At 44.4% G+C, this 144179-nt stretch overlaps 3 protein-coding genes across 8 annotated transcripts in view; 1 reads left to right on the forward strand and 2 right to left on the reverse strand.

Moving 5' to 3' along the window:
* Positions 1-20040: 20040 nt before the first annotated feature.
* Positions 20041-87985, reverse strand: MACO1 (macoilin 1). Of its 2 annotated transcripts, none has more exons than XM_027965497.3 (11): positions 87814-87985; positions 73264-73405; positions 71566-71692; positions 67744-67867; positions 65835-66013; positions 64130-64628; positions 38618-38776; positions 36940-37122; positions 34654-34774; positions 26933-27107; positions 20041-21937 (listed from the first exon to the last, which is right to left on the reverse strand). In XM_027965497.3, exons 1-11 carry the CDS (start codon positions 87891-87893, stop codon positions 21735-21737), a joined length of 1992 nt encoding a protein of 663 aa, XP_027821298.1. In that variant the 5' UTR covers positions 87894-87985; the 3' UTR covers positions 20041-21734. The 2 variants fall into 2 exon arrangements, with proteins under 2 accessions (XP_027821298.1, XP_014949166.2); XM_015093680.4 differs by having other exon boundaries at positions 64130-64631.
* A 9945-nt stretch (positions 87986-97930) lies between these two features.
* Positions 97931-139627, forward strand: LOC101114847 (RH-like protein). Of its 4 annotated transcripts, XM_012151837.5 has the most exons (10): positions 97931-98143; positions 109275-109461; positions 114286-114436; positions 117756-117903; positions 118838-119004; positions 119739-119876; positions 122721-122854; positions 129177-129256; positions 133947-134020; positions 137615-139627. In XM_012151837.5, exons 1-10 carry the CDS (start codon positions 97996-97998, stop codon positions 137639-137641), a joined length of 1254 nt encoding a protein of 417 aa, XP_012007227.1. In that variant the 5' UTR covers positions 97931-97995; the 3' UTR covers positions 137642-139627. The 4 variants fall into 4 exon arrangements, with proteins under 4 accessions (XP_012007227.1, XP_060266639.1, XP_042100485.1 ...); XM_060410656.1 differs by lacking the exon at positions 129177-129256 and having other exon boundaries at positions 137615-137698; XM_042244551.2 differs by lacking the exon at positions 122721-122854 and having other exon boundaries at positions 137615-137698.
* The window catches only part of TMEM50A (transmembrane protein 50A), a 15342-nt gene continuing 10578 nt past the window's right edge, over positions 139416-144179 (reverse strand). For both annotated transcript variants that reach the window (XM_004005109.5, XM_004005108.5), the window contains exon 7: positions 139416-139919. In XM_004005109.5, coding sequence (XP_004005158.1) covers positions 139874-139919 — 46 coding nt within the window. In that variant the 3' untranslated portion in view covers positions 139416-139873. The remainder of the gene's footprint in view (positions 139920-144179) is intronic.

Genomic DNA, 144179 nt, shown 5'->3' on the forward strand with positions numbered 1-144179 from the left:
ACTGAACTGAGGAAGTACTTCCCTGGTGGCTCTGAGGGTAAAGAATCTGCCCACAGTGCAGAAAACTTAAGAAACATGGGTTGGGAAGATCCCCTGCAGAAGGAAATGGCTACCTACTCCAGTATTCTTGCTTGGAGAATCCCATGGACAGAGGAACCTAGTGGGCTACGGCGGGTCCATGGGGTCATAAGGAGTCGGACACACCTGAGCGACTAAGCCTTAGGAAGTACTGAAAGGAACCCCCACCAGTGGGCAAAGTACAGAAAGGTGCCCCCTGCTCCAGGCTGACGCAGCCCCTGTGCTCAGACACACAGAGTGGGGACAGGCTGGATTTCAGCCACACTTGCCCCTTGGTCACACCCTTGTGCATTGCACACCACACACAAGTGTGTTCAGGCAGCGACCTTGCCCATCAGCTTCCCTGGGACACGCTCAGCAAGAGTGACTCAACTCCAGTAATTCCCCAAACAGCCTTCCAACCAGCAGGCTTTCTGTCCCTCGTGTTCTGCAGCCTGGCTGGGACTAACGGAGAGGAGTGAGGTCTCTAGGGAGCGCAGGAGGCACTCATTTTCAGGGTGACCATTGAGAATGGGCGCCTCCATGAACTCTGTGCCCGAGGTACCTCACCAGCCTCCCCTAGTCCTGACTCTGCCCCACATGATTCCCGCAGACATCAGTGGTGGTGTTTTAAAGGAAGGTGCCTGGAGACTACCTCAGACTCCCTGAGGGCAGCTTCTTAGTGGTAGGGAATGACACCCAGGAGTCATGGAGGGGCTGAACCTGGAAGGGGAGGACACAGCTTGATTAACATCTTACTTATGCCATTGCTTAGCTTCTATTTATGGCAATCAGGAAGTTTTTCATTTATTAATACAGTTTCCTTGAAAATAAATTATTTAAGTAAAGATGGCACAGGGTGGAAGGACCATGGTCCAGAGAATGGGTGCCAGGAGAGGCTCTGTGCCAGGAACCCCAGATTCACCTGGAGAGATAGGGAAGGAAGGGGAGGGCCAGGTAGTCAAACCCCTTGCTTGTCATCTGAGGGCTTTGTAGGAGAGCTGTGTGCGGGAGGGTCAGGAGAGAGGAGGACCTGGTTTGGCTCCTGAGGCATATGTGACACTGCAGCCCCAGGCCAGGGTGGCTGAGCTGATGCAGGTAGGAGAGAGGGCGGTCTCCACCCAGGAGGGCCACCAGCGCCCTCCCCACTGTTGCCCTGGAGACAAGGAGCTTGACACCCAGATGCTCCGAAGACAAGGACTCTGGCCACCGGGAGTCCAGTGATGACATGTCCAGGGCAGGGTCCTTCCGGCAGGAGGAAACCAGGGTTAAACTACCCCACCTCCCAGATCCGTGAAACCCTGGACTGTTTCCCAAACCACCCAAACATTCAAAACTACTTTCCCTCCTGCCAGTCCTAACAGTTCTTTGGTGTCTTAAAACTCAACTCATCTTTACTTAAATAATTTATTTTCAAGGAAACTGTATTAATAAATGAAAAACTTCTTGATTGCCATAAATAGAAGCTAAGCCACGGCATGAGTAAGATGTCAATCAAGCTGTGTCCTGACGGGTTCCCTGGTGTCCCCGGGGTTCTGGATTTGAAGGCCAGTCTCTATGCTCAAGGAGGGGCTTCCCAGGTGGCGCAGAATCCGCCTGCCAATGCAGGAGACATGGGTTTGATTCCTGGGTCAGCAAGATCCCCTAGAGTAGGAAATGGCAATCCACTCCAGTATTCTTGCTTGGAAAATTCTGTTCAAAGGGAGGGCAGTGGAGGTCAGAAAAGTGTTAAAGGTGGAACGCACCCACCCAAGACTCTCCTTCCTCCTCAGAAATGGAATCACTTTCTCCCTCCGTGAGGCCATATTTCATGTGCCCACATACTCCATCTCACGCATGTGTCCCTCCCTTGTGATAAACTGTCCCCAGGAGTCCTGAACATAAGCCAGCAAGCGTGACCTCTCGTAGTTGGGGTTGGGGAGCTGAGGTCCCTGGCTCTGGGGACAGGCTGGGCCCTGAGCTGTACCCCTAGTCTCAGCCAGGCTACTAATGTCTCAAGTGAGTCTTAGACAAGCTGGTGTTGATGGCCTTTAACCTCAGCATGTGGTGTAGGAGCTGGCATGGCACACAGTAGGTGCTCAATAAATGCACAAACACAGAGCCCTTGGAAGAGAGGATGGGTCCAACGTCAGTGAGCCTGTGGGTCCAACTTCAGTGAGCCTGTGGGCCCAACTGCAGCCCTGCGGGCTGGTTCGTCCCAGGGTCCAGTCTCATCCCTGCATGGTGGGCCCACCTCTGCAGGCCTGAAGGAGACACAGTGCCAGAAAGAGGTCGCTGGGATGGAGGGGCACAGGCGAAGGGAAGCCAGTGGGTTTGCTGCTGCGGTTTTGTGGCGGCAACTGTCTCTCATGACTAGCGCAATGATAAAAACAGGAAGTACTGAGCGACCGGGCCCTTCTCCGCCTGACTTCAGCCTTCCCTAACCCCACCAGCCCGCTGGCCCCTCCATATCCTTGTACAACAGGCTGGTCACTTGTCCGGTGGGAGGGGCTCCGAGAAGGCCCAGGATCTCTCAGCACTTGCCCGGCCCGCAGCCTGCCCTCTGACCCGCCTCCATAGCCGGGGGTCGGGGTGGGGGACACTGGGCCGGCTGTGGGGTGCCTGGAGGCTTGGTCCAGCTCTGCCGCCACATCAGCCTGTGACACTGGGCAAGGCTTCCTCCTGTGGACCATCTTCCTTGTGACAAATAGAAGGGGCTGGAAGGCTGCCTGATGGCGCTTCCCTCCCAGGCAGGCACCCCTCCAGGATACTGGGGGCAGCGGGAGAAGGGCCTGGGTGGATTGGAGACGGGAAGTAGCCCCTGCCGCAGGAGCTGGTGTAAGAACAGTTCCAGGACCACGCTCACACACACGTGCACGTGCACACACGCACACACGTGTGCACACACAGGGCATGAGCACAGCTTTGTGAGTGAGAGCAGTCTCTACGCCCGGGCCTACCTGCCTGGAGCAGGGGCCGCCGAGAGGAACAGAAATAGCCAGGCTCCACCACGGCTTTGAAGGATTCCTGGACAGGGGGAGACCGGCCAGTCCACAGAAATGACAGCGTAAAGATAAGGGTTACAAGGGTGGTGCTCCCGGTTTGGGGGGGGTGAACAATGCCGCTCTGCAGGGGGACGGGAGTACTTCCTATCCTTCACTTATTGTTATGATTAGTTACTTATTTGCATGTTTTATACATATTTTACATTATCATATTATTCATGTTTTATATTATTTCATTTTGTATAGTTTTTCTATTTCATTTTTTATGTATAATTCACATGGCATAAACTTCATTTTCAAGTGGGTTGCAGTACAGTCACATTGTTGTGCAACCACCTCCACTGTCTAATTCCAGAACATTCCCAACTGCCCAAAATGAAAGCTTGCACCCATTGGCAGTTGCTCCTAATTCCTTCCTACCCCCAGCCCCTGGCAACCACTTTTGGTCTCTATGAATCTGCCTATTCTGGACACTTCATATCAATAGAATCATATACTAGAAGGCCTTTTATGACTGTCTTTTTCACTTTGCCTAAGTGTTTTTTGTTTGCTGTTAGGGGTTTTTTTTTGGCGGCGGGTGTGGGGGGCATGCCACACAGGATGTGGGATCTTAGTTTCCGACAAGGGACTGAAACTGTGCGCCTTGCAGTGGGAGCATGGAGTATTCCCTGGACCGCCAGGGAAGTCCCGAGCCTAAGTGTTTCGTTTTGTTTTTAGCCTAAGTGTTTTTAAGGTTCCTCTGTGTTGTAACGTGTATCAGGACTTCATTCCTTTTTATGACCGAATAGCATCCCATTGTAAATGCTTGCTTGTCCATTCATCTGTTGATGGACAGGTGGGCTGTTTCCACTATTTGGCTATTATAACCCATCATTTACTGAGCTCTGTCTCCATCCTATTCTAACAATTCCTCAGTATTATATCAGGTAGCCCCTCTCACCAATGATCTAAGTACTGTTATTCTCTTTATGCAAATGGAGAAAGAGACAGGTTGTTGGGTTTGCCTCAGTGAGGAGCACTTTATTGCCTGAATAAAACTTTGCAGCGTCCTCTGCTTTCTGGGCACAGGGAACAGCAGCAGCTGGGTTGGCGGCTGCTCCTTCAGCCACGTGCCTGAGTGCCTACCAGGGGGAGAGTCCCAGCCGAGCCCGCACACGCAGAATGACCGAAAGCAGGCTCTGTAGTTCTAAGCTGTGGGGTGTCCGTTACTGCCCTGACTGACATGGTCCTCCCGTGGCCTGAGACCACGCAGCCTCAGTGCACAGAAGCACGGCCCACGCTCGCACAGGCACACACACACAGCTTGCATATATTTCCAAAGCAAATAGCTATGCACCCAACTGGATAAAAACCAAGATCAAGTTGTACTGCTTGAGTTCCCGACGGCTCTGCAGGTACACTTTGGGAGCTGATTTTCATGAAAGAGCTGCACATGACTGAAACTTAAGCTGGTGGAGGCTCTCTTGGGGATTAGCCTCAGCCTTGAGGTTGCTTCCAGATGCCCCTCATGCTCCTTGAGAACAACCACTCGCCTCAGCAGATAACCAGAGCCAACAACAAGTATTTACTGAGAATTTATCAGCTGCTGCGCTGAGCATTTTTCATACCTTTTTCTCCCCCTAACCTGTGGGATGGACATTTTTATTATCCCCATTTTCCAGGGGAGGAGACCAAAGCTCAGAGAGGTAGAAAGACTTGTCCAAGATCCCAAAACAAGCAGGTGGAAGGGGTAGAATTTGAACTGAGGTCTGCTTACCTCTACAGAGTTCACGTTGAACTCAAAGGTCATCTTGATAGCCCATGACAGATTCAGCATCAACCAGTGTCTTGCACTGGAGTTTATGGTCAGGCTTTCTTGATGAGTAACAGCATGGTGTGTAGACAGCCCAGGGTTAAAAGTCAGGGGCTCTGGGTTTGAGTTTCAGATCCAGCTCTAACTTACTCCATGGCTTAGGGCAAATTCCCATTCCTGCTATCTGGGCCCCGGTGTCCACATCCATGAAATGGGACCTTTGGACTAGATCAGTGGTAGCAATGTTAGTTGCACCTCTGGACTACCTAACAGTCTGGTTAAAAATACTGATTGCTGGGCTCTTCCTCAGACCTGTAATATCAGGCCTGGGAACCCTGAATCTACAGGTGATTCATACCTGAAGCAAGCATTGGGAAGCCTGCTGCCAGGACCCTTCCACAGCTCGGCCTCTGTGAGTCTGTGGAGTCACAGAAGACCAACCCAGTAACCGTGCCTACAAGTCTGAGTCAAAGACCAAAGAAAACAGTTCTGCAAGAATCTAGAAAAGAAAGAAGCTGGTTGGACTGTGGGAGCTGGGGAAGTAGAAGCAGAAGCTGGCTGGATTCTGTTTCCGTGGCTTCATTTTCTCCTTGGAAGAAAATCCCATTTCCAGTTAAGCCATGCTTCTTGGGCTCCTTGCAGTCCAGAGGGACAGTTCTGGCCAACAAAATGCGTAGAAATGATAAGCACCAGTTCCACTGCTGGACATAAAACTCTTGTGGGATCCTTTCTGCTCTCTCCCTGTTCTGTGGTGAATTTGGACACAAAGTGTTGATGATGGTAGCGTTTTAAAATGGAAGGAATCTGGGGTCCAGGCTGAGAAGAAACTCTCCTGGCCTATAGGACAAGGGGGCAATACGTTTAGAGTGTGTAAAATTAGTGATTTGACACACTAAAATCACACACTACGATTCTGGGGCTGTTTGTTACAGTAGCTAATGGTACTTATCCTGACTAATACAAACTAGAGGAAGTGGGATCAGAGCAGGCTCTTAAAAGATGAATAAGATTTGGAAACAGAGAGAAAGAAAAAGGCCTTCCAGAGGGAAGGGTAGTAGGAACAGAGAGGGAGCTAGAACAGGCGTGATGTGTTTGTGCCCTTGAAAGGAACTCCGTTTGCTCAGTACCGAGAGCTGTGCTGGTTGGAGATGAGACCAAAAATATTCCAACAGTGATGTGCTGGAGCTAGCTCATACCAGCTTTCAAGAGCCAATTGTTAGCATCTTTTCCCAGCTCTGTGTTCAGTGACAGACATCACTTTGGTAGCTTGAAATTGGGCATGGTGGGTGTATTTATACCATGGCAACCAGTAAACACTATAAGCCAGGGCTTTTTTCTCCCATGTTTAAACATTTAGCAGCACACTGCTGGCTGCAACCCACATACAAAAGAGTCCTGCCAGTTTGAGAGGCAGCAGAAAGACCAAAGGCCCTGAAGCCCATTCTAATCCTTACTTCACTCCTTCTGAGCTGTGTGTTCTTGGGCAAGTGAACGTTACCTCCCTGAGCCTCATATCTGCAAAATGGGGCTAATAATAGAACCTCCCCTCCATGGCTGACGGATAAACAAATGAGATGGTGCATGTGGAGCCCTGTCTACATCTCATCAGCATCACCATTCCTAGCATATGACAGCCTCCGACGTAAGTACCTGCAACTCTCCCAGGATTCTCTCTGCCCAGAGGGCCTGCTTGGCCCCCTTACAGGGTGGTCTGGAAGTGCTTGGAAGCAATGAAGTGTCTTAGGGAGCAATCCTCAACCAAAGGTGGATGAGAGCTGGTGGAAAATAACCCAGCTCCTCACCTCTCAATTAGGACAAATCTGAGGCCCATATTGCCCTATCTTGCAGAAGTCTTTAGAAGTGCTAATCCCCTGTAGCCGGTTCCCCTGTAGCCTGCCGATTAGCACAGCCTGAACTGGACTCTGCCTTCCCTACCTCTCTTCCCCGCTTCACCACCAGGGCATCACTGCCCAAGAAGTTCCAAGGGAACTTCCCTCATCCTTGACTCAGGGTCTGCTTCTAGGGGGACCCAACCCAGATAGCAGCCAAAGATGATCAATAACCAGAATCATTTTAAGTGTGCACGGAGATTCACAAAGCAAGAACACGTCTGCTACTGGCTCAGGCCCCACGGCAACCCCGGGGATTACCCGAGGCATTTTGTAGACGGAGAAAGTGAGGGTCTGAGAATAGCAATGATTTGCTCCAGGTCATCCCACCAATAGGAAGAAGGGCTAAAACTGGAGGATCCAAACCCCAGGTTTTCAGCTTTGAGCTGCTCTGGGCTCCTGGAGAGCCCTGAACAGGCTGGGAGGATGGTCTCCATTCCTCCGACTTCTCTCCCCTGACGGATGAGGCTGACTCCGGCCCCTGTTGTGGGCCTGGGACAGTGGAGGGCAAATGGGCTGGAGGTGGGAATAGCTGGTTATTAAATCCATCTATCATCCAGCAGGTCTGACCCCATTCTGTCCCGGGAAAGCTGGGCTTTGCCTGGGGGTGGCCGGGAGGGGAGAGTGGGGTGGGAGGCTGACCCAGCAGGAAGGGGTAGGTGGGGGCCATGAAGTCCAGAGAGTAACCAGGGCAGGGTGAGGTTAGAGGTAGCTCCTGGCTGTCTGTGTCCCCACAGTGTGAGGACAGCCAGGGCCCCGGGGACAGGCAGGGCCATTATGACGCAGTGACCTAAAGAGGGGCCTGCCCATTCGCCCATCACCGCCTGAGCCATGTTTGTTCTGAACCCACCAGACCTGGTACCCGAGCTCCAGAAGACGGGTCAGGGGCAGCGCAGTGCCTATGACACGAAACCTGGATGCGCCTATGACTGCCCACTATCTAATGAGGACCAACCACGTGCCACACACTAATAAGCTTGGGTACTCAATTCATGTTTCATTTCACCATCCTCAGGCTGTATAGGGAGTGGTTTTAGGAGCTCGAGTTCAGACTCAAGACTGACAGACCTGGCTCGCCATCCAGGCCCCCCTCCACGGGTGCTCTGTGTGCCTCAGTGAGTTGTTTCACCTTGCTAACCTCAGTCTCCACATCTGTAAAATGGGCTTAACGATAGCACCCATTCTCATGGAAGGAACATAGTGAAGATCCACTGCAAGATCACTTGTAACTTGCTCAACTCAGGGCCGGTCCACAGGGCACAGAGGCAGGATGATGTCAGACCTATTACGTGCAGGCGCCATGCTAAGCACTTTCCATGGGTTATCTTGTTTAAACTTCACAACCACCCCGAAGGGAAGAGACTACTGGTAGCCCCCTCTCTTATAGGTAGGGAAGCCAAAGCTCAGAGGGGTGAAGACCCAGGCCCAAGGTCTCCATAGCTGCTGGCAGTGGAGGGGGGCATCAGAATCCAGGTGTTCTCTCTGCCTTGGAGGCCTGATCAGCCAAAAACTCCCTTCCCCATCACCCTCCACCCCACAGGTGGGCTTAACAACCCACTGGCTCATCTATCTGTTTGATCTTTTTCTTTTTTTAGCTGGATTTTAGATTGTTTATTTATTTGTTATTTTTGGTCTTTGTTGCTGCGCAGGGGCTTTGAAGTGGGGGCTACTTGCAGCAAACGGGGGTTCCTCTCTCGTTGCAGTGTGCAGTCTCCTCACTGCGGGGCCCTCTCCTGCTGCGAGGCGTGGGCTCTAGAGCACGCAGGCCTCAGCTGTGACGCACCGGCTTTGCTGCCCCGCAGCATGTGGGATCTTCCTGGGCCAGGGGGTCGAACCTGTGTGCCCTGCATTGGCAAGTGGACTCTCCGCCACTGGACCACCGAGGAAGTCCCATCTGTTTGCTCCTGGAAGAGTTACTGCTGAGTGAAGGGTGACTGAAGGCCCAGGGCGGGCAAGGCACCCGCCGGGAGCCGCAGGCAAGACAGTGCTAGAGCCGGGACTGAGCCCAGAGCCTCTGGCTCTGGGCAGGCCCGCTGCGGGACCCGGGTGTCGTTGCCGCTTGGGCCTCTCCTTTGCTCTGCCCAGCCCCTGGCTCACCCTCTCTTGGTGAGGGAGAGCTCCCAGGCTCCCCAGGCCACTGGGGTGTGCCACTGATGCCCCAATCTTTTCTTTTCCACTGAGAGGTGATTTGCCCAGAACATGTTGAACGCTTTAAAAATTTGGTCACATTGTAACCATTTGGGTTACCATGGTGACCTCATTTTGAATTCACTTCCCAAGGGGGAGTTGGTAATAATTAATACAGCTCTTAATGCTGGCTGCCCGCCCACAGTGAGCATGGGGAGGATCACAGAGTCCCCTGGGTCCAACTTCCCCAGGGGAGGCAGGGCTTCTTCCCTCCTCTGAGCAGGGTCCTGGGGTTCCCTGAGGAGGTAGGGGAAGGGAGAGGATGCCTCCACCCTACCCCCACTTTTGCACCCCCAACAGCCATGTTGTTGGGGCTGAGCTAGATTGGGGAGCTCCCTTTTACGGATGGGGAATATGAGGTTCAAATGAGTAAGTGACTTATACAGGGCCACACAACAAGATCCAGGCAGCATCACCATTGTGCCAGAAGGCGGGTTTCCCGGGCTTCAGGACAGGGCTTTGGGGATTGCCAAGGTTGGGGGAAGCCCAGGTCTGAAACTCTCCCCTTCTTAAGTGCCTGCAAGAGCTAGGGAGGAGGAGCTGGTTGGCTTGTCTGCTGGGAGACTGGAGTAGGCATGGCTCGGGCAAAAAGCTGGAACTTGGGAACATCAACTATAGAAGCTGGGTTTTAGTAAAGGGGTGGGGAGAAGGGGAGCTGGGGGAATGGCTTTGATTATCTCTGGTCATATCCCCAAACTGAGCTTGCTGTCTTGTTCATCTCAAGCAAAACAAAACAAACCCGTGACTTTAGTGAGCTGCCATCAGGCGGCGGTGTGATGGGGTTGTTCCTATCAGACAGGAAACCACTAAAAAAAATTCACTCATTTTTCAAAGCAGACAGAAGTCTAAAGAATTAGATTTTTAAAAACTGAGATAGTGTTTTAGAAGAAAGATGCCTGTGATACAAGTTGGCAAGTCCTTCCCTGACTCTTAATTGTATCTATCTTCCAGCTCTAAACTTTGGGTTCTTCGGTAGTCTGATGCTGGGGATGATTGAAGGCAGGAGGAGAAGGGGACGACAGAGGTTGAGATGGTTGGATGGCATCACTGACTCAATGGACATGAGTTTGAGTAAATTCCGGGAGTTGGTGATGGACAGGGAGGCCTGGCGTGCTGCAGTCCATGGGGCCACAAAGAGTCGGACACGACTGAGCAACTGAACTGAGCTGAACTGAACTGGTAGTCTAACTTCATTTTCTGTCTGGTTCATGACTGGAGCCTATCCTAAATGTTTTCAAGCCAACTCAGCATCCTGGAAAGAGCAGGGGGTGCAGATTCAGTGCCATCTCTCACCTCAGTTAGTCCAGTTTTGCAGGTAGCTTCTCATTACCCCAGGTCACCCCACATCTGTACAGTAGACTTTCCAAATGCCCTGACATTACCCCCACTGGGTTTTAACTCTGACTGCCTGCCACACCAGAAGGTTAATTCCTCCAGACACAGACTTTGGCCCATTCATCTCTGTAACTGCCCCAGATCCTAACAACAATGCCTGGCACATGGATGATGATCAGTAGTTTGTTGAATGAACAGATGAGTTCCCATTTCACAGATGAGAAAACTGAAGATCCTAGAGGGAAATGATAATGCTAATCTTAACAATAACTGACATTTGTAATGTGCCTACTAGCGCTTCCCAGGTGGTGCTAGTGATAAACAATCTGCCTGCCAATAAAGAGATGTAAGAAATGCAGGCTCAATCCCTGGGATGGGAAGATCCCCTGGTAGGAAATGGCAACCTACTCCAGTATTCTTGCCTGGAAAATCCCATGGACAGAGGAGTCTGGTAAGCTACAGTCCACGGGGCCACAAAGAGTCAGACAGGACTGAGCACACCCACATATGTCTACTGTGTGCCATATATATTAAATTCATTTAGTTCCCACAATCATTCCAGGAAGTAGATACTCTTATTACACTCATTATACAGATTAGGGAGCGGAGCCTGGAGACGTTTGGGATGGGAGAACAACTGAAGGAGAGATTTTTTTAAAAGTCCAGTTCAGCAGTTCCTTTGGGAAGAGGGAGCTGAGGGCAGGCATCATCCATCCATCCATTCATTTATTCAGGAAAAGTTTATTATTGCCAATTGCCTGGTATCCAGGGGATCCCTAGGGCATGGTGGGCCCTGTGGTCTGTGGGAGAGTGCTGCCTGGTCTCCCTTTTTCACCCAAATCAGTCTGTGAATGAGGTTTTTCACCCGGCGCCTCATGGACAGCCCACGACAGGCCACCTTGAAGGCCACATTCTCACACTGCCTGGCAGCTTGGGTGGGAGAGGAGGGAAGCCCTCTTGCGGAAGGCAAGTGAGGTCTCCTTGCATCTCATTGGTCCTCATGGGGTTGAGGTTTCATTCCTGAGCCAATCAGAGTGTCTGACTCCACCCCCAAAAGAGAGTGTCATCAATTCCAGCCAAGTCCAAGTTAGGAAGATGAGATAACTGGATCCGCTAAAGAAAAAAGCAGGGTTGGGGTGGAAAAAGGGGCGGTGCCCTAACGTGGCCACACTTCCTGTTGCCGCCTGAAACTGGGAGGGCACAGACAGACCCCGACCGCACCGGAGGAGCTGCTGGCCGCCCCCCCCCACCCCCCCAAATCAAGGAGGCCAGCCTCCTCGCCACCCTTGGTCCGGCTGACTGCGAGCTTGGACAGGGCCTGTCTGCTCACCCACACAGAGCCCTGGGCCTGACCCGGGCAGGGCCCATGAAAGCGCTTGCCCTCTAGACCTTCTTTGACTCTGTGTGATGTCCCGACTGGGCTGAATTCCTGTCTCTCTCTCTCTCTGCAAACCCCAGCCACAAAGCTCCTCCCTCAAAGCCTCACACACTGTTGGTGGAAATGTAAGTTGGTCCAGCCACTATGGAGAACGTCATGGAGGTTCCTCAAAAAACTAAAAATAGAGTTGTCTATGATCCAGCAGTCCCACTCTTGGGCGTATATCCCAAGAACGCTGTCACTTGAAATGATTCACGCACCCCTAGATTCATAGCAGCGCTACTGACAACAGGCAAGGAATGGAAGCCACCTGAATGTCCACGGATAGATGAATGGATAAAGAGGATGCGAGCATACATACAATGGAATACTACTCAGCCATAAAAAGAATGAAATCGCGCCATCTGCAGCAACATGGGTGGGCCTGGAGGTTATCAGGATAGGAGAAGCAAGGAAGAGAAAGACAAATACCATATAACGCACACGTGGAATCTAAAATAGGACACAAATGAACTTATCTACAAAACGGAAAAACGGGCACAGACAGGCAGAGAGAGCACCCTTGCAGTTGCCGAGGGGGAGGGGGAGGGGAGGGATGGATCCGGAGTTGGGGATTAGCAGGCGCAATCTTCTTATCCATTATATATAGGACGGATAAACAAGGTCCTCCTGGACAGCACAGGGAACCATGTTCAGTATCCCGCGATAAGCCATCGTGGGGAGAAGAGCCCTCCCTCTAACTGCTGGAGGAATCCCAGGCTGCAGGAGACGTGTGTCTCAGGGAGGCTGGTCTTGGGCAGGCCAAAAAGTTCGTTTGGTTTTCAGTAACACTAGAAGGCACTTTTTTTCCCCCCCCCCCATTTCACCAAGAACTTTATTGAACACCTTATTCATTGACCAGATGAAACTTTGGCCAACCCAATAGACTAGAGGCGGCCAGAGGCTTCATTCCCCGCCCCTGTGACTGACTCTCTGAGCCTGAGTTTTCTCACCTCTGAGTACACCAACCAACCCCTTGAGGTTGTTGGAACTCATGAGGGTAGGTGGCCCCAGGGCCCATAGCAGGGAAGCACTCAGAGAATTTTTCTCCTGTTTCCTGGGGCAGGGGTGGAGAGGGGGTAAGGGAATGCAGAATATGGATGGCTCACAGTCGGATTCCAGTGCTCATTCTCTCATCCAGCAGACACTTACGGAGCATCTTCTACTACGTGCCAGGCATGCTACTGAGTGCCAGGGATACAGCAGTGAGCCAAACAGACAAAATTCCCTGGCTTCACGGAACTGACATTTTCCATCAGGGGAGACAGACAAACCACAAGGTAAAGAAAAACTTTTAAATGTGAAAGATAGTAATTAATACTGAGAAGAAGAAAGCAGAGGCGAGGCATAGAGACTATTTGGTTTTAGCTGGTGAGAATGAATCAGACATTTGAAAAAGAAGGAACAGAACTGTCACAGCCAAGAGGAGCCTAAGAGATACGATGACTAAATGTAATGCAATGTCCTGATGGGTCCTCAAACAGAAAAGGGACGTTAGGTAGAAACTGACGAAGTCTGAATGCAGTGCTGCTAAGTCGCTTCAGTCGTGTCCAACTCTGCGTGACCCCACAGATGGCAGCCCACCAGGCTCCCCCATCCCTGGGATTCTCCAGGCAAGAACAATCGAGTGGGTTGCCATTTCCTTCTCCAATGCATGAAAGTGAAAAATGAAAGTGAAGTTGCCCAGTCGTGTCAGACTCTTAACGACCCCATGGACTGCAGCCTACCAGGCTCCTTCATCCATGGGATTCTCCAGGCAAGAGTACTGGAGTGGGTTGCCATTGCCTTCTGAATGAAGTGTGGAGTCTAGTAAATAACAGTGTATCAATATTGGTTCATTAATTATAACAAAGGTACCAAGTTAAGGTAAGATGCTAATAATACGGGGAAGTTGGGTGATGAGTACAGGAATTTCTGTACTATCTTATCATTTTTTTTTCTAAAATTGATTTACACCTAAAACTGTTCTAAAATAAAATGCTTATCAACAGTAAGGGAGACAGCAAGTGCAAAGGCCCTGAGGCAGGAGCATGCCTGGCAGGATTAGCAATTCCTGGCGATGCTTGATGGAGATTGGGAGGAGAGGCGATCAGAGAGATAGGTGGAAGATGAATTGTGTACAGGCTGGCAGGATGTTATAAGGACCCTTTTCTTTGCTCCAAGGATTATGTAGATTCACTGGCAGTCTGACATCACCTGATTTGTGGTCTAACAGCAGCTCTCTGGTTGCTTTGTTGGAACCAGACCATGTGGGGCAAGGGCTGAAGCAGGAAGGCCAGTGAGGAGGCTCCTGCAGATGTCCGGGTGACAGAGGATGGTCGGTCAGACCAGAATGGTAGCAGTGGAGGAGGGCAGCACGGGTCAAGTTCTGGAAATACGTTGTATTTCCAGGGGTAGAGCTGACCAGATCTGCGGACGGATGAGACGTGCAGTGTGAGAGAAGGGGAGGATCCAGGGGCCGCCCGAGCCGCTGGAAGGATGGAGGAAGACAGGTTTGGGAGGAAATTAGGTACTCAGTTTAAAAAGACTGAGTCAGAGGGCCCGTGAGACACCCCAGAGGAGTTGTCAAGTGGCATCTGGAAATACAAGTCTGGAGTTGAGGAGCGAGGACCTAAACTGAAGACTATGAACGTGGGAGTCAGCAGCAAAGAAAGAAAATTGCAAATTCTCAAAGCTGGGGAGGCAAGATCCCCTTGGGGGAGGGAGGGTGAATGCTGAGGTGTGGAGACACACACATACACACACACACACGATTTATGAGCACAGCCATTTAAATGAGCTTATGTAAAGTGATTATCCTTCAGTTAAAAAAAAAAAAAAAAAGAGCTTAGAGGGACTTCTCTAGTCCAGTGGCTAAGATTCTGTGCTCCTAATGCAGGGGCACAGGTGGACCCCTGGTCAGGGGACTAGATCCCACATGCTATGACTCAGACCCAACACAGCCAAGTAACTTTTTAAAAAATACTTATAATAATAAATCAAATAAATGAATTTAGAGGCTTCCATGCCTTAGCTCATATCATCCTGGCAACAAACTCTCCAGTCCACTTCTTGTATGTTCCTCCTGAAACAGCCGAGAGGAATAGTGACCTGATGGGTGAGGTGAAGTGCAAATAAGCCCAGTGCCTGGCCGGTGCTGACTCACTGAATTCTCACAGCACCAGTGTGACCTGGGGACCCTTTTCATCATCCCCATCTGACAGATGCGGAAAGTGAGGCACAGAGTTCAGGGGACTTGTTGCAAGCTGTGTCTGACAGTGAAAACCATCCTGGGAAGTGGGGGTCCGATTCCTCTCTGCCTTCCCAAGGGGTTCAGTTGATTCCGAGTCAGGCAGACAGACAGGGCCCCCTCCGACAAAGGCCCGGGGTATCTGCTACAGTTCACGGGGGTCGCAGAGAGACTGAGCGCAGTGTAACTGCTGTCCCACCTGCCACGAGCGCCGCCTGCTGGGCAAATTCCTCTGGTTCTCAGGACACTTTGGGCTTCTGGTGCAGCTGCTGGGATGACAACACTCTCAGGACAATGAGCACGTCAAGCTGTCAGTTCCCCCGGGGCCCCAGCTTTATAGATGCCTGGGAAGCTGTAACATGTGCTCTCAAAGCTACTTTTGATGTCTCAGAAAGGCTGCACAGGTGACTTGAAAGGTAGAATTTTCTGGCTTTTCAGCTCCACTGGCCCTGCGGTGGATCAGAAGTTCTCTGAGCAGTTACCTCCTGGACTGATACGATACTGGTGCCGTGCCATGCCGGGCCAAGTCACTTCAGTTGTGTTCAACTCTGTGCGACCCCATGGACTGTAGCCCCCACCAGGCTCCTGTGTCCATGGGATTCTCCAGGCAAGAATACTGGAGTGGGTTGCCATGCCCTCCTCCAGGGCATCTTCCCGACCCAGGGATTGAACCCAAGTCTTCTTCGTCTCCTGCACTGGCAGGCAGACTCCTTACCACTGAGCCACCTGGGGAGCCCCGGACAGCTGTTTGGCCAGGTAAAAGTCCCTTCGGTCCTGGCCCAACCCCAGACCCACAAATGCCCATGAGACCTGTCTGAGGCCCCAGGCCCCAGCCATTACCGTCTAGTCCTCAGCCCTGGTTGTACATTAGAAACCCCTGTGGAGTTAAAACAAAACAAAGCCCAGGTTCCTCCCAGCCTGGTGAGATCCGGCTCTTTGGGGGCAGGCCCTGGGGATGAGAATTTTAAAGAGCTCCCCCCGTGGTGCTAACAAGTGAGGGACGGACTCCTGAGGCCTGCTTCCCACCACCCCCACCCCCTGCCACCAGACTCTGCAGTGCCTGGAGAGGAACGCCAGCCCCCCGGGATGCCAGATCTGTAGATTTTCGAAAAAAAAAACAAAAATCTGGATAGTGTGAAATCTCTCAATTCTCAAATGTTGAGTTGTTGTTTTGGCTTTTAATTCCATTGAAAGTGTGTTTTAAAAAACATCTTATTATAAAAGTAATATTAGTTTATTGTGGAAAATTGGGAATATATATAGTGAGATACAAAGAAGGACAGGCTTCCCAGGCAGGACTGTGGTAAAGAAACCCCCTCTTCCAGTGCAGGAGACATGAGATGCGGGCTCGATCCCTGGTTTGGGAAGATTCCCCTGGAGAAGGGAATGGCTACCTATTCCAGTATTCTTGCCTGGGAAATCCCATGGACAGAGGAGCCTGGCGGGCTATGGTCCATGGGTCGCCAAGAGTCGGACAAGACTGAAGCAACTTCACACACACACGTAAAGATGAAAATGAAAGTCACTTCTAATCTTAAGTGCCTCTTAGGTTCTGAATAGGCAGCGATTCAGACCATTCTGAAAGAGTGTGCTGGGTGAGCGGGGCCCCTAGAGGTCTTCCTATGGAGACGGAGCTCCACATCTTGAAAGCCTGGCCATGCACCGCCTTAAAAAGCTGGCCCCTCAGGCCATTGATGCTTGTCAGAGACAGGCTTGGAGAACCTCCCCTGCTCTTCAGATCAATATTCCTTCTTCTTTATACATAATAACAAAAATTACATTTAGAAAGAAAGAAATCTTTAGGGCAGAACTTCTGCTATCCAGTGGCGCTGGCTCTGGAGGGGAAGCTCTCTCGCTAGGCTCGCTTGTGCCCCCTGGTGGCAGCTGGAGGGATGGCGTCACAGGGCTGGGCTCCAGGGCCCGCCCTGGCTGCTCTCCAGTCAGTGGTTCTCAAAGTGGGGTCCTGGGACCCAGGGTCACCTGGTAACCTGTTAGAAACAAAAATTTTCAGGCCCTAAACCTCAGTTCTTCTGCATAGAAACTCTTGAGGGTGGGGCCCAGCAATCTCTGTTTTAACAAGCCATTTAGGCACTTCTGATGAAACTTTCAAGTTTGAGAACTACGGTTCTAGATAAATTCAGGCCTGGTACCAGATACTGTGTCAAAATGGCCCAGGCTCTGAGGGCAAAAGGCAATGACTGTGCCGAAGGGGCTGGTGCTTGGTTAACGCACCTCCTCAGCCCCATCTCCCTCTCGGCCCTCAGGTGTCTGGAGGCTGCAGAGCTGGGGAACGGGCGGAATGGACCACTGCCCAGAGTAAACCCATCCTGGCTTCTTGGACACAGCTCAAAAGACCACACCATGTTGTGTGATGCTAAACCTGGGATTCTTAGGACAAAGATCAGAGGTATAAGGGCAGGATGATTCCAGAACTCTCTAGCAAGCCCTTCCTGAGGGCAAGACTAAAACGTCAGCAGAGGAATGAAAAGAAACACTGAGGTAGGAATAAAGCAGAGACGAGGGAAGCCCAAGGGAGGAGACCAAGGAAAGTGCGGTCCCCTTGGGCAGATGGATCCGTCTTTAACCAGATACCTTCCAGGAACAAATGCTTCATAATTCGATTACTGTCAAAATGAAAAAGCCCCACATTGACTCAAGATGTAGCTGAACTGGCACCTGGGGAAATTTGATCTGGGTAAAAAACACCTAGGTCCCCAGCAGGTTCCCTGCAACAAGGCTTCCCTGACAGAGAAGTGGCTTTGCAGGGCATCGAGCAGTTAAGGAAATCTTGGCACCTGGAAAATTCAAGGAGTTCGTAGAGAAAATCTGACAAGAAAAACAAGGTTTGAGCAAAAACCAGAGACAGGGAGATGGAAGAAGTCACAGTAAATATGCTACTTCAAATTTTCCCCTCTCCTAGAAACAGTTGTTTATACTGTCATTCTAACAGTAAATACTATTACAGAGATGTTCTGATTTAGTTAAGACATCATATTTCAGGTTACATGTCTCATCCAATAGTTAGCTTTATTCATTTAATAAGGATTCATTGAGCACCCGCTACGTGGCACTCATTGTTCTAGGTGCTGGGGTTACAGGGTTAACAGATGAAAATCCCTGCCCTCACAGAGTTTGCATTCTAATGAAGAGCGGGGAAAGGTAATACACACAATAAGCGAAAGGTGTAACACTCTGGGTTCTTCCTCTCCAGCTTGCCCCTCATCGATTAAGTTCTCATTCTGAATTTTCAGGGATGGACAGTGTTGAGGCTTTGGGTTGGGAAAACCGGCTCAGGTAGGGCAACAATTCACAAGCAACGGAATCACCTGGAGACGTTCGAGTGCGGGTTTAACTGGAGGCCTGGAGCAGAGCTCCCGGGTGCTGATGCTGCAAGCCCTGGGTGCAGACCATGTGCTAAGGAGCTCCCTTGGAAGTCAGGCTGTGGGGACAGAGTCCCCAGAGTGCCCAGTCAGCCCAGGATGCCAATTCCCAGCCAGGCTGGCCTCACGGCTACTCCCTGCGGCAGCTCCAGCTCCGGGCCTCGTTGGAGGCCCTGGCTAGTTCACGGAGCTCTCTTCTTCCTGATTCCCACAGTGTCTTCTTCTGGGCGGCTGGGCAGTCAGGAACAATGCTGCTGCTGTTTAGTCGACCTTCTTAAAGGTGAAGGAACAGCACCCACCGAGAGGCTGTGCTGGTGGCAAAGCTGAGAGCAGACTGCCCTCCCCAGAGCAGATGAGGGCTTCAGAGAGGGAGACGCTGCAGGCCTGTGAAGCCAGCTCAGCGCCAACCACCACTGAGTCACAGAAAACCAGGTGTTTATGGGGCTCAAGGGCCTTTAACCTAAACAGGTCTAGTTGCTGTGGGCCACAGTTGCCTAGTTTCCGCCTTCATTGAATTGGCTCTGGGGTGGGTTTCCAGTTTCCAGTTTTGTCTTCCTCTGGGATGATGTGAGTTTCGCAGGAAGCAATCTGAGAGCAGCTGTTAGAAATGTTCAGCATTCCAGGTGGCTTGCCACAGCTTTGTGGAAACAAACATGTGAGCCTGGGCAACTGGGATGGCAGGAGAAAGAACTATCCCCTTCCTTTTAGGCTGGGAGCCATGAGGAACTGTTCATTCTCGTTTTGTAGGGGGTCTTAGAAAGATGATCAGAGGGAATGGGCACACAACAGCTATTTCCTGATGTCACATTGGGAGACGTCAATAAAGACAGGTTATTCAGCCAATCAAAAGGCATGCAGGCCGCTTTTTCTGTAAATCATCATCCAGAATGGCAAACGTTATTTTTTGGCCTGTAACAAATGATACTGTACTAACATGGAACCATTTCATGATGGCCCTAGAATAACAAAGACCACTGGAGATATCCTTGGTGGAAAAGAACACGACAGTGAGAGGCTGTGGGCAGACACATTCCTTCAGGGAGGGTGAAGGCAAAAGCCAAGTGGAGGGGTCTCCCCTGGGGAACCTGGCTCGCGGAGTTAAGTGTGGTATGTTTGCAGCAGCCTAAGTGGCCGAGACTCAGGAAGGCTGTCCAGCCATAGGGCCAGGGCCGAGGTGCCAAGAGCAGAATTTTCCAAAACTGGAGCCAAGGTCAATTGTAACAATGGCCAAGAGAGGAAAGGAGCGGCCCAGAGGGGCAGGCAGCTGGCTACTCAGAGGATGAAAACAGGCGAAGCCCCTAGAAACAAGGCAGGACTACAGACGTGGTTACCCTGGAGATCAGCTCAGGATGCGCAGCAGAAAGGAAACCCCCACACAGCGGCCAACAAAACCCTGGAACATGGAGAGGCAACGTGCTCTTAAGTTTCTCACCAACTACCTACCTTCCGACTCCACCCCTAACTTGCTTTTTGTACCAGAAAACAAGTCAACTTTGTTTCTAATGCCACAGAGAAAGGAAAAGGCGGGGAGGGAGAAGGAGGGAAGGAAGAGGGAGGGTGAGGGGGTAAGAATGGATGCATCCTAAGTAAGACTAGAAGGGAAACCGCCTGAGAGCTGGGGTGGACTCGTCCCATTTCCTGCACCTGAGCCCCGCTACACTTGCCACGGTCAGGGCGCAGAACCGAGGACAGGAGAGTGACAATCCAAGGCCCATTCAGAACAATCTACTTTGTGTGCCCTCCTGAAAAGTTAAAAAGGCAGAAAACTAGTTTTTATCTGTAAGAAAATGTTTATTCTTTTGAACCCCACAGGAAAAAAAATAAGAATGCAGCCAAGACCAAGTATTTAACCAAAGTAGTGTCCCAAAAGGCAGCAAAATGGGGGAAACCTCAACACAAAGTCAGCAACAATTTTCCATGTTTTCGCACAAAGATGAAAAAAATCTATGACAATTCCAAGTAACACTTTCATGGTGACAGTTACACAAGATGATTCAAAAATGCAAAATGGCAGCAACATGCACACCTGGCTAAAGCTAGAAGTTTTTAATCCCAAAATAAGATCTGTGATTAAAAGGATGATTCTTTTTAATACTTCTATTTTGCTGACTTGCTTGTCCTACTTAATTTGCTTTAAATGAGACGTACATGCCAATTAACAGGAAATTGTAGAACTATGTCCTTCCAGAATCCACGGCAAGGAAGCCAAGCCAATCTGTTTGGTTTCTGAATTTTCCTAGTTTCCAAATACAGTTTTGCTTTGCCCCTCCCTCTCCCAGACCCTCCCTCCACCCCCACCCTGATTCTTAAAACACTTCCAAAGGTTGCCAGTGCAAACACTTTTCTACCAATGTATAATACACACTTGAAATCGAAATCTTTGTGCAGAATTTTGAGTTTTAAACTCTTTAAAAAAAAAAAACCCTCCTTGGCACAAGAGCTGAGGAATTGTCAAGTTTCTTTTAAATCGTCAAACACAAGATGACGAAGACTGGAAAGCACAGTTAAAGGAAATTAAAACAAAAACCAAACCTAGAACTGCAGCTTTTATTAGCCGGCATTGCAGTCTCTCGAACACAACCACCACCCAGCTCCCCCTCCCAGGGTGCCTGCCTGGAGACCAGTTCAGAACACTGTGGTGCTTTCTATGAAAGGAAACAGAAGGTGTGGCTTGGCGGTAACAAACAGCCCAGCTACCCACCAGTTTCACAGCAGGATCCGTAGTGAGCTTGATAGAGAGAGAAGACAGATGATGGTAAAGGGGGAAATCGTTTAAAATCAAGTTTCCTCTTGAATGTCTTTTCCCAAGGCACTGTGAACAAGACTGCTGCTAGCTAGTTTCCAGGAGTAGACACACCGATGGGAATATACACATTTGAGACACGAACCCTGTGACAGTCTCACAGCTGGTCTCATCACCTGAGTCTCTCCCCTCGGCTGAAATGATACTCCTTGAATTTGTTTGGTCCTTGGAGGGGTCATCAATTTTTGTTTTCTGTAATATCTTCAATGCAGCTATGGGAACCTTTTCACACTAAAAACTAAAATTTTTCATTATCATCCCATGTGAACCCAATGTGCAGGTTTTGCTTGCTAATTTAAGAACAAAACAAAATTAAAGGGCTGAGAAGCAAAAACTCTTTTTTTTTTCTTTTTCTTCAAGAGGAAACTGTAAGAATACATAAAAGGCAAAATTGGCTACTTGAAATCCAAGAATGGTTTTAATGTATTGGCCGAGAAAAATAAACTGCAAAGTTCTGTGAGGTCTTCTAAAAATTTACAAGAAAAACTGATGGGCAGTTCTAATCAGACTTGGATGTTATCTTTCCCCCCCTTTTTAAAAACGACAACATATACAGTCCCACAAAATACAATATCAACTTTTTTTAATCTTGACTGCCAGAGACGCTCCTTTGTGATGCCTTCTGATAACCAAATGGCTGAACAAAACACACTGTTGGCCTTCATTTCTTCAGGGGCTGGTAAACAGAGGCATTGGGGTCGAGTCCAGAGGGGCTGGTCTCCACGAATTTGGAAGAGTAGTGGGGGGAGACAGGGCTCAGGGGGCTGGCGGCAGCGCTGTATGCTATGCTGGGCATGACGGCCATGACTTCAGCTATCTTCTGTTTTAGGTCCTTGATTTCCTGGTCTTTCTGAAGAATTTGTCCTGGAAGATCAAAGACCCACCATTAGTGAGAAGGAAGGGCTCACCCAACACAGTGGCCTTTTGGGCCCATCAATCCCAAGTGGGTTCAACTCCAGCTTTGATGGTTTGCAAGGGGAGACACTTTTCCTGTAATGGGCCAGTAAATATTTTAAAAACTGTGAGCCACATACTGTTCCTGTCTTTTTTTTTCAAGACCATAGTAAAATGTAAAAACTATCTGCAGCCCACCAGTGGTACAAGAAAAGCTGGCAGGCCAGACGTGGCCCATGGGCCGTGGTGTGCGAGTAGAAAGCAACTGTGTCTAGGCAGGTGTGATGAAGCACAGAGCTCGGGCACCAGGAGCCACGTGCTGAGCTCGGCAGCAGCAGGGTGGCCTAAGAGGGGGCTGCTCTTGACTTACGGCTCTGCTTCGCGAGCCGAAACACTGCTCTGGGAGGACAGAGCATCTCTGAGCCAGGGCAAGCAAGGCAACCAGCTCCCGCCTGCCGCACGGCCGCTTCCCTTCTGTGCTCTGTGTTGCTAACTCCGGAGGTTTCTGTTTCCACTGTATCACAAAGCGGTCCCTGCCCCTTCCATCTAAATCAGACCCTCGCCCCAGCCCCCAACTCCTCGACTCTCAACACACCATAACTTCCCTTTCTGTCACTTTCTTCTTTGTAATAATGCTAATAATCACTATAGCTAACACATATGTGCCAGACACTGTTCTAAGCGCTTGCACAGACAAATTCATTTACTTATCAAAACAACCCTCTAAGGTGGGAATTATCATCATCATCCATTTTATAGATGAGGAAACTGGAGCACGGAGAGGTGAAGTGACAGATCTGGGATTGAACACGACGCAGTCTGGCTCCAGAGTCTGCATTCTGTCTCCTATGAGTGTTGAAATGGGCGATGGTTAGTGCCCCATCGGAGAAGGCAATGGCACCCCACTCCAGTACTCTTGCCTGGAAAATCCCACGGACGGAGGAGCCTGGTGGGCTGCAGTCCATGGGGTCACTAAGAGTCGGACACGACTAAGTGCCTTCACTTTCACTTTTCACTGTCATGCACTGGAGAAGGAAATGGCAACCCCCTCCAGTGTTCTTGCCTGGAGAATCCCAGGGACGGGGGAGCCTGGTGGGCTGCCGTCTATGGGGTCGCACAGAGTCGGACACGACTGAAGCGACTTAGCAGCAGCAGCAGTAGTGCCCCATATCTCTCCCCTGGCCCACGAGCTCTGTGAGGGCCAAGACTGTTCCCCCTTTTTCGTCTTTGCCAAAACCTTAGTGTCTGGGTCAGTGCAGAGCTGAGACCCTGCAAGGTATACATCCTACCAAAGTCATTCAGTTATCAATGGCTGAGCAGGATTTAAACCCAGGATCACTTGGTTCCAAAGCCCACACAATCTCCATCATGCTTTTGGTCCACTAGGGGAAGAACACTTAGGAGGAGCCCTTTTGAAATTTAAATGCTGAAAAAAGTAAGAGGTTGCATTTGAGTTGCACTCATTTTGAGTCCTACAGAAGATGGTAATGTATTCAAAATGTAAGAGAGTGTGCTGGCAGATTTTAAAAAATGATATAGTAGAGATAAAAGCCATTTTGGAACCAGGATGAATCAAATGATAGAGAAAGCAGGAGAAAGGCAACCAGGGGTTTGATTTAAATTACAAAGTTGGGTTCCTATTAGAATATTCCGAGCATGACAGAAGAGAGAGGTAGTGGGGAAGGCAGAGGCAAAGAGCCGCAGACAGGAACTGCTCCCTCCGGCTTCCTTCACGTCCCCTCAGCTTCAAGTGAGCATCAAATACCCTCCTTCTCTTTGAACAAAGAAAACCTCAGATGAATAAAATACCTAATGGCATCTGATATATGAGCCACTGTATCTTCTTTTCCATGCAGATTTAAGCTTGGTTTCTTTAATCAGTAACGTACAAACATTCCCAGAGCTTTGGCAAAGACAGCTCTCTGCTTCTCTGTGGCTTTACAGGAATTTCCGGGCCAACAAGGAAGTATAATCCGTGTTGAGAAGCCAAGCTCCCCTTGGCTACTCTGAGACCAGGTGCTGCTTCCCTCCAGGAGGTAACCTCTTTCGAGTCTGTAATTCCAAGCAAACGGGAGGAGGCAGAGAGAGGGTGGCCACCTCTCAGGGAGCTGAGCCAGGCAGGCAGAAAAATACAGTGTGCGCTGAGAAGTCTGGCTCTAAAGCAGGATTCCCAGGAAGCTTCTTTTCAAATGTCTTTCCTTGAATCCGCAGATTCCTAAGTCTGATTCCCAACCCTCTTCTCTTCCTGCTCCGTCGCTGCCATCCCAAGCCTCTCCTATGGCTTCACTGACCCCGCAACCCCAAGGGGCCCCAAATTCCCACGGACTGATGAGGACCTTCAGCTCGGTGTCTGGGAGGCAACTTCAGATCAAAGCATCCCAAAGCAAACTCACTTTTTCTTCTCGTTCCTTAAATCTGTCCCGCTCTTCTTCCAAGGTTTTAGCAGCCCTGTTGGAACATGTCACCCTCTTCCCTCCTGAAAATCCAGGAGTTACATCCTCTAGTACTGTTTCATTCACGGTCCCCCTAATCCACTCTCTTCTTCCACATCCCTCAGCTAGAGGTCACTGGACTGCTCCCTTGGACGTTCTCAGCACTTTCTTTCCTTCGCTTACACTGTTCCCTCAGGTACAATGGTCTTCCCTGCTATTCTCTTCTTTCAGAATTCACCCTTCAAGGTCATGTACCTACTGCTATATTCAAAATGGGTAATTAACAAGGAGGCCCTATTGTATAGCACGTGGAGCTCTACTCAATTTTATGTGTCAGCCTGGATGGGAGGAGGGTTCGGGGGAGAATGGATATATGTATATGTATGGCTGAGTCCCTTCACTGTTCACCTGAAACTTCCACAACATTCAGTTCAGTTCAGTCGCTCAGTTGTGTCCGACTCTTTGCGACCCCATGAACCTCAGCACGCCAGGCCTCCCTGTCCATCGCCAACTCCTGGAGTCCACCCAAACCCAGGTCCACTGTGTGGATGAAGCTATCCAACCATCTCATCCTCTGTTGTCCCCTTCTCCTCCTGCCCCCAATCTTTCCCAGCATCAGGGTCTCTTCAAATGCGTCAGGTCTTCACATCAGGTGGCCAAAGTACTGGAGTTTCAGCTTCAACATCAGTCCCTCCAATGAACACCTAGGACTGATCTCCTTTAGGATGGACTGGCTGGGTCTCCTTGCAGTCCAAGGGACTCTCAAGAGTCTTCTCCAACATCACAGTTCAAAAGCATCAATTCTTCGGTGGTCAGCTTTCTTTATAGTCCAACTCTCACATCCATACATGACTACTGGTATTAATTGGCTATATCTCAATACAAGATAAAAAATTTGAAGTATGAAAAAAAAAAGAATTCACCCTTCAAAGTCCATTCAACGGCCCCTCCCTTAGGAAGTTGCCTTGACCCCTCCTCTGGCCTTTCAAGCCGCCTGCCTCTACCGTGTGGTGGCAGGCCTTATGCGTGGCTTTCCCTGGTATGGCACTTCTCATAGCATCCATGCTATCCTCGCCCTCGTACTAAGACATTATCTGCCTTCTTCATGTGCATTTCCTCATGAAACTAAGTGAAATCTTCCAGAAACAACATGGAAAATGAAAGTACAACATACTGAATGTAGAAACACACTTGAAATACGCCTCCCTGGGACACTCAGTTTTAACACTTTATTGACTGGAGACAGTAACACCACAGGCATTAGTTCCTGCAGAAATCCCCTGGTCAATAATGTGTCAAGAGTGTAAAGAGGTCCCTAAGACCAAAAAGTCTGAGTGCCACTACCTGAGTGGAACCTCAACTAGAGTATGTCTTGTTTATCTTGTCTCCTTTTCACCTTCTAGTAAATGGTTCACGTAGAGCAAGTGTGAATGCTCTGCAGGTACCTGTTGAGATATTCTTTTCCTTCCACTAAGTCAACTGCTTGAAAAAACTTTTCTTTAGTCATCTATTTGTGGCTTATCAACTTCTGGAACAAAATCTAAATTTCTTTTCATTAGGTCATGTCAGGTCTCTATTCCCAAGCCTTCCAAAGCTTCCCATGGCATTTGGAATAAAGTCCTTTCCATAGGCGGCAAAGCTTGGCAGAATGTGGCTCCTGCTACTTTTGATCCTAAAAACTCTCCCCGTCACTCAGGCTGCAGCCCCACTGGCCACGACGCAAGTTCCCTCTAGACACTTACCTGCTCCCTCTCTCTCTCCTCCCAGTCTCTGCTCAAACGCTACCTACTCAAAGGCTCTTCCACGTCCCCCATGTCAAACTGGCAGCGCCCCCTCCACCCCAGCACAGGCTCCCTTGCCACTGCTTTCTTTCCTTCACTGCACCCCGCCATGTTATACGTCTGCCTGTTACCATCGGTCCCCTTGGGGATGCTCACAGTGTTTGGTACACAGCGAGTTTCAGTAACATCTGCTGAGGAAGAGCCTGCCCTCCAGGCCCTCCTCCCTCCTGCCCTTATCTGCAACCTTTGCTCCGGTCAAACAGAGCCAGCAGCGCCTCACTCAAGCTGCTTCTTCCCTTTAGACGGCTCTCTTCCCTTTCCGCTCACTACACCGTTTCTTCACTGGGCTAACCCCTTCTCATCACTCAAGACCCAGGGGAGACATGAGTTCCCCTGAGAAATGGCCCTCTCTAACTCTAGACCGGCTGAGTACCTGCCGATGTTCCCAGAGAGCCCGTGCACCCCGTTCCACTGGCAGCTTCTGGTGACCCCGCAGTTCTCTACACACTTCTACAGCACTCTGAGCCCCTTGAGCACAGAAACTCGTACTTTTCCCTGTGTGCCCTGCTGGACATGTTCTCATCTCAAAATACGTCTGCAAAATGAATTAATGTGATGATTCCCAGATGCTCATGATGGGCACTTATCAAGCGACTGGAACTGCAAGCGCAAATGCCCTTGGTTAGAGCTCTAAGGAAGCTCTGCTCTGTGTGTCCCCAGGCCTCCCTGACCTGGGCCTGCTGCTCGCCTACCTTGGGCAATCTCGAGCTGTCGCTTTGCGTCCCCCAGTGCAGAAAACAGGTCCAGCTTGATTCTTGTCTCTGCACTCAGGCTGTTCTCCAGGTGCTGTGTTTTATCTTGCATGGCCGAGAGGGCTGACATTAACACCTCAGTATCCTTCTCATTTTCCTTATACTTCCGAAGCTCCTATCAATATCATCAAAGCAGCAATGTTACAAGACAGTTTTGGCATCGATGTCTACAAATTAGCCTGAAGTCACAAATAAAATCCCACCATTACCGACCTGGCCCCTAGAACACAACATGCTGCTTCATAGGTTTAGACCTTACCCCTTAGAGGGAGTGCAAAATGTATTTACGCAGTGATGTGCACACACAGAAACAGTGACTGTGTTGGGGTATTTCGAGGTAACAGTGGACTCTGTCTCCACATAAAACACTTTCTTAAAATCCTAACTCAGAACCACAAAGACCCTGCTGCCAGTTGCAAATGGTGCTATAATGCTCCAGTTAAATTAGCCAAAACTATATTCTCAACTTAAAACTAAAAACTGTAAAAACCTTAAATTATTTTGATTGGGTATATTCCAAAATAAACCCACTTAAAACATCAGATGAACACACCCACACACATATACACTGATATTTTAATATTTTCATTTTAAGAGAAACTGAAACTTATTATAGTGAATTAAAAAATATTTAACAGTTCAAAGAAGAAAATAAAAGTCACCCAAAATCCCAATGCTGCAAAAAATTTGACATATCTTCTTCTAGTCTTTTTTAAGCCTATGTATCTTTTAGCATAATTGAAATCACACTAAATGTACAATTTTCTAAAAACTTATATGATCTACAGTTCTTTAAAAATACAATTTTTATTGACTAGATAATATTCCTAAATGTATCAGTTCAGTTCAGCCACTCAGTCGTGTCTGACTCTTTGCAACCCTGTGGACTGCAGCACACCAGGCTTCCCTGTCCATCACCAACTCCCGGAGCTTGCTCAAACTCATGTCCATTGAGTCAGTGATACCATCCAACCATCTCATCTCTGTCATTCCCTTCTCCTGCCTCAATGTTTCCTAGCATCATGGTCTTTTCCAATGAGTTAGTTCTTCGTATCAGGTGGCCAAAGTATTGGAGCTTCAGCTTCAGCATCAGTCCTTCCAATGAATATTCAGGACTGATTTCCTTTAGGATGGACTGGTTGGATCTCCTTGCAGTTCAAGGGACTCTAAAGAGCCTTCTCCAACACCACAGTTCACAAGCATCAGTTCTTTGGCTCTCAGCTTTCTTTATGGTCCAACTCTCACATCCATACATGATTACTGGAAAAACCATAGCTCTGACTAGACGGACCTTTGTTGGCAAAGTAATGTCTCTGCCTCTTAATATGCTATCTAGGTTGGTCATAGCTTTTCTTCCAAGGAGCAAGGATCTTTTAATTTCACGGCTGTAGCCACCACCTGCAGTGATTTTGGAGCCCAAGAAAATAAAGTCTGTCACAGTTTCCATTGTTTTCCCATCTATTTGCCATGAACTGTTGGGACCAGATGCCATGATCTTCGTTTTTCGAATGTTGAGTTTTAAGGCAGCTTTTTCATTCTCCTCTTTCAAGCAAAAGGCTCTTCAGTTCCTCTATGCTTTCTGCCATAAGGGTTGTGTCATCTGCGTATCAGAGGTTATTGATATTTCTCCCAGCAATCTTGATTCCAGCTTATGCTTTACCCAGCCCGGCATTTTGCAAAATGTGACAATATACCCAGCCCGGACGTACTCCTTTCCCAATTTGGAACCAGTCTGTTGTTCAATGTCTGCTTCTAACTGCTGCTTCTTGACCTGCATACAGATTTCTCAGGAGACAGGTAAGGTGATTTGGTATTCCCATCTCTTTAAGAATTTCCCACAGTTTGCTATGATCCACAAACAACTGAGACTTGCCTGGGGGTGTCCAGGAGTCTCTGGCGGAGGTGTGGGTCGACAGTGGCCTGCTGCAGGGTCAGGGCACTGAATACAACAGTGCCTGCACAAGTCCTTTCAAAGGAAGCCGCCATTACCCCTACCATAGTTTGGCCTCAGGCCAAACAACAGGGAGGGAACACAGCCCCTTCCATCAACAGAAAAACTGGATTAAAGATTTACTGAGCATGGTAACAGGCAAATTTGGCCTTGGAATGCGGAATGAAGCAGGGCAAAGACTAATAGAGTTTTGCCAAGAAAATGCACTGGTCATAGCAAACACCCTCCTCCAACAACACAAGAGAAGAGTCTACACATGGACATCACCAGATGGTCAACACTGAAATCAGATTGATTATATTCTATGCAGCCAAAGATGGAGAAGTTCTATACAGTCAGCAAAAACAAGACCAGGAGGTGACTGTGGCTCAGATCATGAACTCCTTATTGCCAAATTCAGACTTAAATTGAAGAAAGTAGGGAAAACCGCTAGACCATTCAGGTATGACCTAAATCAAATCCCTTATGATTATACAGTGGAAGTGAGAAATAGATTTAAGGGCCTAGATCTGATAGAGTGCCTGATGAACTATGGAATGAGGTTCGTGACATTGTACAGGAGACAGGGATCAAGACCATCCCCATGGAAAATAAATGCAAAAAAGCAAAATGGCTGTCTGGGGAGGCCTTACAAATAGCTGTGAAAAGAAGAGAGGTGAAAAGCAAATGAGAAAAGGAAAGATATAAGCATCTGAATGCAGAGTTCCAAAGAATAGCAAGGAGAGATAAGAAAGCCTTCCTCAGTGATCAATGCAAAGAAATAGAGGAAAACAACAGAATTAGAAAGACTAGAGATCTCTTCAAGAAAATTAGAGATACCAAGGGAACATTTCATGCAAAGATGGGCTCGATAAAGGACAGAAATGGTCTGGACCTAACAGAAGCAGAAGATATTAAGAAGAGGTGGCAAGAATACACGGAAGAACTGTACAAAAAAGATCTTCACGACCAAGATAATCATGATGATGTGATCACTAATCTAGAGCCAGACATCTTGGAAAGTGAAGTCAGGTGGGCCTTGGAAAGCATCACTACGAACAAAGCTAGTGGAGGTGATGGAATTCCAGTTGAGCTGTTTCAAATCCTGAAAGATGATGCTGTGAAAGTGCTGCACTCAATATGCCAGAAAATTTGGAAAACTCAGCAGTGGCCACAGGACTGGAAAAGGTCCGTTTTCATTCCAATCCCAAAGAAAGGCAATGCCAAAGAATGCTCAAACTACCGCACAACTGCACTCATCTCACATGCTAGTAAAGTAATGCTCAAAATTCTCCCAGCCAGGCTTCAGCAATACGTGAACCGTGAAATGCCTGATGTTCAAGCTGGTTTTAGAAAAGGCAGAGGAACCAGAGATCAAATTGCCAACATCCGCTGGATTATGGAAAAGCAAGAGAGTTCCAGAAAAACATCTCTTTCTGCTTTATCGACTATGCCAAAGCCTTTGACTGTGTGGATCACAATAAACTGTGGACAATTCTGAAAGAGATGGGCATACCAGACCACCTGACCTGCCTCTTGAGTAATCTGTATGTAGGTCAGGAAGCAACAGTTAGAACTGGACATGGAACAACAGACTGGTTCCAAATAGGAAAAGGAGTGCATCAAGGCTGTATATTGTCACCCTGCTTATTTAACTTATATGTAGGGTACATCATGAGAAACGCTGGGCTGGAAGAAACACAAGCTGGAATCAAGATTGCCGGGAGAAATATCAATAACCTCAGCTATGCAGATAACACCACCCTTATGGCAGAAAGTGAAAAGGAACTAAAAAGCCTCTTGATGAAAGTGAAAGAGGAGAGCAAAAAAGTTGTCTTAAAGCTCAACATTCAGAAAACGAAGATCATGGCATCTGGTCCCATCACTCCCATGGGAAATAGATGGGAAAACAGTGGAAACAGTGTCAGACTTTAGTTTTTGGGGCTCCAAAATCACTGCAGATGGTGATTGCAGCCATGAAATTAAAAGACACTTACTCCTTGGAAGAAAAGTTATGACCAACCTAGATAGCATATTCAAAAGCAGAGACATTACTTTGCCGACTAAGGTCCGTCTAGTCAAGGCTATGGTTTTTCCTGTGGTCATGTATGGATGTGAGAGTTGGGACTGTGAAGAAGGCGCCGAAGAATTGATGCTTTTGAACTGTGGTGTTGGAGAAGACTCTTGAGAGTCCCTTGGACTGCAAGGAGATCCAACCAGTCCATTCTGAAGGAGATCAACCCTGGGATTTCTTTGGAAGGAAGGATGCTAAAGCTGAAACTCCAGTACTTTGGCCACCTCATGCGAAGAGTTGACTCAATGGAAAATACTCTGATGCTGGGAGGGACTGGGGGCAGGAGGAGAAGGGGACGACCGAGGATGAGATGGCTGGATGGCATCACAGATTCGATGGACATGAGTCTGAGTGAACTCTGGGAGATGGTGGTTAACAGGGAGGCCTGGCGTGCTGTGATTCATGGGGTCGCAAAGAGTTGGACACGACTGAGCAACTGAACTGAACTGAGCATGGTCCCACCCTTCAGAACAAGACCCAGCTTCGCCACCCCCTCCCCGCTCCGTCCCACCCCAACCAGTCAGTCTCTCCCATCAGGAAGCTTCCATAAGCCTCTTATCCTTATCCATCAAAGGGCAGACAGAATGGAAACCACAATCACAGAAAACTAACCAAACTGACCACATGGACCAGAGCCTTGTCTAACTCAATGAAACTATGAGCCATGTCATGTAGGGCCACTCAAGATGAACGGGTCATGGTGGAGTTCTGACCAAACGTGGTCCACTGGAGAAGGGAATGGCAAACCACTTCAATATTCTTACCTTGAGAACCCCATGAACGGTATGAGAAGGCAAAAAGATACGACACTGAAAGATGAACTCCCCAGGTGCCCAATATGCTACTGGAGAAGAGCAGAGAAGTAACTCCAGAAAGAATGAAGAGACAGAGCCAAAGCAAAAACAATGTCCAGTTGTGGATGTGACTGGTGATATAAAGTCAGATGCTGTAAAGAACAATATTGCATGGGAACCTGGAATGTTAGGTCTATGAATCAAGGTAAGTTGGAAGTAGTGAAAGAGGAGGCAAGAATGAACATTGACATTTTTAGGAATCAGTGAACTACAATGGACCGGAATGGGTGAATTTAATTCAGATGACCATTATATCTACTACTGTGGGCAAGAACTCTTTAGAAGAAATGGAGGAGCCCTCATAGTCAACAAAAGAGTCTGAAATGCAGTATTTAGGTACAGTCTCAAAAATGACAGAATTATCTCTGTTCATTTCCAAGGCAAACCATTCAATATCACAGTAATCCAAGTCTATGCCCCAACCACTAACGCTGAAGAAGCTGAAGTTGAATGGTTCTATGAAGACCTAAAAGACCTTCTAGAACTAACACCAAAAAATGATGTCCTTTTCATCACAGGTGACTGGAATGCAAAAGTAGGAAGTCGCGAAATATCTGGAGTAACAGGGAAGTTTGGCCTTGGAGTACAAAAATGAAGCAGGGCAAAGACTAACAGAGTTTTTCCAAGAGAATGCACTGGTCATAGCAAACATCCTCTTTCAACAACACAAGAGATGACTCTGCACATGGACATCACCAGATGGCCAAAACCAAAATCAGACTGATTATATTCTTTGCAGGCAAAGATGGAGACGCTCTATACAGTCAGCAGAAACAAGACCAGGAGCTGACTGTGGCTCAGATCATGAACTCCTTATTGCAAAATTCAGACTGAACGATTATACAGTGGAAGTGACAAATAGATTCAAGGTATTACATTTGATAGACGGAATGCCTTAAGAATTATGGATGGAGCTTCGTGACATTGTACAGGAGGCAGTGATCAAGACCATCCCCAAGAAAAAGAAATGCAAAAAGGCAAAATGGTTGTCTGAGGAGGCCTTACAAATGGCTGAGAAATGAAGCAAAGCAAAAGGCAAAGGAGAAAAGGAAAGGTATACCCATCTGAATGCAGTTTCAAAGAACAGCAAGGAGAGATAAGACTTCCTCAGTGACAATGCAAAGAAATAGAGGAAAACAATAGAATGGGAAAGACTAGAGATCTCTTCAAGAAAATTAGAGACAACAAGGGAACATTTCATGCAAAGATGGGAACAATAAAGGACAGAAACGGTATGGACCTAAATGTATATGTACCATAATTTATTAAATCTCCACTATTACGATTATTTTCAAATTTTTTGCATTTATTAATATATACCACTGTGATGTACATCTTTGTGTATGAATCATCGGTGAGATTTAAAAATATTTACCTTAGGCTGGAATCTGAGGAAAATATTTTTAGAAAATACCTGGTCTTTCCAGAACATTATCCTTCCACCAGCAACATATAAGGCCTATTTCATTGCACCCTTACCCAGGCTGTTATCACTGTTTAAAAATTGCTTGCTAATTTCACAGACTATAAATGATACCCAATTTTAATCTGTCTTTGGTGATAGATAAGGACATATTCTTACATTGTTATCAGTCATTTGTATTTTTCCTGTGAATTATTTATTCATATCCTTTGCCTATCTTCTGTATATTTGAGCTTTTATTGGCAATATTTATAAGCTATTTACATATTGAGAATATTAATCCCTTATTTATAACATTTGTTGCAATATCTGTATCTGCCCCAGGTGATTTAAAAAAATTTTTTTTCCACTTTGTGATTTATTTATTTATTTTTAACAATTTTTTTACTATTCATTTATTTGGCTGTGCTGGGTCTTCACTGCTATGCATGGGCTTCTGTTATTGCAGTGTCTTCTCTTGTCTTGGAGTTCAGGCTCTAGGGCATATGGAATCAGTAGCTGTGGTGCAAGGGATTCGTTGTCCCAAGACATGTGGGGTCTTCCCGGACCAGGGATCGAACCTGTGTTCCCTGCATTGGCAGGCAGATTCTTAACCTCTGGACCACCAGGGAAGTCCCCACTTTGTGATTTAAAGCAAAACGCATTTCTTTGCCTGTGGAATTTTGACTTTCTTTGGCATTTCTTTTTCTGTGCTATCAGGTGAGTGTCTAATTTTCTTCTTTCCCGTTGTCTAGCTCTTCCACAGCCCTCACTGATTCACCCTCACTGTTTCATCCATTTCTGCACACTTTAGGCTTTGTCTCTGGGTCATCTATTCTATCTGCCACTGATTTTTTATGAGTCCCCTATAACTCAAATTACTGTAACTTTACAACTTAAGACATTAGTTTTAAATGTCCCTTTAAAGACCAACATCAAATACTTTGTCAAGGTATACACAATCCCCAAACTGGCACTGTCCAAAGAACCGGCAGTTTTCCTCCACTCCATGCCTCGACTGACCATCTGTGAGGCTCAGAGCCATCCAGAATGATCAATTCCCTGGCAACTGATACAGAGTTAGGGCTAAGAAGAGGTGTATCAGTTCCATAGCACACTAATGTGGCCTGTAATCTGAAAAAGTGAAATGAATCTCTGGTAAACCAAATTCTGGTATAAAACATGTCAGGGATCAATATTTCTGGCTTGTCTTAGAATCCAGTTAAATTAAATGTAGCTTGAATGAGCTGGACAAGATGATAGCTTCTTCTGGTCACGTGGAGATTTTCAAATGCGATGGGGTTTGGCTTGTATTAGCAGGGACCATCTCCTCATGGCAGCACAGAGAGCACAAATCTAAGAGGAATTCAAGTGCAATGAAGTTGGCTGTTCCTCCCTTACCTGAACTTTCAGCTCTAATTCTCTGATCTGGTCTTCTTTAACCTTCATGTCCATTGTGAGCTTCTTGCCCTCTGCTTCTAATTCTCTGATCCGATTCCGTAAGGTTTCGGTGCATTCTCCCCTTTTAAAAAAGAAGAGAAAGGAAAAAGAATTCAAACAAGTATAGGTTTAATCATACTTCAAGACCGATATTTTTCTTGTACTCACAGACTCAGATTTCGGCTTTTGGCTCAGTCTGCTCATTCTCTCTATACTTTTATAAATTCAAAAATGGCCTAAAATGATTACTAACTGGTAGTCTTAGATGAGCCAGATGCTATGCTAGTACTTTTACCCATACTGCCTTCTTCTCCATTTTCCAGAGAAAAAAACTGAAGCTATTTAGATATAATACTGAAAAAGTGAACACAGTCCCAAGGTTGCCAACTTGTCGGTCACAGAACGAGGTGAGAGCTGAGGTTTTCCCACTTTGCCAATCCACCAAGCTTCCCATCAGGCAACATGACCTGGAACAACGCACACAAGCTGAGCAAGACAGAACCAGATGTCTTCTGTCTCCAGCAGAGGGCAGTGAGCTAGAAACATTTTCACTTTTGAGGAGCTATATACACTGCAAACATCACCTTTCTTTAGGCATGATATTTTGACAAGCCTGAAGTAAATAGAAAGAGAAGGAAGCAGCATTAGAGTTGCTTCTCAGGGCTATAATAAGGAAAAACTTAAAAAGATGATGATAACAGCAAGTTCAAAGCTGATGAACTGTTTAGGCCTGGTGGAGTAGGTATCCTTTGCCCACAAAAAGGAAGGTCCAGAGAGACTCTTTAAGGTTTGAGATTTATTTAAGAATAAAACAGCCTCTACATGAATGAGGGCCTTCCCTACTGGCTCAACTGGTAAAGAATCCGCCTGCAATGTGGGGAGACCTGGGTTTGATCCCTGGGTTGGGAAGATCCCCTGGAGAAGGGCAAGGCTACCCATTCCAGTATTCTGGCCTGGAGAATTCCATGGACTGTATAGTCCATGGGGTTGCAAAGAGTCAGACACAACTGAGCTACTTTCACTTTACTACATGAATGATGGCAAACAAGAACCATCCAAGGGTCAGAGAGCAAAGGCAATAAGCTTAACTGAAAGCAGAAGAGATTAAGGACAGAGACTGAAACCAACATACTGATTCTCAGGCGTAAGAGACACTAAACAATATGGTTAAGAAAATGTCATATCCACCTAAAGGATTTTTTTAAAAAACAGTAACTGTTAGATGAATTAAGGAGAGCGCAAGCCACACCAGACAACTGTTCAGGAAAATCTCCTGCAATGCAAGTGCTTCAGAAATGCTTACAAATCTTTAAATGATGGACAAACAAAACTCGTCACATTCTAGGCAAGTTAGTAACGGGTCTTATGAATCTGTAAAGATGCTGATGGACCAAGTCAGCTCAGCCAGCTGTAGTCCAGAGGCTGCCAGGGTAAGGCAGGATCACACAGGAGAAAGACTTCTCCATCCCACTGATACTTCCTAAAAGATGAAATTATGGTTTACCAAGTATTCTGCAAATGCCAGAACTGAAAAGAAGGCTATTAACGTGCCAAATACAAAAGAGCAAAAAGTAGAACTATATCACATAGACACAAATTTGGGGATAGAAATTTAAATGAAATAAATAATAATTTACCCTTATGCTGCATCTGTAAACCCATAACTGACCCTCACTATGCAGAAGAACTTCACCAGTCATTAAGATGAAGAAGTGAAAAAGTGAAGTAGAAGCTAAAGAGAGACAGAGAGGGAGAAAAAGAGGCTCTTAACTCTTTCCCTATCTTTAAGGTCATTTGACAGTTTGCTGATGTCCAACAAAGACAGGAACAGTCAGGACACAGTGCCTGGGGAAATGAGATTTTATCTTTCTTGCATTTTAAGATAAAAACTCCAGAAACACACAGTTTAGTAATGACAGTTCTGCAGGGAACAAAAGTCCAGATAGGCTCTCTCAAAGTATGTAGTAACTATTAGTCTTACAGAAAGTGACTGGAACCGCTTTTTGAGCAGCATTTTGCCTTCCAGGTGTGGAGGGCACAGAAATTCCCTCATCCTGCTTTATAGAGGAGGTCACGAGGGATGAAGCGGTCATGAGCGCCTGAGCTTGCATAGACGGAGTTTAAACCAGTTAACATAACAGTACTTAACAGCAATCCACCCGTGCATGACTGTATTTCCAGACCTGCCCAAGGCATCCAATTCCCATTCTCAGTCCAAGGAAAGCCCGGCAGGCGGCATGGACCTACCTCGATGCAGCAGCGAATGCGACAGCCCGGGCAGCAGTAGCTTCTTCTAACTTCTTCCTTTTTTTCTCCTCCATTAACTGCTTTTCTACAAAACTTCGGGCTTCCTGCTCAGCTTTTAGCTTTTTCTCCAACTGGCTGATATTCTGCTTATCTTTCTGCTTCATTTGCACAGCATTATGTAATCTATATGGAAATGATTGTCATACAGTTTTACAATTAGAAGTGTTCACCATAAACCCTGGAAAGACATGGCTTCTCTTTATCATTTTAAGGCCAAACAGGAGATTTGAATAGCAGATCACAGATGTCAACTCCCAGAGGGCCCAGGGAAAATACAGTCATTATTATTTAACAATTCCTAAAAACAAATAAATAAGCTACTTTACAAAACACAGAATTGGACCTAGCCTCTGTTTTACTGGGCTTTTCTGGTGGCTCAGACGGTAAAGAATTCGCCTGCAATGCAGGAGACCTAGGTTGGGAAGATACCCTGGAGGAGGGAACGGGTACCCACTTCAGTTTTCTGGCCTGGAGAATTCCATGGATACAGTCCATGGAGTCACAAGAGATGGACATGACTGAGCGACTTTCACTTCACTTCTGCAAGTGATCTACAGAAGGCAATCCAAAAAACAGGATAAAACAAGTTTCTAAGAGAGGAGAAGATAACTGGAGAGCTAATTCTACTGCCTCGTAGAACTTCAGTCTGAGATCAAGGAAGAGCAGACGGAACCAGCCCCACTGAAACGGAGGGGAAGGGTGGGAGGGGCAGGTCTTTCTTTTCGTGAATACAATATGCCACAGCCCACTGCAGCCTTTCCTTCCCAGCTGGGAGGTGTTTTCTCCCAGTATCCCAAAATAGAACTCGTAGTTAGAATCACAGGATGCTTAATTTCAGATAGAAATTTCAGCCACATTCTCTGCCTTGCTACTCCTCCTCCTAGCTTTCTATATCAATATAGTGAGTTTTTCTCACTATATCAACAATGTTAGAGCCATCACACACATACATGGGTCAGAAACAATGGAAAGGCTATTTGTCCATAATGCTCTAGCTTTTGAGTTACATTCCCTGAAAATGAGGAAGGAGTCCTCTTTCAAGGGAAAGCCCAGACAGCTCAGCACCTACAGTAGCAATCACTACCCCAGACACCCAATGCTTAGAGATTAAAAAAAAAAAAAAGATAGACGCACATTGAGTCAGAAGTAATTCCAGAATGAATTAATGGAAAGCATAAAAGAAAAGCAGACTTTTGGTCTGCCTCTTCAAATAAAATCAAAGTTCAATGCCATGTTTAGTTCCAGAAATCAAAGTAGACAGAGTCTAATCCTCTGGAAACTTTCACTCAAAGGAGTAAGAGCTTCAAATTGTGACAGAAATACTTCTGGTCAATTTTACTTAAATTGTCACAAAAGCTCAATGACTATTTTAAACTAAGAGCAGAAGTTATTAAATGAGAGAAGACAAATAGTATTATTAAACTGTTTTGTTAACATTAAATGTTTTTATAGATTTTGTAACACATTAATATCTCATGCTCAATACTTTTAACATTTTATTTTTAAATAACCCCTCTGCTAGATTCTTTTGTCATCAAGAACCTTGTACTCCAATCCCCAAAAACAAACGATACGAGGCTGCTTGGCTCTCTGCCGAAGGCCCACGAGGTGCACGTACTTGTTCTGCAGCAGCTCATTCTCCTGCCGGAGCTGGCCCATTTCTGAGCGGATCCCTCGCTCGGTGCTTGAGAGAGAGCTGATCTGACTGCGGAGCTCCTGTTCCACTTGCCTGCTGGCCTGCAGGTCGGCCTTTAACTTTTTAATGTCTTGTTCCAGCCTAGGAGAAGGAAAAGAGCAGCATCTTCGTCACTGAGGGGGCACCCCTGGGGCTCTGCGGGAGACCCTGGCTGAAGTCCTTGAGGGCTGGCTGGATGGTGGAGCATCCCGCCACCACTGCAACTCCCGTCTGCAATCAGCCTTTGAATGCTTCTGCCTGGGTCCCCATGCCTTCCCACCAGAGGGTAACTTTTGCTTCTCCTCAAACATTTGTGAACTCCGACAGGTGAAGATGGTGACTTGTATCTGAGCTGCTAACAAAGGAAGAGGGGAAAGCAGAGGGAGGGTGGCTGAAGGGGAAGGTCCCCTGCCCACTGGTGAACTCCGCATGCTCCTCAGACAGGAGATATGCTCACAGCAACCAGCTCAGGACCCACCTGCTTTGAGACATCCTGACAGGTCAGAATCTACTCTCTGAGATTCCCTCCCACCCCGGGCCAAGAAGACAAGTGTCTGAGACAAGCTCCTCAAACTGCTATCATCCTTGCTAAATGACGCTCACACTTGTGGTGACTGTGACAGAAGAGCTCATTAGACTCAACAACAATGAAAAAAGGAACAAATCACATGAGCTATGAATCATAAGAAAACTCCATCTGTGAAACGAAGCTTATCGCTTCAATTCTTCACTCCTGTTTCATCTATTTTCTTTAAAACAGTCATAGTTTCATTTTAAGCGACCTGCACTGCGGAACTATTATGTGCACATGCAGGGCTGAAAGGGTCAACAAGAAGTATGATGGCAGGCCCCTTTCTTCAGGAGAGGACTTTCTGACTTCACTAGAGGCCAATAACCAGACATCTGAAATGATTAAACCGTAACACAGGGAGGCCACAGTTAGACGCATGCTAAAAGGAATGGCTAGTATCTCATGAGAACTTATGTGTCAGACGCTGTCCTGTAGATTTTAACGGCACGGATTCATTTAACCTGTCCAACTATGAGGTAAGCTGAATAACCCTGGCAATTATTAGTCCATTTTTAAAGATGAAGAAACCTAGATTCAGAAAAGTCTTCGGCCTAAGGGCACACAGGCAACCTAGCTCCACAGTCCATTCTCTTCTCCCGCTGGCCAAACTGTGGCTCTATCAGCCATAGTATGGTGTGGGGAGAAGTACCACATGAGTTCTGAGCAGAGAAGATGGGAAGTGAGCTGGGCCTTGAAGGTTGGGCAGGATTTGAAGAAGCAGAAGGGGAGGACGAGGCATTCTAAATAAGGGGAAACATGCTCAAAAGCACCACTAGCCGCAGATATCTGGGGATAGAGCAATCAGTCTGGCCTCTGAGGAAGGCATCTACTCTGGGAATAGAGGGAGAAAGGATAGAAGGGGTTTGGAGATTGGACTGTGGAGACCGGCACTGAAGGTCAGGCCAAGGATGACTGCCAGGGGAGACTCAGAAGACACCTGTTCCTACAAACTTACAGGTAGGCAGATGTCAGTTTACCCTGACAAGACTCCTGTGCATTTCACTGATCCAACATAGCAAAAGAACCAAGATTTTTGGAGGGTAACGGTGATTGCTCCTTAGAAATTGCCAGCTCCACAGCCTAGGGCCTTACGGATATGTTTCATGAAACATTAAATCCCCAGGGCCCATCAATCACTGTGATCAACACTTACTAAATACATGTATCTGTTGCCGGGTATTCCTTACAAAACCAAAGGGCAGCTTTATTTACTTGTCTCCCTTCAGCCACCTGAAACCAAACCTCAAAATCAAAAAGTCACGCAACATCTATTGTTATCTCCAGGTGCAGGAGCCGGGAGAGCACCAAGTAGAGAGCTTGTGTTCCAGAGGCACTGCCGGGTCTCCTGACACAGCTCGGTCCCCAGGGAAGGGTCACGAATGGACATCACGCCACACTTTCCCTATTGCCAGGGTTATTCCAGTTGAATGTACTCCCGAAACGGCTCTAAACAATCACCAACTGGCATTTATACCATCCCCACACCATCCCTCGTTCACCCAAAATAACCCAAGGGATATTTTCCAAAATAGGTCAATGCCATCAGGTTACCCCCACTAAGAAGTCTGGGTGAAAAACGTGTTAGGTAATTTATCTTTTTCAGAAGTCAGTTTCACTGCCTGAGGAGTACACTGCTTTAAGAAGAGACTAGGGACTTGGCATGGTTTAGAAATGGGATACAGGATCAGGATTCTAGACTCAGCTATGGTGCCAACTCTGGGACCCTGAGCAAGACATGTCACCTTTCAGGACTCAGTTTCTCCATTTGAGGCAAAATGATCTCTAAAGTTCCTCTCAACTTGGTCTAGGATTTCTAGGCCTGACATACTTAGCACTGGCTGCTGATCTGCTCCTTCTGATTAGCAACCTAAGCTGCATCATATGTAGGGCCCAGGAATCAAGTTCCACACAACCTGTTACTGGGGCAAAGCATGTGCCACAGTTGGGAATGAGAGAAAGATTAAATACACAAACGCTGTGTGTGTGTGTGTGTGTGTGTGTGTGTGTGCGCGCTCTCAGTTCTGTCTTACTCTTCGCGACCCCACAGACTGTAGACCACCAGGCTCATCTATTCATGGAGTTTTCCAGACAAGAACACTGGAGTGGGTTGCCATTTCCTCCTGCACAGGATCTTCCCGACCCAGGGATCAAACCCATGTCTCTTGTGTCTCCTGCACTGGCAGGAATATTCCTTGCCACTGCGCCACCTGGGAAGCCCCTAACGTAAACATCAGATGTCGATAATTTTGAAGTTATTACTTTTTTGCAGTTTTTAATCTACAAAAACCAAACTTTCCCACCATGAACTAAGAATAACAATATTTTGAATGAAACTTTCAGAGTTCCTTGAAAAATGTAAAAAAAACAAGGGAGTTAGTGAAGTTATGAAAGCAAAACAAGCAGAAATATCAAGAGTGTAACTTCTGGAGATCACAGAACGCTAAACAATATCTTCTGCGTGGAGAGCTATGAAAATTTTGTCAAAGACATATAGCAGTACAACACAAGAGATAAAGTGATATGGTTACAAGGTTATGTTTACTTTGTAAAAATTCATAAGCTGTACAATTAAGATTTGTGCATTTTTGTGGATTGTGTTATACTTCAATAAAAGACTTATTTTCAAAAATTAAATAACTTAAGTTCACAAGGTATAGAATTAAAATACTTCAGGATTTTCATAACTGCTGACAGTAGTTCTGTAGAACTATGAATGACTGTTTTCCAAATCTGTTATTTAACACCAGCATCCCCCAGTTTAAGAAACCCTGGTCTACAGGAAACTATAACAACATGTAAGATAACTTAATGTGCTAAATGGTAAATTCTCAGTAGTTTTTTAAATTTATGAGGGGAAATTTTTCATTGTCTCTCTGCAGAAAGCATTAATTTAATGTTGAATATTCACTATATTTTAAATCTTTACTGAGGTAGGTGGTAAAATGATTTATAATCCCTTACTGGATTTATGTTTTTATTGGAAAAGTAATACCCAGTCAAAATAAAAAACTGCATACAACAGAAAAGAATAAAAATGTAAATAACTCATAATTCTTTCATCCAGACAGAACCACTATTTGCATCTGGTTTACTTCATTTTTGTATGCCTCTCTTTTCTTTCTCTTTCTTAACACACATAGATATTAATATTGCTGAAAGAGTACCACATGTATAGTTTATTTATCTTAAGCACCTTTCCACACTATTAGAAACTTTTCACAAACAACTGCTGCATAATATTACATTGCACAGATGTACTGTACAATCCTACTTTTAAAAATATACCTCAATCCCTGCATATACTCAATAAAAAATGTAAACATGAGTTTTTAAAGAATTATGTGCATTAGTAAATTGAACTGAATTGAGCCAGTCAAATGCCAGGGGCATTTATTAGAAAGGTAACTACCTGTTGTAATGGTATATTTAACCCTTTTGTGTTGAAGATCAGTACTTACTAGGTAAAATGCAGATATATAATTTACCGGTGAGAAGCACCAAGAAGTACTAATTAAATGGTGTTAAGAGGTTAATGCAAAAATCTTCGAATGTATTCATGGGACTGTATTAAAATGTCAATAGCTGCAACCTAAATTTGAAGCAAGTGGTCAAGAAGAAAATGAGACAGAAGTTAATAGTTTATAAACCTTAAAACTAATTTCAGTAAATAGGAGTCAAAAGAAAGGAGGATGCATGCTCTGCAGCCCCTGAGCCACAACTGTGGAGGCCCACACTCTAGAGCCTGAGCTCAGCAGAAGCAGCCTCCCCCCACCACCACCGTGAGGGCGCCCAACGAGAGAGCACCCCCCACTTGCCACAGCTAGAGAAAGCCCACGCGCAGCAGCGAAGACCCAGCGCAGCCACAGATAAAGAGAAATAAAGGATCACACAGATCTTAACCACACTTTGGAAAGGCTTAGGCAGCGTATAAATGCACTCCCTCCTTGCCCAACTCCTGTGGCACTAGTCACCCTTACAAAGGCTGCCCAAGAGTGCTGCCACTTGGGATAGAGACAGGGTAGATGGCAAAGCTGGAGTCTATGTGTTCAATAAATACACCCACTTGTGCCCCGTCAGACAAGCCAGGGGTCTAACCAACTCAAAACATTACTTATTAGGTCCAGGCACCTTCCGAGCCAGTTTATTCATAAATTTAAACTCAACTTCTAAACCTGTGAAGCTACCTCTGAACTCCAGCACACCACCTAACTCACAGCCCTTGACTTAAGGGCAAAACTGACACCCCAAACCTCAACTCTAGCTCCTCTTCTCCCTTAGCCCACTCAACTGAGGTAAATTATAATGTAAATGGTTAACAATTATGTAATTTTAAGGGAAGATTTTACAGTTTAATAAGGGGTAATTTCCTAGCCTACCAAAAAATATGAAGCTCAAACCTCAGTCTTTCAAGGCAAGCTAGGTAGAAAAAATATCTGTGAGTATCTTGAAGCACGCTGGCTGGTAAAAGTACAGTATTCAGGTGTCAGCTTTCAGATGAAAGAAGTATTGTTTTTAAGTATATGAAAAGGTAGGGAGATATCTGACTTCGCTGGTGGCTCAGATGGTAAAGCGTCTGCCTACAACGTGGGAGACCTGGGTTCAATCCCTGGGTCAGGAAGATCTCCAGGAGAAGGCAATGGCAACCCACTCCAGTACTCTTGACTGGAAAATCCCATGGACGGGGGAGCCTGGTAGGCTGCAGTCCATGGGGTCATGGAGAATCGGACACGACTGAGATATTTGTGTCTAAATGTTTGTAATCCTCATCTTTTGTGAATTACTTGAATTACAGCCACAGTACGGACTTCACTGAAAGTATAGAAGTCTCCAATGTGTACAGCCAGTACCTTCACATTTTAATAAAGCCTGAGGTGTTGTGAGGCCTGATTGTGAATACACAAGAACTTTAACACTCTGGGGCAGTAAATTTCTCCAGGAAGTGTGCCTACGTACTAACTCACTTCACTTGTGTCCGACTCTTCGCAACCCTGTAAACTGTAGCCCACCAGGCTCCTTTGTCCATGGGATTCTCCAGGCAAAATACTGGAGTGGGTTGTCATGCCCTCCTCTAGGGGATCTTCCTGACTCAGGGATCAAACCTGAGTCTCATGTCTCCTGCATTAGCAGGCAGGTTCTTTACTACTAGCACCACCTGGGAAGCAAGTCCTGCACAAAAGAGGGAGACCTTTTATTAGCCAGGACTTCACCTGGGGAGGACTAGGTTCCCCACATACTCTGAGTCACACTCCACATCCATTCCAGAAAACAACCTAAGTGTACATGTATGCCAGAACGAGGCATGGCCCCATGAGGCCATCAGGAAGACAAGGAGCCTTGGCTCTGATGGTTATCTCTGAATTCTAAGAAGCCTGACAGAGATGCTGTAGGCCCTGCAAGAAAACACAGAATTTACAATGCTGCTCATTCTGTAAGAAAAGGGGCTTCAAAGCTCATCTCCAAATTATGCAGCCAAGTGACAGAAAGATGAGTTTTTCACACATACCCATCAAACCAGCCAAAATGATTCACTCATTTCCAGACATCTCTGGTCTTTAATTATACCATTCCTCCTGGAGGAAAGGCCTCTAATTTTCAAACCTCACTCATTCAAGGCCCAGTTAAAAAATAAAAACAAAAATGGCAACAGAAACATAGACATCAACAATTACTTGAAATGTAAATGGATTAAATGCTCCAACCAGAAGACACAGACTGGCTGAATGGATTAAAAAACAAGGACCATATATATGCTGTCTACAAGAAACCCACTGTAGACCTCAAGACACATACAGACTGAAAGTGAGACAACGGAAAAATATATTCCATGCAAATGGGAAGCAAAAGAAAGCTGGAGCAACAATCCTCATATCAGACAAAACAGACCTTAAAATAAAGAATACTACAAGAGACAAGGAAGGACACTATATAATGATCAAGGGATCAATCCAAGAGGAAGACGTAACAATTGTAAATATCTATGCACCCAACACGGGAACACCTCAATACCTAAGACAAACACTAACAGACATAAAAGGAGAAATTGACAGTAACACAGTAAGAGTAGGAGGTTTTAACATCCCACTCACACCAACAGATCATCAAAACAGAAAATTAATAAGGAAACACAAGTCTTAAGTGATACATTAGATGAGATGGATCTCATTGATATCTTCAGGACATTCCATCCAATGCAGAGGAATACACCTTCTTCTCAAGTGCTTATTCTCCAGTACAGACCACATCTTGGGTCACAAATCAAATCTCACTAAGTATAAGAAAACCAAAATTGTATCAAGCATCTTCTCCAAACACAACGCTATGAGATTAGATATCAATGACAAGAAAAAAACTGTAAGAAATACAAACACACAGAGATTAAACAACACATTTCTATACATCTAACAAGTAATAACCAGTAATATTTATTATTAATAACTGTTGATATTTACACTATTGGTTATATTATTGATAATATTTTAATATTAATTAATATAATTAATTATAATATTAACAACATCAATATTATAATTGATTGGTATAATTAATATTACTACTAGTAATAACTAGTAGTAAATAACTAACTAAAGGTTACTGAAAAACATCAAAAGGGAAATCAAGAAATTTCTAGAAACAAATGACAATGAAAACATGACAACTCAAAACTTATGGGATGCAGCAAAAGCAGTCCTAAGAAGGAAGTTTATAGCTATACAATCCTACCTTAAGAAACAAGAAAAATATCAAATGGACAACCTAACTTTACACTTAAAACAACTGGAAAAAGAAGAACAAAACCCCCCCAAAATTAGCAGAAGAAAAGAATCATAAAGTTCTGAGCAGAAATAAATGAAAAAAACAACAGTAAAGATTAATGAAACTAAAAGCTGGTTTTTTGAGGATAAACAAAATCAACAAACCTTTAGCCAGACTCATCAAGAAAAGAAGAGAGAAGAATCAAATCAACAAAATGAGAAATGAAAAAGGGGAGATAACAATAGTGCAGAAATACAAAGGATTATAACAGACTATTATTAACAAATATACAGCAAAAAAATGGGTAACCTGGAAGAAATGGACATATTGTTAGAAAAATTCAATCTTCCATGATTGAACCAGGAAGAAATAGAAATTATGAACAACCCAATTATAAGCACTGAAATTGAAGCTGTGATCAAAAATTTCCCAAAAAAACAAAAGCCCAGGACCAGACGGCTTCACAGGAGAATTCTATCAAACATTTAGAGAAGAGCTAATGCCTAGCCTTCTAAAACTCTTTCAGACCAATATTACTGATAAACATAGATGCAAAAATCCTCAAAAAAATTTTAGCAAACAGAATTCGTCAACACATCAAAAAGCTCATACACCATGATCAAACTGGGTTTATTCCAGGGATGCGAGGATTCTTCAATACATGCAAATCAATCAATGTGATACACCATATTAACAAATTGAAAAAGAAAACCATATGATAATCTCAATAGATGAAGAAAAAGTCTGTGACAAAATTCAGCACCCAGTTATGATTAAAACTCTTCAAAACATGGGCACAGAAGGAACCTACCTCAACATAGTAAAGGCCGTATATGATAAGCCTACAGCAAACATTATTCTCAATGGCTAAAAACTGAAAGCATTCCCCCTAAGGTCAGGAACAAGACAAGGGTGTCCACTTTCACCACTATTATTCAACATAGTTCTGGAAGTCCTAGCTACAGCAATCAGAGAACAAAAAGAAATAAAAGGAATCCAGATCGGAAGAGAAGAAGTAAAGCTCCCATTGTTTGCAGATGACACGATACTGTAAATAGAAAACCTTAAAGACAGTATCAGAAAATTACTAGAGCTAAGCAGTGAATTTAGCGAAGTTGCATGATACAAAATCAATAAACAGAAACCATCTGCATTTCTATATACTAACAATAAAAAAATCAGAAAGAGAAATTAAGGAATCAATCCCATTCACCACTACAACAAAAAGAATTAAATATCTAGGAATAAACTTACCCAAGGAGACAAATGACACCACCCTTATGGCAGAAAGTGAAGAACTAAAGAGCCTCTTGATGAAAGTGAATGGTGCTGCTACTGCTAAGTCGACTCTGTGCAACCCCACAGACAGCAGCCCACCAGGCTCCCCCGTCCCTGGGATTCTCCAGGCAAGAACACTGGAGTGGGTTGCCATTTCCTTCTCCAATGCATGAACGTGAAAAGGGAAAGTGAAGTTGCTCAGCTGTGTCTGACTCTTAGCGACCCCATGGACTGCAGCCTACCAGGCTCCTCCACCCATGGGATTCTCCAGGCAAGTGTACTGGAGTGGGGTGCCATTGCCTTCTCCAAGAAAGTGAATGACGAGAGTGAAAAGTTGGCTTAAAGCTCAGCATTCAGAAAACTAAGATCATGGCATCCAGTCCCATCACTTCATGGCAAATAGATGGGGAAACAGTGTAAACAGTGTCAGACTTTATTTTTGGGGGCTCCAAAAATCACTGCAGATGGTGACTGCAGCCATGAAATTAAAAGACGCTTACTCCTTGGAAGGAAAGTTACGACCAACCTAGACAGCATATTAAAAAGTAGAGACATTACTATGTCAACAAAGGTCCGTCTAGTCAAGGCTATGGTTTATCCAGTAGTCATGTATGGATGTGAGAGTTGGACTATAAAGAAAGCTGAGCACCAAAGAATTGATGTTTTTGAACTGTGGTGTTGGAGAAGACTCTTGAGAGTCCCTTGGACTGCAAGGAGATCCAAGTCCATCCTAAAGGAGACCAGTCCTGAGTGTTCATTGGAAGGACTGATGTTGAAGCTGAAACTCTAATACTTTGGCCACCTGATGTGAAGAGCTGACTCATTTGAAAAGACCCTGATGCTGGGAAAGATTGAAGGCGGGAAGAGAAGGGGACAGCAGAGGATGAGATGGTTGGATGGTATCACCAACTTAATGCACATGAGTTTGGGTAAACTTCAGGAATTGGTGATGAACAGGGAGGCCTGGAGTGCTGCAGTCCATGGGGTTGCAAAGAGTCAGACATGACTGAGAAACTGAACTGAACTGAACTGAAGGAGACAAAAGAACTGTACACAGAAAATTATAAGACACTAATGAAAGAAATCAAAGATGACATAAACAGATGGAGAGAGAGTCCATGTTCCTGAGTAGGAAGAATCAATATTGTGAAAATACAAAATGCAATCTATAGCTTCAATGTGATCCGTAGAAATTACCAATGGCATTTTTCACAGAACTAGAACAAAAAATTTCACAGTTCATATGGAAACACAAAAGACCCCAAATAGCCAAAGCAGTCTTGAGAAAGTATAGAGCTGGAGGAATCAACCTTCCTGACTTCAGCTTACACTACAAAGCTACCGTCATCAAGACAGTATGGTACTGGCATGAAACAGAAACACAGATCAATGAACAAGATAGAAAGCCCAGAAATAAACCCATGCGCCTATGGGTACCTTATTTTTGACAAAGGAGGCAAGAATATACAATGGGTCAAAGACAGCCTCTTCGATAAATGGTGCTGGGAAAACTGGATAGCTAAATGTAAAAGAATGAAATTAGAACACTTCCTAACACCATACACAAAGATAAACTAAAAATGGATTAAGGACCTAAATATAAGACCATAAACTATAAAACCCTTAGAGGAAAACAGGCAGAACACTCGATGACATAAATCAAAACAAGATCCTCTATGACCCACCTCCAGGACTAATGGAAATAAAAACAAAAGTAAGCAAGGTGAAAAGACAACCCTCAGAATGGGAGAAAATAATAGCAAATAAAACAACTGACAAAGGATTAATTTTCAAAATACACAAGCAGTTCATACAACTGAATACCAGAAAAACAAACACCCCAATCAAAAAACGGGAAAAAGACCTAAACAGACATTTCTCCAAAGAAGACCTACAGACGGCTAACAAACACATGAAAAGATGCTCAATGTTACTCATTATTAGAGAAATGCAAATCAAAACTACAATGATCTATCACCTCATGCTGGTCAGAACGGCCATCATCAAAAAGTCTACAAACAATAAATGCTGGAGAAGGGTGTGGAGAAAAGGGAACGCTTTTGCACTGTTTGTGGGAATGTAAATTGATACAGCCACTATGGAATACAGTATGGAGATTCCTTAAAAAACCAGGAATAAAACCACCATATGACCCAACAATCCTACTCCTAGGCATATACCCTGAGGAAACCAAAACTGAAAGAAACACATGTATCCCAGTGTTCACTGCAGCACTACTTACAACAGCTAGACTGTGGAAGCAACTCAGATGCCCATCGACAGACCAACGGGGAAAGAAGCTGTGGTGCACATGCACGGTGGAATATTACTCAGCCGTAAAAAGGAGCACATCTGAGTCAGCTGTAATGAGGTGGATGAACCTAGAACCTCTTATACAGAGTGAAGTGAGTCAGAAAGAGAAAGATAAACATCATATTCTAACACATATACACGGAAGCTAGAATGGTTCTGAAGAATTTATTTACAGGGCAGCAATGGAGAAACAGACAGAGAATAGACTTATGGACATGGGGAGAGGGGAAGTGAGGGTGAGATGCATGGAAAGAGTAACATGGAAATTTACATTACCATATGTAAAATAGACAGCCAACAGGAACTCACTGTATGGCTCAGGAAACTCAAACAGGGGCTCTGGGTCAACCTACAGGGGTGGGATGGGGAGAGAGATGGGGGAGGTTCAAAAGGGAGAGGATATATGTATACCTATGGCTGACTCATGTTGAGGTTTGACAGAAAACAACAGAATTCTGAAAAGCAGTTATCCTTCAATAAAAAATTAAATAAATTTTTAAAAACTAAAAACAAACAAGCAAACAAAACTCTCCAGGATGAGGTGCTGGCTTCTAAGGGCCCCGTGCTCTCTATCCTTCTCAAGTCTGAAAACCCTCCCTGTTGCTGTTTCCCACCTGGCACTGAACCACTGCCCTGTGCTCTGCTTACACTCGTTTTGGTTTTACTCTTTTCCTGTGCATGTTATCTTATTTCTAAAAAGCGTTTAAGTTCTCTGAAGCCAGGGACTGACAGCACTCTACAATTAGAAGCTGGAAGTGTATTCTCAAGTTTCTTTCAGCCTTTCCAAGACCACGCCTCTAACCCTCACTCTGTGTGCGTCTCCCCAGTGCTTAGAGCAGAACAGGGTCAGTGTCGTGATACACGAGGCTCTGGAAACAACCTATCTGGAGCAGGCTGCCAGATTTTTAGTTTAAACAGTGGCTGATGGAGACAGGGGTAAAGGGGCGTTTGCTTATCAGGAAGGCAGGTGCACATGAAAAGAATGAGTGAAGAGCAACTGCTTCATCTCGGGAAGTACCTAATGCCATTAGGAGATCCCCAGCATACATTAATCATACAAGACAAGACTTGTTTAGGGACCACACAGCTGTCTCTGCAGGAAACTAAGCTCATAAATCAAAGCTCTGTCCCCAGAAGAAATACTGTTTGCCCTCTCCACCAACTCCTTCCTTTCCCCCCTTTCCAGGTCATTCACCCTGACAGGACAGGCCGCACGGGTCATTCACATAAAGACACGAATGTCTCTCAACTTAAATGAGGCCTACACTGAGCAAGTGAAGCTGTTCCAGTATACCCAGTTAACCACAACTTTGGAAATAAGGAAATGAGGCTGCCTCAGGTTTCACTGTGATTACTACAATTGCTTACCAGGCACAAGTATCAAAAATAAGTAACAGCCTGATGACCTGACTGCTAGGTGAAACCATATTATAGAGTACCTTAGGTCTCTGCTCCCTAAGCTGTCCTTTTCATAAAAGAACAAAAAGAGACAGGAAAGGAATAGAAGATTTCACTGGCCACTCAGGGAAATGGGAAAGTGAATTCTTGAAGCCCCTCAAGCATAAAGCTAGGGGTGCCATGAACTAGCGTTTTTAATAAGGTCCTTAAAGGATGTGGTCAGATATGACAGTTTGTATCAAAAGTCTTCAAAATGTTTGTATCTGCTGATACAGCATCCCATTCCCAAACTGGAGATACACACAAAGATTTGTGTAAGAGTGTGTTTGTTGCAATAGTATTTATACTAAGAAAAAATCAGTATTCAACAGAAAATTGACTAAATAAATTGGACATTCATGTGTCTGACTGACACACAACAGGAAGAATATTCAATGACATGGGAGAATACTCATGACAGAATCAGTGGGAAAACATAATTATAAAACAGTATACACAGTATATGAGCTCCGTTTTGTGGAAAGAATAAGTATGTATGCAAAAGAAAAAGTCTGAGAGGACGTATATATAAGACAGTGGTCATCTCTACTCTCAAAGTTGGAAGTAATCAACATTTTTAACTTATTTTTAATATTTTAATTATTATTTTCTGATTGAGAGAAAAGTTTTGGGTTTTTTTTAAAAAGAGGAGGCTGTTTATTTGCTCTGCACGGTTTTTCAGCATTCACTGTTACTCTCAGATTTGCCCACATCACAGGCCAGTTTCAGAATAATCTGAAAGCCTTAGGGAAAACCCAACTGTTTTACTTCTTAAACTTTTTAGGTCATTCCAAAAAAGGGGAACTTGACTTTCTGAAGTAGAAAACGCCTCAGTTCCTAAATCTACATCAGCTATTACTTCCCATCCATCAGTCCCTATCAAAGCAACAGTTTGTCTAAGTCCAGATTCAAATCTAGCTGGTCTGTGAAATCTGTGAATAACCAGTCTCATGTCCCCTGTTTTGGTGTCTGCTCCAAGAATATGGCAGAAAAACACCCTGATGTGGAAGAAGTCACCATCCTTAGGCATAGGAGGCCTCTATACTGTAACATTTGAGGAACACCTCTGATAGCTCAGTTGGTAAAGAATCCTCCTGCAATGCAGGAGACCCCGGTTCGATTCCTGGGTCAGGAAAATCCCCTGGGGAAGGGACAGGCTACCCATTCCAGTATTCTGGCCTAGAGAATTCCATGGACTCCATGGGGTTGCAAAGAGTCAGACATGACTGAGCGACTTGCACAGAGACTCAAACTACCCCTTTGATCACAAGACTGCTCCCTTTCCTGCTAAGTGGCCTGAAAGCCCCCTGGTCAGGTGTCGAGGACTGCAACACAACAGGGAGCAGTCTTCGGACTCTGGAGGGGTGCTGTCAACAGGTGCGTGTTTTCCAGGAGCACAAGGAACTCAAGGACAGGAGAAGGTAAAAAACCCATTAATACATGGCAGTTAGCTCGTGGGACTGCCAGACAGCCCCTAATTCAAAGTCCTTTCTACAGAAGTCCAGTCTTGATTGATGTGATCAGTGGGGGATGGAACAAAATACAAGAATCACAGCAAGGGTCAGGTGCACAGGTTATAAACCGGGGAACCAATCTGGCCCATAAACATGTTTTGTTTGACCTTCTTCTACATGAAATAAAAAAAATATTTAACTGTGACATTTCACATAAAGATATCTACTTTTGGCATCTCTTCTAAATATCAGAATATTTAGCAACATTGGGCCTACAATCCCCCAGAGCAACAACTGGCTGTCCTGTCTGGAAGGGCATGTGCTTTCAAACTCCTGGGTGCCAGATACAGTACTGATTATGAATGATTCCAACCCTGGCCCCCAGCTCATGCCCTGCCTCGTTCCTAAATGTGTCTGTCTGCTCTACCCTCTCTAGAGTCAGGGGAGAGGAAGGACAAGGGCCTTCTCAGTTCGCTGCACTGTATTTCTATTTCAAATCTGCTTCAACACTCTACCAAGAAAGGAGAAAGGCACCTGAGAGCAGGGAGCTGTCATTCTTCTCACAAAAAAGAAACTAAGACTTGTTTTAATTCTGAGAGTCCCAGCTGGCTAGCAAAAAGGTTTCAGAGTTCCCCGAGAGATTTGCACAGACTGAAGTATACGCACACTGGCTGTCAAAGTATTCAAATAGCTAGTTTCTAAATGAGAGCGTGAGTAACATATAAAGACCACAGTTCCTTTCCGTTGGAGTTCCTCGCCTTCAGGGAATCCACCCGTAATCCTTAGCTGGTAATCTCAATTCATTATGTGCCAATGGGGCATACTGACTCAGAATTTAACACAAAATTTTATAGCAGTTCCTTCTGAATTCTAGGGAGCAAACTTTCTAATTGTCTAATCAGAAATTCCTATTGTTGGAATAAAATCTCACTACTCAACATAAAAGTGTTTCTAATGTGGACTCACCCCATCAAAAAATGTATGTGTTATTTCATAATTTTATCTATGCAACACAGACAATTATTTCCTTTGATCACCTGAATATGAAGACACTAAGTAAACCACTGGCTTAAATTCATTAATGCCTGGCTTCTGAAGTGCTGAGTGGTTTTCAAGCTGTAAAATAGGCCTGCTTAAGTTTAAAATTATCATGCTTCTATGACTACATTTATATCCCAGAATATTATAGTTTTAAATCACTGCAATGATTTAAACAAATTCAAACTATATTATGAACTAACATAATAAACAAAGCTAACCAAGTAAAACCTACAGGCGCCTTAAATACTATGAGCAAGGCAGAAAATGAAAACAATCACGTCTGACAACACGTTGGCTCAGAAACAATGCTAGACTAATATAAATCAGAAATGTGTTTCCACAGAGACACTTAACTTACTAAATAGAAATACACCCCACTACTTATTTTTTCCACTTAATCATTTCCAAATAAAATTTAGTAATAGCTCTCTTCAAGAAAATTAGAGATACCAAGGGAACATTTCATGCAAAGATGGGCTTGATAAAGGACAGGAATGGTATGGACCTAACAGAAGCAGAAGATATTAAGAAGAGGTGCCAAGAATACACAGAAGAACTGTACAAAAAAGATCTTCACGACCCAGATAATCACGATGGTGTGCTCACTCACCTAGAGCCAGACATCCTGGAATGTGAAGTCAAGTGGGCCTTAGAAAGCATCACTACGAACAAAGCTAGTGGAGGTGATGGAATTCCAGTTGAGCTATTTCAAATCCTGAAAGATGATGCTGTGAAAGTGCTGCACTCAATATGACAGCAAATTTGGAAAACTCAGCAGTGAAGAATTGATGCTTTTGAACTGTGGTGTTGGAGAAGACTCTTGAGAGGACACTGGACTGCAAGGAGGTCCAAACCAGTCCATCCTAAAGGAGATCAGCCCTGGGTGTTCTTTGGAAGGAATGATGCTAAAGCTGAAACTCCAATACTTTGGCTACCTCATGCGAAGAGTTGACTCACTGGAAGAGACTTTGATGCTGGGAGGGATTGGGGGCAGGAGGAGAAGGGGACGACAGCAGATGAGATGGCTGGATGGCATCACCAACTCGATGGATGTGAGTTTGGGTGGACTCTGGGAACTGGTGATTGACAGGGAGGCCTGCCGTGCTGCAGTTCATGGGGTCACAAAGAGTCGGACACGACTGAGCGACGGAATTGAACTGAACTAAAGTAATAGCTACATACAAAATATTTAATCTAATCTAACTAGAACCTCTAAGTGTCTAGTTAAAATCTTCTTTCTGAAATGTCACGTATTTTACTAATTTTACCTCTAGGCTGGAAATGATACTGTTACGAGTAAATGATCAAATGCACCTGTAGAAATGGGAAGCCCTACTTTGGCAGCCATCACTCACGGGGACAGTGTCAGGCACGTCACTGGGCAGCACAGGCTGTCAGCACAGGCAACAGGCAGCACACGGACGGAGAGTAGCGAGGGTAAAGGCCAAAGCCCCAATCACTGTCTCCCAAGATCAGATTTTCTTTCACAAGCTATTCCGGACAGAGCAAAATGTATTCAAATGAAATGTATTCAGAAGAAAACAAGCCAATGTACCACTTTCTCTCTGGCACCTAAGATGATATACAGGGCAGTCAACACATTTTCTAACCAAGGGGATTTCCTTGGAGGGAAGGTTCTGGAACAGAAATGTGGGATCTGAGTTCTCTCTCTCTAGCTACCACAATGACAAAGAGAACAGCTAGGACTAAGCGGGAAGAGAGAAGGCAAGAGCCAGCAGTAAAGTGGAATAAGACAAGGCAAACAGCCTTTCTCTACGTTCTTGGCTGACATGTGGTTTGTGCCTAGATTCCCTGGCCCTGCAGCATAATCAACCCACTGCCAGAAAAAATGGCTTTTTGACAACTGTCCCTTGGAGTTTTCTTCCCTTGCCCATGTAACTTCCAGAAATTCCTGAATCTCTTGCACAGCAAGGAAGGGGGCTTAAGAGTGGAAACTCTTTTTATTTTTTAGAAATAAAGTCAGTAGCAACTTACTCAAGAACAACAAACAGCTTGACACTAGACAGCAGGTCTCTGGCTTGGTCTAACGTAACACTGAGGTATCCCACCTTCAGAGCCTTTGAGTTACACGGCACTGGCACTGCACTGCAGTTACTGAGGCCCGCCTTTCTTCTCTTGGCCGCCTACCTATTATTTTTCCTGGACAAAGGCTAACATTTGTTCAGCAAGTATTTACTGAGTATCTACCGTGTGCCAATCACCATATATCATGGCAAAGGAAAAAAGAGGAAGACAAGAGCAAAGTGGTCCCTGGCCTCACTGAGCTTCAGTTCAGTTCAGTCGCTCAGTCGCGTCCGACTCTGCAACTCTATGAAGCGCAGCACGCCACGCCTCCCTGTCCATCAGCAACTCCCGGAGTTTACCCAAATTCATGTCCGTTGAGTCAGTGATGCCATCCAACCATCCATCTCATTCTCTGTCATCCCCTTCTCCTCCAGCCCTCAATCTTTCCCAGCATCAGGGTCTTTTCAAATGAGTCAACTCTTCGCATCAGGTGGCCAAAGTATTGGACTCTCAGCTTCAACATCAGTCCTTCCAATGAATACCCAGGACTGATCTCCTTTAGGATGGACTGGTTGGATCTCCTTACAGTCCAAGGGACTCTCAAGAGTCTTCTCAAACATCACAGTTCAAAAGTATCAATTCCTCAGCTCTCAGCTTGCTTTATAGTCCAACTCTCACATCCACACATGACTACTGGAAAAACCACAACCTTAACTAGACGGACCTCTGTTGGCAAAGTAATGCCTCTGCTTTTTAATATGCTATCTAGGTTGGTCATAACTTTCCTTCCAAGGAGTAAGCATCTTTTAATCTCATTGAGCTTACGTTCTACTATGTGCATAATAAGCCTGTGTAAAAATTCAAGGTATGTAGAAACAGACAATGTAGAAAGTAAACATCTACTATAGTCAACTATAACTGACCATTTGGTATAAACTATTTCAAATAATCTTCTGTGTATGTAAAGTACAATACTTACCCATATTTTGTAATGGGGTCATACTATCTGATCAGTTTTTCTACTTCCTCCCCTTTAACAATCCATCTTGAGGTCTTTCCATTACATTCTTTTTAAGATACGTTTCCACCTTTCAGGGCTTCCCTTGTAGCTCAGCTGGTAAAGAATCCGCCTGCAATGCAGGAGACCTGGTTCGATCTCTGGGTTGGGAAGATCCCCTCGAGAAGGGAAAGGCTACCCACTCCAGTATTCTGGCCTGATGAATTCCAAGGACTGTATAGTCCATGGGGTCACAAAAAGTCGGAAACGACTGAGCGACTTTCACTTTTCCACCTTTCAAGAGAATCCTTTGTAACATTCCCCACTTTAACTATTGTGATCCCCCATGTAGGACTCTTTAGGGACTTAAGAGAAGGCTGGAAGAGTCCACATAAGGCCGCCTTCCCCCGGGTACTTACCCCAGTGAATGCACAAAGGCTCTACCTCTGGAACTGACTGAACTGTCTTGTTTCCTCCTCAGAGTTGGGTCTCAGCTTTGGATTCTATCCTTGCTTTGTGCCTACAATCTCTAAGATGACAAAACAGAGGCTTCTTGGACTCTCTCTTTATTATGCTTTTTCTTCACAGCTATTCACACCAAAATCATACTGAATCCACTGATAATTAAAAATCAGTATCTAAAAATATGGCCCTTTCCTTTCAGTGGATATCTAACTTTAAATTGTCTGTAGATGTCCTAAAATGGGGCTTCCCAGGTGGCCTGGGGGTAAAGAATCGCCTGCCAATGCAGGAGACTCAGGAGATATGGATCCCATCCAGGGTCAGAAGGTCCCCCGGAGAAGGACATGGCAACCTGCCCCAGTATTCTTGTCTGGCGGGCTGCGTTCCATGGACTTGCAAAGTTGGGCACAACTGAGTGCGTGCGCACATCTTAAAAGGTGGGGAAATGGAAAACTGGCCCAAACAGCAAGACCACACTAAGGAGTCTTCTATAAGGCAGAGGTTACACAACAATTTAAACCACTGGTATCTGGAGACAAGATTTAGTTCAGACTGAGAACTGCTTAGTCAAACCACCTGGGCCATCTGTGCCACCAGCCGAGTCCCATCAAGGAAGAAAGTTGGCTGCTCTTAGCTTTTGCTATCTTTGTCCCTCATAAGAAAAACATAAAATCACAAAACATAAACATAAGATTTATAATGGCTAGAAAGTGGAATGAAGGCCAGTGACATTCTGCTCGCCCACCAGCTTAAATTAGAAAGAGATGAGTCACCAATGCTCATATCACAGCCTACTAAAACACAATACTAATCAATATAGTCACTGATGGACCAGGACATTATAAAGCCTATTTATCAACTATGTTATCATCAATCTATATGCTCCCAAAATATTTCCCTAAGACCCAGAAGTGGTAATATAAGTTAGTTCCTGGTATGAATGTAAATTAAACACTCCTCTGTGTAAGTGAATGGGTTAGAATTTCTTAGAGAGCTCCTCTACCCCTTCAAACCCCTACCCTCCCCCACCTCCGCGACCCCACCGCCACACCTTTGCTGAGGCAGGGCTACCAAACTTGCTTAGTGATTACTGGAAAAGTCCTAATAAACGTTCTCTACCTCTCCCCCAAGGCTCTTAAGTCTCCAACTATGCGGAACTGTGTGAACAAACTAAGTTATAACATTTTGGTATGCCTGAAATAGCCAAATGAATTTAGAGAAGAAAAAAAGAAAGAGTGACTATTCAATGAATTACAGCATTCCCCAGATTTCCATCTTCCCCTGAAGAAAAGCTACCCCCACTTCTGCCCTCAGAACCTACCACGAAGGCCATGCCCATGCCTCAGACTTCTCACGCAGTCACGGTGGCCTTTCCCCAGGGTTGAGCTTTACATCCCCTATCTTAAGTTCCCCAATTCGAGGCTCTCGGGTCTGCTCTGTCAAGGTAGGCCTAGCCCAGGTTTATTCCTAAAGAGCAAATTCCCTGCTAGGGGGCTCCAGGGTGTCTGAACTAGACTAACTCCCACAGAGTCCTAATGAGAGCTGCATTCTTAGAGATCCTATAAATTTTCAAACGGTGGCGGATGGCCACCATCTGTTCAGAAATAAATATACCCCTGTGTCTTTGGCAAGAGCATGAATTTTTAAAATTCTTAAAACAGCATCTCTCTGGAAAAAAGGAAAATTAAACAAATTCTAAAATTCTAAGCATTTCTTCTATACATTTTAGCCAAAAGAGCACAAAGTTTAGCTCTGGTGCCAACCCTTGTGCCAACTTTAGATGTATATATATTTGAAACAAAAACACAAGAATTTGTAAAAAAAATTTAAAAACCAGAACAATAAAGCAGGTTGATATAACTTTTTTTAAAGCAGCACATTACTAACAGCAAAGGCAGAAGTCATGAAACTTTGGTTCTGGTCCTTGTAACTGTCCCTCCAGCTGGTTACTGCTAAGTCACTTCAGTCGTGTCCGACTCCGTGCAACCCCATAGATGGCAGCCCACCTGGCTCCTCTGTCCCTGGGATTCTCCAGGCAAGAACACTGGAGTGGGCTGCCATGTCCTTCTCCAATGCATGAAAGTGACAAGTGAAAGTGCAGTCGCTCAATCGTGTCCTACTCTTATCGACCCCATGGACTGCAGCCTTCCAGGCTCCTCCATCCATGGGATTTTCCAGGCAAGAGTACTAGAGTGGGGTGCCATTGCCTTCTCCAAGCTGGTTACTAGGACTAGTCATTTAATTTTCCAGGACTTGTTTACCTCACTGATGAAACGATAGGGCTGGGGAGGCTGCTCTAAATATCTCTGCAACATTCTAAATTCTACTCAGTTTCATTAAATGCATCCCTTCTAGGCAAAGTGTGGATACTTTTCCTTTATGACTCTTCACACCAAACATTATTCAACTACGTTAAAGAGTTGATATCTTACTAACAGTAAGTATGAGAAACAAGAAAGATTAATCTGTCTTGAACACAAAAACAAAGAAAGAAAAAGGGGGATGGAAATAAAACAAAGAGACTTCTACTTCAACATTTCTACAGAATATGGATCACTTTACATTTTGGACCCAGTTTTAAATTCTCTCCCTTAACCAGGAAACTGAAACAAGTACCAAATCCCAAACAAGAAACCCCACAGTCTTGGGCTGTGTTTGAGAGGAAGCACTGTGCCAAGCACAAACAAAAGTGCTGGCTCTTCCGCTTGCGGGCCCTGAAACTACAGGAAAGCAGCTCAGGTGTTACGCCCAGACCTACTAGACCTCAGGTCACGGAATGATCACACAGACTGCCACGGAATATGCCACATCAAGTGAAAACCAGGGTTAGGCTATGGGAAAATGATTTCAATATAATTTAGGTGAAAAATCAGGATGAAAAAAACTACACAAACGCTATGGCCACATCTATATAAATTCAGCTGATGAAAACACAACAAAAATTTAAGTGATTTGTGTCATTTATCTCCTTTTTTCCACCTAAATTTTCTATAATTTTTTGCACGCTTAAAATATTTAAAAACTGACCACTGGAGGAAAAAATTGAGCAAACCTCAGTCTAATTTACATGATTCCTTTTTAATCTGCCAGCACGTAGTTAAAATAACTGATCTTTCTCATTGCTTTTTTGTTTATATATAGAATTTTTTCCATGTCAAAATTAAAAATATTTTTGGCTACCAACATTATAAGTCTGTTTCTAAATAACTTGGGTAAAGAATTCAGAAATCAAGCTGGCAGAAATTGGGTCATTTTGTAAGATACTTATTTCTCAAATCAAAAGATGCTTTAGCAAGTTCCCAAACTTTTCCTGGAAAGTGGCCTACAAGCAATGCTTACTGCCAAGTTCCTCACCTTCCCCAACCTGAGCAATCTACCAGCATGCTTTTTAGTTGCTGGCTAGGAAGATCTTTGGCTTGGTAGGCAAGAGAGTTTCTGTCACAACGACTCAACTCTGCCACCATAAACCAGCCACAGACACTACACAAATGGATGAGTGTGGCTACGTTTCAATAAAACTTACTTTACAAAAACAGGCAGTGGGCCAGCTTTGGCCTGTGTGCAGTCATTTGTCAGTCTGTGGTATACAGCACTCTAGAGAACATCCTTGGAGTTTGGAGAGACAATGAAAAGACCCGAAGGACTGCTTGCTCCTTCACAGGGAATGACCATCAGATCTTACTTTGACAGCCATACCAATCTTTAAGACTTCTCTTTGAAAGTGGTATATTAATGAATTCCCCCTGCAAAGACAATGAATTGGTTCCTCAAATATAGCAGTTTTCAACCATGATATTGAGACACACATAGCTATGTGGAATGTGTTGCATTTACTAATACAACAACACTGGTTTTCAAGTGATTTTTAAAAAATTTACAAAAGGGACAATCAGTCTTATCCCTCTTATCCCTCTAGCCAGCCTGGACCTGTACACAGCCCTGGATGTACCTGGAAGAGTGAAGAACTCATGTACAAACTGTTGAAGAGACTTCAAGCCCAGCCTTTTCCATCTGAAGATAACAAATCCACTCTCTGGCTAACAGCTCAAACATGTCAGGTTTGGATCCATTAAGAGTCTTAATATTCATCAAAACATATATGAAGTCAAGCAAGATGTATTTTCCTTTCATAAACTTTCACTGTTATCACCAAAAAAACTTGAAAATGCATGAAAGATGAAATAAAAACTAAAAGACCCAATACTATCAAGGAGAAATTACTATCATCGTTTTGGCTCCTTTCTCGTCAAACCCTTTCTCTGTGTATATCAGAAAAACAATGCTTTCAGTAAGATTCCTCTCTACTTTCTTCATGAAGTATTATATTATAAGCACTATCCTATATTTCTAACTGTCTCAAAATATGATTTTTAACATCTGTATTAAAAATCCATCAAATAGATGGACTATAAGTATTTAAGTTTCTCACCTATTGTTGGATATTTAGATCATCTATTTTTTATAATATTACATGAAAAGTTGAAAATAATCCCATGGAAGCTTATGAAACTATTTAATATTTTATATTTATGTATTTGACAGCAGGTATACTTGGAGGAATTGGGGGCAGGAGGAGAAGGGGACGATAGAGGATGAGATGGCTGGAAGGCATCACTGACTCGATGGACATGAGTTTGAGTGAACTCCGGGAGTTGGTGATGGACAGGGAGGCCTGGTGTGCTGTGATTCATAGGGTCGCAGAGTCGGACACAACTCAGCGACTGAACTGAACTGATTCCTTAAAACAGAGTAATACTCTGGAGCCCTTCAGATCGAGGCACATCAGAATACACATCAGTGACCACAGGAAGAGGTATATACCCCAGGAGCGGGTCAGGAGCACTGGACCCACGACTAGAAAACAGGCCATCTGAGTTCTTGAAATTCCTTATTAAAGGCAGATGAGGTAGTAGAGATCACTGACATGACAAGTGGGGCCCAAGTGAGATGGTATCACAGAACTGAGCCTTGATTGCTCTCTCTGTAACACCCAACAGAGGAAAATTGTTTTGACTTGACTGCTATTATTAAAATTGTGCAGGAGAGAGGATGTTAAAAAGCTGGTGGCAGATGTTTCATTTATAGCATACAGTAAATTTGTGAGATATTCACTTTGACATAGAAGGTCAACTAATTGGTCTTTTTCCCCTGAGCAAATGAAAGACAGCTATCTGCTGAGTATTTTCTCCGCAGGGCACGACGGGGCAGAATGTCAAAAAAAAACCACATGTGAATGTCAGCCTGGTAACAGCAGCAGCATGGTATGTTTCCAATAGTGGCCAAGGGTTATGAAACCTCTAGAGCCTTAAGGAGTAGAATCCACCTGTATTTCCCTTTATCTAGCTGCCAATCAGAAAACTAAAACAAATTATTAATCTAATTCATATAATTTACAATACTAGAAACTTTCCCTTATAAATGATCTGCTCTGAAACAAGCCAAACAGGAACATGAGATAACTTAGAGGAGAGAAGGAGTCACAGCAGCCCTCTTGAGCTATGTACTTTTTGAAAGGTCCATGAAATAATGCCATTTACAGTAATATGGACGGAGATAGAGATTATTACGCTAAGTGAAGTTAGAGAAAGACAAATACCATATGATTTCATTTATATGCGGAATCTAAAATATGGCAAAATGAATTTATTTGCAAAACAGAAAAAGACACACAGACACAGAAAGCAAACTTACAGTAATCAAACAGGAAAGGGGGTAGGGGGATAAATTAGGAGCTTGGGATTAGCAGACACCAACTACTACACATAAAATAGATAAACAACAAAGTTTTACTATATAGCACAGAGGACTATATTCAATATCCTATAATAAACCATAATGGAAAAGAATATGAAAAAAAATTGAGAGATATATGTATAACTAAATCACTTAGCTGTATACCAGAACCTAACACAATACTGTAAATCAATTATACTCCAATTTTAAAAAATACTAAAGAGAGAAAAAAAATATAAAAGCTCCACTTCAGATCTCAGTTTCCAAATTGAAAGATATGAAGTACAAGATTCTTGAGAGTCCCTTGGACTGCAAGGGGATCAAACCAGTCAATACTAAAGGAATCAGTCCTGAATATTCATTGGAAGGACTGAGGCTGAAGCTTCAATATTCTGGCCACCTGATGCAAAAAACTGACTCATTAGAAAAGACCTTGACACTGGGCAAGATTGAGGGCAGAAGGAGAAGGAGATGACAGAGGGTGAGGTGGTTGGATGGCATCACCAACTCGATGGACATGAGTTTGAACAAGCTCCAGGAGTTGGCGATGGACAGGGAAGCCTGGCTTGTTGCAGTCCATGGGGTTGCAAAGAGTTGGACACAACTAAGCAACTGAACTGAACTGATGAAGTAAAAGGAACGTATGTGTATTTTATAAAATATATAAAACACAGCAAAATTAAGTCTGAGCCAATCAAGGTAATACAACAATGTTCATCTTTAACTTAAACATGGGAAAAGGAACATTTCTAATTAAAATCTGTATCTAACACTGAACAGTCGACCCTTGAACAATATGCAGATTAAGCCCAGTATAATTTATAGTTGGCCCTCCATATCCATGGCTCCTCCACATCCACAAACTCAGCCAACTAGGGGCTATGTAGTACTGCCATATTTACTATTGAAAAACACGTATAAGTGTTCCCACACAGTTCAAACCCGTTATTCAAGGATTAACTGCATTTACCTATGGAATTTTTAGAAAGAAGATTTTTTGTACCTGTCTGACAAAGATTTGCACGAACAGGCCACAAACTCTTCTTTTCGTGTCTATGCCACATGATCTTTGGATATGCAAATTGAAAAAAGACTAAAGATACGCCTCTCAAAACCACAAGAAAAATCAAGTCGTGTGTAAATTTGTCAAATGTGGGAAGTAACCACTATCACCTCACACTGAGCACACTGGGAAGAGCTTTAGTCAATGCTTCTGGATGGTGCGGGCGACCAACAGACCCGTGGGAAAGAAACACTCAGTGTCCAGCACCACAGAGTTAACTGTCACAGAATCTGATCACAAACAACCCCTGCAGCCTACTCAGAAATACGCTTCTCAAGACCCAAGCCAAGCTCATGGGAAGTGTTAAGGACACAGCACACACACTTACCTTACCAGTGCGTCCGGTTTGCTTAGCTGGTTATTAGGAATACAGTTTTCCATTAAGTCCTTGTGTGCACTTGGGCTCTTGCTAGTGCATTTCTGCTTCTTCTCATTTTTACTAGATGAGGAAGGGATGCTCCCATTTGTGGCGCTGTGACTTCGAGGTGAGGAGTTCACAACGCCACTGGCATTTTTGTAGTTTTTTGAGGAAGCAGTGCAGGAGTCCTCTTTCAAGAGATTTTCTGTACTTCCCACAAGATCATTATTTAATCTTTTACTATTGATATGGTTTTCCATATACTCAATTTCTTGTATTTTAGAGTCTACAGGTTGTAGAATATTGTTGTTGTTTATTCCAAGGTTGTGTTTTTTGGCATCTTTGTCCTTTTCTTTCCCTTTTTCTCGGTATTCTATCTCTGGCAAAGTTGTGGAGAGTTTTTTGTTGGCTGGGATACCCCCGTTGTGGTGTATGAGGATTGAGGAGTCCATGTCAGGTAATCCTTTGGCTGCTACAACACCAGAAACAAACCAACAAGCAAAAAAAACCCACACTGGACTATTTAGTTGTAAAAAACAAAACGGACTGATTCAACAAACAGTGTCATCTACACTTAGAAGCGTATTACATTAAGCTGCCAACTCAACCAGAAGCAAGAACCACACCTCATTATGCTAACTTCAAGAAGCAAAGCTAAATAAATTTGAGAAGCTGCACATTTAGAATATCACCATCATTTCGAAACACCACGTCATTAAAGTTCTGACCTTGAAAAGAATATGAGGATTTTACAATTAAGTCATACCTCATTTATCAGTCAAATCAAACTTGTCTATCACTGGGGTGACAGGACATAGGCAGATCATAATCTTATAGGCCACATTTAAAAAGATGCTTGGATTAAACAAATTTAGTAACTTTACTGAAAAGATAGATTAAATGAAACAAACAGGTGTGATGTTAGCATACAGGGCACCTATCCTTTGTCTTGCCTCTCTTGTTAAAGTAATAAGAAGTCTGTTATCATTTACTGGGCCGCTTTACAATGAATCTTCTGTATAGGTCTACATATTCAAACTCGACAAAGTGTACCTGAAGAGGTAATTTTGCACCACACCAGAGAACAAGATTTTGTCATGTGTCAACTAAAAACAAAAACCAAAGAAAACTAGTATTGCTGTCTGTTCACTTATTGAATTGGTTACGTATTCATGAAAGAGGCTGTATTAGAAAAGGTCATTCTAAGATCCATGTTGCATTATACAAATCATTTAAAATAAGACCTAGCCATGTTTACTCTATTCAGAAGAATTCTGATTTGTAAAACAATTGTGTTTACATCTCTATCTGGCTTATACTTGGCTTGCTACAATTACAAATGCACATAGTTGCATATACTATTGTCACTGAGAATAAATATTTTAAAACCTTCATAACAAATAAAATATTAAAATAGAAATAAACTGTAAAAGGAAATGAAATAAGTTTTAAAAATAAATATATTTAAAAGCACATGGTCTTAAGACACTAGGCAGAAAGCATCATACATAGTCTGTATTTCATGACCAAGTAAAGCAACAGTCCTAAACAGGAACACCAGAAAACACAAAAAGCCACGGTAATTTCCCAAAGCCCTAGCAACTTTTCTGAAAAAATACTACTGACAAACTAATAACTAACCTATTGAGCCAACAGCTTTAGAGTAAAGACCTACCTTCCTCGGCCTCTTTTTCTTGCTTCTGTAGCATCTGTTGCTCTGGAGGGAGGGCTTGTTGAAGAAGCTGCATGTAAAATTCGTTCTCTTTTTGCACTTCTTTTTGCTTCCTCAACCGCATTTTGTAGCTTACATAACTTTTGAAGCCAAAGCCCAAAGTCACCACTGGGTATCCAATACTAGAAAGAAGACAATTCTGCTAGTAAATGTAAGTTAAGAAAACAAGCAACACACGCATCAGGCGCAGGAGGACCCTATGACCGATTCGTCATTACAGATGATGGCAACAGCTGAGCATCCAGTAAATACAACTCAATATGTCTGTTGTGGAAATCAGGCAGCTAGCATGCAGAACAAACCCTTGCGGAACAGCAGGACCGGTGGACCATAAGAAGCTGCCCACTAGGCCCTGGCAATCTGCAAATACACTCAAGAGGTTACCACAGAGACTGTTGGATACAGTGGCCAAAGTCTTTGATTAACATGGAGCCTGCCTCATGCATAGTTAGGACTTAGGGATCTGTATGTTTTTAAGAACTAAAAAGGTAGAGATTTTATGAGTGATCATAAGTAAACATTGCAAGCATTAAAATCAAACGCATCATTTGGTTTTGAATACTAGAAGGCAGGGTCAAATTCAGGTGACTCATCTTCTCGCTGCCTGAGAAATGCCTGTCACCAGCTATTCCTGGAAAATTAGTTCATAAACACTCTATCAAACATAAATTAAGAATCATTTAACCAAGTATCTGATATTATCAGAGAAAACATTTTGTTTGCACCAACAAATTAAACCAGCTGTACTTACAACTCTAATCCCTGGGACAAAAAGTTGAAATATTTTCATTCAAGCCATCAGTCTAATATTGTTTCAAAGCCTCTGAAAACACTGTCAAAACTTTTCTCAAGCTTCATCAATGCTGTTATTTAGTTGCTAAGTCATGTCCGACTCTTTTGAGACCCCACAAACTATATAGCCTGCCAGGCTCCTCTGTCCATGGGTTTTCCAAGCAAGAATACTGGAGTGGGTTGCCATTTTCTTCTCCAGAGGATCTTCCTAACCCAGAGATTGAACCTGCATCTCCTGCATTGCAAGAGGATTCTTCACGGCCACCAGGGAAGTCTCATTAACATTAAAACTTATAATTTATCAATTATAATTAGTCTAAATGTGATCACATCACAAATTTAGTGTCAAGTTTATTGACCAAGTCTATTTAATTCACTTGTTTGTGAAGATTTTAAACATATTGGTAACTATTTTTTGGTTGTTGATTTCTATTTGTTTTGGTTTCTGCCATAAATATTAGCAAAAATTGGTGTATTTAAAAGAAACATACGTTAAGTGGTGATTTCTATAATAGGTATAAACAAAAATCAAGCTTTTTTAAAAAATGTTTTATGGTTTAAGGTTAAAAATAATAGTCCTTAAAAATTATTAATAATATTATCTTGCTTTTGTAAACATGCAAAGGAAATTTTAAAATCATTTAATCTCCATGAAATAGTCATATACTTCATCAAGGCTTTTTGGAATCATTATCTGATTACAATAAAAACAGATAACAAGTATCAGACACCTATGTACATGGACCTAATTAAACACTTTACATACATCACCTCATTTCATCTTTCCCATGACACCCCATGAGACAGCTTCCCAATATAAACGTAAGAGAACTAAGGCTTAGAGAGAGTGACATGTCCAAAGCACAAAGCTGTTAGGGGGCACAGCTGGGATTCAAACACTCATCTCCCTGACTAGAGGGCTCATGTTCTTTACCACACCATGTTATGCTGTCTTCTGAATTCATATAATATCTCTAAGAAAAAATTTACAATTAAATTTACCATTCTACATTGAAAACACTTAACTGGACTACAGATTAAGAATATACATAATACTCACCAGTGAGCAGCAAATGGGCGACAAAGGTCTACATGAAAATTTTTGAGATCTTTAAATCTAATTGCTGCTTCAATATAAACAAAGAGTATCCAGAGGGATACTGTAGGCAAACACACTCCCCTTTCTGTGGGAAAGCAGCAGAGAGACAAGCATCAATGACACATTAACTAATATAACAGATGGGTTGTTTGGGAGACTGGTTCAACTACAGTAACTTTCATTTAAGATTTTGAACTAATTAAAAAGCAATTTGATCCAAGTTGAAAGCTTTCATATAACAAAACATGCTATGGAATCATAGACAAAAATAAAAACTAGTATTCTGGCAGAAAATATTTACAACATATGTAAAACAAAGAAATCATAGCCCTAGCATACAAAGACCTCCTACAAATCAATAAAAAAGGCAACTGAAGAAAAAAAATTCGAAGTTATAAAAAAAATAGTGTGTGTGTGCGCGCACGCTCAGTGACTCAGTTATAGACAGTTAAAAAACACGTGAAAAGATGTCAACTTCTCTACTGATTAGGGAGATAAAAATTTTTAAATGAGACTCAATTATTTTAACCTATCGGATAAAGCCAAAATTTTAAAGATGGGTAATAGTACAGGGAAGATGTGTGAATGGCTTCCCTCTCATTCTTAGCAAGAATATAAATTGGGGTAACTTTCTTATAAGGCAATTTGGCAGTATAATGAAAAATACTTATACCTTTGACCCAAAAATTCCAATTCCAGGAATGTACCCTATAGACATATAAAAGAGCCCTGGGATCAATGTATAAGAATGTTCAATGTATTATCTGCAATAGCAAAAACTAGAATTTAGAATTAACTTAAGTGCCTATCAATAGGAACTGCTGAATTATAATAAATCTATATAATGAAATATGATGCAACTTTTCAAAAGGATGAAGATCTGTATTATCATACAATGATATGTAAAAAAACACACAATTTTTAAAGAATGAATTACAGCACTAAGAAATGTTTCTGACATTCAAGTATTATTCAAAAAAGTTTTTTTTCTTAACTACAAGCTCATATTCCTTTCGTAATTAAAAGCAATTTTCAACAGAGGAAAAAGCAATTTGCAATAGAATAAACAAGACTCAAATAGTCAGATAATTTTCACTGGGTTTTAGAATCAAAGTCTGTAGGCTAGGTCCATCCATGTCAGGACACGACTAATAATGGGATATTTTATGAAGATGGAACACAAAGACATGAGACCTATAACTCTGGAAAGATCCCCTTTGAGAGTGTATAAAGCAAGCCAGTTACAGAAGAGAAAAATGAAGGGAAAACTCAGTGACCTGAAGAACTAGATGGCTTTTTTCTAAGACTCTTTGGAATGGATGAAACAAAAGAAAAATTAGTCCCAAAGACTAGTCCCACTTAGTCCAACTTCCTCATTTTATGGAAGAGTAAAGTGAGGCCCAGAGTTTATAGAAACTGTGTCCAAATTCACAGAAACAATACTGAATCTGCTTCTAAGGAGAATTCAAGTCCCCACAGACCTAGTCCATAAGATAAGAAGACAGGCAAAGTCCTGTGAAGACAGCTAGTGGTTTCAACCATTCTTATAGATTTAATAAACCCAAAGAGGGTATTTTTGCAAGGTAGGAAAACAAAAGTCAATCCTTAGGATTATCTATTTTCAAATTCATTTTAAAATACATTTAAAAAAATTTACATTCTGTAAATATCTAATTTCTACATTAATTTCTAAAGTTATCATAAACAAAATAAGCATATTACAGGAAAAACAGAAAAATTTGGACAAATTTTTGGACTCATATTTCTACATCTAAATAAATAAAACCACACTGAAAATATTTTTGAACTAGTTTAACAGTTATGTTGTACAGTTTTATATCCTGTTTTCTCCCTCTTAACAACAAGGAAAAAATTAGTGACATAATATTTTCATGCTCTTGTGGCAATATATATAGTTTCATCAACCATTCCTAACATTCTTTTTTAAAATGTTAAATTTTAACAACGAAAGAGAAATTAATCCCAACGTATAAAAATTGCACTCATATTTACAGGGCCTAATAAGAACACAGGGTTTGTTCTGTTTGCTCGCTAACCACTCCAAATTAAAACGCACTTCATAACTTAGGTATTCCAACATGCATTTCTGAGCCTAGAGCTAAAGAGAGACCAATATCATTTATTATATTAGCTTCACTGCTGCCTTGTGGGTCACCCACTGAATTCCAATAAGTTCTAATAATAGTTACATGAGTAGCTTTTTCTCAACTAATAAGACACTATTAAAGCAACTTAGAAAATCATTATAGTTCATCAGAGTCACAGATTATCTGAGCTGGAAGGTTCCCTTAATTATTATCTAGATCACTCCACCCTCATATGACAGAAAAGAAGCTGAGATCTAGAGAGAATAAGTGTAAATGGCAACTCACTCGAAACTGAGGCCCAGGACAAGAAAATACAAGTAAAACCTGGTATATAGAAAAATCACTTTAACTAGAGGAAAGCAGACTAAGGAAGAAGCACGCTAGCTTATAAATTCAGTCAGATACGAGAGAGTGCTAAAGATGGAGAAAACCATGCTCACAGCAGATACTTTAAAAATACAGCTGAGTCGTGCCTCCTAACATGGGACAACATCATCCTTCTAGCATTTAGAGAAGAGGATAAATGCTGCTCCAGACAGCTTTTATTAGTTGGTGCTCTTTCAGTGGTCAAAATGCTACAGGTTACAGCTGGGCCTAGGAATCAAGTTTCATGCTGCTTTTGCAGACAAGTGCGACATCCCCACATGTCTGTGAGCCAGTCCTCACATCCCCATGTGTCCTATGCACAGGCTTCGTAGTGGACTGGAGTTATTAGAACAGCTTATCTCATCTTAGTGTGTAAACAGCATAAGAATAGCTCTAAGAAGGGAGGTGACTATGTAGTTCCACTCAAGCCAGAACACACCTGAAATGTACACCGTGGTTTAGAGAGCCACTAAGAATTAGGGAGACCAAAATGGTGAAAGTGCTTAAAATAACATACAAGGAGAAGCTGATGAGATCAGAGATGCTTTGTCTACAGAAAAGAACATGAGAGGATATGACAGTGTGTTTTAGTCTAAAGAAATGTTAACATGGATGGAACACTACACCTATTCAGTGTGGCTCTAACACAGGGGTCCAATGTTTGGATTAGAGGGGATGGTCTGTAAGCCTGCTGAAACTGAAAAAATATATATTCTCTATATTCCCATATATTTTTCTGGAGAAAGCACTTTATCAACTCAAAGTGATCAGTGCACCCCAAGACAGTCAAGATATCCTGGGTCAAAAGCGTAAGAAGGAAAATTCTGGCTCAGTACGAGGAAGAATTTTCTATTCCAATTGCCCCAAAACAACACTAGTAAGTTCCTTGTCACTGTAGATTTTCAATCAGAGATTAAAACACCATGCGCCAGCAATGCTGTGGGGATTCTTATACTAAGTAAGGGTTCAACTAAATGACTTCTGACATTCCTTTCAATGCAGGAACATTTTTCTTATTTGGCACATGGCTGTCTTCAAGTCTACCTAAATAATAATTGCTTCAATTTTTTAAAAAATATGGATACTTCATAATGAGAGTTGGTAATTGAAATGCCTACAATCAAATCATAAAGGCTTAAACTTTTAATAAAAAAGAAATACACTTTAAAGGTATACTATAATCTATTATGAAAAGGGATCTTTAAAATGTCCACATTAAACTCAATTCTAAATTATTTATTCAAGGAAATCACAGTTTAGAAGTTTGAATCTAAGATTTCAATCCATCTAAGAAACCATTAAGACTTACCTGTGTGCCATACGTACTGAACCCACACATACGTACTAGCAGCAAAAAAAAGCCATTGAATGGGTATAAATAGCAGACATATTATATTTGATGTGAATGCTACACAAACAAAAAATACTGAGAAGGCCTAAAGGGAAAGACAAAATAAAAAGCACATATTAGAACTTGTTCATTTCAAGCAGAGATTATTAAAAGCACATTGAACAAAATCTCTGAAGCTGCTATGCAATAACTATAGAGCAAGTTACAATAGGAAGTTTTAAATATTTAAAATCACCCATATAAAAAGATGTGGTTAATTCAGCACTGAAGAGTAATCCTATTTATGGCCTCAAATCATGAAGAATTGGACCAGAATAAATTGAGGTTGATTCACAGTGAGTTTATTTGGACTCCACAGGTGGGTTACCTAAAAGAAATAGAATTTAACACAGAAAATTCTCCTCTCTCATCACAAAACATTACTAAATAGCCTCATTCTTAAAGGATAGGCTGTTGGAGCACAGATGAGACACAACTATGGTTAAGAATAGCACAGATGTCCAACAATGCCGCCTCCTCTGGACACATCATTGTCTACTGCTAACAGGACACAAGCCCGAAACCATCTTTTCAAGGCAAGGATTTGCTCTGACCAGAGCATCAGGCCTGGGTAGGACAGTTCCAAGTTTAAGATGTGACTGTGGAACACAACAGAACTACAGGTCAATCAAGGGAGCAAGTCCAGGCCTGTGCCCTTGCTCTAATCCAGCAGTTCTCAAAACACGGTCTGGGGATCTCTGGGGATTTCTGAGATCCTTTCAGAAGTCTTCCAAGTAAAATAATTTCATAATAATACTAAGGCATTATCTCTTTCACACTCATTTACTCAGGAGTATGGTGGTGTCTTCTAGAATACATGACATTGATATTCACTGATTAAAATAATTGATTACATGATATTGGTAATAACTGAGTTTAGAAGTAGATATGAAAATCAGCTGTCTTCTATTAAGCCAAACATTAGAGAGGTTTTCAAAAATGTAATCAATCTTTTAATTTCTTTTTTGTTTTAGAAAATACAGCTAGGTTTTCATTTTAAAATTTAATGTGGATTAACATGTAATGGGTTTATTATAGTTATTGTAAGTGATTTAAGTATTAAATTTTCATTTTAAATTTTATTTTAAATAAAAATTTAAATTTTTATTTAAATTAAATAAGCATCAAAATTTTTCCTAGACTTAATTTCTAATATAGTAAATATGGAAAAATGTAACCCACACAAATAAAAGCCTTCTGGAGTCCTCAATAGCTGTTAAGAGTGTAAAGTGTCTTGAGCACAAAAAGTTTGAGATCCACTGTTCTAACTCTAACCCACTCCCTAAGCCAGAGGCTTCAGAGGCACTTCAGAGGAGGGCTGGGTAGGCAACTACTGCTTCCCCTGCTACTCTGCCTCTCCTTCCTGAAAGCCTCCCTCCCTCCCCTTCTTTCCACTGGAATGGGCAAGGAGGAGGGAGTGTAATGATCTGATCAGTGGATTTAGACAAAGTGGCCTGAAAGGGCAGTTTCAGCCCACAGACCCTATTAGCTCAATACAGTCACCTAAGTATTGCTAATAAAATCTACTTTGAACAGTTACACTAGCAGTTATTGAAGACTTTCTTAGAAGGGTAATTAAATCCTTTATACTTGAAAAACATGTATTAATAAACATACCAGTCCCTGGTATCTGAAGGAATCATAGACGCTTCTGATGAAAAGCCAAAATGGCCATAGGTACTCAAATCTGAATTCCAGGACAAAATCTGCCAGGAGGACAAGTGCCCACACCACCAGGAACTTCAGGTATAAGAATGTACTGCAAAATATAAAGAATTCAAGGTCACTGGTGAAGAACTAGAAAACGAAAATGCACTACTTTATTTAAAAGAGGAAAAATATCTTCCTATACTATGAAAACAATGGAGATAAAAGACAAAAAGAGATGCTGCCCTGGCCCATGTAAATTTTAAAAGCTCTGGTGTTCATTCTGAGACCCACAACTATCAAAATAAGATGACGACCCAAAATGCTTAATTCCATTTAAGATGGAAAAAGCTCATTTAAATTTCACCACTATTTTAAAATGTGCTAAGTGTCTGACTTCAAAATACTGCAAGACTCTCAAAATTACAGCTTTCAAGCTGTTCGTCATTAGAAGAAATGTCATGGTTGAGCAGCTTCAAATTTGCTGTTTCCCCACCCCTCTACATCTGTTTGAAGTCTTTGAAATTCTTGATGCGCATCCCTACACGCTTGAAGAATTTTGTATTTTTCCCTCTCGTTCTCCTCTTGCCTCTCTCTATAGCATTCATCTGCATTAACCAAACAAAAACCAAATAACTTCTCCAAATAGGCAGACATTAACTTAGGGAGCAGATGCCAATCACTTCTAAAGGTTATGAGGGTATCAAAATGCACATTAAAGGAAAAACCATGAAGGACCCCAGCACTGCCCTCAGTGAGATACTGATGTGTCCTCCCACCTCCCTTTGGACTTTTGTGAAGTAGGAACACACTCTGATAAGCCAGTCAGAACACCTATCTAACCACTGTAGAATCTCAAAGCAAAGTAAGGGCTTGGATTAAAAAAAACAAAAACACTTTTCATATAATCTAAAATCCCATTCTTTGAATTCATTAGTTGTATTAAAGATAATGAAGCTTTCAAACTATGCCTATTAATAAGTCTCTAAGGTCTTTAAGGTCTTTAGTCTGGTCAGTTCTAGAGCAGGTTAAATACAGGTATTAAAAAAAAGATTTTCCACGATATTCAGGTCGGAAATGCCTAAATTCACTTTGACTTGGGTTATAGCTTTGCAGGGTGTTCTGCAACAGAAACATTCCAATACTGCTGTGATTAAATCAGCTGTTTGAATATACACCACGAAATAATTTTAAAATATATTAAAATAAGGTACATAAAGACTTATACTCTTGGGGGTAAAATTAATAAAGCAGGATCCAGCATAGAGGATTCTTTCGATGCCCTATAAAGCCACACAGGTAAAGAATGTCAGAAACAGACACAAATGACCCTTAATGTTATATAGTGGGGTTCCCTGGTGGCTAAGACAGTAAAGAGTCTGCCTGCAATCTGGGAGATGTGGGTTCGACTCCCAGGTTATAGTATCATGGGGATACATAATTTGCAACTAGAGTCAATTTCTAATACTGATTCTTGGTAGAACTTCTTTAGGCATGACAGTAAGTTCTGATGAAGAGGTTTGCTGTAGAATCAAGGAACCCAAGGTAAACTAGAACACAGGTTTGAATCTTAAGTCCGACTTTACTTTCATTTCACTGGAGTCACATTAGCCAGATGAGAACAGAGCTCTCATTCTCATTCATTAAACCCACTGCTGATCAGTGAAGAGCAAGGCATAGCTTGTCAGAAGGAATAACTGAGTCATGCAGGCATTCGGGAGCACAGATGTAGTCTGAAACTATATTTCCAAGTTTGGCTTTAAAACTAAGTGGCTTTTTCCTTGTAGCTGAATAAGACATGGCGGGCACTTCCTTAGGCTAGTTGTCGCTACTCCCCAAGTGGAGAAGGTAAGAGTTCTACCAACTACTCTCTGCCCCAAATGCTCCCAAGCATGGCAGGAGCCTAGTCTAGCTGGCAACATTCCATTTCACTGTTTAGACAGCTTTATGGAGAAGTAAATGGCTACCACTCCAGTATTCTTGCCTGGAAAATTCCATGGACAGAAGAACCTGGCAGGCCATATAGTCCACAGGGTTACCAAGAGTCAGACATGACTTAGCAACTAAACAACAACAAATCTTAAGAATGGCAACCAACTTTTTAATAACTCAATCATTTAAAGCTATAAGGCATTATGAAAATGATTATCTTTGTTATAGTGACTATTCATTTTCAATCTGTAACTCAAAGGGGTTCCTTTTGATCTATTTCATTTCTTTTCAAACAACTGCTTTCGTAACTCTGATGTTCCCTGACAGATCTTATGGAGTCTCATTTAGAAATATACATATTGAAGGAAACTTGATCTTTCACAAACATGTGCTATACCTTCAGCTTTCCTCAGGCTCCCCCTTCTAGGTGGGCCTACCTCTAAAATCAAGAGGCAATCTTAACAGTTGATTTTACTCTAGGAGTAGTTTCAAACTTTATAGATTCACTTCAATCTAAGAGAGTTTTAGAATGTTTAAGACAGTTGCCTGATTCAGTATTCACTGAGCCTTCTATATCAGTAAATTATGCCTATTAACCTTCTACAGGTACAGGCACAAAAGTTAAAAGAAATTTAAAACGACTGCTCATCAGTGTAGAAAATCTGACTAATTCCTTTCTTTCCATATTTTGAACATCATAAGATCTTGACAAATCCAAAGAGATGACCTTCTAGGGGGGAGAAAATTTTAGAGTTTTAAACCATTATTATAACATTCCAAAATATTTCTATTAAATCATGAAAAAATATGCTATACTTAATCATATTTTTTCATGATTTAATAGTTCATAATATGACTTATGGCTAACTTGTTATTTTAATTCTCCAATCCAAACAAATTTACTAATTACTGTAAACTATCTTGAACAAAAATGTAAAGCATAATTGCAACAAAAAGATATTTTCCATAATAATATCCTGAAATAAGGGCAGACCAATAATATCTTTTGATAGTCTGATAACTTCTACTCTAGGTGCCAGTGAAATACAGAAGAAATATCAAATATTAGGTTTACTGTTGGTGACCTTTTCACAGTGGATATTAACCATAAGATTAATTTTTCTCCCCATTCTATTCCTACCCTTGCCACTTACAACCATTTTTAAAAATTGAATCTATTTAGAAATATGTCCATCTATGGATTAATCACCTATGATTAATGAGCGGTAGTACTGAACATTCTTTTTTTTTTCCCCCAACTAAAAGTGCACTTTCTCTCTAGAATCTCTTGCAGCTTGTCACTTAGATCATTTTCTGGAGTCACACAATTAATTACCATAGGGTGGCCATAAATCCTCAGTACCTGACCTTTTCCCTAGGCAGACTAATGGCCATTTAGTTCACTTGGTCCTCACCACAGAAATGAGTCTGTGAAATATTTCTCTAGCTGTGCTAAAAGTGAAAAGTGAAGTGAAAGTTACTCAGTCATGTCCAACTCTTTGTGACCCTATGGACTGTGGCCTACCAGACTCTTCTGTTCATGGAATTCTCTAGGCCAGAATACAGGGGTGGGTAGCCATTCCCTTCTCCAGTAGATCTTCCCAATCCAGGGATCAAACCCAGGTCTCCTGCATTGCAGGTGGAGTCTTTACCATCTGAGCCCCCAGGGAAGCCCCTCTGGTCATGCTAGTCATCATCTACTGCAATGCCAAGCTTTCCCGTCCTCTCTGTAATGGCAGCTGTGAATCCTCTTGCCTTTCACTATACAGCATGATCGGAGAAGGCGATGGCACCCCACTCCAGTACTCTTGCCTGGAAAACCCCGTGGATGGAGGTGCCTGGTAGGCTGCAGTCCATGGGGTCGCACAGAGTCGGACACGACGGAAGCGCCGCCGCCACAGCAGCAGCAGCAGCAGCAGCATGATGCTTCTTGAACCAAATGGCTTTGTCTTCTACTGTTATCAAATACTTCTTCCTATTGGACATTATCTCTAGAATATTCGCCCAGCCTCTTGTTCAGCTGGTATCCTGCTAAAAGTCTTATTATATGTAACTGTAGTCTTGCTACTCAAAGTGTGGTCCATGGACCAGCAGCATCAGCATCAAGTATGAGCTTTTCAGAAAAGCAGTACTTCTGGGCCCACCCCTTATTCAGTCTAAGCTTATGTTTTAACCAGATGCCTAGACTCTTTAAACTCTAGTGTGCATACATTAAAGTTTGAGAAGAATACTATCTTCTGTATAAACGTCTCATAGCCAAAGAACTTCCACTGAATTCCACAATGTCTCAGAAAGAAGACAACAATCTACTCAGATAATCAGTACTTATCTCCAAACTGTTAGCTGTCCATCCCTCAACAGGGAACATGCAAACTGTTCAGGGTCAATTTTTCTACATTTCTTTCTCAGTCACAGATAAGATCCTTAAAAAAAATACAACTTAAACTAAATGAAACACTTCCACTACTACTCATCCTTCAGCATGCAGCATGAACATTTGTTCAAAAAAGGCCTCCTTGACCCAACAGTAAGACTGGTACCCCATTGTATGCTCAGAGTTTCCTGTACCATAAGAATCATACTATAGTTAAATAACATTTTGTATGACCCTTTAAATGCAAAGTCCATGAGAACAATGGAGGCCCATTTTGTTCCCTGCTTTATTCTCAATGCCCAGCACAGAACCTTGCACACCAGAGAAACTTAACAAATATTTGTTGAATGAATGACCTGCCATGCATAAGAGTGTTGAGGACCAACAGTAGGGCTTTTATCAAAGCACACACTTACAATAACTCGAGAGGGAGAGATGATGCACAGATGACTGTGAAGGGGGTCTGAACAAAGCAACAACAGTGCTGATGACAAATAAAGTCTCTTCCTGAAGGATTACCGCGCACCTGCTCTGAAGCTGTTCTCACCAGTTTCTCCGCAAGGAAAAGAGGCATCTTATCAGCTTTGCTCTGGATGCCAGATCATCACTCCTCCATTTAGCCTACCTGACACTGGCTCTGACTACTATGAGGGCCCTCAAAGTTATCTTCTGTTAAGCCTAATATTAAATAAATCTGTAAAAATGTAAAAGCATACCACTTTTCTCATGGATTTATTATTGCTATTTTTATATGAACTAGTATTTCAAAATCCTTGTCTTAATTTCTAATCCAGCAAAAATTTTAGATATAACCCATATAAACAAAAGCTCTTTGGACTCTCAATCACTTTTAAGAGTGTAAAGAAGTCCTGAGAGAAAATACTTGAGGAATGGTGGTCCACAGAAAGTCGTGCATGAACCTCAAGACTAGAATCACTGCTAGGTTCTGCAAACAATCCTTGTATTAAGTCCAGAGAAGGAGAGCAGCCTGAGAAGACCTAAGCTGTTCTGTACTTTCTTTTCTATTCTGGGCCTCCTGCAAGCTGCAACGAAAACCATGCTGAAGTCACACACACACACAGACACACAGACACAGACACACACACAAAGACACACACACACACAGACACAGGAATGACAAATCATAACAGGATGAAATACATCCAATTTAAAAAGAATGTAAATCACTGAAAAAAGCTTTCCAGAATTGTTTGTACAGCATTTTCCTAAAGTACTTTATGACTCAAGATATCAAAGAGAGGTTTGCTGTAGTTCAGTCACTAAGTTGTGTCTGACTCCTTGCCACCCCCTGGTAACACACCAAGCTCCACCATACTCCACTCTCTCTCAGAGTTTGTTCAAAATCATGTCCATTGAGTCGGCGATGCTATCCAACTATCTCCTCCTCTGCTATTCCCTTCTTTAATGACAGGTACTCTAACCTAATGCAACTGGAAAGTTTAAAGTTTTAGAATTTCTGCTTCAGAAACACTTTCAATAGTGTGGATGGTAGGGATTTGGGATGAAAATGGGTGAAGACATTAGGAGAAAGAAGACAAGCCAGAGGCCCTAAAACCTGTGCTAACATTGTATAAACATTAGAGGTTTATTTCATAAGTGAATCAAGTATTATGCTTCATATCTTCAACAGTAAAGACCATCTACCTAATCACACTTCACATTTACCTTGCCCTTGTGCTCAGCTGAAAAAGAATCTGCCTGCACTGCAGGAGACCCTGGTTTCATTCCTGGGTCAGGAAGATTCGCTGGAGAAGGGAAAGGCTACCCACTCCAGTATTCCTGGGCTTCTCTGGCGGCTCAGCCGGTAAAAAAATCCGCCTGCAGTGCGGGAGACCTGGGTTCGATCCCTGGGTTGGGGAGATCCCCTGGAGAAGGGAAATGCTACCCACTCCAGTATTCTCGCCTGGAGAATTCCATGGACTGTATAGTCCATGGAGTCGCAGAGTCGGACACGACTGAGCAACTTTCACTTTCACCGTGTAACCGTTCCAAAAGCTTTCATATTAAAATTATCTCATTTTTATCCCTACAACTATCACATAAGCAGGGCTGTTATTGCCATTCAATAGAAAAGAAACCTGAGGAACACAGAACAGGCTGCAGGGCACTGTTGAAAGAGCACAGGAATGGAAGCAAGGAGACCAGAGGAAACAGAGTGGATTCTCCATGCATTGTTGTGTTGTTACTCAAAGACAGATAAATTTCTATGTATAAAAAAATACACAGAAATTTTCCTGTGGAGGAAAACCAAGAAACTTGTATATGAGACAGAACTCTATTTCTATTAGGAAATACTTGTTCATCTATATGGATCGAAGAAGAAACCATACTTATAAATCATATCACAGTGCTCATTCCAGAACAGAACTAAGGTTTTTACATTAGACTCACACAGTCATACTGCTTTAGTCTCTCTAACAAGCATGTGTTACTTAACTCCTCATTTTGAAAGTTTTAGATTTACAGAAAAGTTGCCTAAATACTACAAAGAATTCCCTTCTATCTTTCCACTCAGATTTCACAAATGATAAAACATTTTATCAAGTTTCTGTCATCACTCTCTCCCTATATATGTGTACATTTTCCCCTGAACCATCTGAAATAATTTGTAGACATAATGTCCCCTTACTCATTTTTTTAAAAACAAGAATATTTTCGTATAAACCACAACACAATTATCAAAATCAGGAAATCAACATTGATTTAGTACTATTACCTGACCTATAGACATTATTCTAATTTCAGTAATTATCTCACTAATGTCCTTTATAGCAATAGACAGACCCATTGATCAAGTCCAGGATCCAGGTCAGGATTCAGTCCAGGGTCACATTTTGCATTGTTGTCACACCCATACTGGATTATTCAATAGAAAGAGATTTTCATTTTGAGAAGGAAAAAAGATTAATGTCCTTGCACAGGACACTCCTGGTAGCTGCTGCTCCACCTGAAACATGACGATAATGACACTTGTTCCGCATGTAGCGGAGTTTGAGAGGACCAAACCCTGCTGTAAGTCACTGCATGTAAACACCATCCAGAAAGGTAGAAGTAGCACAGCAAGCAAGAGAAGGCAGACTTCAGGGTTAGACAGACAGAGGCCTCTATCAGGTGGTGAAACCTCCTACAATCTCAGTTTTCTCATCTGTGAAACTAGCATCTTTCCTGGAACTAAATAACAGAATGAAAATAAAATTATAGTAACAACAGTATAAAAGAAATCAACTTTTCAAGCAACCATGCCTGTGTCAGACACTATGTTAAGTATTTCACATGACTTAGGTCAATTATCCTTATAACAATCCTAAAGATAATATTTACTATCCTCATTTTACAGATGAGAAAACTGAGGGTTAAAGCAGGCAAATGACTTGTTCAAAATCACATAACTAGTGTCAGGGACATTACCTGAACCCAAGTTTGTATGATGTTAAAGCCCATATGCTTAACTATCACATTCGACTTCCCCATCTTGTTACAGGCACAATAAATATTACTGCCCTTCTTTATATCCCTTTGCGTGTATATATTCAAGTTACATAATTCTTTAATTTTCCAGGAGAGCCAAGCTTTAAAAAAATAAGCAAAAACACTTTACAAAATAAACCCTCAGTACCTTAATTCATAAACTATGAATCAGTAAACTTAATTTGTAAACACTATGAAGCTTTAAAAGCAGAAAAAGATGCTAAAGTCAAATGCTCTTTACAGAAACAGCCAAGGCACAAAAGATGGGACAATTCAAGACTGCTGTCCAATAACAGTCATACTCACAGAATGGTCACTGTAATAGAGAAAGTCGTAGTTTAAAAATAAAAAGACGACTCATTTTTTAAAAAAGCCAGAAACACAATGAACCATGAGGTATAGTTTGTCAAGCCTAGAAAAAGACAAGAAAATAAAACTTATTACATCTGTGAAAGAAGACTCCAACCTTAGTACTTCTATCATCTGAGACAGGGGTTTTTGTTTGACAAAGAATACGGTCCCCATTCTCTCCAGAGCTCAAGTGACCTCACTACAAGATAGGCAGAGTACTGACTTTAGTACAGAGCAGCTTATTTGGGTTTTATAAGTGTTTTGAAGATGAGCAAAGTAATAATATAATTTTAAACAAGAGTGTGATTACTTTTAGCCAACTCCCCTGCTCTGGGTAGGAAGCAGATCCCCAACAGCCTTAATGAATCAGTGATTCCTATGGATACACCTAAAGTGGACTGGGCGCACCATTTCAAGCCACTAAATGCAAAACCTCCAAAACAGAAATGGCAACAGAGGAGATGGGTGAGGGATAAACGACTTCTGACGTTATAACCCTGTGAGTCAATGTCAGCACGTGGCTCTTAAGGGTAGCAGAGGTAAAAATACAAAGGAAGGCAAGCCAATGCTATGCAGGGGCTTCCAAGTCTGGGCATGACAGGCACCTTAAGAAGGCTGATGAGCTGAGGCCAGTTTGATGTCAGTTAAACTAAATGTAAAAGTAAAGACAGAAAGCCTCAAAGAATATACTCTAATAGTTGATTACATTTTTAAAAAAAGTTTCCATTACCAGAATGCATTGCCTGAAGGTGAGAGACCTTGAGGAAATAGTTACTCCTCAGGTATTTTAAGAAATCCATGATGGGGAAAAAAAAGGGCAGCAGAGGGTATGAGTTTCTCCTGTCGGTACGTACCGTTCTACTTATGCAGCTTGTTGAGAAGAAATTTATTTTTCTTCTGGACCTATTTCTTGAAAATGATCCAAGTAAAATAATTACACCCAAATCTGGGAAGCCTAAAGAATAAAGTAATAGCTATATTTGAAGGGCACACTAAATTTCATCAAGAAAAGTAACCCATATTATAGTATTTCACTTTGAGGTTTCAACTAAGTTTATAAAATTTCTATCTGATCCTCCAGACTCCACAAGATGTATGTTCTACCTTGTTATAGCCCCATAAGTATATCACCTGGATGGTAGCCTAGAAAATGACAGAACAAAACACACATATAGCCACACAGAACCACAAAGGGTTAGTATCTAGGAAACCTGGGAGAAATGGCCAAAGAAAAAGACTCTGGAAATAAAAGTGTTTACAGAACATGGATTGGGTCCACAGTATATAGGTATATAACAAGAAAGTGAAAATAATAAGCTATTAAGATTACTATTAAAATCAATCTCCAAATCTAGTGAGGTTCAAGAAAAGCCACAAGGAACCAATATGAAGAAAAAGGAAAGTATCATTAATAAAACAGGATGCTTTTAAGCAAATAATCTGAAGTACTGAAATAGATCATGTTCACTCCCTTCCCCACCTCAACTGATAGCAGCAACTTAAAGTAATTTTCAAAATATCTAATGAAACTAAACTGTCAAGAACACTCAGACAAGAAAAATCATAAATGAAAGCTGGAGGAAAGTACTTTATTTTTTTAAGGTAATACACTACTAGCAAAAATAAAGTACAGAATTCCAGCGTGGAAGATTTGTTTAAATGTATTCCACAGAAACTAAAAATGTAAGAGTTAAGCTAAACACCTCTGTAGAAAGGTTAGTGAAAACACTTCAGTTTCTAAATTTTCCATTGTATTTACCCCTTTCCCCAATATCCCTCTAAAACAATACTGCATTTATCACTTTTCTGTCAAGTCCAGCACCACTGAAGTTAAGGTCTACGAGATGATCAAAATGCTTTTAGACTGTGAGGTTGCAACACTGGTATCTGGGGTTTCAGTTGCAGAACACATGTACAATTAAGGCAGCCAAGGGTCAGGCCCGCCTCGAGTGGCTTTAATAAGCACGGCCCAAAGAAGTCTAAAACCAGGCTTAGGAAAAGATAGTAGGAAAAGCAGTGAGTGAAATCTCTGGAGATGAGATTATTCAGACAAGGGTCTGAAAAAGGAAATTAGGAAGCTGAGAAGTATATAAACTTTGACCATTTACAGAAAGTCAAAGGCCAGAAAATTCTCTGAAATAAAGATGGGAAAAGTTATGGTACATACCAGGGAAGTCCCCAGTCCTAAAATGTAAAAGTCAGGTACAGTATTACGCTGCTTAACCTGCAGGCAACATATTACAAGCAGAACTCGGCACACCATGACAGGAAGTATCCATAAATCCACAAGTGAAGGGGTGCTTCCTTCAACTACCAGTTTCAGATATAAAATAATTTCCGGAAACTTAAAACACACGCATGCCTTACTTAAAATTCTTATTATACGTACTTGGGTAAGCAACGATTTTAACTGCAGAGACTTTAAACATAAATGTTTCTGCCTCCATCTCCTACTCACCAAAGCTTGTCTCCTCATCTTCCTACTATAAAGTCAGTAATTCTCAGAGTGGGTGGGGAACCCGGCAAGATGAAAGATGTGGAACCACACAGAATTCCCTTAAGGCTTTTAAAAACTCCAACCCCATCTCACCTGAACAGCCACGGCGTGGAGCAGTTAGATATTACTTTGGGGAGTGTCTGGTGCGTGTGTGAAGGCAGACACAGGGAGCGTCACTGCCCCCAAAAGCCAAGGGCTTCTGAAATGTTACAGTTAAGTAGACTTACTCATTTTACTTTCTCTTATTAAAAACTTTTTTCATAATTTCCAAAGTATTTTCACATCAATTTCAGTTGAGTATGTGTATTTCCTCACTTAGTGGTGACTGCCTACTTCACCATAAAATAGCACAGGGCAAAGTGAGTCTGTTAATGCATCAGGTAAACCAGCAAGTGAAAATTTAATTCAACTAAAATATTTTTACTTGGACAGAACTTAAAGTTCTCTGGAACCTCAAAATCACTACGCAGATTTAAGAGGGAATTAATATGATCTCCTAGACTGTAAACTCCTTGAAGACAAGGAATCATATCTTATCCTGTATCCTCCGTAATTACCTAAACAATGCAGGTTCTTAAATGAGTAGAATGGATTGGCTTATATGCATTTTTTACTAATTCACTTGTTCAACATTGAGCACTGAATTCCTATTCTGTGTCAGGTTCTGTGTGGGCTCAGATTTTTTCAAAATGACATTGAAGTTTTAGCCCATAATAATGTAAAAGAAAATGATCACAATTCCCATTTCCTTTCTCTTATTTTTGATTATTAACTTGACTGGAATAACATATTTCTAATACATTTCAGTTTTCAAATGATGGCTATATACATAAATGCAGGTAACATTAACATAATGTTAAAAATTCATTTTCCATCTACCTTGCCCCTGAAACAGAATTCTACCACAGCCATACTGATAATAATGGTATCATTAGACAATCACGTCTGTCACAGTTGCTGGATTGCAGCCCATGATTAAAAGCATCTCAGCAACAGGGATTTTTTTTTTTTTTTCCTCAGCAAGACCAAGCAGCAACTGATCCCTTGTTTTGACTACTCAACTTTTGTTGATAGTTGTAACAAATTTTATGGTTTTTCCTGACTCCTTTAAAAAATAAACCAAATATGGTAAACTGTGATAACAACAACATGCTAAATAATTTTGTATTAAGATGCTAGAATTTATACAAAATTTTACAAACTGGACATTATCTCCTTTTAGTCCTCAAAACTCACTTGACAGGTGAAAGAACTAGGGCTCAAAGCTGTGGCTGCCTTGTCTGTCCCACACAGCAGAGCTGGGACACTTGAGTCTGAGCCTAGGTCTCCTGACACTCTCAGTCCAGTGCTCTCTTCGCCACAGCTCCCTCCTTGTTAGCCCAAGCTCAGAGCTGTGCAGACTGAGAACACACAAATATTAAGTCCATGAAAGGTTATGCTGTGAAACAGTAGACAGTGGTTATCAGAACTGTCAACAGAGCCTCAGGAAAAAACAAAGCTCTCTATTTAATGAGACCAAATTGGCCAGACATTGAGAAACAAAATGGGCAATAGATGGTGTTACAAACAATTTAGTGTAGACTTAAATGTGATGATGAACAGAAATTTGATACTCACAAATCCTCAAACACCACAATTCAGAACTAGCTCACTCATTCTGTCTGCTTCAGAAATAACTGGAAATTTTCTAAATCTCTTTTTGAAAACAAAACTGCAAAAAACCTTAACACTATGATCTTGTTCTTCAGATCATAATATTCCATAATATAATAATATTCCATAATATAATAATATAAACTAAGAAATATAAATAATATAAACTAAGAAACAGATGAGTAAATTGAACCGCTCACTTGATATATGGCACTCCAAGAGAAAAGACAGAAATATACGTAGGTCTTTTATTAACATTTAACTTAAAGAGTATCAAAGAGAAGCTTAAACAGATTTGAGAGCTGAAATACTATTGGTTTCACAATCTTACAGATGAAACTGAATAGCTGTATAGCGTATTTACTATTAACCTTTAGGGTAAGAAAATTCAAATTTCAGAAGTTCATTAGTAAAATAATGGACCTTCATTAAACAATAAATTCATCTCTTCACACTGATGCACACTAAGTGGCAACTATGGGGCACGTACTAAACTGCGCGTGTGTGTTCAAATGCAAGAGAAGCTGAAATACAACAGAAAACATGGAAAGTATGGGATTCTCAGTCTTCTGACTATAAACAGGTACATCATCACACATTACAGTAAATAGCGGCCATTCAAATAGCACCGTTGTCCTTGGTTTACCAACTCTGTTTAATATGCTTTCTCTATTGTGTCCCCATTAATATTAAATTGTTCAAATCATTTTCAATAGGCAGGGGGAAAACCCTTCCCTTATTCAAAAATTATAGTGTGTGTAACTTGAAGAGAACTTTCCCCCATCCATTAAATTTGTAGGAAAAACGTTTTCTGCTTTTACAGCTTTTGCTTAATTGGTCAGGTTTGATTGATTCAGCATGGATTTTTGGCCTGCTTGACTTACTGCTATACCCTTACTAGCTAGAATAGGGCCTGGCACATAATGCAGGTATTTGTTGAATGAATGAACTCTTCCTATGATCTGTGGCTCCTTACATAAGAATATATCCGAGAACTTCTTACTTTAACTGACTTCTTAACTGCTTTTAAGCTTGAAATAAAGAAAACACCCAATGTTTACATCAGTCAGCTGCTTGTGAAAAGGAATCTTTCTAAATGTGTCAACAGTAGCATAAGCAAGGTGCCCAGTTATGCTCAGGCAACTTGGGTGTCATCAGTTACCTCACATATTTCTCTAAGTTCCACAGGTAAAAAAGCTAAATTGTAAAACACCACCAGGACTCAGTTAAGCTTATATGCACATCCTGAGAATTCTCCTTTGTAAACTAACCACTTCTCCTCTAAAATCATTTCTTTATCAGGGCAAGTACCATTTAGAATTAACACAGTGAGAACCAGAAAATAACAGTTGAACACAAACGCTGCTGAGGGAAGCTGGGATGGTCACTTAGTTGCCCGGTGAACCTGTTGTCCTATCCCTCGGTACTGAATTCAATTTCTATTTAAAGGGACACGGCTTTGCTTTGGGGAGGATTAAAAACAAAACAAACAAAAAACCAAAAAACCACGTGAGTTTGGAGAAAAAACCCCTTTTAACGGGTTCGAAGAAAACTATCTGCTTAGAATTGTCAAAATAATGCGGCTGAGAAAAGGGTCACCTCGCCTGAGTCTGGAGCGGGGCCACAGCGCATGATTTGGGGGGTGGGTAGGAGCTTCAGCCGTGTCGGTGTCAAGTTTGAGATCCCGTAAGAGAAGTAAAAGGCGAGAGGGGCAACGTGACCACCTGCCCGGTCAGCCGAGGGACCGCGGGGGGGCCCCTGTCTGCTCCCAACTTTGCCAGCCTTCCCCGTCACCGGGGCATATGGTCCACGCGCCTCGCAGCCCGGGCCGGCGACTCCCGGGCCAGAGGGGACTGAGGGGCGGGGGGCCAGAGGCGGCCCGTGGGCCCCGGGAGCGGCCCCGAGGGCCCGGCGGGCACGGGCGGGGAAGGGGTCGCCGCCCCTCCCCCCCGGCGGGGCCGGGACGCTCCCAACGGCGGCGCGGCGGCTCCCTCAGCCCGCGCCCGCCGCGCCCTCGAAGCCGGGCCGGCGGCCCTCGCCACGCCCCGCGCTCCCCGGGGCGGACCCCCGGGGCCCTCTCCCTCCTGGGCAGCGCTCCTCCGAGGAGCCCCCGGGGCGGGCGTGCGGCCTAGTCGGGGTTACATAACGGGGCCCGGCCCCTCCGGAGCCGGCCGGGGGGCCCGCGGGGCCCGCGCCGGCGGAGGCGGGGGGCTCCGCCACTCACCTGCCGTAGATGCCCTCGGTGATCCGGTTCCGCTTTAGGGGGCGGCGGAGCTTACTGCAGTCGGCGTTCCGCCGCTTCATCCTCCCGCTGGGGGGCCGGGTGCCCGCGCCGCCGCCGCCGTCTCTCACCTCAGCCGCCGCCGCCGGCCCGCCCCGCGTCGGGCCTGGACTCTACCCCTGGGGCCGGTCACACAGACATGGAGCCAGCACCCGGGGGGGGAGGGGGTGGGACGGGGAGGAGGGAGGGGGGCGCTCAGAGCTTCCTCCGCCTTCGGAAACAAAGAAATGACAATTCCGGGGCCCGCCCGCCCCAGCACCAGCCAGCCGCCTGCCCCGCCTCCACCGCTCCGACGGACGGCCCCTCGGACCAATCGCAGGCGCCGCTACGCTGCTGCCGGCCAATCCCGGGGCCCGCTGAGGCAAAACGGACTCTAGAACCTACCTCTTTGAAGGACAGAAGAGTGCACCAATCATGAAGGTGTCTGGGCCTGCGTCCGAGCCTATCAGAAACGATTTAAATAGAGGCTTATAAATAGGCCCTATAAATATAACATCCTATATTCTGCCTTGTTACGAAGGTGCATTTCTTTATTGTTGGGTTGCATTTCACTGTATGAGAATTCACATTAGCGCATGCAGTGCTTTTTTTCATTATTAAGCTATCCCTAGCGCCCTATGAAATCGCGAGGCCTGGGTTTGCGGCATGTGCGTTTCTGCGCTGAACTGAAACTCCAGTCCGCCGCATCCTTATGTAAGGGGCTGGCCGCATCCTCCTCGTCCGGGAGAAGCCGGGGGCCCTTCCTGAGGATCCTGGAGTGCTCGGCCAAGCCGGCCGCGTCTGCGAGCGACGGGGATACGAATGACAAAGCAAACCGCATATACACACACACACACACACACACACACACCCCGCCAGCTTCCCGCGACGTGGTGGTGACAGCGCGGCGGCCAATCGGAGGAGCGCGGGGCGGGGCCTCCGTGATCCCGCCTCCTGGAGGCGCGTCATAGGGGGTGGGGCCGTGGTGCGCGCGCCGTCGCGCGAGGTTGCTGAAGTGGGTGTGTGTGGGGCGGTGCGGCCCGGGCTCCACGTCCGCAGGGCTCACTTTGGCGGCGGCGGCGGCGGCGGCGGCAGCTTCTTTGGTCACCGTGCTTGCTGGACCTGGCGAGCGTCGACGTCGGAAGAGTCTGTGCCCCCGGGCAGGGTTCTGGTGCCGCGGGGAAGCCGGGTCATGCGACCCTTCTCACCTAACAGTCCTAGAGCGCCCAGTGCTGTGCGAAGCACCGCTCTGGGTACTCTGCATCTGTTTGTTCTTTTGCTCCTCATTGCTCCCCTGCAGCATAGGTATGACAAAATAGCAGTTTGGAAAGACAAAGTTGTTTGGGTTTTTTTTTTTTTTTAAGAGAAAAGAAAAGAATAGATGTCCAAAAGCGGAATGCATGTCAGTAAAGAAAAACTGGGGAAACGTAGAGAAGTTGCTGAGGGCCTGGGGTGGGGAAGTCACCCATGGATCTCATCACCTTAACAGAACTACTGTTAGCATTCTGTATTTTTCCCTTTCTTTCCACTTTCCTCCCCTTGGATGATATATTACTACTATTACTGTTGTTTTTACTATTATTAAGACTTTCAGTTTTGTAGTTCTGTTCTTTGACATAAGCATTTTTACATGTTATAATGAATTCATCCTTCCTAAATATTTCTGATGGTTGCAAAATATTCTATCACGTGACTATACCAACTTAACCATTCACCAACCGACGACTGTTAGATGGTCTTACAACAAACCTAAAAAACTTACAGGAAACCAGATGCCATCTTGTTTTGTCCTGGGATGCATGGACATATCCCAGCCCTGTGATCATTCCCTTAAATAAAAACCCACCCCAAGAAGGAACTTGTAATTTATCTGAAATGCATCATCCTCAACTGCTGCTGTTACTTTATACTGTCACAAATCTTCACAAAGATTACCCAGTGCCTGGAAGAGAAGACCCATTCTGTTTATTATGGCATCCAAAGCTGGTCACAAGGGGGACCCACCCCTCTTCCAGGCCTCCCCAGGCCAGCAAGCCTTAATCTATTCACTGTCCTCAAATCCACTAAGACAACTATGTCTTCCCTCTTACGTGCCTTTGCTTCTACAGAGAACATCTCCACCAGTACTGTTCCTAATTTGTGGTTTCTTGGATGAGGCTTGTCTATTCACCTGGATGAAAAGCTTCTTGGGGACTGGATTCATACCCTGTAGAGATGCATTTAGAAAAATTGCAAGAGTATCTGCTTTTTCAGATCAGGATTGAAATTCCAGCTTGGCCACTTACTAGTTTTGGCAAGTTACTGAATGTCTCAGAGCCTCTGTTTTCACTCAGGTTTGTTTGAAGCCTGTTAGCAGATGATGAACTCTCAGGGCCAGACATGCAGTAGGTTACTGCAAGTCATTTCTGTTAACAGTATATCTGTTTTTCATCCTTCACCTCTACTCCAGTCTGTTGATAAAGTGTCACTGGGCAGCCAAGGATAACAAACTCTGTGAGCTCAAAGTTTCACCAAGGCTACCTATCATTGTGAAAGCATCTGAACCTAATGCTTTGCTTGAAGCAATAGAAAAAGACTTCTGTTGCCAAGTTGCCAAGGTTGGTTGCCAAGGCAGGTTGATTCATGGAAAAGGATACAGGTTGGTTCATGGAGAAGGATACCTAAATCAATATTACTGGAGGCTTGAAGGCATAGGTACATAGTGAGATCATGGCTTCAGACTCTATGGGGTCTGCCAACTGGAATAGCCCTCTTCCCCATGACTGCAAGTTTCCAGATTACCTGGGCCAGCAACTAAGACAGTCAACCCTGCAAGGTTAGAGGCCATATCTTTGGTCTTTCCTACTCCCCATTAGGTCCCTGTTGTCTAGGACAGTGCCAAGGCACACTGTGGAATGGATGGGTTAATAGTCCAAAAAATGAGAGAGGCACTGGGGTCACTTACCAGCTTTCTGAAGCTCTCTGGCTAGCCTCCCATCAACCAGGTTCCTGACAAGGGCATTCCATGCTGTGGAGAAGTATGGAGTGGCTGAGAGTTATTGTTAGTTGTTGGGCTTCATAGCAGCAGAGGAAGGGCAGAGAGAATCCCAGGGTGATGGCCCAAGAAGAAGCAATCTGGAGGTCTGGGTTCCAGTCCCACTTGAGATATCAACTTGCTGGTGTCCTGAGTTGAGTGACCTGTCCACTCTGTGCCAAGATTACCTCCTAGAATCACTTCAAGCCGTATGTTTAGAAGCAGAACATATTAGCTCCATTTTGCGGATGAGAAAACTGAAGCTCAGAGAAAACAAGATCATGCAATTGCTATGGTAAAGGAATTTGGCTTGAGTCACAAGCTAAGCTGTATGTAGCCTTGATGCTCTAGGCAACTCCTCTGGTGCCTGTAAATAACTCTTGACGTTAAGGGTGGTTGATCTAATGATCGGCTGGAATGGAATGATGGGAAAGGCCTTCTTGTCAAGAGTCCAAGGACATACCACTGTAAGTCTTCCCTTCTCCATTCCCTTCCTCTCACTCCTCCTGCCCCAGCTGGACTCTGTATTTTCCTGGCCCACCTTACCCCAAACCCCTTTGGCTTTGCCTAAGTTCCAGCCTTTCAAACTGAAAAGACCTTTTAGGATCTTCAGCACGCAAAACTGGCCTGAGATGAGGCAGGCCTCCTGCCTAACACGGAGCTCCCCAGCTCCCCACACTTCCTCCACCAATCAGGAAGCAGGGGAGATCAGCAGTGGCCATTTAACAGATGAGTAAGACAGGAAAGAGAAATCATTTGCTCTCATTCCAAACACCAAGTGCCAGACAGGAATTCAGGGCTATTCCTCCTTTTCTCTTGGGACTTTCAGATGGCCAAGGGGTTGGAATTGGCGCATAAGTTTCAACTGAGCTCAGAATACCCTAGAGGAGATCATCACATGCTGTTTCACATCCAAGGAAATTGCATGCCCACCTTTTCAGCAGCTTTTATCCCCTCAAGCCCACCAGGCAAGGCTGGCCCACCTGCCTTAGCTTTGTTCCTGTCTCATGGGAGTCACAGGAAAATCCAGACTTGGGATGGCCACCTCTTATACATGTGTCTGCATCCCCCAGAGAACCCTATTAATGAAATATATTTATAGTAGTGTTTAGAACAGAAACAGTTTTATAGATAACCCGATATCCCACAGAGGTGCCTGGTCAAACAAATGATCACATAGCCTTACCATGGAAGTCAGTGTGCCCTGGAGAATGATGACATGTAACACTTATTTTATGTGGATACTCCTCTAAGTATCCTATGCGTTTTGATCTAACCCTCACAGCAATCCTATAAGGAAGAGATTACTGTGCATGCCTGCTAAGGCACTTCAGTCGTGTCTGACTCTGCGACTCTATGCACTGTAGCCTGCCAGGCTCCTCATTCCATGGGATTTTCCAAGCAAGAATACTGGAGTGGGTTGCCATGCCTGCCTTCAGGGGATCTTCTCAGCCCAGGAACTGAACCCATGTCTCCTGCATTGGCAGGCGAGTTCTTTACCACTAGCACCACCTGGGGAGCCCAAGAGATTACTACTGGTGCCATATTACAGATGAGAAAACTGTGGCACAGAGAAGCTAAGTCATTTGCCTAAGGTCACACAGTAAGTGATAGAGCAGAATTCAAATCCAGGTAGTCTAATGTCTGAGCCTGGACCTTTATCTGCCATAATAGTGTTGTAGAAAGATTTTTCCTGGTTTGGAAACTACTTGTGATATACTGTTCATGAAAAAAAGCAAGTTACTAAACACGTGCTGTATAATCTCATTTTTTGTAGGGGAAAAAACAAGGCATAAATTCATATGAATAGAAAAAAATCTGAAAGATTGTGTACAAAAAGAGTAGAGCTGGTTTGGAGAGATGATGAAATCATGGGTGCTCTGTGTAAGTTTTACACACCTCTGCATTTTTGAGGTTTTCTAAGGTAAACATGTCAAGCTTATGCAATAATAATGATTTCTAACATTTATGGTAAGTTCTCTACATATGTGACACTTTATGTTTGCTACCTCATTTAATCTTTACAACCAGCCTATGAGATGGATACTGATTTTCTCCACTTTAGAGATAAGGAAACAGACTCAGAGATATTGATCATCTTACCCAAGGTCACGCAGCTAATAATTTGCAGAGCTAGGATTTGAACCCAGGTCACCTGACTCCAACGCTCATGTTTGTTAAATAGATAAATAATTGACTTAGCCACACTCTAACTAAGCATGCCCAGGTCAGAATCACACCTTTGGTGTGGACAGGATTCCAGAGAGAAGATGAGGGGCACCTACTTACCTCCTTGGTCCCTGCCCGTGACTGAGTTTTCCAATATTTAACTCAGATGAGGAGGACATGGTAAATGTTCTCATAGAGTTTCTACAGAAAATGGACGATCACACGTGAAAGCTACAGTTCAGCTCAGCCGCTCAGTCGTGTCCAACTCTTTGCGACCCCATGAACTGCAGCACACCAGGCCTCCCTGTCCATCACTAGCTCCCAGAGCCTACTCAAACTCATGTCCATTGAGTCAGTGAAGCCATCCAACCATCTCGTCCTCTGTCATCCCCTTCTCCTCCTGCCCTCAATCTTTCCCAGCATCAGGGTCTTTTCCAATGAGTCAGCTCTTCGCATCAGGTGGCCAAAGTATTGAAGTTTCAGCTTTAGCATCAGTCCTTCCAATGAACACCCAGGACTGATCTCCTTTAGGATGGACTGGTTGGATCTCCTTACAGTCCAAGGGACTCTCAAGAGTCTTCTCCAACACCACAATTCAAAAATATCATTTCTTCGGTGCTCAGCTTTCTTTATAATCCAACTCTCACATTCATACAAGACTCCTGGAAATACCATAGCTTTGACTAGATGGACCTTTGTTAGCAAAGTAATGTCTTTGCTTTTTAATATGCTAGGTTGGTCATAGTTTTGCTTCCAAGGACCAAGCGTAGTCTCTCTGATTTGATTCATCGTACCGTAGGAAGTCTGGTCACTCAGACCAGGAGGCCACAGTCATGGCGCCACTTGCCCATCTTCATTTCCAAAACACAGGTTGCCAAGCATGCTTATGTAGTCTCACATTTATAATAACTCTGTGAGGAAAGCAAAGCAGCTCATCTTATTTGACTCATAAGGAAATTGAGACTGTAAGTGGTTTAGTTAATGGAAGACAGAATTGCAAAGCAGTTGAGGGCACAAGCCGTGGCATTGGGTGGATGTGGGTTGGGTTCCGACTCTGCTGTTTACCAGCTATGTGACTTTGGGTGCTTGCAACACTTCTCTGAGCGGCAGTTTTCTCATCTGTCAAATGGGAGTGGTGATGCCTGCACTCACAGGTTTGAGGGAAAAAGTAAATGAAATAATGTCTGTAAAGTGCTGGGTCCAGTGCTTGGCATTCCAGAATCGGCAGCTGTTATTCAGTCGACAGGTATTTCTTGAGCACCTGCTGTGGACTAAGCACCAGGTGCTGAGGATACAACAGTCAAAAGTCCCTGGGCTCGTGTCATTTGGATCTGAGTCGATGAGGGCAGGAGCATGTCGATGCCTGGGGGGACAGCAGGTACACACAGAACATTTTCCCCCAACATTTTGTTATGAAAAATTTCAAACATAAACCTAAAAAGTTGAAAGAAAGTTACAGTGAAAAGCTGTTCACCTCCCACCTAGAGTTGACAATTAACATTTGATTTATGACATTTCTGCTCTAGATCCTATATGCTTTCCCAGGGACCCTGCCTTGAAGATTTGGAGTCAGACTATCTGGAACTGTCATCAGAAAACAGGAGCCTTTTGCAAGAGTCTGAGAGGTAGAGAGAAAACTCCCCTTTTGACCAATCTTCTGGGAGAGGCCACCTGTGGGGTCAGCTCCCTTTTATTAAAGAAAGCCTTTCTGTTCATTCAGGAGCTTGGCCCTCTTGTCAAGTGGTCTGTCCCTCACTGGGCAGGATCAGGACACACAGGGCTTTAGGATGCCCCTGTGGGAACCAGCTGCCATCATGACTGAGTTTGCCAGCATGTAAACACAACCATCAGGGGCTCCAAGCCCAGGGGCTGGCAGCGACTGGAAATCTCTAGTGCTCATCTGCCTGACATTTGGTGCCCCTGGGTAGGTAGGTACAGCTGCCTGGTTCACAAACTGCTGGTACAGGACCCAGGCCAACAAGGGTCACATTCACTTGTCCTCCTCATAGGGGAATGTCCTGTTAAGGAAACTTCCATGACCAAAGACACGGAAGCAACCTAAATGTCCATCCCCAGAGGAATGGATAAAGAAGATATGGTACGTATACACAGTGGAATATTACTCGGCCATTAAAAATGAAATGATGACATTTGCAACATGGATGGGCCTAGAGATTGTCATCCTGAGTGAAGTAAGTCAGACAAAGAAGGAGAAATATCGCATGACATCCCTTATATGTGGAATCTAGAAAGAAATTATACAAATGGACTTACAAAGCAGAAAGAGGCTCACAGACTTAGAAACAATCTTATGGTTGCTGGGGTAAGGGAGGAGGATCGGGGAGAGGGATAGTTAGGGGGTCTGGGATGGACATGTACACCCTGCTATATTTAAAACATAGATGAGCGACAAGGCCCTACTGTGTAGCACATGGAATTCTGCCCAATGTTATCTGCAGCCCAGATAGGGGGGACATTTTGGGGAGAATGGATACATGTATATATATGGCTGAGTTCCTTGCTGTTCACCTGGAACTACCACAACCTCATTAATCAGCTATACCCCAAAACAAAATTTAAAATTAAAAAAAAAAAAAAAAGAAGTACTGATGGCCAGAAAAAGGCCAGAAATCAAAACCAAGGCTGACCATGAGGGCTGAGCTCTAGAAACCGGTACTTACTGCCGTATTTACTGGTGAGGTAGCAGAAGCCTTGGAATCCTTTCTTGCTAGTCTTTCAGAAGTGGAAGAAGACTTAGGAGTTATCTGGGCTAAAGTTAGGTAGTTAAACACCCAGGTGCCCAAGATAGACTGCCCAAGTTGAAATCCCAGCTCTAGTACTCACTAACCCCATAACCTTGGGCAAGGCACCTGACATTGCTGTGCCTCAGCTTGTTGCAGAAAGGCTGACAGTCCCATCTCACAGGCTCGTTAGCTGAGTTCACACATGCAAAGTGTCTAGAACGGTGCCTAGTGTACTAAAGTACTTAGTAAATTCTAGCTCCCCAAGATACCTAATCCAAACGTAACCAGAAGTGGTTTGTAGCCAATTTTTTTCCCCAATGCATGTGTTAACATACAGTGTTATTATTATTTCACAAAAGTGGGGAACATGCACACTGCTCTGTAACTTCCTTCACCAAATAATATATCCCGTGCGCCGTTTTTGATAAACTTTAAAAGCATTTTCTTCTGAATTTTTCTGCATGTTCAGAATGATTATTTTGGTGGCAGATTATGTGTCCTGTAGTTTACTTAACAAGTCCCCTGCGATTGTACGTTTAGGTTATTCTCAATTTTTTCTTTTTTGTAAATAAAGCTGCACTGAGCCAGAAATGACTAATGTCAATGACTGTATGACCTCGGGTGTGACCTTCTGGGTTTAGTTTCATCTAAAGACAAAAAAGACAAGATTCTACCAGGTGATTAACATCTCCCATAATCCACATCTGAATCATTCACAAGACATCTCTGACAACTAACCATCAGCTTCTGCTTGCATTCCCCTAGTGACAGGATGCTCACTACCCCATGAATGGTCAATAAAATATCCACTCATGTTGGGCTGCAGTCTGCCTCCCTGCTACTCCTGCTGCTGCTGCTAAGTTGCCTCAGTCGTGTCAGATTCTGTGTGACCCCATAGACGGCAGCCCACCAGGCTCCGCCATCTCTGGGATTCTCCAGGCAAGAACACTGGAGTGGGTTGCCATTTCCTTCTCCAATGCATGAAAGTGAAAAGTGAAAGTGAAGTCGCTCAGTCGTGTCCGACTCTTAGCGACCCCATGGACTGCAGCCCACCAGGCTCCTCCGTCCATGGGATTTTCCAGGCAAGAGTGCTGGAGCGGGGTGCCACTGCCTTCTGCACCCTGCTACTCCTAGCCAGGTTTTAGTCTCTGGGCCCTCATAAATTCAGTCTACACACAGTGGCCAGTGACTGGGGCCAGTGTAGAAGGTAAAAAATGTTGATTCCTCCTTCTCTCCCTTTCTCTATATCTCAGATCTTCTACTAAGCAAATGGATGTGGCCATAGGAACAGTTAGCTGCAGGGGCAGAACTAGATCCCAGGCGCCTTGAATCCTATCCTTCCAGGGGACAGTCCTCCATTGTGGGGTGGGGGTACTGAGGCTGGTGACCACCGTCAAATCCGCCGCAGTGCTCATGCCCTAGGCAAGTCCTGGGCTGCTCTGGGAGCAGGTGACCAGAGTTGGGGCCAACTTCAGCCTCGGGCTAGAGCGGGACTTCCACCAGGGCTTTCCTAGAGCTGGGTCACCTCCTCCTTTCATCTGTCACACCTGCCCTTGAAAGACTGAGAAACAGGTCAGACTCTGTATTTAAATACAGATTCAGATAAAACTAATTTCAACGGTGTGGCTCTGAGGAGTTAGTTCTCTGTGGGTCCTAGGTCCTCCCCAGGACTTAATATTGTTCTTTGCTTTCATCCGTTCATTCATTCCGCTTTATCATTTTTAAGAGCCCACTTGGTGCCCTCTCTGACCTGTGGTAAGGTTTTAAAGAGAAATTTTGCCAATCCAAAGCTCCATCTAAGCATCCGTTTCCCCATTTGTGAAATAAGGGTGTTGATCTAGTCTCTGCCTTTCTTGCAAGATGCGGTAAAGGTAAGTGGAAAAAGGGGTGAAGGAGGATTCTCGTGTTTGAGGGTCAAGTGAATGAATGCCCTCTTTTCAGCTGGACACAGTGCCTGCCCTGTGGTAGGAATGTAGCAGCTACTTGTTGAATCAATAAATGATTGAATGAATCAATTACTGTTGGAATAAATGCATTTTCCTCCTCCCTGTCACTGTTCCTCTGCTCCTGTGTTAACTCCACAGATAGATCTGCAGGACCAGCCTTGCAGCCTGAGATAAGCCCTTCCCCGGGTGTCTCCCCTGTCCCTCCCCTTAGTGGGTGTGGGGCCAAGGGTAATGCCCGGTGCTGGTGGAAACGCCGCACAGAGACAGACACAGGATGGGCTCCAAGTACCAAGAGTCTGTGCGGGTCTGGCTGCCCCTGTGGGCCTTAATGCTGGAGGTGGTTTCCATTGTCCTCTTCTTCTTTTTCACCTCCTATTCAGCTTCTGTAAGTGAACAGAAGAAGCTCTTGAGGAACTACCGAGGTGAGTGTCCAGAGGGGAGGTGGTCACAGAGGCAAACAGCAGGTGCAGGGAAGAGGAGGTCCTCCAGGGGCATAGGGCCTCCTTTCCACAAAGTCTCCGAGGAAAGGGGTTCCCTCATTCTCTTCGATCTGTTGCACAAAGACGCAGCCAAACATGCCGTCTCTTCTTTAGGACCAGTGTGGCCATCACCTCTCCCATGAAGCCTTCCTTGATTTGTCAGGGCAGACGGAGGGGCCTCCTTTTCTCTGTTCCTAGACTTCCCTTTGCCAAAGGGTCTTCGCAGTTCTCTGCCTCCACTGCTCCCTTTTCTGTTTCCTTAACAGCAAGGAATTTCATGGTGTTGTTGGGTTTGAGGGATTTTGTTTCCTTTTTTTTTGGTCTCTTTTTCTCACTTCTGTACCACTTTCCTTTTGGAAGCTTCCTTCTTACTTAGAGGCTGGGAAGTCTGCTTTCTGCCTGCAAATCCTGAGGCATAAGCTCTGGCTGAAGGGAATGTAGGATGGTTGTTATTTTATATATATGCAGCTAAAAATACTCATAGACTGTGATGAGAATGACTCTCAACAAGATAGACATCCACAGTGATGTGGCTTCTGCTTTTTTAAAAAACTTGAGAGGAGTTTTCAAGTGCCTCAGAGGGTCAAGATGTTGCTTATGATAATGGACGGATCTCCTTGAGTGAGGTCCCTGAGACCAAGCAGAAGCATGAGCCTGGCTGAGTGCTTGCTTGTCTCTACGTGATGTTAGCTAGTAGACTAGAAGCAAAGGGAAGGCACCCCTGGGCCCTCAGCAGTAGAAAGAAGGACCAGGAGATGACTTGGGGGAGGGAAGTCCCTACACTGCTTCATGAGCTAGCCCAGAGAGGGTGCTCAGTGCTGAACGAGCAAGACCTGGGCACAATTTTCACTCATTTCAACTTACTGTAATTCTTTTCAATTGGGTATGATGTAATTCAGTCCATTCATTCATTCATTTGCTCAATCTATTACAAACCATGTGGGATCCAGACACGTGCTAATCAGAGCTGATATTTATTGATTACTTACTATGTATCAGGCACTCCAGTATTCTTGCCTGGACAATCCCATGGACAGAGGAGCCTGGTGGGTTACAGTCCATGGGGTCGCAAAGAGTCAGGCAGGACTGAGCGACTAAGCATGCATGCACACACCAGACACTATTTTAAATGCTTTACACTGAATCCTCACTGTCATCCTATGAGATAGGTACCATTTTTAAAAAATAATAATTTTATTTCTTTACTTTTGGCTGTGCTGGGTCTTTGCCGCTGCGAAGACTTTTCTCTAAGTGCGGCAAGTGGGGGCTACTCTCTAGTTTCGGTGCTTGGGTTTCTCACTGCAGCGGCTTCTCTGGTGGAGCGCAGGCTCCAGGGTGCTCTGGCTTCAGCAGTTGTGGTTCCCAGGCTCTAGAGCACAGGCTCGGTAGTTGTGGCGCAGGGGTTCCAAGGCATGTGGGATCTTCTCAGATCAGGAATCGAACCATGTCTCCTGCATTGGCAGGCAGATTCTTTAGAGACAGGTACTATTATGATCTCCATTTTTCTTAGGAGGAAACTAGGCACTTGGACATGGAGCGATTTGCCCAAGACTGTTCAGCTAGCAATAGCAGAGCAGTTTGAAATTTTGCTGTTATTGTTTAGTTGCTAAGTCATGTCTCACTTTTTTGCAACCCCTTGGACTTTAGCCCACCAGGCTCCTCTGTCCATGAGATTTCCAAGCAAGAATACTGACTAGGTTGCCATTTCCTTCTCCAAGGGATCTTCCAGACTCAGGGATCGAACTTGAATCTCCTGCATTGGCAAGCAGATTCTTTACCACTGAGCCATCAGGGAAGTCCTTGGTTTAAAGTTAAGTAGCCTTATATTTCAGAGAAGACAAAGGCATCCCACTCCAGTACTCTTGCCTGGAGAATCTCATGGAAGGAGGAGCCTGGTAGGCTGGAGTCCATGGGGTCGCAAAGAGTCGGACATGACTGAGCAACTGCACTTTCATTTTTCACTTTCATGCATTGGAGAAGGAAATGGCAACCCACTCCAATGTTCTTGCCTGGAGAATCCCAGGGACGGCAGAGCAGTCTATGGGGTTGCACAGAGTTGACACGACTGAAACGACTTAGCAGCAGTAGCCTTATATTTGGGCTTCTCTGGCGCTCAGACGGAAAAGAATCCGACTGCAAGGTGGGAGACCTGGGTTCGATCCCTGGGTTGGGAAGATCCCCTGGAAGAGGGCATGGCAACCCACTCCAGTATTCTTGCCTGGAGAATTCCCATGGACAGAGGAGCCTGGCGGGCTTACAGTCCATGGGTCACAGAGTTGGCCACAACTGAGCAACTAAGCACAGCACAGCCTTGTATTTAAAATAGAAAACCAACAAAGACCTACACAGAGAATTCTACTCAGTTTTCTACCTAAATGGGAGAAGAGTTTTAAAAGGAATGGACCCATGTATATGTATAATTGAATTGCTTTGCTGTACATCTGAAACGAACACAACTTTGTTAATCAACTATGCTCCAGTATAAAATAAAAATTAAAAAATAAAATAGATTAAGTAAAACTAAATGAAGGGGAAAAAATAAGCAGCCTAGTTTGAATTTCCTCACACTTAACCATGATGCTTCACAGCCCCATTTTACAGTGAGGTTGAATTTCTTGTCATATAATCAGTAGGCATAGGAGCCAATATCTCAACTTTGTAGTTTGGATCCAGTTTTCTTTACCCCTAGGCTGTGCTGCTAACATAGACATAAGTGTCCTCAGATGCTCACGCTCTATGGCAGCATAGAGGAGGGTCCACAATCCAGGCAGGGAGATGGGGATGTCAGGAAAGGCCTCTGGAGGGAAGTGACTGCCCAGCCGGGCCTCAGAGGCTCAGGTAGAGTAGCCATATGAAAAGGGAGGGTCTCGAGCACAGCAGGAACCATTGTGTTAATCAGACTGGACCAGGCCGGAGTTTAACCGTACACAGTGCTGTCCAAGCATAAGGAGGGAAGCAGTGGGTGGACCCATTCCCTTGAGTAAGCAGGCTGATCTATTAGGAAGCAGCAGTGTGATCAGTTTGCATTTGGTTATGGAGAAAGCCATTCCAGGGCTGGCATGGGGGTGGGGAAGGGGCCTGACTTGAGGCAGAAGCCAGTGTGGAGACTGTAGTGTTGTGTGGACTGGGGGGCTTCACATTTTTCAAGCATGCCCGTATTTCTATGTTCTACCTAAATCCTGCTGCAGTGATACATTTTGCACATTATCATAGGTGTATGTAAATTAGAAAGTTGGAAAGAAATCAAAAGGAAATAGAAAATATTTTCAAATGACTGATGGTGATGGTGTCAGTCACTCCAGGCAAGGTCCATTGCTACCGTGAATGATAGTGGATGGCAATTCATTCCTCAGGGTCTTCTAGATAATTTCAAATTATCTTGCTTGACTTCTTGTCAGATGTGATTAGATGGGGTTTTTCCTTTAACTCTGAATGTGACTGACGGAGAGCGTGCGCAAGAAGTATCCTTCTATCCTTTGTTTCCGCGCTTGCCTGACATTATTCTTTTGCCTTCAATCTGTGGTTTGGGGCAGTTGTCTGAGCTGTTAGTCCATTTTGTGAAGGTTAGTTGAGTTAAACCTAGGTAGCAATCTGTCCATCTGCTTAATCTAATCCAGTCCACGTAAACTAAAATCAGTCATTTAAACCAGCCGATTCTAAAAAAAGACAATTTTGAGACAACCTGGAAATCTGAATAAAACGTGAGTATTAGGTAACACACAGGCATTATTGTGAGTTTTGTTAGGTGTGATAATAGCATAGTGGGTGGTTTTAAACCTATTTAGAAGTAGGTTTACCAATTTAACAAATAGTGAGCCCTATTTGTTAGAGGAGCATACTGGAATAGAACAATGTCTGGGATCTGTTTCATGACAAAAAGAAGAAGAAAAAGAATGTATGTAAGAATTAAAGATTTAAAAAAAAAGAAGAAGAAGAAGAAGAAAAAGGAGAAAGAGGTAGGGAAGGAGAAGGGGGAAGGCGGAGGGGGGGAAGGGGAAGGAGATGGAGAAGGAGAAAGAGAAGGAGGGGAAGGAAAAAAGAAAGGCTAAGGAAGGAAACAGGTGGAGAAGGATAATAAAAACGAGATTGAATGGGATTAACATGAACACAACTACATATAAAATAGATAATCCACAAGACCTACCGGTTTAGCACAGGGAACTCTACTCAGTAGTCTGTGTTAACCTCTATGGGAAAAGAATCTGAAAAAAGAATGGATATACGTATATGTGCAACTGAATCACTTTGCTGCACACCTGAAACTAACAACAAAAGAAGAAAGAAAGAAAACAAGGGGAGAAGGATAATTAAAAACAGGATTGACCCCGTGTGACAGTCATCAAAGCTGGGAATGGGTACATGATGTGTACCACGCTACTCACTCTGTTTCTGCGTATGCTTAAAATTTTCCATAATAAAGCTGTCAATTAAGCAAAACAAAACCCTGTCATTAGTTGCAACAAGATGAATATGGAGAAATACATGTCACCCCCTATTCAGGGGCCTAATATTCCCTCAGGACACCTTCCAAAGCTAGGGGACTGAGCTGATATCCCTAAGCAAGTCAGAGGAGGCTCCTGGATTCATCTGAACATTAAATGCTTGCAGAGTTGCAAAACCGACCAAGTGCCTTTAGGGGGAGAAGAGCCTAGATCAGTGGTCCTCAGATGTGGTCCCCAGACCAGCCACCTCAGAATCCCCTAAGAAATACCTGGGCCCCCATCCATACCTACTGATCCAAAACTCAAGGGCGGGGCCCAGCAATCTGTGTTTTGCCAAGCCCTAAGTGACTCAAATACGCAGACGTTTGAGGACTGCTGGAGCTAGACTGATTCACATCTCTGCTTCACTTCCTCTTCTTAGCTGTGAGACCTTGGGCAAATCACTCAATCTCCCTCTGCCTCTGGCACATGACGATAGTACTTACTAAGTTGTTGAAACGCTTGAAAGAATGAACACCTACGAAAACTGATAAAGAGTATTAGTTTTGAACTTCCCTTGCAGCCCAGTGGTTAAGACTCCGTGTTTCCAATGCAGGGGGCTTGGGTTGGATACCTGGTCAGGAAACTAAGATCCCATGTGCCACAATAAAGCATTGCCAAAAAAAAAAAAAAGTATTAGCTTTTTCTTATGAATAAACTTTAATTTCTTAAATGTTTTAGAAAAAAATAAGTAGAAATAGCAGTGCTAATATCTCTTCTTCTGGTAGCCCCTACGGATTGTCTGGAGAATCTTCTGAGGGGTGTGAACCCTACTCTGGTGACCACTGGCCTGGTTGACCGGTGATGAGGTCAAATGGGCAGGGGCGGTAAAGGAGAAGCAAAGAGTCAGATTCAAGAGTTATTTAGGAGATAAAATTGGCTGTTCTTGGAGAAAACAAGAGAGGAGTCAAGGATGGCTTCAGAAGTGTGATTGGCAGATGGAGGTGCCCATTTCTGAGATGAGAGGCACAAGTGGAAGGGCAGATTGTGGGATAAATGAACAATGATATGTTCATTCTGGGCTTGGGATTGAGGTGCCAGTGAGATGCCAGGGGAAAGCGATTGTATCCATTATCTATTGCTACATAGCAAACCACCCCCAACCTTAGTGGCTCAAGATAGCAGTCATCTAATTCGCTCTGGATCATGATTCTGTGGTGCAGCAATTTCAGCTGTACTGTGGCCACGCAGTTCTGTCCATTTCACCCAGGGTCACTGTGCATCTCCGGGGCTTCCCTGGTAGCTCAGCCAGTGAAAGACTCCACCTTCAATGCGGGAGACTGGCGTTCGATCCCTGGGTCGGGAAGACCCCCTAGAGAAGGGAAGGGCAACCCACTCCAGTATTCTTGCCTGGAGAATTCCACAGACAGAGGAGCCTGGCAGGCCCATGGGGTCACATAGATTAAGACACGACTGAGCAACTAAGCATCCATGCACATACCATACACCTCCAGCCTGGAGCTTTGACCAGGGCCGAACAGTCTCTCATAGCCTCATTTGAATGTTTGTCAGTTGATGCTGGCTGGATGCTTAGCCCACGTGATTCCAGCAAACTAGCTCAGATTTTCAAATGGCAGCAGAGGAATTAACAGCAGTAAGAGAGGGCAAGCCCCAGTGCACAGGTGCTTTTCAACCCTCTGCTTGTATTGCGTTTGGTGATGCCCCATTAGCCAAAGCCAATCACAAAGCTTAGCTCAGGTGGGAGGGGTCTGTCCTGGAAGGATGATTCACTGGGGCCCATTACTGTGACCATTTGTCACACAGAGCCTGCTTGAACGCTGACACACTGCGGGACTATCCTGGGCCCTGCACTGTGGCTACCACCCAATTACCCTCATACTCTTTAGAAGCAGGAAGGAGAGCTGTTAAAAGACAAGAAGGGCTTTGCTAATGACGTGTGCTGACGTCGTTGGCACTCATTGAACACTGTGCATGCTTCAGTCGTGTCTGATTCTTTGCAACCCCATGAACCAAGCTCCTCTGTCCACGGGATTTTTCAGGTCAGAATACTGGAATGGGTTGCCATTTCCTCCTCCAGGGGATCTTCCTGGCCCAGGGATGGAACCAGTATCTCTTGTGTCTCCTGAATTGGCAGGCAGATTCTTTACCACTGTGCCACTTGGGAAGCCCACATCTTAGCCTTCACAGCCCTGTTGATTGGGAAACCTCTTTTTCTTTTCCCAGACTGCTGTAGGGGTAAGGGTGGGGTGGGAGATTGCCAGGGGGAGGTGGGGAAGGCAGCATGAGGCTCCACAGATGGTTCCAGACCAGGGCTGCAGAGGTACCATGCGAAGTCGGTGGTGGGGAGCAGAGTGTGGAGGTCCAGCCCAGGGTCCGAGGGACAGAAGCTGGGCCTGGCTTCGGAGCTGATGAAGTGTCTGCAGGTCAGAGGGAGGTGGAAGTGTGTGTGGGGAACGGTGGAGACTCCCAGGGGCAGCCAGGCTGAAGGAGTGGGAACAGTCTTGTCCAAAGGCACAGCTAACAAGGGGCAGGCCTGAGATAATTTATAGTCCCTAACATTTACCATGCACCAGTGCTAGGCTAAGCGATTCACAGGAGCCAAGGAACTCACTACTAACAGCAAACCTCTGAGCAGGTGCCATTATTTCAGACCACTTTACAGACTAGGAAGCAGGTACACGGAGGTTGAACCAGGCTCTGAACTCTGACAGCCAGACTCAGAGGCCCACACTCAAATTTGACACTAAGGAGAGTGAAGGATGGAGAGGGAGGCAGGATGGCATAGTGATTAAACCCAGAGCCAGGATTCAGGTCTGCCACTACCATTTGCTAGCTGTGTGGCCTGAGCTAATTTCAGCAGCTCTCTGTGCCTCCCTTTCCCCAGCTGTAAATGGGGATAATCAAAGGTACCTCCTGCATGGGCTTGTCGTTGTCTAAGGCTGGCAGGCACTTGGAAGAGTGTCTAGTTTGTGGAGGGCACCGTATATGTGCCCACTGTTACAATGACGTTGATTATTGCCCTACAGGACTCCCAGGTTAGGCTGGCTCTGAGTTGAGGGTCTTGCATAAACTTCTCCAGACGGCCCGCCTTAGATCATGTGTAAAATTCTTCTCTGAGGCCCAGGTATGGGGACCCTGGAGCAATCCTCTCCTTATCAGCCCTGGACACCTTAGGTCCATTATCTTATCAGACCAGCAGCTAATGCAGGGCACAGCACAGGCTCTGAGAGGTGGATGCTGATACCAGTGGGGATGATGCCCTGAGCTGGGACCCAGTGTTGAAGTTGGGATCCAGTTGTGAGACATGGGAGGAGTGGGGCTGGACCAGAGCCCTGCGAGGCTGGGAGAGGAAGTGGGAGGATACAGAGGGTGAGAGTAGAGGGACCCTGAACTCAAACGTGATTTACTGACCAGTTTGGGGTGAATGAGCTTTGTCAACAGCTCCAAGAAACTGCCACCCTAACTTTATCCCCCTGGCTGGAGCACAAACCCAAGCCCACCGGCCCCCCCAGGGATAGTGTGGGATCGTAGGAGGAGGGTTCTGAGCTCTGTACCTGCAGCAGGCATGGCAACTGTGCCTGATAAAGCCCCCAGCCAAGAGCCTCTGACTTTCTATCTTCAGAGCCCCATGGATTGTAGCCCACCAGGCTCCTCCATCCATGGGATTTTCCAGGCAAGAGTACTGGAGAGGGGAGCCATTTCCTTCTCCAGGGGATCTTCCCAACCCAGGGATCGAACCTGGGTCTCCTGCACTGCACACAGGCACTTTACCATCTTTACCACCAGGGAAGCCCTCTTCAGAATCCCACCTCTGACCTAATCCTGGTTCCCTGCCCTTCCCACACGCTGCCCCCTCCTCTGAATACACCAGAGTGGTGAGGTCCTGAGAGAGTATGAAGTTCAAATCCCATGAGCTATAGATAGGGAAACTGAGGCTCCAAGAAGGCAAGGGACTTGCCTTAGGTCCCTTAGTGAGGTGTGGGCAAACAAGACCAAGAGATAGCCGAGCACTGAGGGGAGGGCACTGCCCAGGAGTCCAGAGCTTGGTTCTGCCGCAGACATGCTGTGTGCTATTGAGGAAGTCACAGGCTGTCTCTGGATCCCTTCTGTAGAATGAGAGGAAAATGGAAGGACTCCCCTACTCATGGAATCTTCAGTAAGTCTGGACCCTTTACGTATAGCATTGCTGCAAAATGAAGGAACGGGTTTTTTTTTTTTTTTTTTTAACAGCAGTTTTTAAGGAAAGATTGAATTTGCATATCTAGAAACAGGGCACTCAAAGCTGGTACACTGGGACACCCCAGAAGGATGGGACGGGATGGGGAGGGAGGTGGGAGGGGGTTTGGGATGGGGGACACATGTACACCCATGGCTGATTCATGTCAAGGTATGGCAAAAACCACCGCAGTATTGTAAAGTAATTAGCCTCCAATTAAAATAAATTAATTAATTAAAAAAAAAGAATTTGCACATCTAAAGTGGCGTGTGATATCTCCAATTGGCCATAGGCCTCACCACTCCCCAATACACGCTATGATTTTCATTAGGTAGTTTCTGCTCAGCTCCTGGAGGAAATCGAGCAGTCCCAAGAGAAGCCCCTATACAAAATTTGCCCATTCCACCACCATTCCTAAGGGGAGACAAGCGGGAGACGGAAACGTTGCCTCCCCTCCCCCTTCCTCATGTCAGAGAAGAAGGTGCAAGAAGTCGAATCCTCTTGATGGTCCACTTCTCGCCCACTCCACAAGTCCCCACATCCCATGGAGATGCCTGGGTCCCCTGTAATCCGGTTGACCTGGGATATTCACCCAAGTCCTGTGTGCAAGACCCTAGCTACCTCTATTTTTCAATGAAAGTAAATTTCAATGTAAGTTGAAGAGGATTTGGAAAGCTCTGGAAAGAAGAATTTCCTTGTTGCTATCAGACCCAAGGCTGGAGACCAGGTGACTTCTTACCCCTGGGAAAGTGATGATGGTGCTGGTGGTGAATAGCCACTATTTACTGAGCTTTCTCTATGTGCCAGGGACAGTGCCAAGCTCTTGAACAAAACATTACTTCCTTTGGATTTCCCAGTACCCTCTGAGCAGGGATAATTGCTCTTATTTAGCTGATGAGGGGAGTAAGCAACCCAAAGTCCATGCAGCTAAGAAGCTGAAACATACAAATTGCCATTCTTATAGGTCAAATGGTCAGATATTGGCAATTTAATATGATTTAACCTAATAGAGAATGATAGAGTTGAGGTCAGACAAAATTGTCTGGCCTCAAAGCACAGGCTTTTTTTCCTTAAGAAAAAATTACCTACTCTCTTCATAACAGTTGTAGAAAATTTTAACACTAAAATTTTTTTTAAAAATAGAACTCTCCTAAACCCAGAGATAATCTCCTTGGGGGCAGGGAGCTGGGGGCAGAATTCCTGTAAGACTTCACGCCAGGCATTTGCACACATGTGAACCTAGTTGGTGTTTGTTGATAAAATGGTCTTTACTATTCTGGAGCAATTACATGTATTATACCATTTGATTCTGGCAACCTGATGAGGGAGATATAATTATTTTTCCCACTTAATAGAAGGGAATATCAAGAGGGCAGATAGTGTGGTAACTCAAGGCACAGGCTCTAGAACAGATCCTCTAGGCTGAAATCCCAACCCTATTGGCTGAAGCAAATGATAACTCCTCTATGCCTCAGTTTTCTCATCTGCAAAATGGTGAGAATAACAGCCCCTACGGTGAAGGATGCTTATGAGAACTAAACGAGATAGTTTACATGAAGTGGTTTAAACAGCGTTGGCATTTGGCAAACATTTAGTAAGTGTAGGCGGTTATTAAAGCTCAGAGACGTTAAATAGCTAGATTAAACCACACAGCTGGACAGTGCCAGAGCCCTGATAGAACCCCAAGCTTATCTAGTTCCAGAGCCCAAACCGTTACCCATTTTGCAAAGTTGGAGCCGATTCAAAGCATCCGCCCTTTCCTCTTCCCGGTCCCCTCCGGAACATCAGCTGAGTCCCTCTCACTCATCTGCCATGGCAGCCGCCGCACAAAGTCTGAGGCTGGGAAAGGGAGGGTCACCCAGGTGGCCCTGGTGCTTTCCGATGGCCCCCAGGTGCCCCTCAGCAGGAGCCAAAGGAGAGAGCTGTTTTTTGCAAAGATAATTTGGTTCTTGCCTGTGAACCTCTAGACCCGCTACTGCCCCTTCTTTTCTGAATGACCTGAGCTAAGTCACCAAATTATGTGGCCTTATTTTCGCTTACGCATGATCAGGAGGTTAAACCTGATTCTCAGAAAGCAAGAGGTCAGTACCTTTACAGAATGTCAGCTATGTGCCAAGGATGGGTCCTGACTCCCTACGCGTGTTCGTATTATTGTCTTTAATAATAACAGTAATTGCTACCTTTGTTGAACACTCACTGTGGGCCAGGCTCTGTGTTAGCTCAGTCATTCCTTCCCTCAACCCTGTATGTATTATCCCCATTATTCAGATGAGAAAACTGAGGCTTAAAGAGGGGAAGTAACTTAACCAAGCTCTCTTCAATGATCCTTAATGCCCCTTCCAGCTGCCGTTCCGTAAAACTCTAACACAACCCTCCACCTTGTCTGCTTCTCTTCCTCCTTCTTTCCCCTGAGCAGACTTCCAGGATGTGTTCATCATGGCAACCCTTGGCTTCGGCTTCCTCAATACTTCTTTGCGGAGACATTGCTGGAGCAGCATAGCCTTCAATCTCTTTCTGCTGGCCCTTGGGGTGCAGCTGGCAGTCCTGCTGGATGGCCTCCTGATAGAAATCTCCCTTAGGAAGATGGTCATCGATATGCCCAGGTAACTAGGTGGCTGCTGGATCACTTCTGGGTTTTTGGGGGTCTGGGGTCCAAGAGAGCAGATTCTAGAAGTGCTGGGATGTCTCTTTCTAGCGCCAACACCATGCAATATTCAGGACTTAAACTAACAAGTTATACATTGTCTAAAATTCATGTTTAACTGGCATCCTCTGTTTAATATGACAACCCTCCTCTGTGGCATCACAAGAGACCCAGATCTACAGCCCTCCTTGTGTCCTTTCTTTTTTTTTTTATTGATTTTGAAAACTTATACAGTGAATTTTAGTTCAAAGAAAAAAATAACAGAAATTAGACAAAAAGAAAGAAATCTCACACTCAGAAAGGTAGTCTCTTGAAAAGAAGGAAGTACCTTCAATCTTCAAATGCTGGTAGACAAGAAATAGCCATGCCTTTAGTTTCTTTCAGTTGACTTTGATCTATTTAGATGTCTTTAGAAGAACTAGCAAAATTAACCTGTGTTGCTTGATGTCAGAATAATGGTTACCTGAGGTGTTTATTTGGTGAAGGCAACGGCATCCCACTCCAGTACTCTTGCCTGGAGAATCCCATGGGTGGAGGAGCCTGGTGGGCTGTAGTCCGTGGGGTCGCTAAGAGTCAGACACGACTGAGCAACTTCACTTTGACTTTTCACTTTCATGCATTGGAGAAGGAAATGGCAACCCACTCCAGTGTTCTTGCCTGGAGAATCCCAGGGATGTGGGAGCCTGGTGGACTGCTGTCTATGGGGTCACACAGAGTCAGACACGACTGAAGCAACTTAGCAGCAGCAAAGGTGTTTATTGATTAGGAAAAGGCTCAAAAGAAGCTTATGGGATGCAGTGAACGTCCTCTTGGGCTTCCCTGGTGGCTCAGTGTTAAAGAATCCGCCTGCCAGTGCAGGAGAGGCAGTTTCAATCCCTGGGTCAGAAAGATCCCCTGGAGAAGGAAATGACAACCCACTCCAGTATTCGTGCCTGGAAAATCCCATGGACAGAGGAGCCTGACTGGCTATAGTCTATGGGGTCACAGAGGAGTCAGACACGATTTAGCGACTAAATAACAAAAACATTCTCTATGTATTCTGGGTGATGGTTACACAAGAGTATATATGTGCATACACACGGTGCTACAGGCTCAGTCTTGACTCTGTGACCCCGCAGACTATAGCCAGCCAGGCTCCTCTGTCCATGGGGTTTTCCAGGCACGAACACTGGAACAGTTTGCCATTTCCTCCTCCAGGGGATCTTCCCTGACCCAGGAACTGAACCCACATCTTGCGTGTCTCCTGCATTGACAGGTGGATTCTTTACTGCTGAGCCACCTGGAAAGCCCATATATGCACATATACACATCCATTAAGTTGTACATATCTGCAGAAATAAGTCATTCACAGTCAATAGGAGGAACAAGGTAAAAAAAATATGTTTTTAATTGTTTTTTGGTTTTATCCAGTTCTGAAACTTTTTCTTGCCCATATGATGGTAAATCCTATCTCAAGTATCTGGGGAGCCCCCATCACCTTTCAAGGCCATTCTGCCCTCCACTGGGATACCCTGTTAAAACTCTGGGCACTCCTGTTAAACGCCTCTCTACAAGCCAGGCTCCGTGCTGGGCACTCCACGAACATTATTTGTTTAACTCTCTCATGGAGGGGTCTGATGTGGTGTACCGTCAAGGAACAAGAGGCTCTGAGCTCACAAGACACTTGCTTAGGGTCACACAGCTAAGCAGTGGAAGTGGCTTCAGTTTTCATTCTGTTGCCTTTCCCACACACTGCGCAGTGGTCACGATAAGAAACAGTCTAGCCAGCTCCCCACTCGCCCTGAAATTAACTCGCCACCTTTTTTCTTTTTTTAATTCGGTCTTCTTTATTAAAAAAAAAATTTTTTTTTCCCCCATTTTTTGGCCCTGATGTGCAGCCTGCAGGAGCCTAGTTCCCCAGCCAAGGATGGAGCCCTCACTGCCTTCACTGGGAGTGTGGAGTCTTAACCCCTGGACTGCCAGGGAAGTCCCCTCCGCATTTTTTCTTTTAAACCATTTTAGAGCTGATCCCCAGGGGGATTCTATAACCCCATCCCCACCCCCACCCCAGTAAGCACCTGGGAAGTGACAAAGGGCATTCTGGGGGAACCCTGACAGGGTGGTCCTGGTCTGGGGTTTCTGCAGCCGTGGCTTAAGTCACACAAGCCTTTGGCCTCCTGCACCTGAGTCTCCAGGCATCTCCAGGCTTCCCCCTTCTTCTGACGTCCTGCCTGCAGGAATCTGTTTGCTCTTGATTCAATCTGGAAAGACAAGAAGAGGCCGTTTATCGCCTGAGTGAACGCCCTTGCCCCACCCTGACCGCTTGGGTCCTCCTGGCAGTGACCCTCAACGGGACCGGCTTCACAATGTTGAACAATGGGCTCCTTTCCGACCTTTCCTGCTCTGACTGGGGTGGTGGGCGGTGCCCAGGCCTGCCTCCCAGCCGGGCCCTCTCCCTCTCCCTCCTGAGGCCTCACCCACCGGTGTAGACTGACTTGGCTCTAAATCGGTTCTGCCTTGAGTCATCAATGACCAGTCCCTTCAGGGCAGGGGCCTGTCTTATTCAGTCTTCTCCTCCTTTGTTTTCCTCACATAGTAAGGACTTCGTAATTGGTTATTGGAACAAAGATGAAAATAAAAAAGAACCCTAAAATGTGTGATATTTTTAATGCTGTACATTGAGGGCCTATCATAGCAATAACTACCCCCAACTGTGTCTGACTCACTTTGCCCTCCCAACAGCTCCAAAGGCCTTGCCTCTATGTTTACAGATGAGGAAATGGAAACATAGTGTGGTTAAGGCATTTGCCCAAGGCCACACAGCCAGGAAGTGGCTGAGTCAGGATTCCAGCCTTGGCAGCCTGGAGAGAGATTGTCCTAAGCACTGCACTTCACTGTCTCAACACCGCCCCCATCCCTGGGGTCTGAAATCTTGCCACTGGCACAGAATCTCTTGAATTAGCCCTCTGCCAATGAAATGAGCAAGCTCTGGGAGTTGGTGATGGACAGGGAAGCCTGGCGTGCTGTAGTCCTTGGGGTTGCAAAGAGTCGGACACGATCGAGTGACTGAACTGAACTGAATGAAATGAGTGTTCACCCCAAAGATATCACGGTCAGCCACGGTGAAACACTGAGTGACCCATTATTTCCAATAATTCCTGGTCCCTCTGAGACTTTTCCCCCATACCCTTTGCCCTCCTCTGGCCTTGCCTTTCTTCCAAAATCTTTGAGCCTTCAGCAGGACACTACCTTGGCAGCAAACAGTGGGAAGGCTGTGTCCAAACGTTAGAGCCCAGGTCAGCTGGGTGGGCTTGAACCTTGTGTTTGTCATTAACTAGCTGTGTGGTCATTACCAAAAAAGTCACCTCGTCTAATCTCAATGTCCTGACCTGTAAAATGGATGTACTGGATAGTACCTAGCACCATCGCTTTGCAGAGGATTACCTGGAGGATTTAAATTTAAGTGAGATGATGTGCTTGCAAGACTATTACCCATAATGCTCAGCAGATGATGATGGTGATGATGGCGGCAGTGGTGATAGCATCATCATCAACTCTTAGGGGGAAAGGTGGTCTCAGCAAGGTGCCCAGAGGAGGGTGGGTTGGCTTAACCACCATAGATTGTCCAGTTTGGTACCACCTTCCCCAGGAAGCCCTCCCTGATGAGTCCAGTTCCCAGTGCTCTCTTTCTCCAATGAACCCCTTTTCCTTGTGGTATCACATGCCATGTTTGACTCTTTGCGACCCCATGGACAGTAGCCTGCCAAGCTCCTCTGTCCATGGGATTCTCCAGGCAAGAATACTGGAGTGGGTTGCCATGCCCTTCTCCTAGGGATCTTCTCAACCCAGATATCGAACCTGAGAGTCTCCTGCAGCTCCTGCATTGCAGGCATATTCTTTACCCACTGAGCCACTTGGGAAGCTGTGTGATATCACAGATCGTCTTAACTGACAGGGTCGTGATGTCTGCTTTGTCTCCACAGGCCAGTCGTAAGTGCCTTGAAAACAGAAGCTGTTTTCTCTTTCCAAATCCCCACACTAACCTTGTCAAGGGAAGGAAAGAGTCAGTAAGAGCACTGAGTTAGTTCTTTGTGCCAGTCCTGGTGTGCTCCACACACGGGCACGACCATTCCTTCTAATCCCTCACCCCGCTTTCATGAGATAAGTACTACCATCATTCTTATTTTACAGATGAAGAAACAGGCTCAGTGAGATTAAATAGCTACTCAAGTGGAAAAGCTGGAACTGGAAGCCAGACTTGTCCTTCTTCTAAACCCAGTCTTTTTTCCACTACAAGGAGAGGGAGAGATGAGGATTCAGTTCAGTTCAGTTCAGTCGCTCAGTCGTGTCCAACTCTCTGGGATCCCATGGACAGCAGCACAGTCAGACTTCCCTGTCCAAAGCGGTGCCTGCATCACGGGAGGGATGGCAGGTGAAGAGCGCCCTCTGTTGAGCATCTGTGTGTGATGACGGCTGAAGAGAAGCCCAGAGCAGAATCCTAGCAGTCAGATGTTCTATGAGAACCTCAGCGCATCCTTAGCTTGGAAGAGTGTGTCCAGATCAATCTCTCAGCGTGTGGCTGCCACCCTGATGGGAGAAGAGAATGAAAGATATTCCAGACTGGGCAGCATCCATCCCCATGAAAGTAGAAATGTTGTGTGTTTGCTCTCCTGTTCTGTCCCCAGTTTCTTGAAAAGTGTCAGGCAGAGAGTAGGTCCTCAACAAGTGTTTGCAGAATAAATGAATGAATGAATGAGAGGCATTGTTCCTTCTCTGTCATCCCTGTCTTGCCCACTCTCCCCAGGATTCAGAGAGCCACCATGAGTGCTATATCTGTGCTGATCTCCGCGGGTGTCGTCCTGGGGAAGGTCAACCTGCTGCAGCTGGTGATTATGACTCTGATAGAGGTGACAGTCTTTAGTGCCACGAGGCTGGTTGGCATGAACTACCTCAACGTGAGTCCTGGTGATGTGAGGAGGGGTCTCTGGGATAAGGGATGAGGAGGTGGAGCGGGAGGGCTCCATCTCCATTTGATAAAGCTTCTGTGATGAAAAAAAAAAAAAATAGAGACATGCCAAAATGGGGTTGCAAAAGTGTGGTGTCTGCTCAACATTTAAACACACTGAGCAAATGCTGTGGAAGGGGGTTCCCACAATAAAAACTCGGCTGTCAAGGAAAGAGGTCAGTTCCTCACCACAGGCAGCGCATTATAAGCCTTCTCCTGCTTTGTTATGGTTCTCATAGTGCTTTTAGAAAGCTGCATTAAGCAAAAGCCATCTCCTGTCTTCTCTGCAATATGTCAGTTTAGCTGGTCCAGGGAAGGGTTTAGCATTGATTTTGAGAGTTCACGTCTTCTTAAAAACTTCATTTCAGCCTGGGCTTCTTGTGTGGAAGGACTCGGGGGAAACCAGAACCAGAAACCGGAGCTGTTTCAGCTCTGACACAACTCAAGAAATGAGGATACCAATTTGACAATTGCCAAATGTGGTTTTTAGATTCCTGGGAGACCTCAAAGAGATTTAAAATGCAAGGTCTCTTGCATTCTTACAAGAGAATTCCACAGACTTACATTTTTTACCTGTGACTAAGTGTTCCTTACATTTTCATTCATTCATTTCACAAATATTTGTTCTGAGCCTGTTCTGTACCAGGCACTCTTCTAGGCAGAGGGAAAATGTAGCTGTCATGGAACTTCCTTGTTTATTGGCAGAGGGAAAGACTGCCAATAATCAATAAAATAGGCAAAAGAGATAGCATGTTGAAAGTGAAAGTATCAGTCGCTGTCATGTCCAATTCTGCCAGGCTCCTCTGTCCATGGAATTCTCCAGGCAAGAATAATGGAGTGGGTTACAAGTTCCCTGGGTCAGGGGAACTCCCCAACCCAAGGATTGAACCCACATCTCTTACGCCTCCTGTATTGCACGCAGGCAGATTCTTTGCCGACTGCTCTACAGCAGGGCTCTATAGCATGATAGCTAGTGATAAGTACAATGGAGGAAAAAATACAATGAAGAAAGAAGATATGAATAGTTGGGAGAGGAGATAAGGTGTTAGAGAGAGTGGCCAGGGAAGGCTTCATCGGGCAAATAAGTTTTGAGTAAAGAGCAGATGGCAGCAGGTGCGCAAGTCACATCGGTATCTGAGGACAGGTGCAGATCAAGGGCAGAGCTGTGGGAGTGGTCTGCATCTTTCAAGAGGAGGATCTTATTACTGACACTATTCCTTTGAATTTTTTATTTTATTGCTATTCTTTTTTGGCTGCATCATGCCATGTGGAACTTTCCTAGGAAGAGGGGACTAGGAATCTAACCTGTGTTCCCTACAGTGAAAGCATGGAGTCTTAACCACTGAACCCCCAGAGAAATCCACTGATACATTGTTTAGAATTGTTGGTATATAATGATAATAAGCCTGCAATGCAGGAGACCCTTGTTCCATCCCTGGGTCAGGAAGTTCCCCTGGAGAAGCGAATGGCAACCCACTCCAGTATTCTTGCCTGGAGAATTCCACGGACAGAAGAGCCTGGTGGGCTACTGTCCATGGGGTCACAAAGAGCCGGACTCGACTCAGCGACTAACACTTTCACTTTCAGCTGTAATAAAAAGGAGATGGACTTTTAGTTGCTTTTATTATTGTTTTAAATTCTCAGCAGACAACGCATCCCCTTATTGCCTGTACCCAGAGTAGAGCACCCCCTCTACTCTGTACTCCAGGCCGTAGAACAGGTGGTCCAAAGTGGTACTGACGTGAGAGCATGGCTGCGGCTTTGAGGAAGAGCCAGGGAATGAGCAGGAGGGGAAGTCAGAGGGGTTGTGGGAGAGCAGGTCACACAGAATCCTGTTGGTCATAGTAAGAACGCCGACTTTGACACTGAGGGAGACAGGTATCATTGGGGGATTCAGAGCAGAAATGTGCCATGAGCTGGCTTAGATTTTAACAGGATCGCTCTGGCTGCTACATAGAGAAGAGTCAGTTGGGGGACAAGGGTGGAAATAGGGAGACCAGTTAGAAGGTTATCACAACAATTTGGGCAAGTATTAAAGTCAGTTTAAACCAAGGTGGGGGTCATTGAGGCATGGCGGTAAAAATTCTGCCACATCTGGATTTTTTTTTTGAAGGCACAGTGGACAGGACTTAACAGTAGCCCACTGAGTTATGAAGGATTACTAAATTTGATATTTGTGTCAGGGGAGTGTGTAATTTCCTTGGTTCAGTCTTGCCACAGCAAAAATTTGAAGTGACAGACGGACCAGTGTTACAGCTCCATGTTACAGCGTAGTTTTATTTAGAAAGCAAAGGAAAATACATCCTTGAGGGCAGGTCAATCCAAAAGACAGGAGAAGAAGAGAAACCCTTTCCCTCCTCCTTTTGTATGTTTTTTTTCTCCTCCCTCTGAGCCTGCCCTATGTAAACTGGGCTAGCCAGGAGGGCTGTTTGTTTAACCTGAGGTCCTCACTCCTTTGTCCTATTTTCACGGGCTTTTCCCTTCTTTGTCTTTTAGCCACCACTGGTAAAGCATCTGCCTCAATGCAGGAGACCAGGGTTCAAGCCCTGGGTTGGGAAGATCCCCTGGAGAAGGAAATGGCAATCCACTCCAGTACTATTGCCTAGAAAATCCCATGGACAGAGGAGCCTGATAGGCTACAGTCTATGGGGTTGCAAAGAGTCAGACACGACTGAGCGACTTCACTTTACTCTGGACTCCTTTTTCCTATTCTATCTACCTAATATTTGTAAAGCAAAATTAGCACATAGCTTGAATTTTCTGAAGATTTTAGCTTGGTATTATAAAATCTCTGGCAGCTTCATGTTGCAAAGTTTATGTTACTCATACTCCATGCAAAGAGTTGAAATTCTGCCAAAATGCAAGAAGCAGTGGGGTACGTGTCCATGTGGCTTTTCCCCCAGGTAAGTGGACTTCGGCCCAAAGCAATCAAAGCCAACCAGAGGGGAGTTCCCTGGTGGTCCAGTGGTTATGACTCAGCGCTTTCACTACTGTAGCCTGGGTTCAGTCCCTGGTCAGGGAACTAAAATCCCACAAGCTGAAAGGTACAGCCAATTAAATAAATAAAGCCAACCAGAAAACTACCAGGAATAAATAAATACACAGCAACTCATGGGGCTCTTCTGAAAGGGGGACTGCTGGGTGGAGTCAGTCTCCTGACTTCAAGCCATGCCTCTTGCATGAAGGCAGAACTTCCTAAACGGAACACAGGGATTTCCCTGGGAGCAGAGGCTGCTGATGCTCACTGCTTCCACTGGGTTTTGTTGCAGATGGACAACCACGTAAGCATGATGTATATCCACATGTTTGCGGCCTATTTTGGGCTGACTGTAGTCTGCTGCCTCCAGAAGCCTCTGCCCAACGCATCGGAGGACAAAGATCAGACAGCAACGAGCCCCAGTTTGTTCACCATGCTGGGTAAGGACAAGATGATGTGGGTGGGCTCAGATCTGGGGTGAGCAGGAGGATCCAAAACAGCTCTGCAGAAAAATCTCTCTGCTTTTCCAACTTTCCCCGGAGTGTCTGAAGCCCCTTTGTAATAACCCATTTCCTCAAGCAGTATTTGATGAATTCACATCTTTGAAGGAAGCATTCCCCTCTAGGGAAACTCTCTTCACTGATACCCAGAGGAGAGGAGAGACCTGTTACACCTGTTTAAATGAGGTTATCTGGGAACTGCCTTGGTGATCCAGCGGTTAAGAATCCGCCTTACAAAGCAAGGGGGTGAGGGTTCAATTGCTGGTTGGGGAACCAAGATCCCACATGCCCCAACTAAGACCTGATGCAGCCAAATTTAAATTTAAAAATAAATAAATAAGATTAGATTATCCAATCCTTTTGTCCTTAACTTAAAGAAAGGAATTGGATGGATGAAAAAAGGCAGACTTGGGAGTGGAGGAAAGAATGGGAGCTGGAAGAGAGAAGTAATAATGTCTAATTTGAAGGGTTTCAGTAAAAGTGATGAACTTAAAGGCTGGGAGAGGCTTAGAGGAAGGAAATCAGGCAGTGAGACTGCCAGCAGGCAACTGAATACCAGGACATGGGGCCAAGTGGAAGAGTTCCATTAATTTTTTAAAAAATAAGCATGTGGCCATCATAGGCTAGAGTCAGGCTTGGGTTTTGGTGATTTCAACTCTCTGGGCCTTACTTTTCCTTGCCCATAAAGTATGTTAGCTGGGCCCTGCCGACTTAAGAATTCAGAGAGGAGACCAGATTTGTCCAAAGTCGATGAGCAAGAAAGTAGCAGAGACGAGACTGGCCAGGTCTGGGAGCCTCCTGTCTGAAGTCCCCTGAGGCTGAGGCTTTGGAGCAGGAATGCTGGTTCTGGCCACTGACCCTTTCTGGTCCGCAGGCACCCTCTTCTTGTGGATGTTCTGGCCGAGTTTCAACTCTGCTCTGCTGGACATTGCAGAGGAAAGAAAGATGGCCGTGTTCAACACCTACTACGCCCTGGCGGTTAGCACAGTGACCGCCATCTTAATGTCAGCCTTGGTTCACCCTAAAGGGAAGATCAATATGGTGAGGAGAGGGGCTGGCCCTTGGACAACGCTTGGGTCTTCTAGGCCATAGTCGTTCATTAGCTTCTATTTTGGGGGGCATTTACTCATGTTCTTTTTTCAGCATTGGGCTCAGAGTTTTACATAATTCTTAATTCACTTAATTCTTACAATAGGCATAGCAGTAGGTACAATCAAAGGGCTTCCCTGGTGTCTCGGTGGTAAAGAATCTGCCTGCCAATGCCAGAGATGTGGGTTCGATCCCTGAGTCAGGAAGATGCCTTGGAGAAGGAAATGGCAACCCACTCCAGTATTTCTTGCCTGGAAAATCACATGGACAGAGGAGCCTGGTGGGCTCCTCTGTAGTCGATGGGGTTGCAAAAGAGTCAGACGTGACTCAGCAACTAAGCAACAACAGTCACAATCAAAGCTCCCTTTTTCTGGTGACAAAGTTAAAGCCCTGAATGGCTGAGCACCCAAGGATACATCACAACTAAGTGTGAGAGCATGGCTAGGCTATTGAGTAACCGTGCTTTCCATCTGAATGACTCCCGATCAGGGTGACTGCTCCCTGAGCCTGAGACATGGGGTGAGATAAGACCACTGATGGAGTCTCGGCAGAGGGGAGGGGCTGGTTTCAGGACTGGAGATGCAGGGAGGATGTTATAGTGTTGTCTTGCTAGCAGCTTACCGAGTAACTTAGGGAGATGCTGCCCTCTAGCTTACCCCATTCACCCACAAGCTATTCCTTTGCAGACTCACATCCACAATGCAGCGCTGGCAGGAGGTGTGGTTGTGGGCGCCCCTTCTAACCTGATCCATTATCCTTGGCTTGCCATGGTGCTGGGATTTCTGGCTGGGATGATCTCCATCGGGGGAGTCAAATACCTGCAGGTAAGGAGCTGGGCAGCTAATACCTGCTGCTTTGGCCTTATGCCAAGGTCCAGGCCCCTAGACCATGGTGGGCCATCACGTATTGCCATGGGCTGCATTAGGCACTGGCGGGCAGCTCCTCAATTTAGCTTCAGAGCTTGGATGAGGGACCCGTCCAAGTTGGATGGTGCTTTTGCTAAGATCTGGGGAGCAAGTAACAGAACCTGTTCAAGCTTGCTCAGGAATAAGGGGGATTTGTTATAAGGCTACTGGGACACCGCTGAACCCAAGGATGGGAGTGCTGCTGGGAGCCCAGGCATGATGGGCACCAGGGGTGGGAGTGTTGTGGGGAGCCTAAGAAGTTCCTGCTCTTCCTCTTTTGCTTTTCCTGAACATCTGTTTTCTTTTCACTCTTCCTTCCTCTTCTCCTCCACATGGTGGAATGTCATCTTTCTCTTCAAGAAGGCAGCCAGGTGAAATTTCTTGGTACCAATTGCAAGTTCTTTGGAGAAGGGATTCATTGGTCTAACTTGGATAATGTGCCCATCTTTGGCAGGGGTGGGAGATAGGCCACGTGATACATATACAGCTTTTGTCCATGAACCATGTGAAGGGGGGTGGGAAAGGCAGCACCCAAAAGAGGGATGCTGGGTTGATTACCCAGGTCATCTTCACTTCTGATTGTTTAGTTCTTCTTCTGAGCGGATGGATTTATCCTTCTTCAATATTCGACAGATAAGATCACACTGCTCCATCATAGCCCATTTGTTACAACACACTTCCAAGAGAAATATTTAAGAGCAACAAATCTTCGTAGGTTTGAAGACTTGATGGAGGAAGAGGCAATAGATTCTTGGTTGACACAAGAAGCTGAATTTGAATGAACCGTGGATATTCAGGGAGGCAGTTTCAATCCCAAATAGGGAAGAACTTACTAACAGCTCAATCTGACCACAGATGGAGCAGTCTGCTTTTCATCTTTGAAGTGGAAACACACATCTTTTATCTCCTGTGACTTTGAGGCCCTCTGATGAAAGTAAGATGTGCGCAGCCAAACATGTATCACAGGAATTTCCTAGAAATCCAGTGGTTCAAACTTTGACTGCCAAGGGCCCGGTTCAGTCCCTGGTTGGGGAACTAAGATCCCACAAGCTACAAGGTGTGGTCAAAACTCGTGTATCACGAGTTATCATCAGGCTCAGTGTCCATCATTTTCTCTGTGCCTCAGGTTGCTTGATTCTATTATCAGGGGAAGGATTCAAAGATGATTCACTGATTTTTTTTCATTCATTTGCTCAACACATTTAACAGTTATCCTGTGTCCCAAGCTATAATGTAGTGAAGAAAATGGATAAATAAACACAGTGCAGTTTAAGAACTGCTACTAGAGCACATCTAAGCTGGCCTGAGATGGGTCAGGTAATGCTTCCCAGGGTAGAGGATGTCTCAGCTAAGCATTGACAGGGAACTAATATTCACCAGGGAAAGAAGTGGGAAATGTCCTCCGGGCAGAAGGAACAGTGTGTTCAAAGGCTCAGTGGTGAGAAGAGAATGCGACCCAATCAAGAAACAGAAAGATGTTAAGCATCAAGTTCATCAGGGGGTGTGTCTCTCACCAGAGCTTTGAGAGAAGGCTGGTGCTCAGGAACACCTCCTGGGGGAGCTGAAGAGTCTGAATTGTTAATCTGAACACAATGGGGATTCTGAGGAGGGAACTAGCCTGATAAAATTTGCACTGGAGGCCTTTCCTGGTGGTCCAGTGGTTAAGATTCCACCTTCCAATGCACGGGTCATGGGTTCAATGTCAGGTCTGGGAACTAAGACCCCACGTGCTGCAGGGCAGCTAAGCCTGTGTGTGTCACACTACTGAGCCTGCACACCACTAGTGTCCGTGTGCCACAGTGGAAGATCCTGTGCGCTGGAACCAAGACCCAGTGCAGCCAAATAAACAGATACCTTTTTAAATTTGCATTGGCATCCACGTCTGTTGGCTCACGGCCAGCTGGGAGGCCAAATGATGAAGTGGAAGGAGTGCTGACTGGGACTCGAGTGGTCAGCTTCTTACCTTTCAATCAGCCATGTAGTCTCTTGAATGGAGTTAAGTTTGGGCTGGACAAGTGGGTTTCAATCAACCGCTGGGGACATGGACAATGTCTGGAGACAGTTTTGGTGGATATACTTGGGAAAGGACTGCTTCTGGCATCTAGAAGGTATAGGCCAAGGATGCTGCTGAACCTCCTATAATGCACAGGAGGGCCCCTCAGTGAAAGAAAGTGAAAGTGAAAGTCGCTCAGTCATGTCCGACTCTTTGCGACCCCATGGACTGTATAGTCCATGGAATTCTCCAGGCCAGAACACTGGAGTGGGTAGCCATTCCCTTCTCCGGGGATCTTTCCAACCCAGGGATTGAACCTAGCTTTCCGGCATTGCAGGCGATTCTTTACCAGCTGAGCCACAGGGAAGCCCAAGAATACTGGAGTGGGTAGCCTATGCCTTCTCCAGGGGATCTTCCTGACCTAGGAATTGAGCTGGGGTCTCCTGCATTGCAGGCAGATTCTTTACCAGCTGAGTTCCCCCAACACAGCCCCAAATGGGAGCAGTGTGGACCATGGCCGGCAGCACTGGCATCACCCGGGACTTTGTTAGAAGTGTAGAATCACAGGCCCCAGACCTACTAAATCCAACTCTGCATTTGGATGAGCTGCCCAGATGCTGTGAGTACACACGCAAATTGAGAAGTACTTATTTAGTTGAGCCCTAATGCCCATTCCCCCCGGATGCCCTGGATGCCGAGGGTCTGGGAAAGGGTGCGGAAGGTGTAGCAGTCCCACATGTCGCTCTGCTGATGATAGTGTTTGTCCCCAGGCGTGTCTTCAGCAAACGCTGGAACTCCACGACACCTATGGCGTGCACTACACCTTCGGCTTGCCGGGTCTGCTTGGAGGGATCGTCAACATCGTGCTGATGGCGCTTCAGGCCCAGGGAATCGATAAGTCCACGTGGGTCACTTGGCTCAGCCCCCTATCACCCCATCCATCTCAGGAAGGAGTGTGTCCAGAGTCCTTGGCTGGGAGTGAGGGGCATACACTCAGGGCCAGGCAGTCAGAAGGCCTCAGTGAATATCTGTTGGCCAATTTATTCCAAAATTCCAGATAAGTCCCCACTTTGTATGGACTTATCACCTGTCCAGGTCACTTCTTTCTAAAGCAGTTAGCTTAAGTGAGAGGAAAAGCTGATAGTCCTGAGGCCTCCCCAAATGAAGACAGAGGAGGCAGTCAGGCCCAAACCAGCTGAGTCCATTTTTCGGCCCCTGGTGATTTAGGTGGTGGTGAAATAACCATGAGGTCTTGACCTGGGCCATGCTACCTAACCTCTCTGAGCCTCTGTCTCCCCATGGCGAATGAAGATAATGATAGTACTTCCCCGCATAGGGGTGTTGGAAGCTAGGCACTGTGTGGTTAAAAGGATATGATACGTGATATGTTCATGCAGGAAAATGCAGAATACTGCTCATCCCTGAGACGCAGAGAGGGAAAGGGTGTGGTTAATGTCTCAATTGTGAGGTAGGAATGTAAGTTCCTGGACCAGAATCAGGTCCTATGCCCCCCAGGCAAATAGACAGCAATGATCAGAACTCTGACCATAGCTTTCTGAAAGTTGTTATCTTCTTGTTCTCGCTTTCTGGGTTTTTCTTTTGAGCTGTTTATCTTCTGAATGTGGCTCACACGTAATGAAAGAGTGACTTGGGCATGATACAGGAATAGATTTTTCCAGATGAACCCATATAGTGATAACAACAATAAATTACTGATGACAATCAGTACTATTTATTGACTGCTTACTAAGTACTAGGCATTAAGCTAAAATCATTAAGTGCATCATCTTATTTAATCCTCACAACTACCTGGTGAGGTGTTATTAGTTTTCCCTAAGAATTGATACCTTGGGGGAGTTAGCTGTCTGAAGTCACGTGGCTGGAAGCTGGCTGTCGAGGTGGTGATCACCAGTGGAGGGTGATGAGAAATTGTGTTTGGAAGCATCTCAGAGAAATCATGGAGAGCTAGGTTCCTTATAATTCCAACAACGGAGACAGCCATAGCCCCAGATTATAGGAATCATCTATGAGCAAATGAGACATACATCCTTGAGCTGCTTAGGGATGAGGAGTATCCCATTTGGGGATGAGAAGAGGATGGTATATGTGAAGCAAGGCATCTCAGTTACAGACTCCAAAGGTGTTCCTGCCGCTGTTTTAATAACTGTGACTGTCGGCAATCTCTTTCCTCTCTCCGGGGCCCTGAGTCCCCCTCTGTAAAACAACAGGTTAATCTAGCAGGGTCCTACACTCAGATGCCTGTAGGGGCCAGACAGGTAAGGTTAAAAATGAGACCAGCAGGGGGAGGAAACCACGGGCATTTGTTCCCAGTGCCCAGCAGCTTAAACTATCCAGAGACTTGGGATCAGGATTGCCAGATCTAATGACTTTTTAAGAGAAGGCAGAAATCCAGAGTTATGCACATACTCCCCCAAGTACTGGCAAAAGATTCAAAATCATTAGAAACACGTGCGTGCTAAGTCGCCTCAGTCATGCCCACCTCTTTGCAACCCCATGGACTGTAGCCTGCCAGGCTCCTCTGTCCATGAAATTCTCCAGGCAAGGATACTGGGTTGCCATTTCCTTCTCCAGGGGATCTTCCCGACCCAGGGATCCTACCTGGGTCTCCTGCATTGCAGGCAGATTCCTTACCATCTTGGCTACAGGGAAATTCCCCATTAGAAACAATGTGTGGACCAAATTCTGTTCGTGGGCTGCTGACCTGGAACTTCTGGATCACTTGCCCTCCCCTCCCCCAAATTCTGTGATTCTCTGGCTCTCCCAGAACAGTGGTTCTCGACAGCAACAGTATCTCCTGGGACTTGTTAAAAATGCAAATCCCCCCCACCCCAGACCCACACAATTAGAAACCTGGCGGCGGGACCCAGCAGTCTGTTTTCTCAAGTCCTATATGTGCTTCTCCTGCAAGTTCAGGTTCAAGAACTATTGGCCTACAGCAAAAAACAGAAACAAAGCAAAACAAACTACCAATCCGCTGCTAAAGGATTAACGGCTGGCCTTCTGGTGAAACTAAGCCCTGACTTAGAGCGTTTACTGATTTCTCTGGTGCCAATACTCTCTCCATGGCTGATTTCAAGCCATCAAAGTGATACTCCCAAACATGGAGTTGAGAGGAGATGAGAGCTGTCGTCCTGTGAGTCTGCGTGAGCCTGACTCCAGCACCGTCTCCAAGTCAAGTCTCATCAGGATGAGATAGCTGAGGACCAAGGATTAGTTTTCTCTCCTCTGCAGGAACTTGGCAAAGGGAAGGGCACAGTGACAGCAATGACCTCTCTCAGGGTGGCCTCTGGTCTGCTGGAAGTAAAGGGCACAGGCCTCGGGGACAAATAGAGCAATGTCACACTTGACAGTTGTGTGACTTTGGGCAAGGTATTCAAACTCTCTCTAAAGTCTCAGTTTTCTATCTGTAAAATAGGATGATAAGATGCATGTCCCAGGGCTGCTGTGAAGATTCAGCAACATAAAAGAAAGGGTTCAAAGGCTTCCCTAGTGGCTCAGACAGTAAAAAATCTGCCTACAATGTAGAAGACTTGCGTTCAATCCCAGGAGGAAATGGCAGCTCACTCCAGGATTCTTGCCTGGAGAGTCCCGTGGACAGAGGAGCCTGGTGGGCTACAGTCCATGGGGTCACAAAGAGTCAGACCCCACTGGGCAACTGACACTTTCACTTTCTTACAAGAAAGGGCTCAGGACAGTGCTTGGCACGTAGTAAAAGCTCAACACACGGCCCCTTTCTTTACGATAGTTACTGACGCTGCTGCCTCTGTAAAAGGAGCATCTGGACATAATGGAAAGGTGGCAAGAGGACTGAGCTGGTCGTCAGAGCACTTCCCAGGGAGTGTGGGTCAGCTGCTTTAGTAGTTCTGTGTCATCGGACACATCATTCCAAAGAATGACTTTTCATTCATTCCACGAACAGTTTTTGCCCATTTCCCTATTCGGGTGAGTGAGTGTAAATGAGTCAGATGCTGTGCTTGGAGCCTGGATGGAGCGTTTTTCACAAATTGTGGGATTTTAAGTGGTGTGAAGACACACTGGAAGAGCACCGGATCACACACTGAAGGCGCCCTTTTGCAGTTCTCATGCAATTTGTTGATTACATCAGGGGAAAAGGCTCCCCTTAGGGCTGAGTGTCTCCACGCTCTTCCCACCCTCGCTGACCTCCAACTTCAACAGCAGCAGAGGAAACCTCAGTCTGAGATTTGCCCCGGCTGCTGCATCTAAAGGAGATCAAAGCAATATTTTTTTTTCATTGTATCTTGGTTACCTCCTATTTCTCTTCTTTTAAGCTAGTGACACAAAGTTCCTTTTAAATAGGTTTATTTAAAAAAATTTTTTTTAAGTTTACTTAAAGAAAAATATATGGGCTTCCCTGGTGGCTCAGATGGTAAAGCATCTGCCTGCAACATGGAAGACCTAGGTTCGATCCCTGGGTCGGGAAGATCCCCTGGAGAAGGAAATGCCAACCCACTCCAGTACTCTTGCCTGGAAAATCCTATGGACGGAAGAGCCTGGTAGGCTATAGTCCATGGGATTGCAAAGAGTCAGACACGACTGAGCAACTTCACTTTAAAGAAAAATATTAAAAACAAAATAGTATCCCTGGGACTTCCCTGGTGGTCCAGGAGTAAATAATCCTCCTGCCAAGGCAGGAGATAAAATCCCCATGCTAGGTGGTCACTAAGCCCGAGCGCCACAACTACTGAGCCTGTGCTCTAGAGCCCAGGAGCTGCAGCTGCTGAGGCCTTGCACTCTAGAGCCCGTGCTCCACCACAAGAGAAGCCACTGCAACGAGAGGCTTGAACACCACAGCTAAAGAGCAGCCCCCGCTTGCCATAGCTAGATGAAGCCCACTCTCAGCAATGAAGACCCAGTGTGGCCATAAACAAATGAATAAATAATAGCAGCCCTGGAATGCAGATCTGGCCAAATCTGAGAAGGGAGCCCACCGATGCTGAAATTTGGCCACTTTTGTGGGTAGACGGAACTGCCTGGTTTGAATCCCTAGAAACACCCACTCCAAGCCACATGGCAATGCGACCCTTGGTTCACTTTCCTAACCTGCACCTCCCATTTGTGAAAGAGAGACTCTCAGGCGGTAAACCATAGAGGCTGAAGCCCTGGCACAAGGAGCCCACCCTGCGTGGGGAATGTTAACACAGCCATTTCTGCCTCATCCATTTCTACTCTCAGATGGCAGCAGGGTAGAGCGAATTTGGGTTGTAAGTAGCAGATTTGGGCTTAGCCTTTATCCTACGTGCAATGCAGGAGACCCTGGTTCGATTCCTGGGTCAGGAAGATCACCCAGAGAAGGGAATGTCTACTCACTCCAGTATTCTGGCCTGAAGAATTCCACGGACTATTCCATGGGGTCGCAAAGAGTCGTCACGACTGAGTGACTGGCTTCTTGCTTTTATTCTACCACTTACTGCTTTTTAAAGAAACTTTTTGCTTGTAATACAGTCTACTTCCAGAGTAGTCAAGTATCATAAGGGTTGGCTTCCCTGATGGTCCAGTGGTAAAGAATCCAGCTGCCAATGCAGGAGGCACAGGCTCCATCCCTGGTCCGGGAAGATCCCACACGGCACAGAACAGCTAAGCCTGTGCTCCGCAGCTATTAAGCCAGCGCGCTAGAGCCAGTGCTCCGCAAAAGAGAAGCTGCTGCTATGGGAAGCCCGCATACTGCAACCAGAGAGCAGCCTCCACTCGCCGCAGCTAGGGAAAAGCTGGCGTAGCCCGCGTAGCACCAAAGCCCCAGCGCAGCCGAAACAGAGAAACAAACATTTTAAAAAATGTATCATAAGAATACCACTTAATGACTTCTGACACGGCGGATAACCAGCACACAGAAATCTGTGTCCTGTCCCAGGGCAACCACTAACCTGACTTCTAAGAGCAGCAGTCTCGCCTGGTTTTGTCCTTTAAATGCATAAAATCATACAGGAGGTCTGCTCTTGTGTTCTTCTTGGCTTCTTTTACTCACCTTTGAAGTTGTGAGATCCATCCATGTCGTTGAGTATCTCTGTAGATTGTTCATTCTCATTGGAGTATAGCATTGATTTGTGCTTGGGCTTAATTGATAAAGCCAGCTGAATGACAACATGGAGAGGCCAAGGTCATTGAACGGAAACTTCAGTGTTCCAATTGCCATGGAAATGAGAGGCATGGCATACCATGCAGGGACACGTGAAAGCTTACCACACGCAGGGACCAGGCAGTAGAGAGAGACGGGAGCAGAGACTATGTCTTTAGGACTAGAGTGGCAGGGGAGGGACACAGGGATGTCCCCTCTAGGCCGAAAGTGAAAACACAAATGTTAGAGCTTGCAGTTGGGGGTTTGCAATGAAAGTTGACTTATGAGAGATCAAGGTAAACAATGTTGACACTTAGTTTGGCCCTGCAATAAATGAGTGGCAAATACAAAATTTAAGAAAACATAGAACAGAGCTCCATTATATGAACACAGCACAATTTACCCATTGTCGATGAGCATTTGGGTAGTTTCTAGTATGGAGCTAGTATTGTTGTTATGAATGTTCCAGCACTTTTTTTTTGAACCTACAAATGCATTTCTGTTGAGTATATGCCTAGAAGTTGAGCTGTTGGATCATACAGTTTTCATGCAATCTGCTTCAGTGGATACTTTCAGTTTTCTATTGTGGTTTATACAGTAGAAACTGAGAGCTTCCTTTACCTCATATATAATTTAGACATCAAACTTACTGTTTTAATTTTCATTTCCTTGATGACTACTTAAGCATTTGAATACCTCCTCTTTGGAAATGTCTGTTCAGTTTCTTTCGCCTACTTAGACATAAAACCTTTCTTCTTCTTGCCCTGAGAGACATAAAGCCTTTATCTTTAATTGCCTAATGAGGAAACTCAGGACTTCAAGGTTAAGTGCCTAGGGTCACACAGCTAGTGACAGAACTGGGACTTGACCTTGGGTTTTCTGACTTCTGGTCTAGTTCATTATCCATGAACTAAAGTAAGCCAAAGAGGACCTTGAAATCCCTTCTTCCCCTTCTACGTGTCTGAGCAGCTTTGCAGGAGAGCGATGGAAGGTACTGCCTGGGGAGGGGACATTCGTTCTCCTGGTGGCCCTTGCTGACAGCGTCACTACTGATGCACATAGTCCTTTTGGTCCCCAGTGACCTTTGCAGCCTGATGCTCAAATGTGACCACATCTGCTTTGTCATTTCTAGGCGTGGCTACCAGGTGCTCATCAACGTCGGGGCATTGGGCTTCACCATCATCATGGGTGTGACCTCTGGTCTCTTGACAGGTCAGTGTGAGACCACCCTTCTTCCACCATTGTCCAGGGTGCAGAGTCTGGGCCAAGATTGCAACTGCCCCATGGTTGGACATATATGTGCCCATCTCCTTCCCCATGAACCCACCTCCTTCAGCTCCAGCCAAATGAGGCAAAGGTCTCATATCTTGATTTAAAAAAAAAAACAAATGAACACAGAGTCACAACATTTCAGAATTGGGAAGGCCCTCAGAGGTCACCTGAACACTGTAGCCTCTTGAGCCCAGGACTGGTGATTTCACTGAATTTTGTACAGAAGACTAAGGAAACCCTGAGGCTTACAGAGCTTACCTTTTATTCCCTGATAACACCTAAACTGCTATTTTGTTCAGCAAATAGACCAGGTACAGGGACACAGCAGTGAACAAACCAAATTCCCTGGTCACACCGAGTTAATATTCTAGGTGGAGAGGGAGTTTTCACCATAAACAGGAAAACATATGGTACATCAGATGGTGATAAGCACTATGAAGAGAAATAAATCAGGGTAGGGAAATGCAGAGTCATGGCGAGAGTGGGGTGCTCTTTAGGCAGGGTAGTAAGGAAGTCCTATCTAAGAAGTTGACCTTTAAGCAAGGACTTGACTGCAAAGAAGGAGGAAGACATACTGCGTATTTATTTGGGAGAAGAACTTTCCATGAAAAGGGACAGCAACGCCAGAGGCACTGAGGCAGGAGCATCCTTTGCCTGTTCGGGGAATAGCAAGGATGTCAGCGTAGCTGATGTAGCTGGAGAGGTGGGGAGAGGGGAGGGGGCTGGAGACAGAGCGGCAGCAAGGCGCCAGATCATTCTGAAGATGGGAGGCCATTAGAGATCCGTAGGCAGAGGACTGAAGTACGTTTTTACTTCTGCAATGTGACAGAAGAGCAAAGAATCTTGTGAATGTGACTGTGAGGGTCGCTCAGTCATGCCCAAATCTTTGCGACCCTGTGGGCTGTAGCCCACCAGGCTCCTCTGTCCATGGGATTCTCCAGGCAAGAATACTGGAGTGCGTTGCCATTCCCTTCACCAGATCTTTCTGACCCAGGGATCAAACCCGGGTCTCCCACATTGCAGACAGATTCTTTATCATCTGAGCCACCAGGGAAGCCCCCAAAACACATATGGCATGTGGGATCTAGTTCCCTGACCAGGGATCAAACTGGAAGTGCAGAGTCCTAGCCACTGGCCCACCAGGGAAGTCCCAGAAGAATCTTCAGGAGACATCAATCTGTCTGTCTTACTTGCACGCAAGATGAAAACATGCATTCTGTCCAGAATTGCTCACTGTTATTCTACAGGTAAATATCTTTTCTTGGTTAGACTCTCACATATTGTGTCTCTAAGCAGGGAGTGAATGCCAAATAAGAGACAAAATAGCCAAAGCAGACACTACAGAATGGTGTGACCTTGGGTGAATGGTGTGCCCTGGGCATTGGCTGGCTTTCTGTAAAGTGGATGGATTATAGTAACTAATCATTTGGCATCCTTTCAGCTCTAAAACATGTATGATAGTACTTTTTTTGGGCCACACGGCATGGTTGGATGGCATCAGCGACTCAATGGACATGAGTTTGGGCAAACTTTGGGAAATAGTGAAGGACAGGGAAGCCTAGCATACTGCAGTCCATGGGGTGACAAAGAGTCAGACATGACTTAGTGACTGAACAGCAATGGCATGAGGAGTCTCGGTTCCCTGACCAGGGATGGAAGTCACATTCCCTGCATTGGAAGCACAGAGTCTTAACCACTGGACTACCAGGAAAGTCCCGAAAGTACTTTCTGGAATTTTCGAGAATGAGATTGGCTAGAATTGCTTTAATGTACCAATTGGCCTCAGCTTTCAACAGAGTCTGAGATGACTGATTAAACACAGATGAGAACAAGGCCTCCTGCCCTAGGTTTACATTCTATTGGTGGTGGCAGTCCAGCCCTGAAGAGAGTTGCCAGATTTAACAAGTGAAAACACAAGGCACCCAACTCAGAATTCAGAATGAACTGAGCATCCTGCATCGTATTTGGCAGTCCCACACCTGGGCCCTCATGCCATTCGCCACTGTCAGCAGCGTAGACAAACGACGCTGAGTGGTGCTGCCTTGTAAAGCAACTCAGAGGGCTTCCCACGCTTCACTGAGATCAAGAAAGAGAATAAAGACACTCCTATTACTCCTTTAAGAGTTAAGAACAATGAGCTTTCATCTTTACATGTTGCTTTCTACTTGAGGAAACTGGTGATTTAAAAGCACTTAGACGGGATTTCCCTGGTGACCCAGTGGTTAGGACTCTGCACTTCCACTTCAGCATCTCAGGTTCAATCCCTGGTCGGGGAACTAAGATCCTGCATGCCACTCGGCCAAAAACTGAAAAAGAAAGACAGCCTTCCGTGTGTTGTACACCACAAAGACATTCCCTAATATTTCCCCAAATTAAAAAAAAAATTTACTTGGAAAATGTAAGGGGAAAGAGGCCTCCTAAAAGCCAGGATGGCACCAAATTGACCCCTTAAAATCAAGCATTTTACCCATGAAGAGACTCCTTTCTGTGAAGCCCTCCTATAGGCACTTAGGTAAGAAACAATCTTGGCGACCTCCCTGGTGGTCCAATGGATAAGACTCTGTGTCTCCACTCCAGGGGCACATGTTCCATCCCTGGTCAGGGAAGTAGGATCTCACATGCTTTGTGGTACAGTCAAAAGAGAGAGAGAGAGAGAGAGAGAGAGAGAATAAAAAGAAACCATCTTATCAAGCATGGTTAAGGGTTTTCCCAGTTCAGGCAGATTAAAAATAGCAGATTAGAGTTAGGTTTCCAGAGGTAAGACACACTGGTAGAAGTGAGCAGTGAGAGCAAAGAGCCTAGCAGGAGAAAGTAAATTCTTAAAACCAGACACAAGAACATGAGAAGCTTGGGCTGCCAGAGAACAGGCCAGTAACTTTCAGCAGCTGTGGCCCTTCTCCACATTATATAGTGCCTTTGATAAATGGATATTCCTGTCAACAACTCTAATTTTTAAAAAAAGTCTAATTGTGTTCAGTGTTGTCTCACAAGACAAGAAAATATATTTTAGATGGATTTTCATCAGTGATGAGTAAGCCTCAACTATCTGAAAAATATATGTAGGCAACAGAGGTTCATTTATGAGTAATTCTAGCTAAACGAGGCGTGTCGATTACACTCTCCATGCCAACATCAGTTAAAGGCACACACTGTAAGAGGCGAGTGTGAATGAGCACACGCCTACTCTTGTTAATCTTACTATTTAATACATTGGGATGGATCATCATTAAAAATACACAGATAAGTCTATCAGTGGCATTTCCCTGCTTCACATGAAAGGTAAGCACGACTTTATGCGCTGGAAATGCCACTCTGAGCAGCTGGGGGAATGCATAGGGCCCTAGCTCTCTGGGCAGAGGTGGGATGGCTGACAAGAACAAGCACAGGAGCACATGTTATTACCTGCTCTCCTAACCAGTGGAATCTGGAGCTGAGGTCGCTGTGACTTTCTTGGAACCAGGGAGGATGAACCTGCAAGGGTGGCTGTTTGAGTCGCTCTCCATGGTAGCTCTTGTGTTTAAATGAATCAGCTTTCAAGTGGGGCTTTGTCCAACAGGGTCCTTCTTCTCTGTCTCGGGAAGCGTGTTAGATCCATGACTATCACACACCTCTCAGCGTATCTAAATCCTTTGGATATAATTGTTCTTAAAGTAAAGTGAAGTGAATTCGCTCAGTCGTGTCCGACTCTTTGCGACCCCGTGGACACCAGGCTCCTCCGTCCATGGGATTTTCTAGTGGGTTGCCATTTCCTTCTCCAGGGAACTTCCCAACCCAGGGATAGAACCCAAGTCTCCTGCATTGTAGACAGATGCTTTACCATCTGAGCCACCAGGGAAATCACGAGGGCAGTCTAATTACTCTAAGACATGTCTATATTAGATAGATCAACAAACAAACATTAATATCAGATATTTAATACTAAATATTTCCCAGTTCACATGAACCTGGAATTTATTGTTTAATTTAGAATTATTTGATTTGTAAGCGCTTACCTTTTTTTAAGCCAAATAAATAGAGCTTATTTACAAATTAACATCAAAAATATTACCCAGAGACAAAGACATACCAAGACATATTTAGACAGACACAGTGCAAGATCTAGCTTCATTTTCTAAGTTTAGTCATGAATTAGATATTACAAGGAGAAGGCAATGGCAACCCACTCCAGTACTCTTGCCTGGAGAATCCCATGGACGGAGGAGCCTGGTAGGCTGCAGTCCATGGGGTCGCTGAGTGTCAGACATGACTGAGCGACTTCACTTTCACTTTTCACTTTCCTGCATTGGAGAAGGAAACGGCAACCCACTCCAGTGTTCTTGCCTGGAGAATCCCAGGGACGGGGGAGCCTGGTGGGCTGCCGTCTCTGGGGTCTCACAGAGTCGGACACGACTGAAGTGACTTAGCAGCAGCAGCAGATATTACAATTGTTCTTACCAGTTCCTTTTAAAAGATCTCTATAGAATTAATTAAACTGGTCCAGGAAGGACAGTGCTTCAGTGTGTCTGTCTCCTGGTTGTGGAAGATAAAAGGATTTTTGTTGAGTTATCATAGGTGAGATAAGATAGTCTGATTAACTTTGAGATAAATGCAATCCTCTAAATGTGTAACATTTATTCATGAACTTAAACAGGTTTGCTCTTAAACCTCAACATATGGAAATCAACTCACAAGGTTCACTACTTTGACGACCAATCTTTCTGGAAGGTAAGATTTTCACCCTATTAATGTCATAAGTTTGGAGTGAATGGACTTAAAAAGATACCTGGGGCATGTATGTTAACTTGGTATTTATGGAGAGTAAAGTAAAAAACAAATGAATATGAAGTAAGGAGCACTGGAGAAGAAGCAAATCCATGATACGTGTGTGCGTGTGTGTGTGTGTGTTGGTGGGGGGTGGGGAGGTAGTAGATGTTCCCATTTCCCTGATGTCTCAAAGTCACTGAGGGTCAGGGATGTGGGAACTGACACTGGCCACGTCTCCTCCCCATCTGGAGTCACCAAAGTGGGCTAATAGTTCGACATGGAGGTGATAGAATCCTGTGTTGCAAACGCCAGAAGGCCCGCAGGGGCCAGCAAGTCCAGTCCCCTCATTTGCTAGACTTCTGAGCGGAGTTATGACTGTCTAAGTTCTGAGAGGAAGAGCGGGGTAAATTACAGCCAGTGGACACGAGAAAACTTGTAGTATAGGAATCTGGGGTCAGTGAGTCAAGAGACATACAGCTTGAATAATTCAGCGACCACTGACAGCCTAGGTGACATTGTAGGGCTAGGAAGAAGGTCGGGCTCATTCCCTGAGACCCCACTGCCTTCCTCCCTTTGACCTGCACTCGCAGTTCACAAAGTACTCTGATGTGTGTTGCCTTAGGTAGTCTTCCAGCTGATGCTGAGGTTGGCTTTCTCACCCAGCAGGCCAAAATACTGACCACTGGTGGGACACAGAACCAGCCTTACTATGGACCTTGGTATTTAGGTCTGTAGGGGCCAAACTGAGAGAACCTACAGAGAAAACCCACTTCTTCTCCTTTTCCTTTATCTCTGTGCTCCTCTTCTTCTTGAAACAGCTTTCTGGAGGTATACTTGACAACAAACTGCACATATTAAGTATATAATTTGATACCTTTAAACATATTTATACACCCCTGAAACCATGACCACATCGAGTAAGAACATATGTGTCAGGACTTGCCTAGTGATCCAGTGGTTAAGAATCTACCTTCCAATGCAGCAGGTACTGGTTCAACTGTTGGTCAGGGAACTAAGATCCCATATGTCCCCGGGCAGCTAAGCCCATGTGCTGCAACTACTGAACCCTCCTGCCACAACTAGAGAGGCGGCGTGCCACAATTAAGAGCTGTGCGCCACAATTAAGAACTGTGCGCCACAGTGAAAGATCTCGCATATACAACGAAGATCTTGCATGCCACAATTAAGACTTGATGCAGCCAAATAAATAAATAATATGTTTGAGGGAAAAGAACATATTCACCACCAAAGATTTCATCCTGCCTCTTAGAAACTGCTCCCTCCCAACTCCATCCTGTTTCATCCCCAGGCAACTACTGAACTGCTTTCTGTCCCATGGATTAGCTTCAGTTCAGTTCAGTTCCATTCAGTCACTCAGTCGTATCTGACTCTTTGCAACCCCATGAACCACAGGATGCCAGGCCTCCCTGTCCATCACCAACTCCCGGAGTCCACCCAAACCCATGTCCATTGAGTTGGTGATGCCATCCAACCATCTCATCCTCTGTCGTCCCCTTCTCCTCCTGCCCTCAATCCTTCCCAGCATCAGGGTCTTTTCCAGTGAGTCAGCGCTTTGCATCAGCTGGCCAAAGAACTGGAGTTTCAGCTTCAACATCAGTCTTTCCAATGAACACCCAGGACTGATCTGCTTTAGGATGGACTGGTTGGATCTCTTTGCAGTCCAAGGGACTCTCAAGAGTCTTCTCCAACACTACAGTTCAAATCATCAATTCTTCTGTGCTCAGCTTTCTATACAGTCCAACTCTCACATCCATACACGACCACTGGAAAAACCATAGCCTTGACTAGACAGACCTTTGTTGGCAAAGTAATGCCTCTGCTTTGTAATATGCTGTCTAGGTTGGTCATAACTTTCCTTCCAAGGAGTAAGCGTCTCTTAATTTCATGGCTGCAGCCACTGTTTCCCCATCTAATTGCCATGAAATGGATTAGCTTACCTTTTCTCTAACTTTACGTAAATGGAACCACATAGCATGTACTTGTCTGGCTTCTTTTACCAAGTGTCATTATCCTGGGATCACCCACGTGGTCATGTATAAAATGCCTCATCTTGAACCAGCTTCTCTCTATAGCCACTGGCTTCTCCCAACAGCCAGTCTCTCCCAGGCCCCTGCAAGTGCTCTTGTCCCTTTAGCAGAAGCAGAGTAATCCAGTGAAAGGACTCAGGAAACTGGTTTAATCTACCCATTCATTCCATAAGTATTTATTGAGCAACTGTTATATATGAAGCACTCTGCTCATGAAGATATCACAAATAGGACAAATGTCCACCTCAATTATTTGAGCTGCAGTAAATCCTAGCTGAACAAATGAAGCGAAACCGGGGGACCCCATCTAACACCAGCCCCTGTGGGAGCAGGTGAAACAGAGTGTGTCCCTGGTACAGTAAGACCTGGATTCTAGTCACCTCTCTGCAAGGTCTGATGTAGGCAAGACCTTGACTTCTCTCACTGGTTAAAAAAAAGAAGAGTAACCTTTGTTCTACCTCAGGGGGTTGTTCTGAAACTCAAATGAGGTCATGATGTCTGTGACTACATTCTGTCTAATGCAAGCCACCACGTGATCATGAACGTTTACGACTCAGGGTTTAGACAACCACAATGGAATGTGTTAAGTCTCACAGCTATCGCTTACTGCAAGCCTACCGTTTCCGAGTCTGTGCTGGATGCTTCTCAACATTATCTGATCTTATCCTCACAAAAACCCTGCGTAAGAATAAGTCTCCCCATCTAAAGATGAGTCACTTGTCCAAAATGAGAGCTAGTAAATGGTGCAGGAGGGAGCTGAATCGGTGTCTGTCTGGCTCCAGAGATACGTGTGTGTGTGTCTTATGTGTTATGGTCAGCTACTAGAGAATGGCTACTTCCCCCATCATCTTCTGATTTTTTTTTTTTTAACAGCTGAGTAGAACCATTTTTCCAGCAGGATAATACTTACAGCTTGCATTTGAAATACAAGAATATGAACTTCCCAAGCTGATAAATCCAGGAATGATTTTTTTGTAAACTATCCAAAAAAGACATCTTAAACATTATAAAATGCCCTTATTATATGTCATAGAAGCAGACTACTAGAGGTTACAAAGGACATTCCTTCACTGACTGCCCAGACCATGCTCGGTGCTGCGTAGGGTGGGACACTCACCAACCCCAAGGATACCCATCTCATCCTTGGATGACAGAGGACACTATTGGGTTGGCCAATTAAGTTCATTCAGGTTTTTCCATAAGATGTTATGGAAAGAACTACTTTACATGGTGACGAGTCTCCTTCATTGGAGGTGTTCAAACAAAAGCCAGGTGACCATGAATGATCCATGTAAAGAGCTGAATGAAATGAGATTGACCCAAGAGGTCTTCCAACTCAGATTTTTTGAAAGAACTTTGTGATAAAGGTTATTTGTGATAAGACCTTTATGATTAAGTAACATTTTGGGCAACATAAGTTTCAAAAGGTCAAATCAGAATCAATATGTGTGCAATATTGAGTGTGTAAGGATTCATCTGTAATAAAAAGTTCACTTTCCTTTTACAGTTTCGACGTTTGGCTGTCGGATATTAAGGGAAAGCATCCAAGAGAAACAAGGCCTGTTTGAAAACAAGACAACTTTCCACCATTGCCCATTTGTGTGTGTATGTGTGTGTGTGTGTGTGTACAACCACTTATTATAGCAAAGTCTCCTTATGTACAATGAGACAGGTCAGAGATAGATTTGATACTAAAAAGACTAAAAACTTAATAATCTTATAATGATCTTAAATAATTATGTTTAGTTTCATGAAAGATGATGCTCTCAATACCATCTTGGGTACAGACACATGGTGGTGGTGGGTTAGTTGCTAAATCGTGTCTGACTCTCGCGATCGCATGGACTGTAGCCTGCCAGGCTCGTCTATCCATGGTTTTCTCCAGGCGACAGTACTGGAGTGAGTTGCCATTTCTTTCTCCAGAGGATCTTCCTGACCCAGGAATCGAACCCAGTTCTCCTGCATTGCAGGCAGTTTCTTTACTGATTGAACTATGAGGGAAGACATTAAGGTTTTGGTTCAATTTTATTGACAATTCCTAGATTCTTTCTTGTGCTTAATAAAGTATTAAGCTAACTCACCTGTATCAGCAGAGCAGCTGACATAAAACAGGGAAAACCTGGAGACTCAGATTTAATCCTTGCTGACATTATGCTTTTACTCCAGTGGTTTTACAAGGAGCTCTTATTCCTTGAGCACATCCTCAATTTAACTGTAGGGAAGACATCTGTGATCCAATGTGGAGACAGACTGCCTCAAGATTTAAAAACTAGTCCTATGACCCTGAAGATATCATTTAAATCGCCAGGGTCTGGGTTCCCTTATCTGTAAAAAGAGAAGGTAAACTTCAATCCCTAAGATCTCCTCCAATTCTCACACGCGTGGATCTAAAAAGCAGTGTTTTGATGGTGAGATGACAGTGATACAGTCATTTCCTTGAGTAGCTGATGACCAGGCAACATTCAAAACATACACAGTAGGGACTTCCCTGGCGGTCCAGTGGTTAAGACTCAGTGCTTCCAATGTAGGTGGGGGTGCAGGTTCGATCCCTGTTCAGAGAACTAAGATCCCACATGCCACACAGTGTAACCAAAAACTAAAAAACAGACAAAATAAAACATATACACTGGGAGAAAACTGTGGCTGACATAGAAAGGGTACCACAATCCAAACCATCTGAGAGGTATTTGGTGGTTAATGAACAGCTGCTGATCGTTGCAAGCTTTACTAATATGACAGAACATTTCAAGCTTTAGTTCCGAAGAACATGTACCCACATAGTTAGCTAGGTCGTCAAAGAAAAAAAAATTCCCATTTTGTCAAAGTGGGGAGCCTGGGGGATACAAGAATTCCAAAGAGGAACAGACTAAGAGTTCCCAGTAGCTGAACACTTGCCATTATAATTGACCTCAACCTCACTTGGTCTATTTTGAGCTTAGGGGTTCAGTAGAGATACAACGAAATGGAATTCAATTTATTATCAAACCAACAACAAGAGAGTCAGTCACCGGAGTAAAGAGCGAGTCCCCATCCACTTCCTCTTTCCTTCCATGGTGGCTGTGGAGTGATTGTCAGCGTCCCACCAGGCCCAGGGTCACGGCTGAGTCATTACCACTGCCCTTCCCCGCAATCAGTGGCACTGAAGGGACACGTCTGAGGAAACTGGTGGCTAGACTATGGGACTTCTCTCTTTCAACAGGGAGACCCTCAGTAACTATTTACACTGAAATATTTACAGAATTTTGGCCAAAACCATACATTAATAAACCTAACACAAAGGATAGTGAGAAAGAATTCTGACCACTGAATAGTTTTTAAAAACAAGAACATGTTTATATTTCATCTAATATTTGACACAGAACAGGCCACATTTAAATAAACACATTAAATCTTCAGAACATTTTAATTGAAGTTTTGGACCTTGGATATGACAAATACTCATATAAGATGCTCCCATGATTTCTTTTGTGATTTATTTTTATAAACATGATAAAATGTAATAAAAATTTCTCACGTGAAATACTTTTCTGCAACATTTTACAAGTTAATCAAATGTAATCAAATGTATATCACAATAGATTTTGCTGTGGTTGTTTAAAGAGAGAGTTCTCATGATTTTAGTATTATACAAATTTAAGTTGAGACTATACTCAGAAAGAAGTTTAGAAAATGGCATTACAAAAGACTGGGAGTGAGTAGTAAAAAAAAAAAAAACAAAAACACAAAACCCACACAGGGCTGCTGGGCAGTGACGAATCAGAAGCTTTCACTGCCATAAGTCTTCAGTGCGGCCAAACTTAAAAACGAGTCCTCTGTAAAAAGAACAAGAAATATCACATGACTGGCTGAGTTTGGGAAAAAAAGACGACGAGAGATTTAGAATTGTGGGGAACTAGCGACAAAGAATAACTGATAAGCTGTATGGAAAAAACCACGGGATGTATCAGAACAGAATCTGATCGTTCTATGGTAGTAAGCTCTGCCAATGTAATCAACTGTGCTGTTTACCACAAGCTACCCTGCAACCTGAACTTCTGTTGTCCCTCTTAAGAAGTTAAGTGTTTAGTGTTTAACCATTGTTTAAACAGTGTTTAGTGTGTAACCATTATATGTCTGATATCATCTAATTCCTTTAACAAGCCTTTTCTGAGTCAAGATGGCAGTGCGAGAAGCTAGGGTTATAAAGGCAAAGATGCAGTCCCGGCCTTCAAGTTGCTTATGCTCTTGATGACACAGCGTGGTAAGTAAAGGGGGTCAGGGGTGGGGAGAGGCATATATACCACATGTTAAGGGAGCAGAGAACGTATGGGGATTTTTTTTTTTTTTTAATATTTATTTCTTTGGCTGTGCCAGGTCTTAGTTGTGATGTGGGATCTGGGATCTGGTTCTCAGACCAGGGATTGAACCCAGCTCGAACTCTGCATTGCAAGCGCAGTCTTAGCCACTGGACCACCAGGAAGTCCTGTATGGGGATTTATTTTGCCTGAATGTGTCAGGAAAGGACTTACAGAGGTGGTGATATTAGAAGAACATGGAAGGATAGCAGGAGTTTAAATGGCAGGGTGGGAGAAGCAGGAGCTGGTGGGATGGTGAAGATGTTTTAGGGGAGGAAATGGCAGATCAAAAGGCAAAGAGGGGAAAAATAAAAAAGGCAAAGAGGAATAAAAGACCACGGGTCCTCAGGCAAAGCCCCAGAGGTGGACATGTCAGGAAATGCCCTCACAGAGCCTACACTCTAGGTTTTACTTTGGGAAGTGTCTATAGCTATTTTTTACGGCTTCAATTTAAGAGGGGAGATGCATAAGAACACACACACACACACGTTCGTTTGGGTTTTCCTGTATGGTCTTATGGAAAAACCTGAACAAAGTTTTTGGCTAATTCATATATACCTCGATATAAATACCTCTGGTGTAGTAGAGCAGGGGAGAGTCCAATATGGATAGAGTACAGTTTAAGAGACAGGAGAATAAGAAATGGCAGCGGCCAGGATTTAGCAAGCCAATTGACCAGAGGGGCAAACTGCCCACAAGGGCCTTTGGGAGCCTCAGATGAGTCAAGCGGGCGGGCACCAGTCTGTGATCTACTAAAGGCAGCTCGGGCCCAGGCAGTGCAGGAGCTGGGACTACGCAGAGACGCATCTCCGGGTAAAAGAAACAACTTTGGCTCCAGACGATTGTTGCTGAACCAGGGCCCAGGATCGGCAGATCCTCTAGTTTTTCAGGAATTCAGATTTTTAGGTAAAATACCTTCACTTTTAAATGTCAGCTCAATAAAACAAAACAATACTGTTTTGAATTTTGCTGGATGGCCCCTGGTGGCAATCTCTTCTATCAAAGTGTTAGTCACTCAGTGGTGTCAGGCTTGTTTGTGACACCATGGACTGCAGCCCATCAGGCTCCTTTGACCATGGAATTTCCCAGGCCAGAATACTGGAGTGGGCTGCCATTTCCTAGTGTTTTAGAAGGAACACTGATAGAGGAAAACTGGACCCAAGAGAGATACCAGTCAAGAGTGTGAAGTGCTCACGGAAGAATGAGAATGACCGAACCTAACGAAGGAAATGGACACAAAGAGAAGAGGGTTAAGACAATTCAGAAGGAAACTCATCAGGGCTTGGATGCTGGGGGGCTAAGGCAAGGGAGAAATGAAAAGTAGACACTACAATGGCTTCTGCTGGTTCTCATCTGTTTTCCAATTTCCAGTGTATACTCAAAGATATACACTCAATCAAAATGGTCAATTTTAAAACGTTTCGTAGGAAATTTCCTAGCGGTCCAGTGGTTAGGACTCTGCACCTCCAGTGCAGGGGGCCTGGGTTTGCTCCCTGGTTGGGGAACTAATATCCTGTGAGCCGCTCAGCACAGCCAAAACAAAATAGGTTTCACAGGCCTTTATAAAGGTAAGCACTTGAGTGTTTTTTGATGGGGGAAAAAAAAAAAAAGCAACCAGGAAGTCATCTATACCCTCTCATGGAATTCTCCTTTATAAAGGATTTCATAAACCTCCAAAAAGTGATTGATCTGTGTTCTTCCAGGTAATTTCAAAACTACTGCTACAAAAAAAGAAAAACCAGAGTTGGGTATGAGGGGCCCCTACTCCACAGAGAACTTAAAAGAGGCATGGCTTAACTTTAAACCCTAGCCACCAGATGCAATCTGCAACCTTAAGAGTTTCTTAGGCAAGAGTCAGTCCCTTTTGCGTTGTCAGATGGTTACCTTTGGTACTGATTTCTGTTTCTGATTTTTGAAACAACAGTTTCTAAGTTTGTTGCTAAGAACTGTTCTGTTATAATTCAAAAATGGTAGGCAATCTGCTACAACTATTCTGACAATGGTGTCTATTAGTTGGATTTAACTTCTATTTGCTTACAGTATTTTCACAAAACCAAATTAGTTTTGGATTTAATGAGTAAAATAGCAATACATGAGAAATTAACCAAACTTGCTGCATAGAAAAATAATGTTTTATAACTAACTTGAGACAAGCCAGCAACTGGTTTTTAAGGTTTTGTGAAATGTGATAACTATTGTATGAACTTACGTGTTTCTTCCCTCATTGGAAAAGATAAAAATTTCCCACAAATCTCTCAATCCTCTGGCTCCTCCTCCCTGCTCTGACAGAGGAACTTCTCTGCCAGAAATAGCATCTCAAGGTGGAACTTACTTTATCCTCCACCTCTGCTCGAGTAAATAATGATTATAACACAGAAGGCTGCTGTTTGCCCTTCCCTGGCTGGTTCTTGGTAAGTCCCCTCCCCACCACTCCATCCTGAAGCTTTTCTGACCCCTGCCTCTGACCCTGTTATGCTGCTTTCCATTGGCTGAAGCTGTGGGACACTGAATTCCCATTAGCACCTCTAACCCTGTGGAGATTCTGGAGTACTGAGCTCGGATGCCTGGTCCTTCTTTAAAGATGCTCAAGCCTCAGTGTTATAGCTTGAAAGGAAAAGAAATTCTAAACATCAAAACTGTCCCTCTAATAAACACATGCTATATAATACATCACCCTACAAAGTAACAAATCTACCCATATTTACCAAATTTACATAACTTGGGGAGTGAGGTTGGTTCACTTCCTATTTTTCAAGTAGAGTGTTACATTCGTTAAAAAAAAAGAGACGGGAGGCCAGGAAGGAAACAGAACTAATATTAAGTAACTGGTTGAAAACTCAACAAAGGAGAAAATGTTAATTAAACTCATTCGAAATTCCACCCTCCTGGAGCCTGAACTTCAGAGTCAGATAGGCTGAATTTTAGCCACACGGTCTGAACATGATCTCTGTGCCTATTTCTCACATATAAAATGATGGTAACAATGGAGCCACCTTCAGAGTTTGGGGAATCAACTGGCAGCATACATGTAACACACTAAGAATGGTGCCTTGCACATAAAAATTGCTCAAGAAACTTTGGGCATTATTATTTTCTGCACAAAAATCAATGGCTTAACATTAGAATTTAAAAAAAAAAAAACAACAAAACTCTTCCGTTTTCTCCACTAGCTTCAAGATGCAAGGTGTGACCCAAAGAGGCTGTATATCTTGCCACATGTAAATTCACATTTTTCTTATTTCTAAACTGATTTTATAACTGATTGCAAAAATGCATTGTGGTGGAATGGAAAAAGTGTGAATACCAACTGCTGGCTATTGTTAAAGGGTAACTATTAGCATTCCATGAGTGGTTCAAGTAGACAGGGGTTATCTATCTCCTTTCAGGAGGTGGGTGGGAAGGGACAAGGAAGGGAAGGGACAGTCCTAGAACAGACTGTCCTAGAATATACAGCAGTTTTGTTTTTTTAAAAAAACCTTTTCTGGATTAAGGACATTTTTGAAAATTTGATGAAAGCCATAGGCTCTCTTCCCAGAAATAAACAGAAAAACCAATGTCTTGCATGCAGACATGTCTGGTGGTTCTCAATCTTTAGAAGCCTACCCATGGAATGGGAATTAAGGACTCCCGATACATAGGATAAAGAGAAGTTTCTGTTGTTTTCTGGGGAGGTGGGGTGAAGAGGGAGGCTAGGGAAAGGAGAAAGGGCATGCCCTATACGTCCAGAAAAGAATGAAC

This window comes from Ovis aries, chromosome 2, assembly GCF_016772045.2.
Source record: "Ovis aries strain OAR_USU_Benz2616 breed Rambouillet chromosome 2, ARS-UI_Ramb_v3.0, whole genome shotgun sequence".
Taxonomy (NCBI): Eukaryota; Metazoa; Chordata; class Mammalia; order Artiodactyla; family Bovidae; genus Ovis; species Ovis aries.

Excerpts from the sequence above, each read along its gene's own strand:
- MACO1 (XM_015093680.4), bottom strand. The coding sequence starts at position 87,893 with ATGAAGCGGCGGAACGCCGACTGCAGTAAGCTCCGCCGCCCCCTAAAG. Across the intron at positions 71,693-73,263 it reads CCTTCAGATACCAGGGACTG|GCCTTCTCAGTATTTTTTGT; the intron begins GTATGTTTATTA and ends CTTTCCCTTTAG. Across the intron at positions 38,777-64,129 it reads AAACCGGACGCACTGGTAAG|GCTGGAACAAGACATTAAAA; the intron begins GTAAGTGTGTGT and ends TCCTTCTCCTAG.
- LOC101114847 (XM_060410655.1), top strand. The coding sequence starts at position 97,996 with ATGGGCTCCAAGTACCAAGAGTCTGTGCGGGTCTGGCTGCCCCTGTGG. Across the intron at positions 119,877-122,720 it reads GGGGAGTCAAATACCTGCAG|GCGTGTCTTCAGCAAACGCT; the intron begins GTAAGGAGCTGG and ends GTTTGTCCCCAG. Across the intron at positions 122,855-129,176 it reads CAGGGAATCGATAAGTCCAC|GCGTGGCTACCAGGTGCTCA; the intron begins GTGGGTCACTTG and ends TGTCATTTCTAG.